At 34.2% G+C, this 144,179-nt stretch overlaps 3 protein-coding genes and 1 long non-coding RNA gene across 15 annotated transcripts in view; 3 read left to right on the top strand and 1 right to left on the bottom strand.

The window, feature by feature from the left end:
• The window catches only part of LOC146729613 (uncharacterized), a 651-nt gene extending 459 nt beyond the window's left edge, over nucleotides 1-192 (top strand). The window contains exon 2 of the long non-coding RNA XR_014928097.1: nucleotides 13-192. This is a non-coding gene — a long non-coding RNA (uncharacterized LOC146729613). The remainder of the gene's footprint in view (nucleotides 1-12) is intronic.
• A 12,710-nt stretch (nucleotides 193-12,902) lies between these two features.
• On the top strand, nucleotides 12,903-89,907 carry LOC100376277 (bromodomain adjacent to zinc finger domain protein 2B-like). 10 transcript variants are annotated; one of them, XM_085495131.1, is made up of 35 exons: nucleotides 12,903-13,005; nucleotides 39,461-39,537; nucleotides 56,768-56,980; nucleotides 60,473-60,637; nucleotides 61,350-61,630; nucleotides 63,294-63,650; nucleotides 63,974-64,138; nucleotides 65,061-65,366; nucleotides 65,690-65,876; nucleotides 66,310-66,513; nucleotides 67,190-67,494; nucleotides 67,817-67,994; nucleotides 68,681-68,773; nucleotides 71,497-71,624; nucleotides 72,614-72,679; nucleotides 73,802-73,846; nucleotides 74,470-74,502; nucleotides 76,052-76,117; nucleotides 76,336-76,476; nucleotides 76,756-76,867; nucleotides 77,061-77,206; nucleotides 77,728-77,835; nucleotides 78,197-78,381; nucleotides 79,094-79,385; nucleotides 80,038-81,121; nucleotides 81,730-81,888; nucleotides 82,374-82,579; nucleotides 83,760-83,920; nucleotides 84,432-84,497; nucleotides 85,297-85,432; nucleotides 86,170-86,316; nucleotides 86,434-86,543; nucleotides 86,795-87,022; nucleotides 87,499-87,642; nucleotides 88,515-89,907. In XM_085495131.1, exons 2-35 carry the CDS (start codon nucleotides 39,462-39,464, stop codon nucleotides 88,672-88,674), a joined length of 6,453 nt encoding a protein of 2,150 aa, XP_085351257.1. In that variant the 5' UTR covers nucleotides 12,903-13,005; nucleotide 39,461; the 3' UTR covers nucleotides 88,675-89,907. The 10 variants fall into 10 exon arrangements, with proteins under 10 accessions (XP_085351257.1, XP_085351256.1, XP_085351262.1 ...); XM_085495130.1 differs by having other exon boundaries at nucleotides 74,470-74,501; nucleotides 76,042-76,117; XM_085495136.1 differs by having other exon boundaries at nucleotides 63,974-64,069; nucleotides 74,470-74,501; nucleotides 76,042-76,117.
• Nucleotides 89,908-95,419: 5,512 nt separating this feature from the next.
• Nucleotides 95,420-114,152, bottom strand: LOC102801249 (acyl-CoA-binding domain-containing protein 5-like). Of its 3 annotated transcripts, none has more exons than XM_006819610.3 (12): nucleotides 114,069-114,152; nucleotides 111,689-111,809; nucleotides 111,076-111,148; nucleotides 106,063-106,101; nucleotides 105,722-105,760; nucleotides 104,499-104,546; nucleotides 102,619-102,877; nucleotides 101,308-101,613; nucleotides 100,090-100,250; nucleotides 99,267-99,534; nucleotides 98,804-99,012; nucleotides 95,420-98,187 (listed from the first exon to the last, which is right to left on the bottom strand). In XM_006819610.3, the coding sequence occupies exons 1-12, from the start codon at nucleotides 114,136-114,138 to the stop codon at nucleotides 97,999-98,001; spliced, it is 1,782 nt and encodes a 593-aa protein (XP_006819673.1). In that variant the 5' UTR covers nucleotides 114,139-114,152; the 3' UTR covers nucleotides 95,420-97,998. The 3 variants fall into 3 exon arrangements, with proteins under 3 accessions (XP_006819673.1, XP_085351604.1, XP_085351605.1); XM_085495478.1 differs by having other exon boundaries at nucleotides 99,267-99,452; nucleotides 100,086-100,250; XM_085495479.1 differs by lacking the exons at nucleotides 104,499-104,546; nucleotides 105,722-105,760; nucleotides 106,063-106,101.
• Nucleotides 114,153-124,830: 10,678 nt separating this feature from the next.
• LOC144356711 (atrial natriuretic peptide receptor 3-like) lies at nucleotides 124,831-125,535 on the top strand. Its single transcript, XM_078011384.1, has one exon. The coding sequence runs from the start codon at nucleotides 124,831-124,833 to the stop codon at nucleotides 125,533-125,535; it is 705 nt and encodes a 234-aa protein (XP_077867510.1).
• Nucleotides 125,536-144,179: the final 18,644 nt, after the last annotated feature.

Raw genomic sequence — 144,179 nt, forward strand, 5'->3', positions numbered from 1 at the left:
TCTAACTTACAGGTCGATTATGTCGTGCCAAAGTGGATATATGTTACTATGAATATCACAGCAGTGACTGTGTGTAGTATTTATTACAATAAATAGTGTACGAGTTGAGATTTTGGCGGATAAAAGTAAAAAACAGGAACTGGGGAAAGGGACGCGCTACTAATCTTGAATAATTAACTGCTGTCAATCAAAGTCACGTTATGTTGGACTGCTGAAACAGGATGTGTCATAGGCTACGTAAGTGATTAACAACACTCATTAGCATAGTCACACCTCCAATTTACACTTGCCCGGGGCAAGTGAATTGGGCCTTTAAGAGGGTTGTGTTTGTTTGTCAATGAACTGTCATATACCATAGAATTTTCTTTGTGATTGAGTTGACAAGCCACAAGTAATGAACCATTAGAAACTCTGGGCAGGGATGGCAGATAATTTTGCAATAGGGAAATTCACAAAAAGAAATATATAGATTTATATATCTCTGCTCTGCCACCATTGGGCTAGTGAATCTGAAGTCAACAAAGTTACTACCATAGTTTATATTAGGGATTATGAAAAATAGTAATTATTTAAAAAAAAACAAATATGGAATTTAAATAATCCAGAGTGGCATTATGATATATTTCCTATGCACACTATCCATTAATATGTTTTATATACTTGTTCAATTCCAGCATCACGAAGAAGTGCAATTTTTTTATAAGAATCTTTGAAAGAAGCTACATATACTAATAGAAAATATATACATTTTTTGTTAATTGATAGGCATGTGCAGTGATTGATGGTGGCATATTGACAGCGCCCTGGTGCAGTGGACTGTGAGTGAAATTTAAATATCCCTGTAAGTTTAGAAAATGGCTGACACAGATGAACCTTTACTCCAGTGTAAGGGCTGTAGCAAAACCTTTAATAAAAAGAGTCATTTGAAAAGCCATATGAGGATTCACGTTGAGAGACCTTACAAGTGCGTACTATGCGAGTGTAGTTTCAGACAGAAGACGAGTTTGGAGTCGCACTTCAGGGCACATACAGGTGAGAAACCATACCCATGTCAGTTCTGCGGTAAGCGGTTTGCACAGAAGGGTTACTTGATTCGCCACCTTCGATTACACACAGTTGAACGACCTAGTAAACAGATGACAAGTACTGGAGTTCGACTGTACAGTTGTGAGCATTGCGGTCAGGATTTTACATTAAAGCGAAACCTGGAACGTCATGTGCGAAAACATACGGCAGGTGAAAAAAAAATGCACATATGTCCATACTGTGGTGAGGAGTTTACGCGTAGATTTCACTTGGTGTACCATACGACTGTTCAGCCATTTTGTACAGAAAGGCCATCCAATGATGAGGCAGATACTAGTAAGAGCCAGTCGAAAACTGACAAAGAAGCTCAAAAGGTGACAAACAATTGCAATGACAAAGAGCAAAGAAAGTCTATTTGCGTGGATGACAGTGTTGATAAAAAATAACAATTGAGAACACCGATACAAATGAGGTGACAAGATTCAATTGCTACATGTATCTTTCAGATTTATTCAAATGTATGTTAATATAGCTAATACATTTCCAAGTTCATACTGTAGTAGAATTGAAATATACAGCATTTGTATAAACAACATTCGTCAAGCTTCTAAATCTCATTTACAGTTGAAATTTATATGATACACGAATCCAACCTACTTATGTTAAGAGACCACTCCACTTGACTATCACTGGCGCAAATCCAAAAACTCATTATCACTTACTTAATTGAGATCCTTTTAAAGAGAGTTTCAAAGAATAGCTCCCCAAATCAATCATGTTCAGGTGAGTGAGTAGCCTCCTGGCCATGATCAATACATTAGGCCCGACGTATATATTGAAAATCTCTTTGCTAGTTATATTAGCTTTTTGGCATAGAGTAAGATTTACAATGTTGCAACAGAATGCACTGTTGTTGCATAGTTCATATACTATTAGTAGTATGTTTATAATCATTGCTCTCATTGTAATAAGTTTTGTAAACATTGTAACAGAATTCAAGATTTGGTGTCGCTGAAATAGACAACACTGATAGGTACTCTTCATGCACTGCAAGTTCACTTGCCGTCTCAATGTTTGTAGCCTTGTAATCTGATTCGTTCCACCGGAAAGACCACTTCTCCATTGTGATACTGATTGGCAGATATCATGCTGCTCATCTGAATATGCTAATTTTTCAAACAATAATTGACAGTTACATGTATAAGTTTTCCCCATGCACTATAAAAGTTACTTATTGTAGTGACGAAAATCCAAACACTTCATCCTTCCCAATGTTGCAAATAAATTTAAAATGATAAAGTATGAACAAACATTTTCAGATTATTGAAGTTGAACAAGTTTGACTACCAGACTATAAATCTGCAACTCCACATAAAAATTGTAAAGATGTTTTTTAAGTCCTATTTACTGAGATTTTTTGCAGTAGGTATAAGCATGTATTTTTGCAATTTTTAAAAAGCTGATATTTGCTATGCTGTCATCAGGCCATGCGCCGCATCAAGATTTGCTGAATATTAATTTATCCTTTTTACCTTGCCCATACCATCAAAGATGGAAGGGAAAGGTATATTAAGGGAAAAATTTTGTCAGGCGTTGTCGTTGTTGTTGTTGTCGTCGTCGTTAATAATTGTTATTGTGTGCATAATAACTTTACTAATTCTATTCCAAACTTTATCAAACTTGGTCACCTTTTTCGTCAGTATAAATTCTTCCCTGAGTTCGAACAACAGATGGCCTGTATGAAAATATCATGCAAAAATTGAGAAAATCTGATAAAATATTTTGACTGTTTCTACTTGACTGATCACTGGTGATACACATCAAAGGTTACTGATCTCAGTGGAAATATGCATTGTTGTATGTGTTCAATGAAGCAAATGATTTATCTTGTAATAATATCCCTGGCAATATTTTTGTAAGATATTTACATCTTTTAAGGACATTCTGTAGACTGATTCCCCACTGTTGGTTCAACCCCAAAACTTGTTTGTATTCAAAATTAATTATGACAATGCATATTTATATTGAATCAAACTATGATAAAGGGAATTATATTATATAACAAAGGGCAAGGTCACCAGAGTTCAACTATGTTTTGATGTTGTTTTCATGGGATTCAATTATTGTGGCTGTGGATTTAGACTGACTCATCATAGGAGAAAATCCATCCACATAAAAAATCTTCTTCCTTATGTCTATTCAATTTGAAGTCTATTCAATTGATATCCAATCACATACTTTATTCATTAAACATGTCATGGATAAACCTATCTTTGTAATGAACTACAACATGGGATACCATCTCACAACAATTGTAAGAATGATGTACTGTATTTTCTCTAGTGTGTGCTCTTACTTTTACGATACAAATCCACAGTCAAAATAAGTCATATTTTAATAGTTTGGCATACAGTAAATGCAATTTTTGGTTTATGTGCGCTTTTCTCAAAGATGCACTTTTAAAAGTATATTTACTTTTTGAGAAAACATTTTTCTTTTAAAACTTCATGCATATAACCTAGTTTATATTGCTTACAAATATATCATTCGAATTGAGAGTTGTTTTACATTACTTTTATTTTGTCAAAAAGTCTTTGGGATTTGTCTGCCTGTGTGTATGTATGCATGTTTGCCTGTCCCACCACAGACCTGATTACTAGTACTTTGGATTGAAATTTGTTACATACTAACTACCTAATTTGCATAATAATGTGCAAATTCATTTCTAGCTTTTCTCAACACACACTCATCAGATGTCAATAAAACTTGCCACATACATGTTTAGTTTATGGTTGACTTTTGTGCATACTAATTACCAAATTAGCTGCATGCAATCAGTGCTGTGACAAAGGCTTTGCACAAGCGATGACTGACTTAATGATCATGTATAATCATATGACCTAATTAATATGCATAACTATAATATCTACTGGTAAAATATGGGCATTCAGCCAGTGCTTTTATGAAAGCATGAGAGATTTGGCTAACATATCATATGACCATATTTGGTCATGGGTTCCAATGTTATTCCATTGACCAATAGAAACCACTTGCTTCAATAGTAATTATGAAAAAATTGTTTGTTGTGTTGACAGTAAACCATGTGCAAATAGAAATATATTCAGAATAATTGTAAATTACATTAAATTTGAAGCATGATATTTAAGAACTTTGCATGCACCCTTTCCATTTTTTGCAATAAGGTACTTTTAAGATAGAGACCACACCTGTGAACAGTACTCCAAATTACTGTGGACCAACAAAATGTATAAGCACTTTAAAACGTTGACGTTATCAACGTGCCTGCCCAAGATCTTGAAAGCTTTAGCAACAAAAAATTAAGATAATGTAACTGCTAGGTGTTTGATGACATTCACACGATTAATCGTGTCATACTAATGCACAACGAGTTTCTTTTGATTAGAGAATGTTATGACATTAAGATGGAGTTTGAGTTTCCAATCTTGACACTAGAGGGCGCCATGAGTTAGGTCCACATGGACTAAAGTAATTACAGTATAAACATTGACGCATGAAACCATGTGAGTCAACAGCATAAAAAGATATATTTGATGTTAAAATTCAATCTGACGTATCGTTTATATAAATGACAAATAAAATAGGACCTAATAATGATCCTTGAAGAACACCAGAGGTAACAGCTCTTCAAGACGACTGATGAGCCAATGACCACTCTTTGTAATCTGTTAGATACGTAGCAGCGATATCATGATACAGCAATTTGTGAATTAGAAGAGTGTGGCTGACAAAATAGACCATTTTCCGTTCACTGCGAGAATCACGCGTTATGCGTGAAATCGAACGTAAAAACAGGACAAACAAAGGTCATAGCGTCGTAGTCGCGTCAAACATCGCGTGGGATTCGACAAACGCGAAAGTATTTCGGGGACATTTCCATGCTTAATAATGTGCTGTCCACATTTGATGATAGGCAATTTCGATTAAGTAAGGGTATTCGGAAGCAATATTCCTCTGTCGAAGATCGGCCGGTCAATGTAAGCTGCGAAATAAAGAAATTCTAGTTCAAAATCAAATCGTTCGATTTTTGCGGCAGACGTTCGACGCGCGTCTTTCATGCATCTCGCGAGATCTCGCAATTGTACGGAAAATCACCTATTTGTAATGTAGTCAACGCAGTTGACAAGATGATGTGCAATACATTTGTCTGGTATATACTAATACATGTATATAATGGGAAGTGAACCTTGAACTTTTTTGTTTATTATTTGCTGACGATATTGCGTTTTTTTGGGAACACTGTCATTGGCCTACAAAGATTAATTCGTAAGCTTGGGGGGTATTGTGATAATGGGAAAATGACAGTGAACTTGGATAAAACAAAAGTAATAGTTTTAAAAGCAGGGGTCACCTAGCCAAATCTGAAAAGTGGTATTTTATAAAACAGACAGCTTGGGTGGTTTCACATTACAAACATATCGGAGTTTATGTTGGTTACAGTGGACATCTGCAACGAAGTTGTCACCAATCTGATGGGCTACCCGCATGTACGTATGACATGGCAATTGCATTCAATTGTGTATGTCAGTACGTGTTAACTTTCCCATCCAATATTACTTTAATCTCTACATTCCAACACCTATATGTAATTTTCGAATGTATTGCTTTCGCCTGGACCATTTTCACACTTTCATGCGCGCCATGTCCAATGTCATCATGACTGTCTAGCACTCCTTATTTGATAGGTTATTTTAAGTTCTGACCAACCATGTTGACTTATGCCAGGTGTCGTAGTGACGTCACGATATCACGTGGTTTCACTTATAAATAGAGGGAGGAGCATGATGAGGAGGGAACTGGGGTTCCACGGGCTGTGTGTCTCTAGGCGTGGCTGCAAAGCCAACGCCTGGGAACCAAGTTCTTATCACTACAAGTATTATCATTATCCGATGTCTCTACATTCAAGCAACAGACACCAACGTAAATGCTACAACATGTTATATAACATAGACAAATCAGGGGTGAAATCTACCTGGGTGGCAGACATAGGGAACTAATGTTTTGAGTAAATTAGAACATGTTTGGTATTCGCAGAATGTGTGGAATATTCAGGAATTTGTATGCGTATGTTCATGTCGTTTTAAGAATTACCTCATCTTGAGTGGCTTACTGATATTTGTTCCTTAGACAAACTGGTTACATATCGGGAATTTAAGCTTACATTGCAACCGAAAAAATACTTAAAATCTGTTAAAATTGATTCCCATAGAGTAGCTCTTGTACGGTTTCGATTTTCTTCTCACTGCCTTCGCATTGAAAGAGATCATGGTGTAATTGAGAGAGACGAACGTATTTGCCTTCTTTTGTGACATAGATGAAATTGAAAATGAGTTTCACTTCCTTCTTGTTTGCCCATATTACCATGAAATGTGAACCTCATACTTATCCAATACATTTTATAATACCCTGTCTTTTGACAAATTTATAGATCTTGTTACTTCTCAAAATTCTGACATTTTACAGCCACTGGCTGCATACATCTTTTTTGCATTGAAACTCAGGAACGAGATATGTGATTTTATTTAAATATTCTTCTTGTACATGTAAATACTTTTATGGGCCGATAGCCTTCAATTTGTAAATAAAGACCATATATATATATATATATATATATATATATATATATATATATATATAATAGTTTATTACGCAACTGTAATCTGCTGTTGATACAGCAAGGTAAAAACAGTGTAAAAGAAAATATAAGTAATGCAACTAAAATAACTACAAATTTAAAAGGCCTAATAACTAAAAAAAATGGTAAGCAATAAAAATACAGTAAATAAATCAAAGTAAATTAAAGTAAAGGTTTTCCCTACCCAGGGGTTTACACAGGCGGTGCTTTGTATCTCAGACTAGTAATACAATATAGTAATTGTATTACTAGTCTGAGTTTGTATGTAGTATTTTTTTTAGATATAGTGAAAGAGCAATGTTATTTTTCATAATTTTTAAGAACATTACGTCTTTGTTCTTTTCACTGGAGGTTTAGTGGTATATTCAGATGAACTATACTAGAAGGTTGTGTAATTATATTGATTGGTATACTGTCATACTCTTATGCACAATCCTTCTATTGGGTATCACCGTATGCCGTGTTCTGGTTTACATTATAGTATAAGAAGAGATCAGAAGATGTGATTTTGTTTGAAACAATCAACTAAAATCCATCATGACAATTTCATCTTTAGCATTTGCTGAAATTAACTCCTTTTTCTCACACGTCAAAAACTACACACATACACGTATATGTATTGCAGTACATGGACGGCGAGGGCGCTTTAATAATATTTATTTAGCCTTTGGTTTAAACCAAAACACGCATATCAACAGAAACAACATAAAAGCATTCATGCATATAATAAAGTGAGAGTAACATATCATATACTAAGAATATCTTGAATAACCTAAATAGCATTTTTTTTAAATATGACTTCCTTGATTTCATTAGTATCTTATTCATAATAAATGATTTAACATTTCAAAAAATACAGAAACACAAAGTTTAGAAAACGAAAAGCAATCTATGGCGTGCTGCTCGCACCATCATGACCATTTTTCAATGAGGTGCGCCCTCTGGCGACGACATACTGTGACGTCAAAATAACAAGGATGGGTGTTAACAACGTCGTACAAATAAACAGCTATGAACTTGTTCACAATAGATACTTGATCAAAACAAATGTTGGTTCACGTATCATGCGTTGTAAGTTGACAAAAGCAAACTGTTTGCTATGAATACATTTCTCTATTTCAATCAACAAGTTACACTCGTCAACGGCACTATGTCCACACGCAACATTGCATTGCACGACACACAAATCAATATTTGTTGCCATCAAAAGTTGTTCCAAGGCCGTAGAAACCGTACCGGCCACTTCTGCAGGCCCCCCTTTGGCCCACGTCATCACACGCCTCGATGGATGGCCGGACCAACTAATTTTTGTTTCCTACGGCCTTGTGATCCACGTATTGTATCTTGCATTGCCTTCACACGAAGACGCGAATGAGATTATTGGTTATTATGAGATCACACTATCTCCAACCGGTTTAAAATTAGAAACGTCCATTTGCCTATTATTTGTGTTGCTACATGTAACCTTCCATGATGTAACCATGGAGGTAGTGACGCTGCAGGTCGGCGTTCTTACAACACGTTTGTGCTGGGACAGCGCTTCCGGTGACGACACAACGCCGCGCCATGGAGGTATACAATGCATGGTTTGTTTAACGTTAAATGGCGGTGGTCGTCGCGCCGCGTTCTGTTCGATATGGGAAACATAGCGATGTACACAACGCGTGTTTGTTTACATGAAATTCGACGTGGCGACCACCGTTTTTCAAGTAAATGTACTTTTCTTTCGTGTCTTGATAGTGTTCATTGAGTTATGTACAAACATGCATAGTGCCATGGTAACAGTGAACTTCATGACGCTGTGGGTTACAGTGACGTATTTTTAGAAAATTAGACAAATATTATTCACAAAATGTTATGTTTAAACAGTTCCATAGAACAAAGTGATAAATCATCGTTTTATATACCCAGATTATAGATGTAATTCACAATATAATAAAAATACCCCACCAGTCACGATATTATTTTTACAACCTGTGTCACCAACTAATTTGAGATAAGGCATAATATTTATACCATGGCAAAAGCGTTCCAATACAGACAAAATGGCCGCTATTCAGTCAAGTATAACTTTTATTTTCCAGACAAATCGGCTGGTTACACAAACTACTAGTATTTTATCATGAATGAATAAATTATATTTGTTTTCTCTAGTGTACGTAATACTATGTTTCTACATATAGCAACTCACACTCTGTCTCTTATCAAGCTATATGGAGGTTTGTGAGTACTCGGGCTCGGGCACCTATTTAGATAGTCCTTGCTTCACACTGTCGGGGCAAACTGAAATAGAAATTACAGGCACATTTTACGAATATATAAACATAAAACACGAGATTTGACCTAGCAACTAGACAACTAGACATATTAATGTATGTTGTTGTTTGTTTTTTTTTTGTTTTTTTTACAAACGCTCTACATATGCCCAAATAACAAAAACGTCACCATAATAATACAAATCATTTATTAATTAATAACTCAAATTTTACAATTGGCCCTCGAAATCACATATTAATACTGTACACGTTACATAACATGGAATTCACTACGCATCTAAAGACCATGAAAAATATCATACACACATATTAAAAAAAATTCAAACAATTCTTTAACATATCTTGATTTAAAATTTGACTATTTAACACTTTCTCCCAAATGATTCCAGATTTGGGCACCAGCAATTGTGTAACTGTTTTTATATATTTTTTGTGCTCTGGGTGCTAGCTTTAAAGCAGGGGAGTCGTCACCCGCGCATGCTACGTTTATAGATTATTATTCTATCAAAATATTTTGACAATTTGTGTTTCTTATTTATTTTTCTTGCATTTATTTTTAAGATTTTACCTTTATATTTTCATAACAAGCCAGTTTGTGTCAATAAATATTATTATGCAAATCAAATGAACCAACACGTTGAGCATTATTTAAGTTCGAAACTCTTTTACTAAGTGAATAATTTAAGCGAAGATAACGTATATTGTAAAAAAACATGCATATGCTACTTGGTAATTTTAAATCGTTTTTTTATTAATTTTCATTTATGAGGTAGAGATTCCACATTTTAACAGAACGTTACTTATGGGCCTACCATTTATATAAATTATGTATGGCTTGTCCGAGCATATTTCCATACTTTGAAAATATTATTTGATTGCTTCCGCATGTGACTTTGCCCCGAATTCCAAAGTTTGCAGCTCACCTATAAATTGCAAAGTGTGGGCAATTTACATTCTATAAAAAACAACAACAATCAATCTCAATATGAATCCAAGTGTGTGGTTTAAAATCTTCATATGAATACAAGGGTGTGGATTCCAATCTCAATATGAATCCAAGTGTGTGGTTTAAAATCTTCATATGAATACAAGGGTGTGGATTCCAATCTCAATATGAATCCAAGTGTGTGGTTTAAAATCTTCATATGAATACAAGGGTGTGGATTCCAATCTCAATATGAATCCAAGTGTGTGGTTTAAAATCTTCATATGAATACAAGGGTGTGGATTCCAATCTCAATATGAATCCAAGTGTGTGGTTTAAAATCTTCATATGAATACAAGGGTGTGGATTCCAATCTCAATATGAATCCAAGTGTGTGATTTAAAATCTTCATATGAATAAAGGGTGTGGATTCCAATCTCAATATGAATCCAAGTGTGTGGTTTAAAATCTTCATATGAATACAAGGGTGTGGATTCCAATCTCAATATGAATCCTAGTGTGTAGTTTATATTCTCAATATGAATCCAAGTGTGTGGTTTAAAATTTCCATATAAATCCAAGTGTGTGGTTTATAGTCTCTGTATGAATACATGTGTGTGGTTTAAATCTCCATCCGAATATAAGTGCATTGTTTCCATTCCCCATGTGAATACAACTGTAGTTTACAATCACAACGTGAATACAGGTGTGTGGTTTACATTTACATGTGAAAGACATGTATGGCTTTCTCTAGATTGGCGAATAGCTTGTATAATAGGCCTGGGATAATAGGTTATACGATTTCAGCAGGGATATATTAGTACACTGAAGAAGTGTCAAATGATTGGTCGAAAACCATCGGAAGTACTGTTCTAAATTACTTTAATAAATTACACCCAACACTTTATTGGTGGTTACATATTAAATCATTGCAGAGTATATCAGATCACGAGACGCACTGGGCTTTATTGACTTTATTAACTCGGTGTTTACTCCGTCGTTGGTGCCAGTACTTGAAATATCTTTAGCGCCCTCCGCGGTCAGTAATTTGTATTCACAATTATTTTTGTACAGAATGGATATTTCATACACTCGACACAACAAGTGCATTCTCATATATATATATATATATATTAATGACAGTTGAATCCAACCAGCCAATCAATAAGCACAGTGGGCGTTGACGTCATTAGTATCAATAGTAATAATTGTAACACTAATAACAGTTCCAGTTTGAATTGTGAAATTTATAAATATTTATAAAGATGGAAGGAATGGGTTTGTCGCACCGAGAGTAATGTATGCTGAATTTAAATATCATTTCAGTGAAGAAAGTAAATAAACGGGAGAGTATTGCGTATTTCATTAACTTTTCCACTATAAATCACATGTACTCGGCTAAGCAATCAAAAAACGTGGATAATGTTAATTTATAACATAAAGTAATATTGGTGCCAATGTGTTATATTTAAAGATTATAACAAATCCCACACTATATAGTGGGCATATACTGAGTGTAATGTTATTATTAATAATGTTTCTATCCATCTACGTCATAATTCCTGATCTAAGTGTTCGTTATATGCCACACATACCTAAACTATCCGAGATTTCACCCAAAGAATTGGTTGTGAACTTGAAGTAACATCAAGTGCTGTGCGTACATATAGCTGAACCCTGACCCCTGACAGCGTACAAACTTTAGAAAGCACATACCCATGGCGCTACACTCGAGTCTCTACTCTCGCAACAAGCGAACAGACAGACAGACAAAAAACAAACAAATAAACAACAGATAGACGAGCAAAAAAACAACAAAATAAATAAACAAACAAATAAATAGCAGTAAATAAATAAATAAATAAATAAATAAATAAATAAATAAATAAATAAATAAATAAATAAATAAATAAATAAATAAATAAATAAATAAATAAATAAATAAATAAATAAATAAATAAATAAATAAATAAATAAATATTTGGGTTGGTGGCTATCATCAAATAAAAATATGAATCGATGCGAACGAGTATTGATTGTATTCATTTCTTCCAGTATATTCCGTTATAAGGCACATAAAACATGATTTTATTTTCGTCTTATTACCAACCTTATCTAAAAGTAAACAACAACAACTTGGTTGCCATGGATGTTTATATTAATAGCATATAGTTATCTCTGTCATTATATTTAAAAACAATATTCACATTTATTTAGCCCCACATCGGACGTGCAAACAGAAATCAGGGGTCCAATGTTGCTACCAACCCTCAATATGGCTGCCTATCCAACGCTAGGCAATAAATCATTTCTGGAGAGGCGCTGTGACGTTTCAAAGGGCATCATGTAAATTATTTTAATACATCTCTACCTACATGCATATTTTATATGCCTTTGACAATTCTGGATTATGTTGACCGTGCGCAACACGCGTATTTTTATGATTAAACGATAACATAACACAGAGGATATTTTGTACGTTTTACCTCTACATTTGGTCCTTCAAATCGTGGTTGTCCGAATTTATTTGTGACATAGTTGTATGAAATGCGGAAACGATTTACGCTTGTTTATGCGTAGAGGCGACTGTCATGTTTACCGTTTTCCGCGATGAAAAACTCGCTGAAATAGGGCCCTTGGCTTCGTTTATTCGATCGCGACCATGGCTTGGCCTTTTTGCTCAATGCAGTTTGTCACTCGCCAGGACGAAGAAAGGGCAGTGCATTGAATAGAAAATAAAAAAAAAAACACAAAAGACATTTAAAACACAAACCCAGGGCTGTAACACTGTGAACATGTCGACGTTTGCTTAACGACTGTTACTCGTGAATAAACTGCTTTAATTTGAATAAAATGCAGAATTGACCTTCCTATAACATATTGTCAGTGGCTCGAAAAGCCTCGGTGTCCTAAAAACGGAACCAAAAAACAGAAGTGTTATTTTTGAACCGTCAGTGGTCAGTTTATAAGTGACGATTTCTTTCACTGGCATTGTTTTATCAAACGCGTGACGTCACACACTGAAGGAACCACATGCGCTCAACCTTAAAACCTGTCTGAAAAACCTAATTCTCTCGGATTCCTTGGACTCCAGCTTTCTGCAGGTTTTTACTCTATTTTTCGTACTTTTCTGTGGTCTGAGTGAGGAATTGGGTAGCTGAGAGTGTCTGGAGCACGGTAAGTGTGCGTTTTGCGGTGTTGTGATCAGAAAATGTATGCCAATTTCGGTTCAAATATCGAGTTTTTTGTTGTGTGTGTCGAGTTACTTTGTTCGAAATGCCCCCAAATTGTCTTTATCGAAGCGGGCCGGGTTATGGCTCGTTTTAAAGCCCAGATATCGCAGTTTTTGACAGAGAATGGTACACTAGAGTATAACGAGTTATTGACGATGACTGTGGGCTTGATTTTGGGTTGTTTTGGTTCATTTTTGGCTCCTTTCCACCGCCAGCTCGCTCGCGTTGTGTGATGATTATTTGTGTTTTCATCTGCCAAATACTTGTAATATGTCGTCCCTATGCCCTGTCGCGCTAATCTCTCGCATTTTCCACACACTTTAACCGATTTCGCTGCCGATCGGATACTTGCTCGCTTTCGAAAACATTTATGCCTCGTATTTTGAAATATTTTCGGCAATTGTGTCCCAATTTTGCGTTTCTCGCCGGCGAAATTGGTTCGTTCCTACGATTCACGCATAAATTGTGCCTTAATTTATCCGGAGCCCTTTATATAAAAAACAAGAGCAAATATAATGGTGGACTTACAAGCCGTTTATTTTTCACTCTTTGCCCCATAGATCGTCTATGTTTACCCGAAAAAAAGCCAAATAGAGGAGGCTTAGGTCACCTGACACCTTCCTGCTCCAAAATGGCACTGTTTTGGTTCAGATTTTGTTCATAATTTGCGTTTCCCCGCCGCGACCTCTAAACGTTCCTGTTGAAAATCTCCGATTTCTTTTATTGAAAAACAACAACCATGAAAGCCATTATCCCCCGTATCTTCTACCAGTAACACGGCCATTTTCTCGCCATGAACGTGTTGTTCTTGTCTTGGTACTATTCCCCGAATCTCCCAAGAGCGCGAGCTGTCTAAACTGTCATTTTCCATTCATTCTAGTGCGTTTTTGGTCGAATTTTCACCGTGTTTTCCCCCATCTCGACGCGGTGTTTGTTGCTAATTTATTACCGCTCGCTTGTTAAAATATGAAAGGTCGTTTTAGTCGACTGTTGTGTGAATTAGAGGTCAGTTTCTCTTGCATTCTTTTTCGCTTACAACTCAATTTTATTTTCATTAAAGTTTTGTTAGCATCTTGCCTCACTTTCTTTCCAACTCCTCGTCGAGGACCCATATTTTGAGTAATATTTTATGATTATTCTTCTCTATTTTTCCACTTAGATTTAATTATTTTTCGTGTTTGTTATCTTGTTCAAAATACCCTCCATCTTGTTGATCGATTTCAGTGGTTTTCTGCAGATACTTCGAGTTTTTGTGACTTGAAACAGTGTCAAAATGAACTCAAAACTGGAAGACTGGTCGTAGGTACCAGTATGACCCCCTGAGTTTGTTGACAAGGGGCTAAAGCTTGTTTCATGAAACAAACTTGTCTTTTCTGCTGGTTCTTCCACAATTGTTATTTTTTATAATGAATTTTTAATTTCATATTTGTCTAATTGAAAAAAAAATTCCACTTAGAATAACTTTCTTATTAAAACAATTGCAAATAATAATGGTGCATGGAGGAAAAATTGTTGGTTACTTTCCTGTTTTTTTTTTTTCATTTCCTGAAAAATGCCTATTATTTAAAAAAATTTGTCTTCCTAATTTCCAAAAATTGTGTAACTTAAGTTTTCCAAGACGATTAAGAATTTTTTAAATTGTCATGTATATTGTTTTTAACTTGAAAGATGTAAAAGTAAATTTTTATAATTTATTTATATCCATTTATTTCTCCTGCTTCAATGAAACTGGTAAATACTGTTGTATTTTTTGTGTTTAATTTGAAAGACAATAACCTGTCAACTGGTAAATAGAATCTGTATAGCCAACAAAAGTAATTAAAATTAAATTTAACACCTCACCATTTTGTTGATCAATGCCAGTGAGCTTGTTGCAGCTGAATTTTTTGTTCTATTGCCTGCTGCACAAACATCTGCCCTGTCATACCTTTTTAAAATTTTATTTACATTCGTTTAATTTTTAACTTCAAATCACAATCACTTATGCAAACAAAAAAAATCTTTTAGGAAACTTTTGTTCTTAGTCTTAGACAAGCCTGCGCAGTTGACCTTTTTTATTTAAATTAAAGTAATTTTTTTTATTCAGGCTTTCAAAGTTGACCTCTCACAACGCTAGCATCAGATGGTAGTGTGTTTACAGCCCAGCCCGCCTTTCTTTTCATTCAGTCAATTGTACTTGTCCAGTTTTCTAAAATCTCTTGGTAATTGAATCCATTTTACTGACCGTTGGTGTTTTCAATCAGAACCATCTGGGCTTGTCTTTGTTTTCATTTAAACAAAATATAAGCAGTGTATAACTGCATGCAGTTCCGTATTCTTTACAATTTATTCCCCTCTCTGTACTGTCTTAAAAATCTTGATTTTTCAATCTTGACTGACAACTCCAAGATCTTTCTGTTTGTTAAGTCAGTAACAAATAGTTTGGACATTTTATCATAAAAAAATCTACCACTGTGCCATCTTACATGGAGTAAAAACCTTGGTACATGTACTTTTAAAACCAGGATGTCGAAACAACTCTGAATAATTCTTACTTGAGTGTCATAATGGCTTGTGATGTTCAGTCAGATCTGTACAAACGCAATTCAGAATGCAATGTTACCAAATCTGTCAAAAGTGCAAAGATTGGGGTGGGGGGAGGGCTGTCCAAGGGGATATACAATTCCTCCTCAATTGAGAGATGAGATCAATTTTATCCTACTAAGCAATTGTTTCGAAAAAAACAATGTGTGAAAATTTTAGGAGCATTATTTTAATACTGAAAATACATCCAGAAATTAAAATCCGAAAGTACATGTATGACATTTTAGAATCATGGTCCAGAAATTAAAATTACAGACACTTTGGAGTAAGACGAGCTGGTCTTTGAGATCCAAACAAGTACCTGTGCTTATTTGCAAGAATGTCGTGTAATTGATTGGCTGTTCTTCTAAACATTTTATCAGAAAGGGTCTTTTATTCAAACTGCTAAAAACGTTGGAGATTTGCAAGGAATGTTTGTCATCTTCAAAATTTGTTCACACAAAAAAAAAAGTTTAGATTTGGTGAGAAACACACAAGCTGGTCATTATTGTTGAAATCTACATCACAAATCATTTCAAGATGATAGAATAAAATGTTAATGATCAAATTAGATGTATATAGATTATCTGAAGTAACATACACCAAAGCTATAGTAAACCAATGTATTTTCATCATTTTATGGGTTTTGTAAAAAAAAAAAAAAAGTATCCGATGCTCTGAGTTGTATGACCCCAAAAAAATGTTCACTACTTGAGAATTTCGCGATTTTCACTGAGTGACTGGTGGAAGTTTTTCTCTAGTGAAGTTAAGTGATTTATTATATTTGATTGAAAGTACACGTGCTAGTACTACATGTATCATATTTGTTCCTTTAGTAGCGCTGGTTTACGTAGATCATGTAGATGTTTCTATAGTCAAAAATAAGGGATAATTTAATATTTGGTTTATCTGTTCTGTTGTGTGTGTCAAACAAAATATCCTATCTTATCTAATTTTTAGCATGTTGGGAGGGCAGCTTTTGGCCACGAACTATCACAGATGTACTATGGTTCAGTGACCTGTGGTCGACCACATTTTATCCTAATTTGAGCTACATGTAAGTTAATGGGTCCACCTGTGCTGACCTGGGTAAATGAATCCTGTTTTTTGATCATCTTGGGTTGACGATGGTCCAGTGTATACATGTACATGTATTGACTGTACTGCAGTTAAACCATGGTAATTGTTGAGATATTCAATAAATGGCAAAAAACTATTTTTATTTATATTTTATATATATGTCACCAGGTTGACCATGGTCCTAGTGAGTTATATGTATTTGCTCTATTAGAAGCACTCAAGCACTTCTTCAATTCATATATATGACCTTAATTTTGACCATAAAGATATACCTGTTATCATGCACTACTAATAGAGAAAATACAGTGCCATATTTGGGCTATTAAAATACATTTTCTATAGAGGTGTTGATAAACAAAAATATTGAATTTCCTTTATACTTTATCATTATATTATGACCTATTTTGATCATAGACACACCTACTTCCACTTACATAAGCACATATGCTGCTAACAGATCAAAAACGATAACCATATTGTATTTGTGAAAAATGTATTCGACACTCTATTGGTTCCAAGTTATCTAGTACATTTCCCTTGTCTCACTTTAATTTCTAATGTTCATGAATTTAACAGAATTTTGTAGCAGCAAAAGTTTCACTGTTGTCATAAAGACTTGTAGTCAAGCCCAAAGTATATTTTTTAATACATGCGCGTTAGGCTGGACAATGGTCAGCAGCCATGGTTGACTGTGGTCACCACTGTCAACCATTGACATTGTCTGTGGTATCTAATCTCTAACTGCTGAAGTCCATAGTAAGTTGTCTGTGAATGATACTTGAATTCTGTCTGCTTTTCTCAGGATTTTATTATCTGAAATATTACCATATTATAAGAAGCTGATCTACAATGCATATAAACAAAATATTACTCTATTACGATCACATGGAAAAATCTGTAAATTTGGTGTGTTCTGTATTAATAAAGTATGACAGAGGTGTATCTATTGTCAAACTAAGTCATATTTATCATCCAGTATGAATAAATAAATTAATTTGTATGTGTGCTTATAATAGTACAAATACAAACATGATTGCTGCGAGCCTCCTACATTCCATGTAGAGAACCAATTAAAATAGATTTTGTTGATGATGAAGTAGCGGAAAAAAATTGATTCTGCTGCCTGGAATAACATTGCCAGTTGTACTTTCCCATTGACCCTTATAGTAATGAACTCCTACTTGGATTTCTAGTAAGGAAGGTTAAGCCAGAGAGTTCATTTTTGCTATGTCATTTTAAGGATGTAGTATTGAACTTGAAAGATAACATCATTTTGTTTCAAAGATACATCAGAAGTTGAAATTAAAACGTTTCACTGTGAAATTCTGAACAGAAGTTAGGATAAAGTAACACTATCGTGGGACAAAAGTAGGTAACCCATTAGTTACGTGCCCTCCGGCGTAAACAAATAGATTTTAACATAGGCACATTGATTGGATTTTGCTACACTGAAAATTATTGGAGCAGTGCTGTTAAAAAAAAAAAAACTACTACAGTATATTGTGAATGAAATGTCATGTTAATACTGTTCGAGTTTATGTCTTGCTTGAATGAGTCGGACATTCTTGACAAGGAGAGCATGGTCTGTGGGGAAGTTGCTTCGATCTGGATGTAGGACTTTTGAATGATACACTGGATTGTTTTCTCTTCACTGGAATACATATTTCTGTAAGGCAGTTGACTGCGTTCATCATGTTTTGACATTTTTTGCTACTTAGTTCACAGATTACAGTATTTGTGGTAAAAATAGACTAGCAAAATTAGTAAAATCTGCATAAAAGAACAGATGGCATGGTTAATAATGAAATGTTGGTAGAAAAGAAAATGCTGTGCCTTGCATGCAAGAAAATTATTTATTCATCTGTCATTATTATTCTCGTTTTTTCACAGGGTTTTTAAAATAATAAATCAGGAGATGATCTTTGGGGGGAATTCATTACTAAAGGCACAATTGTTACTCTTCAGCTGTTCAACTTCCTTTCATTAATCTCTTTTCTCACAAGTTTGTCATCTCAAACATAATCTGTTGTTGCTGATAGAATTTATGTATATTTGTGTCATTTCCATACTTGATTTTCACCTGTTGTATCTGTGACATTTTAGTATTTTTTCCCCATGAGTTATAAAAACATACTGTTGTGTAAATCCAACAAAATCACTTATTTTCATCTGGGAAATGAAAATATACCGGGGTAAATATGTATGCCTATGTTATCAGAGTTGTAGTTTGCCCATGTGTCTAGGTAGATTGTTTTATTGAACTTGACAAACATTTACAGGTGGCATAGATAGCATAGATTATTTGTTGCCAAAGGATATTTGAAGATACAACTGTAGTTTGTTCAAGTTTTAATTTGGATAGGTTTTCAATGCTTATATATAAAGGCTAACAAACAAAATTTTCCATTATACCCCATCCCCCAAAATTGAGTGAATTAATATATTTCCTGATCAGTGTAACATTTTTAAAGAAGTAAATTTGCTGTATTTATTTGCAGTATTATGTTTAACAGTAGGAATTGAACAAAATTGAAAAAAAAAAATATTCCACAAATTATTAATAGTTTATATATTTTATCAGCTCGCTTTTGTCCTACCACTCATTTGTGTCAGTATTTCTGATTGGTCAGCCGCAACTAGCAAATCTACCAATCCCTGGTCTCTGACCTAGTACTATGACCTTTGAACCTTTCACTATTGCCCTGACAGCTGTAACTATTATAACTAGGTTACATTTGATCATTTACTTTTGCATAATTTAGTATTAATTTCTTGTCATGTGAATTTAACTAGGTTGGATAAGTGGTGAACAAAATTTGTCAGCATGGTTTAGCTCACTGAATCGGGTACTGAATCTTTGTCTTAAAAAGTGAAACGTTTTTTTTTTCTTGAAACAAATTATAGATTGACCTTTTAAATGAAGGTGGATATTTTCTCAGACACATGTATCTGGAATGTTTTGTTTGCACTTTATTAATATATAGCCATGGATGTATTTTCAAACACTGTTTTAAAGAGCTTACTTACTTTTAAAAAATGTGTAATAAACAACAGCTGACTCTTCCTCCCATCCCTATATATTTCAAGTCTGTTTCACAGGGAAATTATTCCTTGTATGGCATGTTTAGCAAAATGTTGGTCACTGTTTACTCCCCACACCCCCCATCAAATATAGCAATGATGTGATATCAAGAAAAATAATACTGTGTTCAGTTTTTCGTAATTTTAATACTCTTGTTGCTTGTCAACTTTCTCGCTCAATTGTAATGTGCTAGATCCACTAAAAATGTTTAATTTCTTTGATGTCCTTTTATAAAGTTATAAAAAGCTGTTGAAATAAACTATTATTAAACTGGCTTGGTTAATACATTTTAATTTTTGAAGTACTTATGTTTCTGTTCTTTTTAGTAGTGTGCGCACTATGTAAATGACAGAGGTGTGTTTATGTTCTGAATTAAACATATTTTGATGATCCAGTATGTGCCAGTTTATATTGGAGATGTGTACTTCTAATATGCAAATGCAATGAAAATATGCAAATATGCATCTGTACTCAAGTCATCATTACAAGGTACCCCGCATATGAACTTTCATTGGCAATCAGCGCACTACCTCAAATTTATAAACATGATAGTTAAAATAAGTTGCATAAATGTTGGAAATCGTTGGGAATATTCCATTCCCTGATATCAATTCCGACAGTCTTTACGCCAACGAACATTCAAATTGGTTTAAATAAACAATAATGTATACATCGCATGGAACACAAACACTGCGCCATGGCGACTGTGGTACATGTGTCTGCTTTAAAAATGTAAGCAGACTGTTTTGCAAACAGATTCCAGTTTCATTTCAGTCATAGTTTGTTGGTGCCACCCATGAATTCCAACTGTAGACATATTATCTTGAAAAGCTAGCATGTATGAATTAATAATGTAAATAAGACGAGCAGTGATGCACATATCTCTCGATAATTATTGACATCATTTTATACTTTGTCTGGCAATCACTTCTTTTTTTTCTTCGAAAATCCTGTGCTCATTACATTGCGTACATTTTTTGCAAACTGTACACTAGTATTGCTAATATCTTCCTATTTGTACAGCTGCATATTATTATACCCTCTCCATATGGTTGCCTTTATTTTCTCTGTGTACACAATAATCTGTGAAAATGGAAAGAACGTCATTAGGAATCACTTGAAGAGACTGTATGGCTGACTTGATCAAGGTGTAGGCTTCAGGGTCCCAAGAGCTATCGTGTATGACAATACACCTCTTTTTCATTCTCTCAGTTTGTTGTAGATATTATATATCCTACCTGTACTCTGTGGGGTTTAGGTGACTACAGTATGTATTGAATAGCGCAAATGGAAAATAGAGTTTTAACACGCTGTGTACTATATGTAGAGAATCCGGAGGGCACCCAATTTTGCCGAGGCCGAAACTGTTTTTGAGTACTCAATGTATGTTGAAATGTTCTAAGGTTGTAGGGCAATCCATTAGGAATTTAAATGCTTTGATGTACATCAACATTGGTGCGAGGAATCGAAAATCTGTATAAAGGTATCAAACCATTTCTGTAACAGTACGTGTTACCATAGCTTCACTGAAGTCTTGTTTACATGTATTCGATTTATGCGCATTGTTCTGCTACATGGTTGGATTTAATTTACGAACAATACCATTCTTTCGTATTCCAATACACCAGGTTTTAGGTGTTCTGGACATTCGTTTTATGTTGCAATGTGCGGGCTTTTGCTTTTGAAGTTACTCCACCATGTTTCGCAATGAGTTGATGATGAATTTCACGCCAGCGCCAGTCTAAAGTCACTATGTCATAAACATCTACACTTTGGTGAAAAAATTTAACTCTCCATACGTAACCTGTAGGAATATGCAAAAATGATCATATCATTAATAGTAAATACAGAGAAAAAGCACAACAAAAAATCATACAAAAAAACAAACAGGAAAAATATAATCGATAAATATATTTAGAAATTTTGCTAAAGAAGGATATTGATTCACAATACCGTATTTGCTCTATTGGTGGAACACTCACGTGACAGATGTTAGAGTCTGCAGTCAAAATAAGTTGTATTCCAATGATCAGCATAAAATTCATTTTTTGGCTTATGTTAACCTCTATCATTTTCAATAGAGCAAATACGGTATATTTAGATATTTTGTCCTTAACGAAAATCTTTAATTTAAAACCAATGTTAAGAAAAGCTATTAAAAATTAACTCATTTGAGGCCCCGCAAATATCACTTTGTACGTTATGGGCAACACACAGCACTACATGCGTGGTTTGTCAACGCGTTAAATAAACCCAGTGAATATTTGTCACCTATCTGTGTGGATATTCTTTTGAAATCCTTATTTTTTAATGATGTATTGCGAGATATCCACTACAGTAAAATGCTACACTGCATCCATTTGTGGCCTCACCGATATTAAAAAACTTGTATTCATAAAAAACAAATAAAAATCTCAATTATATTCAATTGTCATCATGCAGTACTAACCCAACTACTTCACCAATATGTGACGTTGTGACAGAGGGCCTTGTAGATAATGAGCAGAGATATTACCATGACAACAGCCAATAATTGATATAATTAAATTCTTTCATTGATAAGCAATTTTAATTTCAGTTCTACTGAGTGGGCCTGCAATTTTATTTTTTCAGGATTGGTTTATGTTGCATTTTTAAGATGAACATATCAAAGATGATGGATATTTATTTATGCTTACTGTCATAATATTATACTACTGATCATAACTGCTTAGCTAAAAAAAGATAATCTCTCATGTGTGCCCAAGTTGTCATGGCAATAATGATATTTTTTGATTTATTTTTGTAAAATTGAATCGCATGGGTAAACAATTCTTTATCATTAAATTTGAATCATGTTTTTTTTTAAACCCTTTTTTTAGTTTTCTCCACGTGTAGTAATTTAAAGTTTCATTATCTTGACTGAATTTGAAACTGCAATGTAGCCACGATTTAAGATGTATTTACATCTATTGTTATAAAAGATTTAGGACACTGTTTACAGTAATGAAATGGTAATTTTTTGCCATCTCTCTTCAGTTGTTGGCTTTGATATTGAAATTGGCAAGAATGGAAAGTCTTGCTACAGTATAGGGGATTTTATGCTTGCTGTGAGATCTCATGTAATGCGTGAAGGATGCGGAACAAGCATCTGTCGCAAAATTTGTTGATTTTTGAACTCAAATTTCATTTTTTATTTATCAATGTTGAAAGGCCAATCTTTGAGAGAGGGAGTATTGCGTTTAGATACTCTTACTTCATCAAAATTGACCATCATCAAATTTTTATAGCACATTGTTGTTTTGCTTTGTTTTTTTTATTTTAGATTTGTTTTAGTCTTGTAGTGATGTCTTTTGCTCTTTGGGACATTATCGTACCTTACTTTTGTTTGTGTACGTTCCAAATAAAACATTAGGTGTTGTTGAATCCGACGTGATGTTTTGACGTCACTGTGACACTATGACCTTTGTTTGTCCTGTTTTTACATTTGATTTCACGCATAACACAAGATCTTGTAGTGAACGGAAAATGGTCTATAACATAATTTATAATATAATACGCAGAAGATATAAATAAAACCAATGGGGCCACTTAAAGCCACTGTACTTTGAGTAAGTGTTTCACACACTCTATGGGGAGGCTTCAGAGCCACTGTACCCTGGGTAAGTGTCCCACAGACTAAATGGGGAGGCCTCAAACAATTGTACCCTGGGTAAGTGTCCCACAGACTCAATGGGGAGGCCTCAGACCCACTGTATCCTGAGTAAGTGTCCCACAGACTCAATGGGGAAGGCCTCAGACCCACTGTACCCTGAGGAGGTGTCCCCACAGACTCAATGGGGAAGGCCTCAAAGCTGTTGTACCCTGGGTAAGTGTCCCACAGACTCAATGGGGAAGGCCTCAAAGCCGTTGTACCCTGGGTAAGTGTCCCACAGACTCAATGGGGTGGCCTCAGAGCAATTGTACCTTAGGTTTAAGTGTCCCACAGATTCAATGGGGACGAACTCAAAGTCGTTGTACCCTGTGTAAGTGCCCCACAGATTCGTTGGGGGAGGCTCAAAGCCACTTGTCAAAATTTATTCACTTGCTGATGTGACTATGGGGCAACCTTGTTTATAGGTGTGCAGGTGATCTTGTTTGATTGGATAATGCAATAAATCCATAATAATGTTATTATGCTATGAAAATGGTCCCGGAATAGTCCCAAACCTATTCCAACAAATTCACTGTCAGTTTTGCTTTCACCATCACATGAAATTTGATCATAAAGAAATCGATGGGAATGAGACATGACACCTGCACCTGACACTAAAATATTTAAAACAAAAGAATTTGGCCTTTGGTGTCTTGGCAGGCAACAACTTCAAAGCCTGGTCGTCATTGTCAGCTGCTTCTATAGGGTCGGCTTAACCCTTAACCCTTAACCGTTAACCTTTAACCTTTGAATGTCGCAGTCACCTTTCACAAAATATAAGCCTTTGTAATTTTTACTGTATTGTTTCAAAAAAGGTTGATCCAACTTTTATGTTTATTTGGTTCAAAATGTACATAGAAATAATGGGAAAAATACACAAAAATGTACAAAATACCAGAAGTAAAACTATCACAAAACATGTATTGTCAAGAATTTGACGAATTTTGATCCAATGCGTTTCTAGGGTGACGACTGTACCATAAACATGATAATTCGATCGTCACATGGTAATTTGATGGCACTGGTGGAAATGAATTTTTTCCAACAGTCACTATGAGTCATTTCCTGAAATTATAGATCTGTGTTAACCGCTACAAAATATCAGGTTAAAATCAAGCAGTTTTCAATTCTTGCTGCATTTCGTGAAACTTATGACTGAGCGTCTCATTGCAGATTGGTCAAAATAGCAACGTATCAGTGTAATACACTGATTGCACATGAATGGCTTGAACATTGCTTGAAAACGTATTTCAACTTGAGCATTGCGTTGTTGGCATCATTGACTTTCACTGAAGCACAAACAGCTCATGAACTTATCGTTCACCGGACGTTAACCCTAGGAATTTTGTATATTTTTATCTAATTTCTTACTTAATTTTGGACCAAAATAACGTAACTTTATAATAGCTACAGGTCTCAATAACATTTTTTGGAAAAAATATGAAATTTTTTGAAGGCTGACTATATTCTACTGCACCCTATTATATATTCTATTACACACGACTGCCAAACCACAACGCGATGATAAATTTCTAGATATTGAGATGATGAATGTGATGAATGCTTCCAGTCTGCTTGCAGTTTTTTATTTGCTTAATATCCCTCCTAAAGTGTGACTCGTAAACCATTTTTTAAGCAGATTGATTTGCTAGTTTCTTAAAACAGCCAAGTACCGAATAAATTGAATTAATTTTCCATGAAAAACTATTTAGTTTTTATACAAGATTAAGCATAAAGTACATTTTGTTGATAGAAATTTAAATAACATTTTTATTTAATTATAAAATTTGTTAAATCATATCTCTTTTTTATAAAAATGATTAAAAGTGTTACACAAAATTTATTATATTTATTAATGTGCTACAATTACGTCTGAATAGAGAATGTCGGTATTTTGTCTGTGGTATGTATTGTACATGTTTTTCCAATTCAGTAAAAAAGATACTCAAATGTTTCAAAAGAGCTTTAACAATTGCTCTTTGGAAATGGTTTTCATGAAAAGATGTCACAGGCTGTAACAAAAGATCAACTCTGTCAGAATTCCAACGGAAACAATCTTCATATAATGCATTTAAAAAAAAAATTACGTTTGCAATAATTTAGTTCACTGGAAAAATGAACGATCAATACTTTTTTGCTTTATAACATTGTTTCCAATCATTCAGTCATTGTGTAAGTTTATGAAAAAAAATAAAGAGAAAACATGTCCAACGTAATTTTAATTTGGATAAATAACTCCTGTGAGTTTGTAGTCATGATACAAATGTACCCATAAAAAAAAAACTTGGCTGAAAATTAACTGAAATAAGACTGTTGATAGGAGAAATACTGTGAGTGAAAAAAAAATCTGGTACTGATGACTTAAACAGTTCTCACTCCAATATATTAAACAGTATTCCTTAAAATATAAAAGTGTAGTGTTGTTATCTGTTGTCTCAGTCTTGCTTGTAATCTACATCAGATGTCAGCACCCCGAATTGACAGTTTTTTACCCACTGCTGCCTCTTCCTTTCATTTGCGTTTTTTGATATTTTTGTCAGCGAGGTCAGTTTGAAAAAGACAGCATAATCAATCAAGTATTATGACCGTCATCTTTAATATAAAGTATTCTATTCACACTACTCTTGCATTTATTATTCATTTTGAAAATCAAGACAAAAAAAAAATAATTTGAAATTGAACTGTAGACTGGTTTGGTGTGTTGACTTAAATTCTGAGGTGAGTTCGTTTAACACGTTGTTTACATAGTACTTTGATTTAATTTATTTCATGTTATAGCCTCCCAATCAAAAAAATTGTATACAAAATTATTCCTGAATTGCAATTTCTATTATTTATGGAGAATTTAAAATATTAAGTTGACAAATATGTGTTATTGCTGCTGTTTGGATTAAATTCCACTTCTTGAACTGCAAAATGAATGTGTTTTAATTTCTGAAAATAGATCATGTTACAATTGAAAACAACACCGAGGTTGTCCTTCCTACTGAAAATCTATTTCAAGTATTATTAATGTACTTGTGACAATAAACTGTATGTCACTTTTTTTAACATCCTGATCATGAATGTATCAGCAGGGCTCTAATAATTGTTGATGACTGCACTACCTTAATAAGGTGGAATATATTTGGTCGGTACGTCTTCAATGTGCCAATGCTCTCCTTTTCACTCGTGTTTTCATTAAAAGAACTGTCAAGAGCGATAAGTCGATGACTAATGTTGATGCACTCGGTTGTATGTACTGAATTGCAGATGGCACAGTAAATAGAAAATTCTATTCACTTTCACAAGCGTATTAAGGCTCCCGGCCTCCAGGCAATTATCAACAGAACATGTAGTTGATATCTTGTCCTTATTTGGAATATCAATCGTAGCGTCTCAGCTGGCTGGCATGGGGTGGTGATGTTTTAAAAATCATAATTTTGTACAAGTAAACAAGCTAAGTAGTCTGGAATGGAAACAAACATTCCCATGTTTTTAAGGTAGGTGTCAGATTTCTGTGATGTCATTTCCTGTTTCACTAATTGCATTGTGGGCATTTTTTTTTCTTTTAAGTGGCAGAGCATAAGGTCAAGTACACAGAAAAGTTCAATCATGAAACAAATGGAAATTCAATTTTCAGGAAAATTGGACATTGAAAGTGAGGATATCCTGTTTTAGCTTTCATCTGCATTGAAAGCATAGTTGATTTTTTTTTTCGCTTAAAAAAATTTGATGCAACTCTGTTTACACACGTTTTACTTGTGTCTTGTCGCTTCTGTTCTGCTTTTCATTTTTATTTCTCTTCAATTTGCTTTTTACAGACATGTCTCTCTTCAATATGGAGACATAACCAATCTTTGTGGCGGCATAAATTTCCCTCGGGATGAATGTTCAGCCGCTGGCCTTCTTTCAATATATACACTTGCGCACTCTCAAAATGAAACAAGAACCCACTAATTTTTTGGTCAATAAATCTTCTTTTTCAGAGTAATATGTATTATCTGTATGACCACCAATTTATTATTCCATTTGTTTCATTACTCAAATCTCTATTTTCATTTTCACCTGAATTGGCAGGTCAGTATCATTACTACTAATAAAATATTGTTCTGTGTTCAGACAACTATGTTTTTCCAAAAAACGGGAAGTCACAGTGGCGTTTGCTAGGGTCCTTAAGACAGGGAGTCAAAGTGGCTTGCACTGGGTGTCACAGCGTTGATATTAAGTTGTTTTATATATATAGTATTTCAGCAGCACTAAGTCATGTAATATTACGATACTAAGTTGTTCTGTATATTTAGTATTTCAGCAGCACTAAGTTATGTAATATTACAATACTAAGTTGTTCAATACATGTATGTGTTGTTTTTCAGCAGCACTAAGTCATGTAATATTACGATACTAAGTTGTTCTGTATATTTAGTATTTCAGCAGCACTAAGTTGTGTAATATTACAATACTAAGTTGTTCTATATGTGTTGTTTTTCAGCAGCACTAAGTCATGTAATATTACGATACTAGGTTGTTCTATATGTGTAGTATTTCAGCAGCACTAAGTCATGTAATATTACGATACTAAGTTGTTCTATTTATTTAGTATTCCAGCAGCACTAAGTCACGTATTATTACAATGATACTATGTTGTCATATACATGTAGTATTTCACCGGCACTTTACATGTAGTTAATTGCTCTTATTTCAATACTATTTTGGCTGCAGGATAAAATACGATCTGTGTAAATTGCTTACTCAATTCCACTTTGAGCGGTTTTAAACCAAATCATCCATGCATCGCTGTCAACTCGTAATTTTTTTTTGCAATGGCTTCATTTCCCATATTCGTATTTACTGTAACCTTATCAGCAAGAACAGTTTCTGTTTCGATAATGTAACAAACAATATAATCACAAAATATTGATACCCTCTCAATACTTGCTTCTTTTATTTAATATTGATTAGTGCTGTTTATACACAAGATGTCTTATCCTATGATACATTTCCATCCATTAATTCTCTATAAATTTCATGCTGTAGCTCTATCTGATCTCACCAGGAGATGGAAACCCCCCCCCCCCAAAAAAAAAACAAAAACAAAAAACAGAACACACTATACCGTAAAATCTGTATTATGAATAATTGAAAACCAAAAATTCATCATTTCTCGTATGTGTAGAATTTAAAATTAAGACCATTTTAATAGTCTACGGTTTCTAATACATATTGTAGTTCTTTTTAAATATTTTGTCACCATACTGTATTTTTTCTCATGCAACAAATAAATTCCAAGTCACCTGTGCAACAAAATATTTCACATGAGAGTTTCTGGACTATCTCACTCGTTTACATGCACTGGTATATCTGCAAAATTGTACCTGAAAAATGTCTAAAAATAAGAGTTTGAATACTGCATTTGTATTTGTATATCATCCTACATAAGTCTGCAGTTCCAAGCATACACATATATGTGTATGCATCAACAAATAGAAAAAAAATGTATATGTACAAAAAAAAAAATTATGTTTGGTTTGATTGGCTAAAATTACAACACACTGAAATTCAACACATTTTTTAATTTCGATAATATGACAGTGACGTGTTAGAAGATTTAGAACTTCATATCTGTAGTAGAGTGTACAATTCTCTGCATTTTGTTGTTTATTATGCAAATTTTTCATTCCATGCCCAGATGGTACTTTTATAGTATTATGTTTGACAATTAATAAATGCATGCTGCGTTTTGGACAAGTATGAAATGAAAATTTGTCATTTAAGCCATCCATAATAGTTTCAATTAGATACAGCACCAGTTGTTACCAGTATGATCAATGGCCCCATTCAGATAACAAAAATTGAAAGATAAATGCTTGGTTAGATTTAGGGCATGTAGTTGTGTTTTATAACTTGTATTTGTTTAAAATGAGAGATTTAAATTTCTGACCTTATTTATGGATCATACTTTCACATCTCAACTGGAAATTAAAAAAACAAAAAAACATATTATTTTTTTTAGATCTACTGTATTTATTTAAGGATACCACTGGAATTTATTTGTTGTATATTGATCGAAAGTGGATGTTTTATACTTTTTAGAACACATGCATTTTTGTCGGATTATTCTTCAATTTCATATACTTGTTTCGATGATGATATTCTCATCTTTGAATAGTTTATTTCCATCTTTTTGCTAAACATGAAAATATGCAGATCATTTCTGGAGTTATTATAGTAACTCCATTATTGTTGTAACAGAAAGTGCCAGGATGTGTGACCTTAAAGGTCATGGAGAAGACATTTTGAATGGGTTGATATTTAGATGTGCAAAAATAACATATTAAACATTTTTTTTTTTTTTGAAATTTGTCTTAGTGTTGTAAATATGAACACGTACCACTCTGCAATGTTTAGATATTGCATTGTGGGAAGAGGTCAACTGAAAAGACATTTGTATCAAGCAAAAACAGAAAACCACAAACTTGTACTTCATCGACTGAAACGCATAATGTAGAATAGTATATACTTGTACTATAGTTATTATTTTGATTCTTGTCTTCTCATCATTTTTGCATTTTTTTCCAAGCAAATCAAGGTGTATTTGGTATTGTTGACTGCGTTAGTTCGAAAGTCATATGATCACACCAAATGGAGCATACGCACTGTATCTGAGATGGTGAAAATCAAACAGTACGTACTATAAGCTATTAAAGTAATGGAACAAGAGAAAGTTTTGTTCTTGTTATTTGAAGCGTTCTGCGAACACTGTAACCATGTAAGGCCTGTGAACAAATACTAAATTGTTCGCCTCATCTACTTGCTGTAGAGTTAAACTGATTTATAAACATGACAATTATTAATGATTGGTGGGAGGTTGAACTGTCTCAACTCCTCTGATAGCCCTGTGCCATATGAGTGCTGTAGTTTGACCTCCTTCCAATACGAGAAATCCAATCCTAGCAAGGCTATCAAAAGAATGTCTCCCATTTGCCAGTACACAGTGTTTCTTGTCAATGTAAAACTAATGAGCGCTCAGTATGAAGAAAATATTAGTTGACAAAATTTTCATCAGATTATGAGTAATAATGTAATTCTGATGATTCTAACTCTTGATAGATTATATTTTTTTTTTATTGCAATAAATATTGGGATGTCTAGGAAAACTTGCTTTTTTTTTTTGCACTCGGTTAGTTTTCCTAGGTCTGCTTCTCTTATTATTGATGTACAGCGCAACATAGATCAGCTGCCATTATGACTCATCCCTGTGATGGATCTTTACAAAGACACTCAAGTACCTCGTTTTAATTGTACTGAACAGCTTGTGATGTATACCCCGAATCCCTCGTGATCAGCACTTTGCTCTCACTTCCTGCTGAAAACTCTCTCTCTGGCAACTGATTATAATATATGTTGGTGCCTATATGGTTCAAGACGGCTAACTCTTGACCATGTATCTTCAGTCTGTCTTTGATATATGACTGCAAAGCCTGCCAAAAAATAAACGAGAATTTCAGTAGATGTGAATTGAGTTGTTAAACCGGCTGAAGAATACAACTATGGATAGATCTTCAAATAAAGAGAGTTGTAAGTTTCTTGGAGTCGCTTCCCTCTGTCTGCTTTCAATCCACACTCCCCTGTGGTCGGTAATAAGACTGAAGCATTATTTGTATGACTGGCATTTTAACAATTTCTTGACAGTGTGATATTCCTAGTAGCTGTTAAACCTCTTTCTGCACATACATGTCTATAGGATTGAATATATTTGTTTACGTTTCTTACAATTGCTAGTAGCTATTCTCAGAAATTATTTATCACGTCATGAAGTCCTAGAGCTTGTTAATCAGACCCGGTTGAGCAGTAATTTTTCACCTTTCTGTCCTGGTTAGGTTAAATATATCCTCTTGGTGAAATCTCGGAATGGCATTTTTGTTCATTATAGCAGCTTGTGTAATGTTAGCAGACTTGTAAATGTCAGAGATACGAATCATGTTAGAAAATCGCATGTATATACATGTAGGCACACAAGCAAAGCAGTAATTTGCGCTGTTTTCTGCAACTATTAAAAGAACACATAAAACAAAAATTGGATTTATTGAATGCTGGATCATTAAAATATTATCTAATTTGAGCATACACACCTTTGTCATTTATGTATTAAAGTGCCTGCAACACTAATAGGGCTAATATGGTCATTGTACACCAGATCATTTTAATTTGACGTATTTTGACATAGCCGGAACTGTTATTTATATTAGTACATGTGCTACAAATAAAGCAAAATAAAGTATATTTTACAAATCCATTCTAGAGCAATTTGGTAAATGCTTAGACTGAATGAAAAAACATCTATGATTCTGATACCACTACCCTGCCTAAAATTGTTTGTCTACCTTAAACTTTTTTAGGCCAAACTTAAGCAAAAATTCATGTATAATTTCAAAGAGATTTGAATAAAATTGATCAGTATAAAAACTTGTGCTAAATTGAGAAGCTACAGAAAATACTGGTAGGAGAGAAAAAAAAATTATCTAAATTCAAACTACCCAACCTGTTTTTATTGGAACCACGCAATTTTTTTTTTGTACAAATAACCAGAAAACTATTAATATAATTTGTTTCCAACCATAGAAAAAAAATTCAACCAAAACGCAGTCAGAGATTACAAACTAATATATAATTTAAGTCATTTCATAATCATGTTGTCAATCGGGGCTGAATTTATTTTCTGCAGCAGCAATCAGAAGTAGCATTAATACTGGAAACCCATTGTAATGATCAAATCGTACCTGTGGAACAGCTATTAACATTTGATTTGCAATCTGTGACAGCATTTTACTTATCTTTCCTAAATTACTTGCATGTTGTAATTACTAATGTTGTTTATATCATCTTATGACGATGGGTAACAAGTGTGGATGAGATTTGTGTCTGTGTGTGTGTGTGTGTGAAACGGAGGGTTCTTAATGATTGAAATTGATAGATTAGTGCTTAGAAGACTTGCCAGTGAAATGATTACCTTTTGCGATAGAGAAAATATTTTTACTGAAGCTATTTATTATTAATTTGATTGGAAATTTCAGTTACTTGGATGCAACTTAATAAAATAAACACTACTGGAGACACTTTAGTGGATTGATTGAGATAGCTACTGCGTTATTAAACTTTTATGGTTTTTTAAAATATGTGACTTTTGACACCCCCCTCCCCTCAAGAATGAGTTGTACTGTATTTATGATTTCCACCAAGGTCGGTTATTTATTTCCTCTTGCACAGTGATTTACATTTGAGGGTTGTCTCTGATTTGCTAATTTTGTTATAGTTTCTGTGATTTTAAATTGTTGTAAATATTTTTTGTTTTTTTCACCACTTCTTCAAAACTGTTAGATTGTTTTGATATTAATCGTGCAGATAGATACTATGAATCCCAATAATTATTCACCTGGTTTTTAATCTTGCTATTTTCGCTGATGATTGAAACTAAATTAAATTATATTCATGTGAACTTTAATCCGTTTATTGAAAACCCAGTTATTGAACTTTCAAAATTGTGAATTTAAATTGTGAAGTGCTTTCATAGTACGTATGTGCCAAACTTGTTCATTTTCATTTGTGATTTCCTATTTGTTTGCGACTTCTTTTACTTCATCTTTGTTTTTCTCTTCAAAACATGATAAATATGTTATTGGAAGTGGCTTCACTTAATGTGGACCAACACTGAATAATCTGAATTATTAAATTATATTCATGAAAGTTATTTTTGTTGGTTACATAGTTTAGTAAAATAACGTTTAGTAAATGTACACAGAAAGCTTTTATAAACTGTGTGTCATTAAAGAGAATTTGTCAGTTTGAGACAAAAATATAGTGAACCAAGTACAGTGTTTTTAAATTTATATTTGTTATTTTGTATTAATCCTTTGATTGCCATAATTTCAGCAGTTTTTAACATTTTGCCTATTTTTGATAATTTTGAAACAAATGAACAGGACTAATTTCCTACTGGCCACAATTCTTAATCATAATTTTGGAAAAAAATGTCAAAAAAATGTTACTGGTTTTAATTTGTGATTGGGACAAAAGCTGGTACCCAAAGAGTTAAAGGATTCATAGTAGCGTGAAAATGGCTGATTGATAGCAAACATTAGATTATAGAGCTAGGACATAAATATAAGTATACTTCAATGAAAATAGTAAAACATGTAAACAAAAAGAAAAGGCAAAATGGATTGCATAATTAAAGCAGAATATCTGTTTTTAGAGCACGTACATGTTTAATATTTCTACTCTCAAGGCTGGTTATCATCTCTGCTTGTATGGTCTCTATTTATATTAAATGCATTATATATTTTTAATGACAGAAAACTGTTTTCACTTTTTTGATTGCAAAAAAGGTGATCCAATTTACATGTGACATTTTGAGTGCCAATATTTTTATGTATTTTTCTCAAATTTCTGTGTTTACCGGTAAATGAATATAATTTTTTCAGTGCCTTAATTGAGGTATGCAAAACTGTACTGATTTTTTTTTATGGAAGATGACGAAAAAGGGTTCAAAAGGCTGAAGAATTTTTTTTTTGCCAGTACAGAATGTGCTTTATCTCATGCTATCATGTATATGTATACATGAAATTAACCCACCCACCCCCAGTTATCAAATGATTTGGTCCTGAAAAAGAAAATAATCTGAAAGCTAAAAGTCAGTTACACCTGGTGAAGTTCTAATTATCAGTGATGACTGTTCTTTCCTAGGTTTGTTGTCATGGTAACATTACTCTTTCCTCCTTACTGTTACCATGACGTTTGCATCAGTTTTCAAGAATCATTACTACTATGTGTGCTCCTTTATTGTTGTATCCAATATTCTGCAGGTTGTTTTTCCCAGTCAAATTGACATTATGACATCAACGTTAGCGTTGTTATTGGATTGGCTTCTCTCTTTTAAAGTTTTGTTTGCATTTTGCCATGATTTAGACATGATTGACTTGTTGGTGTTGTCTGTTGCTGTGTTCAACATGAACCTAGTCACTTTCCCCCTCTGCCAATCAATGGTTTCTTTCATTGCTGAGAGATTTACCGTCAGAAACTCAGGCTTTCTCAGGTATTCTGCATAGAATATTTGGAAAACAAATATGTATTTATTTTAAAAAAAAACTAACACACACACACTTGAAGGAAAACTAGAAAATTGGTTTACAGCAACGTCAGGAAAGGAAAATAATGCACAGTTTTTCCACCATTCTCCTTGCCTACCGTGGTTGTATTGATCAAGCCCTCAAGTGTATGGATACAATGTATTTGCTCTATTGAAAGTGCATGAGCACGTAATAACAACAAATTGCGTTTGTTGTTAAATATATTGATCATAAACATTTATTTGTTATTTACATAATTGTAAGTGCATGCACTTTATATGTAAATAACAAATGAATGCCCCATCCCCACCACTCTTCTGAAACTTCATCTAAATAACTGAATTGAACTGAAAAAACAAAAACCGTTTGCATATACAGGTTATTAGGGTTTGTAATTGGGTGTAATGGGGTCAAGATGCGCATGTACTCTTATACTATTGATGGTATAGAAGTAGAGATCTCCTACACTGACTACTACAATTCACATGTAAAATAAATAACTTTTTTTCCAGTTCAATTCAGTTATTTAGATGAAGTTTCAGAAGAGTGGTGGGGATGGGGCATGAGTCATGGTTTAATCAGTTCAATACTTTTATATAAATTTAACACACTCAGTGTTTTTTGCTTATGAATTGATCACATTTTTGTCTCTATCACCGCAGAGACACCATGTCTGACCCAATTGATCTTCCATCTGTGATTTCTACTACATTGCCTTGTCAGCTGTGTGATATTCAGTGTTTCACTGTCTCCATAAATTATAACATTATCCTTTCCTGATCATAAGGACCAGTACACTGTACTAGTCCACAAGTTCACTGAGCTGCTAATCACTTTGATCATAACATTATTTATATATTTTTGTTTGTATAAAAATGTTTCTTTATATCACAACACATTGTTTTCTCTAAAAAAAATTGTTGATATTTTACATATTTATATTGTACATGTATAACAAAAATATACTTAAATCAATAAAAAGCTGCATGTAAGCATGCCTGGGTCACTGTAAAATCTGTATTAGAAGCTGTGGCTTAAAATAGTACATAATAACAGAGGATGTGGCTTCTATTAGAGCAACCACACATATGAGAAATGGTGAATTTTTGGTCTTATGGTAATTAGTGTTTTGTGACTATTATGTGAATTTTGAATCCTGGGTATTTGTCTTCAATATTAAATTTTCATTTTCCGTACATCCAAGCTGACGATCACTTGTTCTTCCTGTTTGATTGTTTGTTCTAATTTTATTTTTCCTCACTTTTTGACAACTGTTGTGGTGTTGTGATGGGCGAGTTGTTAACACATATACATACATACCATCAAATGTCGCATGGTAATTCAAATACTGTGGAATACTTTATTTTCGCTGGAATTAATTTTCGCTGAAAAGGCTTTTTGGGCGTTTTGCTTGGAATTTATTTTCACTGATTTTTCATGAGTTTAATGTGAAATATAGGAAAAAAAGTATATTCGCTGGATTTTATTTTCACGGAATCATCCCTTCAGCGAAATAAGCGAAAATAAATTCCAAGCGAAAATAAAGTATTCTACAGTAGACCGAACGGTGTTGTCTCAGCATATGTTCAGTTTATTTTACCGTATGATAATATTTGGTTGAAACGCAAATTTTGTTTGTGTATTTGTATGTTCAGCTGATGTTACTTGATGGAAAGAAAATTAAGCTGCTTATGTACATGTACATGTATATTAAAAAATATAGAAAAATGTTCTATTAGACTAAATTAACCACATCATAAAAAAAAATTAGATTATCTTCTTTTTGTGAGAAAAAAGCATTCGATGAACTATTAAAACACTTGTGTCGGTTAGTGTTGCTCATTTTAAATGTCAAATGAAAACTTCCATGTAACAAGTGTTACAGATTGTACACAGCCCAAATTGTGCATCCCCGATCAGCATAGAGAGAATCTCTTTTTTTAGAAATGCTCCAGTTTATGAGAAAGATTAGTCAAATCCTTCGTGCTCATGGCTATGCATATGGAAATGTAATCAGTGACTTTTTTTTTTATTTCTGCAAAGTAGAGTAATAATTTAATCATTTTCAAACCTTGAATGAAAACCTGCATATATAATTTTATCCAGAATAGAGAATACAATTTTTCTGCTAAATTTTGTTATATCGGGGTATAACTGTAAATCGTAAAATTTTGGCAGTTTTGATGATTTAATGGCATTCTTGAGGGCAAAAAAATTTCCTGAATTTTGAGATTTAACACTGACTGTTTACGATCCTAGTGTAGCATTTTCAGTACCCTCTGTAGTAGATAATCTGCATGACTTCTAACATGTCATGTTACTTACTGTGAGTAACAGCAGTAATCTGTAATATTACACCCCAAGTTTTACTATGTTTAAGTATTTTTTCAATATTCATTGTCAAATTGTTCACAATTTCTGAGGAAATAATTGAAAAATGTTCATTGTTATGTGCTTTGTATCTCCAAGAAAGTACCAGGATGTGTGACCTTTTATAGAGCCTTCGTTTCCATTTCGATTTGCCCTTTTAATTTATGGGGTTATCGTAATCTTGATATCAACTGAACCATACAACTACACATTAATTTCCCCAAAATAGTCACATGACAAGTTCTGTTTTTGTTTCATTAGAAGCACAACTTTTATAAAGGTGCACATTACAACAACAAAATAATCTTAATTTCCACAAAATTAATTAAGATCTGTTCAGATGTTGTAAAATCTTAACTCCGCATGCTGACACCTTTTTTTTCTCGATTCATTTCGGACATTCTGAAGAGGTTTTAACAGATGTTGTGTGCTCTAATTATTTTCTCCAAAATGCCAAACGCTGTACTATTAATTGCGTCGTTGTGCCACATTGTGTTCGATGTAGGTCCCAGTAACATATACCACAATAATACAATGTGTTGCTATAGGCAGCTGAAAAAAAAAGTTGAAAATTGTGGTGAACCGCCCTTCACATTCCATATAAGTGCTGAAATAAATTTGATATTTTTTCCTTTTTCTAATGTCGCACTACGAAATGTAATTTATGATGCCTGGTTATTTTCTGTCACTTTAATTTATTTTTCACAAATCACCAAGGAGACTATCATATTTCTTTTAAGCCTCAAGCTGGTAATCAGTTTTCCCCCGCAAAGAATCATTAATTTTTTTTTCAAATTGTAGATTTCAAATTATGTATGTTTTGTTAGTGGATGATAATTTTTTAATAGTTAAAATTATTTGATATTTTTTTTTATTTGTCGAATAAACATTTATTTTGAAAAATATTTTTTCAGTTGACTGCATCATTAATTTTTTCCCTTTTGATGAAAAGATTTATTCTGAAAAACATTTTTTCAGGTAAAAGGGGGTTTTGTCTGAACACTGAATCAGAAAGTTAATAACAGTAAGAACTCTCATTTTGTTCTTTGCATCATGTCTTAAAAATTGATGCAAATGTTTTTTTCAATTTCCGCTGATCCCTCCCGCACTATCTTTGCAAATACAGGTCATCATGAATTCCTGCAGGTGTAATTCCTTTCCATCAAGTGCCAAAAATTGACAGTTATTCTGCAAATAATTGCACAGATATACAATATGTAATCAACAAGGAATAACCTACATGGCTCTCTCTACAGCTGTGATCACTTGGATCTATTCTAGTATTGGTTTCTTTACCTCGTACTTTGATGGATGGCTTAATTCTACACTTCGTTTGTCATTTTTTGAAATGGATATTTTTCTCGGAAATCGTCTTAAAACAAATTTTTGTCTTCGTCTTTACATCTACATAGTACATGATTTCAAGATCATTTAAGTGTTTGAATTCATTATACATGGTTGTTTTAACACATCGTATGTTGATAATCGTCTCGGATAGTAGCAGATTGTCGATATCTATCGTATAAAAAATCTCCAGCAGACGGTGTGTGAAAAAATCTCTGTGTCATTTATGTAATAACTTTCATCGTAATTTCAGATTATTTCCAACATGTTTGCTAACCCCAACAGTGACGGGAGATTGGAATGGGGCAGTGGTGAATGGGTCTGGGGAGTGCGAGATGTATATGTTGACAGCCTCTAATTATTAAGATACTGATGAGAGCAGTCAGGATCACCACTTTCCTTTCTTGTGTGTGTTTAATCATTGATTACAGGTACCATGTATACAGGTTAAACCTTCCATCACCTCCCTTGGTTTCAGAGAATTGGTCTATTCGTGTTGTGGAAAACATATAGGGCTATTCCATTTTAGTGTGGATTGTATGTGGTGGGGGTGTGATGGGTGGTAGTTAAGAGTATACAATGTGCATGTACATATGTAGAATCGTGACGTTCGATGGTTTATGACTGTGTACTAGTTCTGTGTTTCTGGTAACATCTTTTATTCTGATGAATATGTATGAATATTCCAGTCAGTGTCAATAATCCAAGTCATTCATAAAATGGAAATTCTGTTTTCCTGAGTTCCATGGATTTACTTCATCTTTTCAAGAACTGCCTATGAATCAACTGTCATGTTTGAATACAGGTATTTTTTGTGTGTGTTTGCGAAAATGACATACAAGGCATGTTTGGGCAAATGTCTGTATGTGTGGTTTAGTATGGATTGAATATACCATTTTATGTATGTGTGCAGATTTGCCTCGCAATTTTTCAGGAGTAGATAAGAACTACCATCAGCTGTTTCCGACTCCACCAAAATATATTCATGGAATTTCTTTGTATGTTAGTATATTGAGATCAATCATGCGCACTGATTTATGATTTCATTGTAGCTGTAGTATTGTCATGTTTCCCAATGTAATGCTTAATATTTCTTTCATACTTTTACAGGATGGATCCGGGAGAGAGTCCATCACAGAAAAGTCCAGGGTCACGTGGATTTTTTGACCCTGCACACTTACTTGGAGGTGAGTGCTTATTAAATGATATGTTACCCCCTTTCCTTTACACTCTGTTGATCCCATTGACCTACCATGTCACACTTAGTGTTCTCAGCGGACACAAGACCTCATGCTTTAAATTTTAATCCCAGGTTGTTGTTTTTTTAACTCCTGGGATGTTTTGTCTCAAAAAATATAAGAAATAAACAGGTAAAGTGACAATTTATGTAGAATGAAATTTCAAAAAATCAAGCATGTTTGCATATTAAACATTTTAGTTGTTTTACAACAGACAGTTCATGAAACTGCTTTGAAGACTCCATCACCCCTATGAGGAGAATAAAATATGTCATGTCTCTGCACTCAAGCACCCTCTTCAATATCCCCCTCTCGTTTTAGGCTGCTTACCATGGTTGCAGCCTGCTGTGTCACTCTCTCTGATATAGTCCAATGACCCCTGAGGGTCACTAAACCTGGCACTTTCTGGGAATATTGAATTTGTACATGTGTACTGTAGTGGTCATAATTTCCCATATTGCACCTTACTTTCGACACGTTTTTGAAAGTCAATGAAAATTGCTCAAATGTTTCTTGAAAAAAATAATTGAAAACTTCTCAGTTACCCGGTAAGTGTATTATTTCACATGTCCTGTAAATCATTTAATTTTTACTGCTAGGAATTTTTTCACTATTTGAAAATCTTGCGGCATTCATGAAAACAAAATTTTGCCAAAGTCATTACCATTCCTGTGTGGCTTGACCCAAGCAAATACTAATGTACTACAAAATTTTGTGATTTTCAAAATTCACAAAAATGCTTTTCTTGTGAAATTTACATATTAACTCGGTCATTTTAAAAAATATTATAATATCCCACTATTATTAGAAATATTTTCACAAAACAGGGGATACCAATATACCATAACAACTTATATTTCCGCTATTATTAGCACATGCATTTACGTAAATATAGGTGTGTCTACAGTCAAAATAGGTGAGATATAATAATAAATTTAATAATCCAACAAACAAACAATAAAAGCAATTTCTGGTTTATGTACAAATATGTTAAAGCAAATGTACACAGGAAATGATGCTTAGATGTTGATATTGGGAGGTTCATTTGAAGTGGAACAGTGATATTGGTGATATTGGTTTAGGGGAGTTGGAAGGGAGGGGGAGAGGGAGAGGGGAGGGGACAGGCCCCTTCATCTAGCAATAGAGAAAATTGTCATGTATCGGGAAGTCACTGTATGAGGGGTATGTTAACAAATACAAGACATTATACAAAAAAAAAAAACAGTATAGCCATACCATTATTTTTGTATCTGTGTGTTCTATTTCTGGTGACTGTATTTCTTAGTTTATATATATTCACCTGTATTTGATTTTCGCTAGATTTTAAACTGCATCCTTGTTTTCAGCTTTATTAGCACATATGTCTATTCCATTGGCCCTAACCCTAGCTACCATGCTACTCAGAAAACACAGGGAAGCTGTGCCTTCATAGTGTGATAGACAGAAACACTGATAATGTGCAAAATAATTGTCAATATTGACAGAGAACAAATAAGTTTATATTGCTGGATAGCATCTGAACTTTTGGAAGTTCAGCTCAGGTCATGTTTGATTCATTAATCATTTGTACAATCTGTCATATTAACGCACAGCCGCAATCGAATTGTCCATCAAATGTAACATTATATATGTTTGTTGTGCTGGCTACCAGTCGCCATCTTGTCCTGATATGACCAGGAGGGTTGTAAAATTTTTTTTCATAATTCTTGAGACGGGGGTGAAAAAAAACATTTAAACACTTTTAAATTATTTACTGGGTTTTATTTTCATTGACAACAGAGTCGGGTTAAATTCAGGTGAATATCTACAAAAAAACTGGTTGTTCAACTACCAAATCCGACGCAATCAATAAATCCAAAATACATAATTAGCATAATTAATTAATTTATTTAATTAAAGTCCAGTGATGATGATTTTACAGTATCAGTAGAAATTGTGTTAATGAAAAACGACATTTCTGTTGCTTCTAAAAAAAGTATTTTTGTAGTACCGGTAATACATGTGTCATCATCGGGGGAAGTAACTGCACAAAAAATGAAATAATATTGAACATTTTTGCCACCAGTTCCCTCTTTTCATCACAAATTCACAAAATAGTCCTGTTTATAAATTATAGGTTACCCGGTACTTTCTTTCAGAAGATTTGGACAAAATAAGTAAATTTTTTGGAGTAAAACTGAAAATTGTCTCAAATTTTGGCTGTTGGCTCCAAAATTAGGTTTCAATTCCAAAAATATTGAAGAATATAAGAAAAAAAATGCAGCAAAATTTGGGCAAGAAAGACTGGTGGCGAAAAGGTTAACATTTTATATAATAGAGTTAAATGCCAGTTTCAACAAATCTGACTAAAATGCCTGAATATACAGCTAAAATGTCAATATTCTCATTACCAGTCTTTCTTCATTAGTCACTCTTGATGTTTATTATTGGCAAGGAGGCTGCTACTGCTGACTCAACCACTCAAAAATTTAATGATCTTCTCGCAAACAATTCAGCTAACTTTAGAAAAAATGATTTTGTCATGGTCAAAATAAGTGAAAAATGTACACAAAACTTGATGTAAACAAACTCCCCCACAAAACCCTGCGTGAGATCTATGCATTTAACTATAATAAAATGCACAGATCTCATTGGATGCATCTGTGAAACATGTACCCAATCAGAATTTGTGAATTACCAACAGACACGATGTCCTTTTTTTTTTGTGTATACGCAACTTACGAGCAAGGGTAGGACAAAAATATGAAAGGTCAAAAGAACAACGTACAGACAACATCTTCAGTTACCAGTTTGAAAATATGAACTGAAAAGGCAATGGTATGTGTGTTTTGCTGAGTAAATATGACCTCGACAGTTTTTCATTCCCTGAAATACCCCCAAAATATTTCACTGTATAGGCAAAGATAATTTGCATTTTTTTGCATAAATTGCAAGTTTTTCTTGCTTAAGCAGAATAGTGTGCAAATTACTAGACATATGAATTGAAAGATGATGGCACTTTTATTTGTGGTTTTTTTTTTCATGCTTCATTTTGGAAACACGGACAAGCGTTGTACTGAACCTTTCAGTTTTATGACCTCAAGTGCAGGTGGACAAACTATCAACACGTTAACACTATCAATTCGGAAATCAGAAATTGCTATAGCTTATGGCAATTAATATAAAGCAAAATGGTGGGATGACGACCTGCACTTAAATACAACACACTATGTATAGAATCTGCTAATTTTAAGGTGTAGTTGTGAGCCAATAAACTGTATATATGAACCATGGCTGGCTAGTAGAATGGTGGTCAAATTGCTTGATCAAAATAAAAAAAATATTGCTTTAAGCAGAAATTATTTAGTCAAATAAAATGGTATATTCACTTCACTGAATCTCTCGGGTCAATTATGCGAACAGATAACCTTAGGATTACAGAAAATATGAAAATAATCTAACACAGCAGAAATAATATTTTCTTACCTTGGTCACACTAATAATTTTTTGACCCAGCTAAGTGTAGTGAATAGGATATGAAACCTGATCTGTGCTGACTATATTGTTGTTATGCTATCATTTTTTCCCGCCAAAATTTTTGATGCAGCATTTTAGTGCAGTTTCCTCTAATTTCTTGGTTAATTGAACATAATTTCTTATTGGCTACCAAATTTGGTCAAAATTATAGAAAAATATTAAATATATTCGGGTTTACTTTTTGAAATGTGATGAAAGTTGACCTAGGTGTTCAGAGGTTTTTATTACATGCCTTTATTTCGACGCAAATTCGATACATGGTTTTAGAACAGTATCTTCCTTGGAATTTTTCGGTCCAGTGAAGCATGTATTGACCATTGCCACTTAAACGGGCTGTTGCTAGGCAGAGCTGCTTGTTCAACAGTTCAGCTGGTTATGAAAATATTACAGCCCGGTATGGGCAGTGTGCCCTCTCACGCTTAAATCTTGGTCTGAATGAAATGTATATTGTAATTGTTCTATTAGAAACACGTAAAGCAAAAATTGCTACACGTAAAACAAATACGGTATACTTCATGAATGGTCTAGTTTTCAAAATACAAAAAATGTACGACATTTCATGCATGTAGCTCATCAATTTATGTTTAATTGTCACTAATTTTCATTAAAAAAAAGGTAATTATGATTATTAATTAGAACATTATTGTGCTCACACAATTATTGATGACATCTTGAATTGTGTACAAGTTTTACCGTGATCCCTCAGTTAGTTGGACCCTTGATCTCTCTGTTAGTTGAACCCCTCCCACTGTTAGTTGGACCCCTCCCTCTGTTAGTTGGACCCCTCCCTCTGTTAGTTGGACCCCTCCCTCTGTTAGTTGGACCCCTCCCTCTGTTAGTTGGACCCCTCCCTCTGTTAGTTGGACCTTTCCCTCTGTTAGCTAGACCCCTCCCTCTCTATTAGTTGGAATACAGTACTTAATTTCTGTTTTGATCATAATTTTGAATTATTCTCAACCCACCTGCCAGGAAATTGTCTCATTCCGATGATTTCAATCCAACTTGATGTTTCTTCATATTGATAAAAAAAAGAAAGATTTGAACTATTCAATGCTTTCTTATTTTTTCCACTTTAAAATTACGTTACCTCTGACCATCTATGTATCAATAACATGTCATATTATTAGTTTAGAAGGCACACTGTCAGGAGGGATCTGTTCTGCTAGCACAAGGGTGAAAATGTCTGTAATCAGGCTGTGATATTTCTATTCGATTTCTCTTTCTTCTGATGTTCATGACATTAGCTCCTCAATGCAATCACATCAGTTAAAATCCAGCCAAACACCTTACAGTACTGCACATAGCAACAGTCTGTTCAAGTTACAATTTGATATTGGCTCTATTTTCTGTGAGTAGTGTATGCTTTTACCTATGTACCGGTACTTGTAAATGATCAAATTGTCAATATTTTAAATGCTCCAGCATATTGTAAAATGCAATTTTTTGTTTATGTACACTTCCAATATAGCAAATACACTAATCACACATCTCTTCTTGTCCGTATTCTGAAATGATAAACATATATAATAATGTTAATAAATAAAAAGTGCTTGGAAATAAATTAAACTGTTTAAGGTATTTAATGAACAAGCTTGCTCGATGCAGGTAGTTGTTGCTGGTTGTCAGTTTTCTGTAGGAGGGTGATTTATTGGAAATTTTCTTTGAAAAGGTTGGATCTGGTAGTCTAGGTGCCTTAGGGAGGGGGCTACTCAGTGTCAAGTGAGCATGTACAGGGAATTTTCAAGGCTGACAGTCATGCAATTTTGCTGTTAGTGTTTTTTTATAGAAACGATAACTTATTTTGTGCAGTCTGCATAAAATTCACTCACTACATTATCAGTGTATTTCAAATCGTGGATGAGAGCTGCACCAATGATACCTGATGTTTTCGCAGTTTTCATCCTAATAAGTATCTAAATGTGTATAGATTGGTTTCATTACTCATCCTATTCTGTTTGGTGTGATCTTTTTTTCCCCCCAGCCTTCTAGCATTCTCACTCTGATGAAACAAATTGTTTCGTCCTATTAATAACAGATTCTTAACATACATGTTAGCTGTGGAGAGTACAGTATGTATGTAGTTTTGCTAAATTGCAATCGCATTATTGTTGGCTAATAACGGGATTTAATTTCAAATGGTGAGCTATAATAAAGTGTAACTTTTATATTGAGCCAAGTGATTCACCACACAGTCATTTCCCTTTGCTTTTAAAAAAAGAAAATTACTGCAATCATTCCACCCTGAGGGGTAATAATGGAGTAATCAATATTTGTGATCATAATATGCATTCATTGTGTCGTGATAGAACAGCATATTGATGGCAAAGACGTCCTTTGGAGTTGGCCCGGCCGCATTTTCTCAGGAGTTCATGGTCCAATGTTTTCTAAATATGGTACATAGTTGATGCATGAGGGTATTTATGCTCAAAATGGCCAACTGGCAGCCATATTGCAGCCCAAAATGTCTTAAAATCTATATTTTGTGTGTGGAGCATTACCTCTGATATGCTGATCGATTCTGTTCAGACTATTGGCAACACCTGTTAGTTCAAGGCACATCCATATTTTGCAGGATTTGTAATTTATTAACTTTGTGTGTCAAAAACAATGTTTTTGGTTTTTATTGCTGATACCTTGAGAATTGAATAACTAAGAGATTTTCAAACTTGGTACAGAGGCAATGTATTGTTTCGCAATGATTTTTGCCATGATCCTATTTAAGATAGTTGACTGGTAAGCCATTTTGTTTGATGAAAAGTGCTGCTCAACTTGTAGAATAATACTGTATTTAATCTATTAGTAGTACTTCCTGTTATGTAAATACCAAGTATGTCCATGATAAAAAAATAAGTTGTATTTTAATGATCTAAACCGTACAAATGTTGGTTTACATGCTCTTTCTAATTAAGCAAATTTGGCAACATATTTCTAAAATGTGCAATCATATACAGTATATTATTTATGTAAATCTTTCAAAATGTTTTTTCACCCCTGCCCTCTTGTACCACTTTAGTTTCGTTGACCCTTCCATACATGTATCCTTCATGTCAACATAGCTTGAGGGAGAATCTCTGTACAAACAAGGTATCCCCCATCTCTCATAATATTATATCAAAATTGGCAATCAGTGAAATTAGGGAACAGTCTGGTGTTACAGCTGCTTAAATTTATTAAATCTAAATTATCAGACTTTAATAACTGATGTAAGCATATTAGTGTTTGGCGACACTTTGCTTAATATATGGCAATGATATCAGATATACTACATTGGTATGGATTGCCGCTATCTAATTTCGATGCTGTTAAATATTGAACAGTACTCTGGTGTATTCGATGTTAATTATTTTCTTTGATTTCTGATGCGTAGAGAAAATAATGCATTTTCGAGATTTTATCCTCGCTCAGTTATTCTCCAATATTAAAAAAAGAATCCAAAGTATCTGAAAGCGTACTTTTCTTTCTCTGTCTATCGGTTCTTTTACACGGTTCACACAACCAGATTAAGACCAACTCTGGCTGTGAACAACCAAATCTGGTTTGTTATAAGATTTTCCAACAATTGGACGTGTCTATTATCATCTGATTAATCTTGCAATGTCATCATAAAAGGCTGTACAAACTGAACTGATCTGTCTCATCAGAATGTTTTCGTCAGATATGTGATAATATGCATCTTAGAAGCTTAATCTGACTATGCGAACCGTCTTTAAATCCTTAAATTGATAGTGAAAATTTGACGATCTAAGTATCTCATGTCAAGTGTGAGATTTACTCATGATTTTTCAGATCAAAATGAATTTTTTTTATTATTTTCTTCCTTCATAAAAATATTGTTGTATATAATTTTGTTTTCAATTTGAGGGGTGTTAGAGATTATGGATATATTTCCCTCAAAATAAGAATGACAGAGACAGATACAAATGCCATACTGATATTATATTACTTGTGGAGACTGGGATTTTATCTATGGGTGTTTTATGACATTTTTTTTGCAATATTTCTTGAGATGACCTTTCTGATATCTTTCCCGCATCTCACTATTTTCGAAAGTGGCCTCTTTTTCTTTTTGTATCAATAATTTTCCAATTATCTCTGTGCTTATTCTGATAGCTTGACCTTTTTATGTCGCAGCTAAAAGCATATTTTGAATGATTTAGAGCACCTTAGAGAGCAGACATTTTAAAAATGAAAGCATAATGGCGTTTGAAATTGAGTTTTTTTTTTTGGTTTTTGTTCAGTGTATAATCTCTTATACTGTAAGTCTTAATATTGAGAAAATGATTGGGAAAAAATTATAATGTTGGTTTTTCTGGCAATTATGCTTTCTCCTGCTAATGACAGTTGCATGGCAATGAACTATGGATTGTATTCACTGTGTTTCAAAGGAAAGCTGATTAAAATTAGTATGAATTCATATTCACAAGTGGCGGTATCATCTCAGAATTCCTGTGAATTTAATAAAAACAAAATATTGCTGTTAAAAATTTTTGAAATAACATTCAAATTAGTGTGAAAATAAAAGTATTGTGGCAAGTTGTATCATCAGTTTCATTTCCAATCAGCCGATTTTCTCTATTAGCGCTTTTGATCATGTAAATTAAACGCAAATGTTTCTATGACCAATATAAGTTATATTTTATGAATTCAGTCTACAACAAATGTAATTGTTTGTTCATATGTGCTTCTCATGAAGATGGGCTTCTAATAGGGATTTAAAATTATTTATGCTGTGTAATGCTTTTGGTTTACATTAACATTTTTAGTTTACGAATACATTCCAAAAACGTGCGACCACGTGAGTAGATAATTATATAGAAGCTTGATCAATCAACGGTGTTTTATAAAAAAAAATTTTCTATTTTTATACTGATATGTATGTAAATTAAAATGTGTTATCATTTATTAAAATTTAATATTCGGTACCATATGACTGTCAAGTAAACTGATGCCAGGTCAGGGAATGATCTGATGCCCGACATCTACAGTACCAATATGCATAAATAAGTTATGCATTAAAAACGCTATGTTTATTTTTATCTTGAACATTAAACACATTGCTGTTCTACCTAATGGTAACCTTTGACCTATACCCTGTTAAGATGAACTCTGTTTGATAGCTGCATTATAAATTGTTTGGTTGTACACGTAAGAGGGTTTGGGGAGTATGGAGGGAGGGTATGATTCTGCCACCCTCCCTCCCCAGTATTTGATCATTAAAAGTACTGGACACGTCTGGTGGAATTTACATAATATTATTCTGCATCTGGATGTTGAATGCAGGTGTGGATTTCTAAGCCCTTTATTGCTGGTACATGTGTGCCTGCTAGTCACAGTTGTTGATTTTTAGGGCACCTACTTTATTCTGTACATATATATAACAGTGCATGGCTAATAATAAAACACTTAGTAATTAGCTCGTTGCTTCAATACATGTACAGCTCGGTGCAGCTTGTCCATAATCCAACTCTGTGCTGTTTTGTTAACGAATTATTCAGACGTCATTTATCTAACTAATCTAGAAACTCAACCTTACTGTAAACTATTTTTGTTGTTGCTATCAATTTTCGTGAGGACATAATTTTATGGCTTTGGTGAGGAGGAAATTTTGTGATAGTGTCACGGTCTTAAAGATCCCAAAGAAATGTTTCTTTGACTTGCTCTTACGATAATAAAGTAGTTTATAATAACAGAAAGCTTTCATATCTATAGTGAATAGGATGTAATAATTAACAAATGTGAGAAATATTTAAGAACCCATTTTGTTTTCTGGATTAAATATGAAACAACAGACCTTTCCTTGTGAGCACACGATTTTGCCCAGGAACGCTAACACATGCAAAATGACATCTAATAACTCACCTCAGTGCTTTTCGAAGTTTTTAGTTTTAGATTTTCATTTTCAATGGAAAACAAGACAAATTTTAAGTACACACAACTTGGACATCACTTCCTGATCACAGCGCCTACATACCTGAGGCATAAAGCGCCCTCAATAGTCCAAGTATAACAATTGTTTATTTTTCTGTCAGTGGTTGCCATTGGTTCACTTGCCATGTACCATGCTATGCACATGTGATCATGATCATTTATTAAAAAGCAAACCAGAGTAAAAATTTAAATTTAACAGTTAAGTATCAGCTGAACAGTGTTTCCAGTAAAGAGAATTTGACACTAAGCAACTTTGCTATTTTCTCTAGGAAGGATTTTATTGATTTTGTGAATGTTAATAATCCCTGTTACAGCTTGACATCATACAAATGATATCATCTAATGTCAGTGCTCTACTGAAAGGCATCAACTAAATAAAATACAGGGAATCATTGCTTTGTGATGTAAACACAAGTATAAGCATGCTTAATTCTTTAATACGTATTGCTGGGAGTGGGGTTGTTGTCCTGTCCTACTGAAATATATAGATGTAAATAAACAAAAGTAGATAAATGTTGTAACCAATATTTGAGGTGAAAAAGTCTGTTTTAAATGCTTTTAATAAATTTGCTGGTATCTGAGGCTACGTTTTGATGGTTGTCAGTTATGGCAGATGGCAACATTTTAAAATATTAATCATGGTCCTTGCAGGCATGTACGTTTCAGTTCTCATTGCAAATGCATTATATTAATATTAAAATTAATTGTATTCTTGTGTGTTTTAAATGTAGCTAGAATTTGATTTGATTTTAATAGGAATATATATTATCTCTGTAATTAACTGTGTTTTGTTTTGTGGCCATTATATTTCCCTTCAAAAATTCGTTAGCATTATTTTGCATACATGTACATCATTGTTTGTGTTTATTTTATTATCAAAATGTTTATTTCGTTTTAAACATTCAGTATATCAACCTTGTTTATTTCAATGAATCGATAGTAGGGGTCATAATCAGAATCCATTCATTATTTATGAAATTTGATGGATGTATCAATATTTTCAGTTTATTGTGGATATAAAATCTGAATTATTAATAACCGGTAAATGTGTTTCTGCCAGCAAATACTAGAATATAGCTATAAGCTTTTTTTATTTTTAAAAATTTATCTTTTTTTCCAGATAAAAGGCAAAATGACCTTTCTTTGACCTCAAGTTTTGATGTCACTATCTGACTCGCGTTTTAATCACTGCTTGAATCTAAACTGCGCTATTACTGTCAAAATATGCGAATAATTAATTTTATGAAAAGATTTTTTTGTTTTTGTCCTTTGTATGTGATTTGATTTTTGTTAACAAACCCCTCTCTGTTGTTAAAAAAAAAGAAGCAATTGTGCTTATTAGTTGTTAACCGAGAAGCATTTGTTTGGAAATGAAGGACAGTTTGCTTAATTAGTTCTGAGGATGACAAGAGCTGCAGCCGAGCAGTTTAACGAAAATGAAGCCAGTGAAGAGATGACCACTCATTTTTTTTTTTTATTACCTGTTTATGTTAAACAGTTAAATACAATTGATCACAGATTTCACCAAACCTGTTACATAAAACACAATTGATAGTATCAAATTAAAAAGTAACAATTCCCATCAATGGAGAATAATTTATATTTATTTGGAAATATATTATTATATTTTCCCCGAAAGAATAAAATCTAGCGAAAGCACTTTTCTTGGATGAAATGTAATTTATGATGTATCAGTGAAAACAAATTATGCATGTCAAATCTAAATGTGGACTCTTAGCTGAAATAAAGTACCGAAGATAATCCCCATAGTATATGGAAGTGGTTAATAAGATGAGAAGTTTCTATGGAATTCAAAACCCCATTATTTGGGGGAAGTACCTGTGTGCATATGTATGTGATAACAGATTGTGGCAATTTAAATTTGAAAATATATGATTGATTACAAATTGTGCCAATTTAGACTGAAATTGCAAAACCAAATCTTTGCTGAGAAACAGTTTTTAATTTAGCTCAGTTTAATCAATTTTTCATCTCCTAGTATTTGTGTATCGAGAGTCATTACAAAAGTATCTAAAAAAAACAAAGTGTTGGTAAGTAATATTTGACTGAATTATAATCATCTGTTTCCACTTCTGATCTATCAATCCATAGACATAATAGCAAAATCAAGTGAAAAACAACAGAATAAATTGCACATTTACGTAGCAATAGAATAGTACATGTATGTAATTATGTTTATACTCTCTGAATTTAGCGTTTACTATTTGCATAAATTTGAATAATTATGTTTAAGGTGTAGTTTAGTTACAAGTGCAATTCAAAGTGTACTAATAGCATCTGGATAAACTGTTGGGTCCAATTTTTACAGCGAACTCGCAATGGTATCGTACTTTCCCCCTAAATTACTTTGTTATCTGATCTTAGTTCCGTTCATTGCAATGAAATCAACAACCATTAATGCACTCTCATGCACGGAAGAGTCCTGCTGATTGGTCAAATTATATATTCCATGGTGCTCTGCTGCCGAAGTAATTGAGCATAAACAGCAATTTAAGTTTGCTAGCTTTTCTAGTTATTGACTTGATCTGATTTAGGGAGTTGGTTTATGACAATGTTTGAACGATCCATGTTTGAAGAGCGGTGGCTATTGTGTCGCTTTTGATATGGGTACCTTGGGATATATACAAATGTAAAATATAGTGTTTGTTTACACAAAATTTGAGCACACACTGTGTGATGCCCAATCCCCTAAGGTGATTTTTTGGCACTTTTTATAGTAATTTAGATAGAAATAATGCATATAATTTCATTGGTTTGAACTCATTTGCAGTGAAAGAGACTTTTTTTTTATTATTTTGAAGTCTCTAATACTGATTATCCTACCCTGGGGCCAGCATGGATCCGCAAATCAGATTGATCAGCAGGTTCATCCAATCATAAACGGTCGCCATGAGGTGTACATGACTTCCTGTTTTCCTACAAGGATTTTGCAGCTGTCATTACAATGTGGCAATTCCCATGTTGTGTGGAGAATTTATCTGGAGTAAGAAATTTGCCAATATCAATATCCGCATCCATTTGTTTTCACACTGATATTTTTATTAGATTGGAAAACAACTTAAATATATATATGTTTTGAACTATATGTTTACTGCTGGACATTCATTTAAATTTGATAAAGATTTTTATCACCGCCCACGAGACTTAAAACTACTTTCCGTCTCCTCAGGCAGAATACATACAACAGTAATGATCTAGTACATCAACTAAGATGCTTTTACTGTATGGAGTGTGTATTCTTGCCCAAGTGGCCTTGACTCGCGTTTTTTCTTCTTCTTTGACTTTGTCGTGTATTCCCAAATCGCCCATGGTTACCAGGTAATCCGTAGAGTGCTATATTGATTTGCTACAACGGGATGTAAACTATGACGACTTTGCTTTGATAGCTTCATATTTAGCATTGATTGTATGTGTGCTACTTGATAGTTCAGTAATAGCTATACACTTGAAATTAGTCCAAATTTGTAATATTCACAAACAAAAGGCAGAAAGCATTTTTTTTTTACACATATATGTTGCTAGTTATAATATTGACAATATTTTGTGTCAAGAGTATGCAGATCTTTTTTTATTCATTGTCAATTTGTGTTATAAGAAAAAGTCAAATAACATAATAATATGCGTAATAATGGCAATTTATATAGACCACAATGGAAACACATTTCCCTTTTTAAATGTAATTTTTGTAATACTTTTAGACATAAACAAGTACATTGTAAGTCACTATATATCTTTTTTCACACTGTGTCATCGACCAACATTTTGAGATATTTAGATGTATTTCTTGCTATGGGAAACATAAAATAAAATAAAACTTGACTCTATCATTAGTTGTGCCATATAATTTTACAATTACTGTATTTGTTTAAAAATTAAAATATTAATATGAAAAGTCTTTATAATTACAGGTTTTGTGTTTTCAAAATTCCACATTCAAAAAGTTGACATATATTTGGCTTTTTAGCTCCGCTGTCGACTTTGTCCGTGTCAGTGTTTTACTTTTTTGACTTCTTCCTGAAAACTACAAGCCTGAATGCTTTGATACTTGGTGTATATGTACCTTGGGTAGACCTCTCTCAGATTTGTTAATTTCATGATCATATCTTCAATTCTCTAATTTTGGTGAATATATTTGTCATTTGTGGTAAAAAGTGATATTTTCGACTTCTTGTTAAAAACCGCAAGTCCAATTGCTTTGATATTATTACATATATAGGTACTACATGTGGACCTCTCTCAGATTTGTTCATTTTGTAATGATATCTTTAATTCTCTAATTTTGCTGAATATTTTTGTCATTTTTGGTAAAAAGTGATATTTCAACTTCTTGTTAAAAACCGCAAGTCCAATTGCTTTGATATTATTACATATATAGGTACTACATGTGGACCTCTCTCAGATTTGTTCATTTTGTAATGATATCTTTAATTCTCTAATTTTGGTGAATATTTTCGTCATTTTTGGTAAAAAGTGATATTTTCTTCTTGTTAAAAACGACAATCATTTATGGTGAAAAATGATATTTTTGAATTCTTGTTGAAAACAGCAAGTCCCATTGCATTGATACTATGCATATTGTTCATTTTCTAATGATATCTTCTGTTCTTTAATTGAAATGTGCATTGCTAACAGCGGAGCTATCTCAGCCGAGAGACTGCTTGTAATATGAACATCACTGTTCATGGTTGAATGTTTCACAAATATTCTAATAAATTACCTCTGTGACTGATAGCAAATCTTATCATTACTGTTGGACTATCAACAGTGGCTCAAACTCTCACGGGAGACAAACACAGATTTCAATTTAGTTTACACTACTAATTGCAAAAAAATTATAATACTGTGACAAATTAAGTGCTGAGTAACCTTGGTGATATAGGACATAACAAAAGGATATCTAATACCTTCTAAGGCTCCCCTCCCTTGCATCTCCCCCAATTGTTGCTATTGACAGCATAATTGTTGAGTCCGCGATCAGGTGTGTCTTGTACTTATAGAGGGAGCCTCTAAGGCTGTATACTAAATCATCTAATTAATTGCTTAAATTCAAGTAACCTCAGTATACTAAAAATTAACAATTTACAATCTTTTTCTTAATTTATAACCATGTTTTATTATTGAGGCATGCTTCAAAGGTACTGCTTCACTAGTGTTAGATTTGTGTAATTACTGTAAAATGCTTTAATAGCCAGAATTAATTTTAGTTGAAAAGACATTTTGACTGTATGTAGGAATTTCCTTTTCACTAATTTTTGATGAGTTGAATGTAAAACATGGGAAAAAAATGTTTTTTTCACTAGATTTTATATCCACTTATTCATCCCTTCAGCGAAAATAGCAAAAATAGAGAACTTTACAGTATTTCATTTTGTGTACCCGAATTTGTCCACAACTTGGTTTGGTGAACAATGAAGGAGAAGATGATATCAGTTAGTTGTACTGTAAATGCATTAATTATTCCCTGGGTTTTAATTTCGCTATTTTCACTGATGTAAAATCCTCTAAATTAATCTATGTAAACATGTAAAATAACAATAAAACTTGTTTCCTTGAAAAATTCATGAAATTAAAAAACAGTGAATATGCACAAAACATCAAAATAGTAAAATTAAATGTCAGTGAAAATAAATGGTTTTACAAGTATCGTATGTAGTTGAGCATTCAGAAAAAAAAGTTGCAAATTTCCATTGAAAACTTGCTTCCAAATATTCTCTTTTTTCACACATCAGTGTGTCCATAGAAGTAATGTGGCCGTAAAACGAATCATCGATCATTGGATACAACGACCAATTATAATGCGCGACACAAGATTAAATTCACAGCCCTGTAGAGCTGTTCAACCAAGTATGTGATCATGTGTGTGGTTACTAGACTGTATTGCATCAATACAAACTACTTTTCGCTTTTCACTTCAAGTTGTCACAAATCAGGTTTAAATTTGTGAAGGTTTTGTCTTGAAAAGTTTTAGTTTTGATGCTGTATTGCAAACCTGTTCCTGTATACATTATTTGTTTTGTCTTTGCCAAAAAACTGGATACACATGCACATACAATTATTATCAAATTAAAGAAACTGATTTAATATATTTATAAATTGAACAAAGAAGCTATAAAACCATAAAATCTGTGCATCTGATGTAGTCACCTCTATCTATTGATGAGTTTTATGAAATTGAGAGAACTAGAAAAGAATGCTTTTTATTCAGGGCTTTGTTAGGTGAAGGAGATTTGCTTTGAATCTGCAGTCGAGTCTGAATATCTGAATTATGATTAGAAATCCCCTGTGATGACTGGATTTGACACTTCATGCCGGATGTAAATATTTAATACTGAATTATGAAGGTAGAGGCAGAAGAGGGAAATTATTTTCATCTCACAGCTTTACTTGAATTTTCTCTTTATTTAATTATTTGTGATTTTAAAATAAAACAGTGGATGATTTGGCTTATTTCTATGTGAACAAATAATAGTTATCACAAGTACATAGTATGTGATTATAAATCTGTCGCATTGTTAACTTTTTTCTTGCTACAAAAATGTTTTCCAGAGCTTTCGCTGCGATCACAAAATCTGATGAAAATTTGTCAATATATAGGCTAGCCCATATGTGTATTTTCTCTCTGAAAAAAAGTGCTACTTGCAAGCACGTGTTATGAATGAGCAGTATTGCATGATACATTTACAAAGCAGTACACACAAGAATTATGCCCAAATAGACAGTCTTGGTGATTCAAGTGCTTACTGAACATCAGCAATGTGCTTTTTCAAAATGTCTTAATTTTGTTCAACCATTTCAGACAAAGGGCCTAAGTGTTTTCTGCCGAATTTACTGTTTTCAGCCCAAATCATGGCAAATAATTAGAAATGTCCCATGACACTAGTTGCCAGTTCGTTGGACAAAATTTTCAAAGCTGATTTTAAGACAACTGAATCCCTGCAATCTTGTAAATAAAGCCTGCTATCTGAGTAATGTACAGTGGGCCTGCGGCGCTCAAATTGATAACAAAAAAACAAAAAACACTGGCTAGTAATTACTCTGATCTACTGACGTCAAGCTAAATATTGTGGGATTATGTATAAATAAATAATAATATTATTATTATACATCTGTCACCCTATTTCCATGATTTAGCGGTGCATGCTGTAATTTTGCATACAGTATACATGTCCCACTTTATTCATACAAATTCTAAATAAATACATGCATGTAGTCACACAGTGTACTTCATTGAAAGCCCTCATTTTATGGTTAATGACTTGACCATTATCATTTCAAAATAAACAGTACAGTAGACTACAGTTGGGATTGACATTGAGTTAATATATAGTGACGTAAACAAATACACCATCCTAGATGGCCCCATTAGATATGGGAATCTTGCAAATACACTATCCTAGGTGGCCCCATTAGATCAGGCATCTTGCAAATACACTATCCTAGGTAGCCCCATTAGATCAGGCATCTTGAAAATACAGTATCTTAGGTAGCCCCATAAAATACAGGCATCTAGCAAATATACTATCCTAGGTGGCCCCATTAGATACAAGCATCTTGCAAACACACTATCTTACGTGGCCCATTAGATGCAGGCATCTTGCAAATACGCTCTTTTAAAGAGCCTCATCCTACTTTCAGATGTCAGATTTCAATGACAAATAAGTCTCTAACCTAAATTATTTAATTTCTTTCCTACTATATATATTGTATCTTTCAGGCCATTCAATGTTTCCTGGACGGCCACCAACATCACGTGACCAACCACCGTACATAACCCATATGCCGAGTGCGTTCAGTATGTTCAACCAGCCGTTATATCCACCCAGAAGTCCCCACAGTGATTTTGGTGGTTTAGGTTCCCTAAGGGAAGGGTTGACAAGCCCACTGGGTTCACCAAATGCCCTCACTCATGGCCCACTAAGCCCAACAGGTAAGTGCACCATGTTCAGGACCAGGTCTAGCACATTATATTCTTGCGCATAGCCCACTTAGCCCAACAGGTAGGTACACTGGGTTTAGGACCATGTCTAGTACCATCTGCCTTCGTACATAATCTCTTAAGTCCAACAGTTAAGTACACCAGCGTTTAGAACCACGTCTAATAATTTGTTTCACCCTAAGGCAAAGCCCACCATGTAAGTACATGATTAGACTTGCGTCTAGTTGCCGAGAACCATCCTGCCACATTATGGCCACTAGAGGGCAGTGCAAAAAACAATGTATGGCAGTTTGCTGTTTTTTGATGTGCATTGTTAACTAGTTACCACTTGTAACTTACTTTTTACACTGTAGTCAACAAAGCCATGTACGTGATAAACTATTTATAAATTTAAATATTTATCGACTCAAATGGCAGTGACATGTATTAGTACGCGCAAACACTTTGCAGAGTGAAGGCAGTGCTAAGCCAATGCAGCTATTTCTTTTAAGTTTGAATGAAAATGATTTCAAACGAAAACATTTTGGTTTATGAATATTTGTAAATATAATTAGGGATTTGTTGACAACAGTGTATACAATAAAAGTATATGAAGTAACTGACTTGTGCTCAGAAAGTTTGAGTTATCATTCTGTAATAGAAAGTTTTGTTCCAGCCCGCTCTTAAATATTATTCTCTTTGTGTGATGTTGACAAAATAATGCTTCAGTTGTACTGTTGTTTATATAAAGTTACAAATACTATTATTAGTAGTAGAATTAGTTTATTTATGTGTTAAATAATGGTATCCGTATCGTTGAATTGGAGTGTGAGTTACATTAAATGAAGGCAATGAAGACAATTTAGGGGAAGACAATTGTATAGTAGTTAAGTTATTGTTTATTAAGTGTTTATGTTGCTGATGGTTATTGCCTGTTTAGGTGTTATTTTTACTTTATTTGGTTTTGTGTCTTAGTTCCCTCCCTCTCTTTTCCCTCTGCTCTTCTCATGTCACAACCTGTGCATATCATCTAACGCTTTAACCCGTTGAATAGTCAACTTCCGCCACCAACGAAAATAAACTGGTATCATTTTCCTTTTAATTTTTCAATTTTTTGTTCATCAAAACCTTTCGCCAGTGGCAAATTATGTCATTTTGTTCAAAATGATAAAACTATGGAAAACTAAGTACATAAAAATGGCATAATTCTTGAAATTTCTTACATGTGTATCAATATAAAAGACATTTAGAAAAAATCTTCATTTGCCTGTTTTTTGCGTATTTGATTTAGACTGTTTTTACTGTACATAGTTGTATGTGTGTGATATCATCCCAATGGTGGGCGTTCCATGATGTTATTAACAATTTTCGCTGCATGTTCTAATAATCCGAAAACTCAATTTGGGATTTAAAAAAAAAAAATCCTTAATATTTTCATCTCATTATTTGGCTCAAATCATTTTGTAATTATATTGAATTTAAGATCTGCGACAGACTTTGCCACACATTTTTCAGGAAAGTCATAATGCAGTCTGTATAAGTGCATCCTTTCTGCCTGGGCTGCTATGCACAGCTGTTCCATCCTCACTCAACTCCACTCTACCCTCTTTCCCCATTTTCTCATCATGGTTCATTGAATGTACTAACATCATTTTAACCCTTTCAACTCTAAATATATTCTTAGTCAAAATTTGTTGACAAACAATTTAAAAAAAATATAACGTGCTTATTTTGATTTTATATTTACTGATTTTGTTTGTAAAGGACAATTTTTACATATTGTTGAAGCTAGAAATGGGAAATGTATGTAAATTGCTGAACAGTGACCCCACATTGAAGGCGTTGGAGGTACTGGATCCTTCCCATTCAAGTTGCAAGTGATCTACTTTTGATCTGGTAAAAATATTGATAGACCTTAGATGCATATAATCTCTGAGATCTCACAAAAGATTCATGCGACTTGTTTTTCACCCTGCAAATTGTGTTTCACTCGCTCTCGTCCTCATGTTTCCTGTTTAAAATACTATGGTTATGTAGGTCCTAGCAACTGTGGATGTGATGACGAGGGAGAGTGGAACGCTATTTGAGGAGCATAAACAAGACTCGTGGCTCACGCTCGCACCAAGATCTCTGCGTCTATTTTCATCTCAGATCCATATTACATGGTTCTATGAAATCATGAAAACGATCAATTGATGATGAAATTGATTACAATTCAACAAAGTGATGATCATCAACTGTTATTTGTATATTCTTTCCCTCTGATACACACTTTGAAATAAATCAATTTTACATGCGCAACAAATTTGTCAACATGTTTTGCCGAATATTATGAGTTTGAGAAGCGGTTAAGCCTAGATTTTTATACGGATGTATGATAGGGTTGTTCTGTTTTTTAATTCTTTCAGCTGGTCTGCATTGGCCACTCACAGCCAGTGTACAATTATGTAACTTGGCAACTTTAGGTGATTATCATAATATCTTATAATATTTCATCTATGATTCATTCACTTGCCAGTCTATTTAATCATCTTCACTTTTTTTTCACCTAATATTTACTGTCTTTGCTAACTTTGTCTCTTTCTATAACTTTGTCGTGGATTTAAAAAAAAAATTTTGATGGTTTTATCATGTGACTTATTTTCCATGAAGGCACGTTCGTGTCTGGTGTGATTTTCGAGGAAAGTTCGCTGTACTGTACATCAAACAATCGTGTGTCTGTGAACTTCCTCACTCTCTTCAACTACGAGTCTTTGTTTATCTTGTAATTAAACATTTTTAATATATGCATGCTGTTTACTTCAGGGCATTCATTGGCTTTCACTGCTAGTTTATAGTATTGTTGTTGTTGTTGTTGTTGTTGTTGTATGTGAGTAAATTTGCATGTTTTATACAGTACCATCGGCACCTGTATTTCTAGTTATGCCAAAACTTCAGATTTGCTTCTCTAGGAAATTGTGTATAATGAAGTTTGTAAAAATGTGAGTGTGTGAAAAGGGTGGAGTTGATTGTGATGTTTTATTTGATGCATGTAGCGAGTGTGTTATGAATAAATACTGCCCTCTTTAGTTTCAAACTGCACAGCTGAATAAAGTGGATACTAGAGGGCAGTATTCAGCCATGGTGCCAGTGCCTCTAACTTGTTAGGAAGTTATAGTTTTCAGCCTCAAGGTAGTATAGTGATATTTGATAGCAAGAAGACAGATCAGTAGTTGTTTTCTTAGTTTTATAGCTTAGTTTACTGATATTAACACCAAATGTAGGAATCAAAGTGAACTAACACAGATAGAATCTATTCAATGCGTTTTCTACATACTAGCAATAGGTAGTTGAAATTTCCTGTAGCCACTTGAGCATCCAGTCCCTCTGGAGCCACGCCCCCTTCTCCTGCTATTATCTTAGCGTATGGTGATAGAATTGAACATCATCACATTTCCTGGTGAACGATTTGGATGCAAGTCTATTCAGATTGAATCTAATATACTCGTCCGTTTTTGGTTGAAGGTGGTGCGGCCTGGTGGCGCCACGCCCGTAGTATGGCTGGTTTGTCTGAGTACTATAGCGGAACTCTGGGCCTTACAGCGCCAACATTTGGCAGCGGTGGAAGGGAAAGAGAAGCCAGCCCACCTGGGTTTGATTCACTTTATAGGCAGTCGCAAGCTCAAAAAAGTAAGTAAGGTGTTTCAGAGGGATATCTTAACCTAAGATTGATAGACTACATGACAGGTGTACTTGATTACTAACTTGGGGGTTACTTAGCTTTTACTTGTGTGGCCTGTGAATGTGATGTTTTAGTCTGTACATATCTTTGTTGGTCTTTGTTGTAGTTGTACCTCTGTTGTGCTGGCTGCTCTTCAACTCATCAGTAATAGTGGTTTTCATTTGATCCATTGCTTCATCTTATGAGCCATTCTTTAAAAAAAAAAACTGTAAGCTTGTAAAAACAAGTAAATGTCCCCTTCCAAGTAACTGTAATGATAGACATTTCGACAGTAGCATGATTACTAGGTCAGTATTTTTAGAAAAAAGGTCTGATCTATTAGTAGTGAATGTGTTTATGTAAATTACAGAGGTAAAGTAATATAAAAATAAGCAATATTTAATGAATTAGCATAGAATAAATAGATTTTGTGATTTATATGTGGGTCTATTCGAAATGCACTTCTTAATAAAGCAAATACGGTATTGTAAATAACACCCAAAGAAAATTGCACACTTGCTTGTTTGTTTACTCCAGTGATGGATAAACACTGATATAACCTACCATACATGTATGCATGCATGAATGAAAATAAGAGACTAATTTCATGGAGATAACTTTTTCTGATTAAATGTTCAATATAATTTAAAAATTTTGGTGAATTTGATTTGATTTCTGTAGGTTTAAATGGTGCATTTTGTGGTCCGTTATTTCCACCTGCATCATCTGTGTTATCACTAAGTTCACCTACAAAAAGCTCATCCCCGGCAACCTCCACCACCACTTCATTGGCTATGACGAGTACAGTAGTCAGTACCAGCAGTAGTAGCAGCAGCAGCAGTAGTAGTAAGCATAAAGGCCAGAGGGGAAGACCCAAAGGAAACTCGTACAAAAACTCTTCAAACACTTTACGTATTCCCGGCAGTACAAGCTCTGTTTCTGATAAGTCCAAGGATTCAAAGGTAATGTATTGAATATGCTTCTCTTGTTTTTTATCACTGTCTGGGCTTGTACACTTTTTTGATTGCTGATGGTAAGCGGATTGATCATGAGAAACTTGCATAGGGAGAAAATAACACAAGAACAAAATTGACACACATTTAAAAGAGGAAGGCAACAGAAAATTAACATTAACCTGAAAAAAAATATCTTACCTTTCAACTAAGTGAAAGGAAAACAATAGACCTTAGAAAACAGTTTTTCTTTTGTTTTGTAATTTGGACAGTTTTTCTGCCGTCTCGTCTCTCACAATTTCTAATGGTCAACTGCTAAATTTATATCCGAGATTGATTTGCTTTATAATCCATTGCCGGATGAAAGCATCTGCAGATCCCAAAAATGAATGGAAAATTGAAAAAAAATATATCTTCAGCATCAGATGTGTTAATGTCTGAACACTGATCTACTGAAGTAGTCTGTTGCCTGAAAGCCTTTTAAATTTTGAGGAAGTCGAGTAAAAAAAAAAAAAAAAACTCTGAATCTTGTAGAATGATATTATTTCATCATATCAGTGAAAAATCTACGTAAAATATGCTGGTAAAACATAATTCATCAATAAAGATATTTATTTTCACAAATCCTTTATTAGCTCCGCTGTCGACTTTGTCGAGCGGAGCTTATCATATGAGTGATTGTCCGTCGTCCGTGTCAATGTTTTACTTTTTCGACTTCTTCTTGAAAACTACAAGCCTGAATGCTTTGATACTTGGTGTATATGTACCTTGGGTAGACCTCTCTTAGGTTTGTTCATTTCATGTTGATATCTTCAATTCTCTAATTTTGGTGAATATTTTTGTCATTTTTGGTAAAAAGTGATATTTTCGACTTCTTGTTAAAAACCGCAAGTGCAATTGCTTTGATATTACATATATAGGTACTACATGTGGACCTCTCTCAGATTTGTTCATTTTGTAATGATATCTTTAATTCTCTAATTTTGCTGAATATTTTTGTCATTTTTGGTAAAAAGTGATATTTTCGACTTCTTGTTAAAAACCGCAAGTGCAATTGCTTTGATATTACATATATAGGTACTACATGTGGACCTCTCTCAGATTTGTTCATTTTGTAATGATATCTTTAATTCTCTAATTTTGGTGAATATTTTTGTCATTTTTGGTAAAAAGTGATATTTTCGACTTCTTGCTAAAAACCGCAAGTCCAATTGCTTTGATACTACATATATAGGTACTACATGTGGACCTCTCTCAGATTTGTTTATTTCGTGATGATATCTTCAATTCTCTAATTTTGGTGAATATTTTTGTAATTTTTGGTAAAAAGTGATATTTTCGACTTCTTGTTAAAAACCAAAAGATCAATTACTTTGATATTACATATATAGATACTACATGTAGACCTTTCTCAGATTTGTTCATTTTGTGATGATATCTTCAGTTCTCTAATTTTGGTGAATATTTTTGTAATTTTTCGTAAAAAGTGATATTTTCGACTTCTTGTTAAAAACTGTAAGTCCGATTGCTTTGATACTATTCATATTGTTCATTTTCTAATGATGTCTTCAGTTCTTTAATTGAAATGTGCATTGCTAACAGCGGAGCTATCTCAGCCGATAGGCTGATTGTTCTGACTTGTGTGCAATTTTCTTTTCCACCCCCCCCCCAGATATCCCAACCTACATTGTCTATTCCGCAGCCATCAACCCCAGTATTTGCACACTCATCTGTGATAACCAAAGCATCATCAACAACAACAACATTGCTATCATCGGCCGCAAGTTCAACTGGTGTGACTACAGCAGTATCACCGTCAACGAAAACTGACTCCAATAAAAAGAAGAACGGCAAAGAGACGAGTAGCAGCGATAGTAGTAGCAGCAGTAGTGATGACTCTAGTGATGACTTGGGTAGTAGCAGTGATAGTTCCAGCAGTAATTCTGATATTAGCAGCGGTAGTGACAACTCAGATGGTGGCAATAGCGAGTCGGACAGTGATGACAAAGAAATGGAAGACATTCTTCAGGTAAGATAGTTTGCTGTACATTTCCTCAAGTAAATGGCTAAGCACGTATTCAAGTTCATGGTCTACTTTGAATTCTGCTCCATGATTGGTTAACTCGGCGTTCCTAAGGTCTAATTTAGAATATTTTGGTATGCCTGTGTACCATTTCAGGTATCTGTGAAAGACAACAACGGAAAATGTTTATTTGCTGAGACAAACAGGCTCACGAGAAAACAATTATAATATTTAACCCTTTTTTTATGTCATAAACTTGCTCTCGGTAAAGGGCTTGATACTTGCCTGTTACTTTTAATTAATTAGCAACTATGTGTTCTTGTTTTCAGACCAAGAAGGAACTAGAAGAGAAACAGAAGCAGTTACTGAAACAGGAGCAACAACTGAAGAAGCAGCAACAGGACTCGCTGGAGCGCAGACTTAAGGTTGGGAAACACGGCAGGGGTAAAGCCGAACAGACCAACAAAATAAACAAACCAAGCAGTAAACTGAAGGTGACTTATCGTAGCATGACAGATTAGTGCTTGCTGCTGGATACCCTTTGTATGACTCCCTCATTGCTGCTTGCTATGTTGTCACACTGCATGCATGGCCTTGCTAGGACTTGTTTCATACATGTAGGACTACTGTTAAACCATAAATTTTCCTTGTAAATGTCATATGAAACTTTATAAAATTGTCAATGCTATTGAAGATCGTATTCTGAGGTTAAAGGTCATGCATGTTAGACTGGTCTGTTCAGCTTTTTCTGTCTTAACGCATTTTAATGTGTAATGTTGCTGCCCAGTTTACAAGTTTTTTTTTCTTTGTTTCTTGGCCTAATACCCTACTGCATCTAACCTGTTAGTGGATTTAAAGGCTAAACTGAGTCGTTCTAGTCAATTATTTTTATTTTTATTTTTCATTATTATCACAATTGTGGGACAAAATTCATTGTCACATATATTTAATTTGGGGCAATGTATTGGCCTGGAAGCAGATGGAAAACTATTTAACCAGAACTTGAGTGGAGCTGTTTACAACAGCATGACTTTAAAGGAATTGTGCTGCATTGTTTGGGTGCCTCATAAACGCTACCCTAGCGGAGGTTGAGTGGCTTATCAGAAAAGAAAAAAAGCAAATGTACCACTAGACATGAAGTTACCATGTAACATGCTTTATTTAAAGTCCATTTCAGAGTGGTGAAAAATACAGGCCTTTAAACCGGGGGTTGAGTAACTGCTCAGAAAAGATAAAAGCAAATGTTAAAATATGAAATTACCATTTGACATGTGCTTTGTTTTAAAGTCCATTTCAGTGTATCGGTAGTCAAAAGTAACTATGTTACTCTGAGTGTGCACTCAGTGATCAGGTACATTACTGCTACATCCTTTAATAATCTGTTGAATACTTTACTTTATTTCCACTATGAATTAGGATCAACAAGACGTAAAAGATCAACGAGACCAAGAACAGAGATTAAAACAGGAACAACTCAAAATGCAACTGGAACAACATATCAAGCAACAGCAACACCAGCTGAAACTGCAGAAGAAAGCTCAGGCAGAGAGAGAGAAGGCGTTTGCAGCCAAAGCACAGGCTGTTGCTGCGGCTTCACAGCATGGTCTTAGTAGCATCAACACAGGAGCACTAACTCAGGTTACAAACAGTGCTTCAGGAACTCAACGATCTAATCCCACTTCAGTGATAACGCCAACTAAAACCCACAAGAGTAAATCACAGGTACATTAACACAGAAACACATTTTTGTTGCACTGCTCGTTAAACTGACTTCACTTTTATGTTGTTCAATAGTACTAACACTATTAGAAGATCATGTTACTGAAAATCAAACTGACATAACCAGAGAATCTTGTTCAGCATTTGAAATGGATCAAATGCGAATAGTGGACATTTTTCTTTCAGCTGATTCTGTTTAATAATTTTTTGTGGCTTTTCAGGGATTTGTTATTATTGAAAACATTGTTATAAGATCATTGTATGTACATTGTATTGACACTATTGAAAAAGCGTTTCACTTTATATTGTCACAATATTTTTTTTAGGTGGCTCAAGATGGGACTGAATCAGGTGTGTCATCTCCTGCCTCCAAAAGCAGTACGTCCAGTACTCCTATTGTTGCGAGATTTCGAGGCGTTGATTACAAGGATCTTAGCACTAAGAATAGCACAAAAGATGATTTGTCAGATAGTGACAGTATCAGCTCGGGGGACAGCGACGATAGCCAATCAGGTATGCACATACAGAATTTACATACACTTAATACTTAATGAATCATATAAAAAATAATTGACACATAATTTAGTCTAAATGATAATTGTTTTCCATTATATATCAATGAGATGCTATCTCCCATAATGCATTGCATATATGTGCAGTAACATGCTCTGTAGTGCAAAATTTGAATTCGGCGCAGACTTTTTTAAAAGGTAGAAGTCCTATGGCTATAGACCATATAAGCTATATTTGTCTTGCTTTGTTTTTGTTTCAAGGGGGCTCAATCATGAGTGACAGCTGTGTTGAACTTTTAAAGATGATGTAATGTTGTGCTCTTTTTGAATGTCAAATCAGTGATATTTCTAGCCAAATCAACTGTGCAAGTGCTTGCAACATGGACATCCATGCAATCATCGTCTGTCTGTCTGTCTGTCCGTCTGTTTTTCAGTGTCAAGTGACTCCGATTCTGATGATGGCAGTTTATCTAGTGATGAGAGTTGTGACGATGAGCACACAGACACTGATCCTGATTTGAAACTGACAGACACCAGTATGAACAACACACCAGTTAAAACATCAACCCCAATTGACCAAGGAAAAGGACGCAAAAGGAGTTCTACAGGAGCAACAGCACCCGGCTCAGTTAACAGTTGTAAGTTGTCTTAAAAATTCTATTCCACATTTACCGTAAACTGCTTTAATTTTACAAGAGACAAATCTCCCATGATTCAGTGAGAATCGTGAAGTTTTGTAGCAGGGAAAATTTGTCTGAGATCTGAGCCAAATAGAGTCTATGACTTTGCAAAATTTAGTCTGCATAAATGCGTTCAGAAAGTAAACAATTCCTAGCATTGAAAATTAGGTGGTTTACAGTTTTCACATTGTAAAACGAGCTGGATACTGTTTGATTGTTTGGTAGGTACTCTGTTCGTCCCTCCTGTCCATGAATGCATGTTGGCCCCACACAATAGCCCCACACTGTCGCCTGGCACAAAAATATTTAAAAAAAAAAAAAAAAAAAAAAAAAAAAAAAAAAATAATTAATGCAATAATTGTAAATAATTTTAAGAAGTCAATTGTTTCAATAATAGGGGTTACATTACTAAAATAGTGTATAACTAGACTCTTAATTGGTTAAAATATATTGTTTTAATTCTGTTATGAATTTATGTTTACAATTTTTTATTGTTTTGATATTATTTGGTAATGAATTCTAATGATTTCTGTCATCTAATATTGTTTCCTGGTTATTATTTAAAATCATTTGTTCTTGATCTTATCTTGATTTAAACTATTTTTTCATGTGTGCGTTTTTTTCTAATCATCAGCGCTGACAGCAGGAAATACATCTAGTCGCACTAAGCGTCGTAGAATGGAAGATGAAGATGAAGCTCGGGCACCATTGGAAAATGGTTGGAGACGAGAAACTACTATTCGTCAGCTTGGCCCTGGAGACAGATTACGTGGGGAGGTGGTCTATTATGCACCCTGTGGAAAAAAGGTGAAAACATATCCGGAAGTTATCCGGTACCTGGAGAAGCACCGTATCACTGCGATCTCCCGCGATAACTTCAGTTTCAGTGTGAAAATTAAAATTGGAGATTTTTTGAATCCTAAGCCGGATGGTAACAACGTAAGTAATTTCTTTCAAATTCAAGGTCAAATTCACCTTTACAAGATCAAAGTTTAATCATCTTTAATAATATATATTAGTACTGGGGGTAATTTATGTATTCCTGAAGCCAAATTACACCAGAGTAATTCAATTTTTTTAATAATTCAATCAGTACCACATGTTTAGCTACCAAATAATGCCATTGGACTACCAGCTTTTAAAACTAGTAGCCCAGTAGACTTCCACAAAATTTTGTTAATTTCGAGCCATGCAACGATATACAATAATAGGCAGTGTATTACCCTCCCTCCCTCAATCAAATTGTGATTCAATTGCTTAGGGTATAACATATGAGAAGATGACTGAGAGTCAAGTGAAAAGAGCTCTGGTACAAGACGACCCCAAGAAGCTGAGAGCTCTGGAAAGACAGTTTAAAAGAGAGGACAAGAGACGAGCTACCCAAGAGCTGGCAAGAAAAGCTGCTGAATCAAAGATGCAAAGAAAATTAGAACAACAAGGTAAACAGTGAGAAGGGTAACACCTGACCCCCTTCAACCAATCAGTAACATGGAATTAACCATGTGACTAAAGTCATGAATTATTCATGACTTGTATGCAAATCAGTCACTAATTTGAATACATTCTGTTAAGGATTTTCCCGCAAAGACAAGAATTGGATTTTATTATTTTTGTATTTCATATTTTTGAACAAGTTTGACACACTAGGCACTTGAATCTGTCGGGCATTTGTGAAATTATATTTTTAACAATTCTGTTCTGGCTAGTGCATGTTGGGTTGACTCGGAAACAACCATATTGAAAGCAGGGGTGTGTTTATTCCAAATTGTAAAAAACAAAACAGATTTTTGTGTGTGTCAAAAGTGTCAAACCAGTTTATGTATTATTTGCTTTGCTGCTCACCACCGATCATTCCTGTATGCTTTTTTAGTTTTAGTGATTTGTGTACTTTTATTGATAGTAAAATCTCATGGATTAATTCTAAATACACTCACCCAGAAAGTTGAATGCAGATTGCATGAAGGGAAAGAGGGTCCCTTTTTTGAGTAGCTATTCACTTTACTTTGGCTGGTCAGGGATAGATTACAATTTTTTGGTGAATTAGGAAAGGAAAGTTTTGACAGATGACACATTGTCACTGCTTAACACAGTCTGCAGTAACTGTTTGCAAAAAACTATCTCGCAGAAATGACCAAAAGAGCTTTAGAAACCAAGCGGAGACGCAAGCTGGACAGTCTACGTAATATCCAGGAGGCTAAGGAAGCGAGGAGGAATCGAGGTAAATAAACTAAGCCAGCAAAATCCAAACTAACATCTCGGGTTCTCATCGTTTGTAATAACATTAGGTCTCATCCTCCATGTGTGTTTTCTCCTATCCTCTCTTTATTTTTATTCCCTTTAACCTCGCTAGCTTTTAATCAATTGTCACTAGTTGTATTAAGTTAATTAATATGTTATGGGTTAAGGAGAGTCTCACCTAGCAACAGTATGATGTTGTCATTGTTTTAAGGTGAACTAAAGTGGGTGTGGTATGAGTGTTCCAGTGCAGGTTGTCTTTTCATTCACCACTATATACTTGATACAGACTTGTCATCGGTTCAAGACTGGACTGTACCATTGATATTATAGGAGTGTATGAAGAGTAATCTGCTCTAGAACAGTCAGGAAAACATGCACTTTGTGAATTCTATACCACTGTAATTTTATTTTTACTATTACATAACTTAATCGACTAATTCATTTGAACTTCCCAAAGTTAGGCTGTACTTCTGGGGTTCCACAATTTTTGTTGACCACTCTGGTACTAAGAATTATTCTGAATTCGATTTTTTGAGGTTGAAAAAAAGATTTTCAAAAAGTACCAAGATTTCTTAAAAAACAACAATATTCGTAATTGTAATTTATTGTGGACAGGCTAGTTACTTTGCAAACAAGGCTTGTGTCCGGGAAAGGATCCTTTAAGTTCATCACTGAAACTAACTCTTCCAGCATCAGCACCTGGTGTGATCACCCAACGATTCCCCCATCAATACACCTTATTTGCTCTGTTAGTGGGAGGGGGAGGGTAGAATTTATTGAAAAAAATAAGTAACTTGGTAAGTTCAAACCAGTAAGTTTAAGTTATGTATGAAAATATTAATAGCTTATGTAATTATGGAGTTCACTTGAAAAAAAAGTAGAACTAGAGTTTAGTTATCAACAGTTTAATAACCAAAGTTCTTCAAACTGCTTTAACTGTATTAATATGACAAAAGACATTATACTTGTGGACTAGAGTATCAATTAAAGTATCATGTCTTTCATAATGTTAATACAGTACATAAGTATGAATCACTTTCGTTTTCTAATTTTCAGTTTTCCACACATGGAAAATTATTGTCTTTGTCTACTGAAAGCCTGACTATTCCTTCCACCGTATTGACAGCGTCACTGTTGCTAGGTCTCTTTGCACTGTAGTATAATGGGTAATGAATATTCATGACTTTAGAGTGGCACTGATTGGATAGTATTGTCACATGACACTGTTGAAAAATTTCTGTAAAATTGCATTTCTGTTTCTTCTTCATCTTCACCATACTTGTCTGTATATTTCTTCCAAAATGTGTAGCTCATTGTCTGCCAACACTTTCCCAACCTCATTATGTCAGCCGTGGGAAGTTCAGGCCTCCATTTTTCAGTCAATGATGGACTCTGCTAACTAGTGAAAAAATACAAAAATTTGAAAAGCATTTAATATTTTTCTGAGCAAAAGTTTCCATCAAATAAATGTTGATGATACCATGGTACTCTACCTTGTTGCCATGGAAACAGTAACTATGCGATATCTTCATAGCATTATCCTTACTTTGGTGGTTAGAGGGAGCAGTGGATGATATCAGGGGAGATAGTGGAGCTACATTTGATGAATGAAAACAATTGTGTGTTGTTGCTCTCTCCCTCGCAGCTCAACAAGATCCCAGTGGGTATTTGTGTCCAAGGTCTGTTGAGATTCATAATTCAAAACCAGAGTGTGTAACTCAATGTTTAGTCATTATTCAGAAGTAATTAAAAAACAGGGACTTTATAATTTCACTTTCATGCATCTGTGCATGTCTGCGTCGACACCTCTGTTTCAGACAAGTCTGGGCCATGTTCATTCAAACTTCACACACACATCATATCATACATATGCACATGAATTTGTTGCATAATCCAATTCAAGATGGCTGAATGCGGTCATTTTAGTGCTAAAAATTCATCGCAATCGAGCATTCTTTCTATTTGTGAACTTAATCTGTCATGCATGCATAAAATTCCATTCAAACTTTTTGGTATGTCCATTGAGCATAATGGGGTCCTTAAGCATATCATTGTTTTTCCGGATCAGATTGAAAAATGGCTGACTAGTGGCCATTTTATTGTAACAAATGCTGCTCCAGGGTCTTATCTCTGACATGCTTTGATCACATTCAAACTTAACACATACATCACACATCACAGATTTACAAAATAAATAAAGCTTTGTTGGTTGGAAGTAGAACTTTTTTGTGTCAAGCTACTGTGTTCATCATTGGCAGATTCAGCATTTTTCTCTAAAACTACAGCTCAGACTTATTCTTCTCTGGCCACCCAATCTGTGTACTCCAAGTCAACCATTAAAGCCTAATATAAACCATGTCAACACAGTATGAAAGGAAGCCATACTGTACAAAAAGTACAAGGAAACCACAATTTATTTTTGTTTGTGGTGTCCATGGTTTGTAACCATCTGTGATCGATCTCTAACTTTCCTCGTTTACTCACCATCACCTGTTTGGAAAGAAATATGCAGACGTTTTATGGTCTATAAGATCACAGCAAGCGCTGATGCATAAGACTTGTCTTTGTAATGAAAGTGATTGATACAGGACATACATGTGTACTGATACTGTACATTTTAGTGTGTTTCAGTATAAAACCCCTGACCAATCAACAACTTGTGTATTGCTTTATGCTTACTTGTGAGCTACTCTTTTATTTTAGCACTTCTGGCAGCGGAAGAGAGGAGACGACAAAAGGACCACCTGAAATTCTTAAAGCATCAAGAAAAACTGCAAAGGTTGGAGCAGATGAGATTGGAGAAGGAAATGAGAGCTCAGCAGATTTTAGAAGTGAGTCCTTTATCAGCAATCTTAATAGTCTGTCTTTGTCCGTCTGTCAGTCCAACATTTGTTCGCTCGCTTGCCTATTTCCATATTTACAGCTGACTCCATTCATTTTTAGCATGTGCCTAGTATCTTATGCGAGACATATGCACATGCAGTGGTTCAGCTATTGTTTTTTTAAATATAGTATTGTGGATATTTGTTCATGACGATTTGATTTGTTTGCATTTTGGCCGTACTACTATATCTCAGTGACTTGTGTATTGTTTACATTCATATTTGGCTCATACATCATACATTCTGGAAAGTTCAGTTTGTTTCATAATCATAATCATAAATGAATACATGTTAATGTCAATTCATCTTGTAATTTGGTAATCTTGCTTTTTGGCCAAATAACTAAATGTACATGTATATCTCTGAGGCATCATAATATATGTCTATATCAGTTTGTAGGAATATTCTCCAAAGGTTGTATTAAATGTACATAGTCAAGAAAATCAAAATCAAAATGTTAAAACCGTGAAAATTACTAGCAGTGAAAACTAAATGATTTTACAGTAATCTCTCCAGGTAACCTCAATGCGTACTAGAGATTCTTGGGTGTGTTTTTAGGATAAAAAGTGTTTGCGTAAATGCGAGTGTCGGGGCAGTTGTGCGTGTGTAAATGGCGTCTCCATTTTAGGTATTCTTATGGTCATACTGCTTACAAGAGCATTTTTAATTCTGACGTAATGATTCAGTGGTGCTTTCACATAATGTCTCGAGACGGTAATTAATTAATGATGGTAATCAATTTTGAAACAATGTGATATTAATTATGCCACGTCTTTGAAGTGATGGAGTTTTAAAACTCTTTTTAAAACACTTTGAAATGGTGAGGTTTTGAAACAATTATGACGTGATGACTGATGGGTTATGTGATACAAGCAAAACTATTTATGCGAAAGCACCACTGTTTGTAAAAAAAAAAAATCCTAATTTTGCTTGTACAGCAACGTAGGAAAAAGAAAGAGGCCCAGGCTCTTAAAAAGTCTACAGAATTAGAAGAACGTATGAAGGTTAGTCAGTAAGAATACTAAAGTATAAGTTATAAGCAAGATATTGCACAGTGTGTAATCAATGTCTTGGCACAACAAGTGTTCTTAAACAAAACAATGGCAACATTTTGAGAAATTTCTTTGACACTTGGTAGATAGAAAAAGAGTAGGTATTATTGAAACACTCTCCAAACATAAATCAACACTTCTGTGGTGTCCCAACAGAATTGTTGCTGTACTTGTTGTGTCAACAGTTTCATAAAATGGTTGTTAAAAATGTCACACAGAGGTAATTCTTTGCTTTCTTCTTTCTTTCTGTAAGTCCATAATGTTGTTAAAATTCATATATAAAAGACACTGAGGGGTGAAAATCATTCGCTTTTGTGTTATGTTTATAGTGCGTGTCCTAAGGCATTTTTCTTCTTAACTACTGAGGGAGCCCTGCATCCGCTTCTAGTGGAATAGAAGCCATCACTTACTCATCACCAATCTATCTACGTGTTGTATTTGGGTATTGAGATGTCTGGGCACAAGTCAAATGTGTATTACTTCACTGTACTTCACAATAATATGTTCATGCAGAAGAAAATTCATTAAACATACTATTGTTAATATCATACACTTTTTTTTATACCGTACTTGTTTCAAGTTTCGCCGTATTATACATGTGACAACTTTGACATACTCACTGACAGTATTGCACCTGTTGAGTTTACTGTATACTGTACCTGTTGAAATTGACAGTGCAGCGCAAATGTTGAACTCAACAGTACATTACAAGAGTTGAGGTACTGAACACATCAAGTTTGACAGTACCATACAGAGCAAGTTTGTAAATGTTGCATAATTTGAATTTCACGCACAGGTTGAGTTTCACAGCACTGCACATGCTGAGTTTGGCAGCTTACCACACACGTTGAGTAGCATTCTCCTACCAACTACATAACATACAAAGATTTGAGTTCAATCAGCATCTCAACACACATATACAGCCTCTCTCATTCTAATATAGTAAACTCTCATCTTTCTTTCTAATTACCGGTACTTGTAAAGGTTTATGTATGTCTTTACTACTAACACAAGGAAACCTTATCGCCAAAAACTTGTAGTATTCATCTTCTTTCTTTATCTCTTACGTTATAGGAGAGAGAAATTAGAAGGCAACAAGCTGTGCTCATGAAAAATCAGGTGAAGTAAAATTTCACAGCTAAATTTATTAAAAGCACTCATATTGGCACTTTACGCGGGTCTTTTCTCTCAACCCCGTATTGACTATTATTTTGTAAGTGAAATATGATTTGGGTTTAGAGCTGTCAATATAAAACTAACTTTATCTGTATTTCTTGCTTGGCATCTCGTGAAAAATCATTGGTAATATTCTTTCTAAGGGTCATTTCATCTCGTGAATATTCCTGTTTTGATTATCATTGTAATGAACATATGAATATGCATGAGGTATGTGTTTTTACATTCCATCTCATGAATATTCATGTAGGGTGATGTTGGTGTAATGATTACATTGTATCATGCATGGTCATTTGCAATGTAATACATTGTTGCATTTCATCTTTTGAATATTCATGAATATCAGTGAAACATCTCATCAATATTCATCATTTGCTGTGTTCTTCATATCATTTCACTTTATGGAAAAACTGGAATCAATCATGTTAATTTTCTATTCATTGCTTTCTTACAAATAATTTGTCTGTCATTCTTTTTCTATCTTCTTTTGTTTGTTTTTATATGCAACTAATTGGGGTCTGCACTTCTGGCCTTTCATATCTGTCCTCTGACCTTTGACCTATTAGGAGAGGGAAAGGCGTAAACATTTGTTAGTTATGGTAAGAGAATTTCCGACATAAAAATTGTGTGTAGCTTTACCTACTTACTTAGTGGAATGTATTTTATCAAGGCATGGCTTTTAAACAACCCTATCCTGTTTTCTCTACCTAACACAATATTAGCATATATACCACTAAAATTCTATATAACCTTACTGTACAACCTTATTGTACAATATCGCTATATACATGTATAACCTGACAACATGGTTGCTATTTCTACCTGTGTACACCTGTGTTCTGTCACTCTATACATGTGAACTATGACAAATATAAAACTGTAAAACATTATCACTATATACACCTGTACAATATAAATTATCTATATACACTTATACAGTATACTGTATACACCTATACAATATACTATATACACTTTTACATTATAATGTATACACTTGTACAGTGTGATATACACCTGTAAAATATACTATATACACCCCTGATTACAATTAAAACATCAGTTATTTATGCTGTACATATTTTGTCAGTTTCATAAAAAAAAAATAGTTACTGTATTTGCACACAAACCAAAAGTTGTATTATAATGTCTACTGAATCATTATAAAATGGAACAAATATAGAATGTGTTAGTGTTTTAACAGTCAGACTCCTCCATTCTTGTCTAATGTTGTGTTATCCATCTCTTTCCCCGAGCATGCTGTTTGATTTATTCATTTATCCGTTTTAACGTGAATAATAAATTCATGTGCAACTGAAAACATTGTCAATATGCTTTGTGTAAGACTTCTTCTATGTCTACAACTCACAAGTAAAGCCAGGAGACTTATCTTCTACAATGACAGACTAGTATAGTGTGAAGAAATGTGAAAAGTATCATGTGAAAGGCACTGTATTGTCATAATGTGCATTAAATTAGGATGTAAATGTAGTAAGCTATTTTTGAAGGGCTGATGTTCATTACGTTTAAGCTTAGAAAACACTGCAAAAACTTGTTTGTTTTTTTTAATTGTAAATTTGTCAAATTCATCCAACTTGAGATTCATAAAGGAAATAACCAGTTTGGATATGCCAAAGTTTTTTATTCCGACAATACTGTAAAATACTTTATCTTAGCTGAAAAAGACTGAAAAGGCTTTTTTTGGCGTTTTGTGTGAAAATTATTTTCACTGATTTTGATGAGTTAAATGAAAGATATAAGGAAAATGTTATATTCGCTGGGTTTTATTTTTACTGAGTCATCTCCTCAGTGAAAATAAAGTATTTTACAGTATTTAGTTACAGAGAATATCTTTAGAAAATTTCAGGAAATTCCTGTTCCAAAAGTGTGTAAGCTGCACTTGTACTTGTATATGTTGCGTTGGATTGTACTTGTAATGACTGAGGCATTAGATTGAACCTCAATATATGTACAACACTTGTACAATGTAACATTATAAATTCAAACCAGAGATGCATATGACAATACTGTTCCTTTCAAAGTTGTTTAGTTAGCCTGATTATGGCATAATTTTCAGTAAATATGTGCGTCTAGCATTGATTTGGTTTTGACCTCTGGTTTTATTTGTTTGTACTTTCGATGGAGCAGGAACGTGAACGGAGAAAGCAGCATATGATGCTAGTAAGAGCATTAGAAGCGAGAAAGAAGGCAGAGGTATGTATTTAAAAGTGATCCATGTACAAACCCCTGTCACCATAGAATGCTCATTGAATGATACTTCTGTTTTTATCATACTGTCAATTTTTGCTACTTTATATAAAATTGGTCTGTACCATTAAGACCTGTCCAGTTTATGTCAGTCTGTCAGAAAAAAAAATCAAAGTTGTGAATGTAAATGTACTAAATAGGTTTTAATCGTATGTTGTAATTAGGAAAAAGAACGCCTGAAACAGGAGAAGAAAGCGGAGAAAAAAATGACCCGAGAAAGAAAGATGGAGCAGAAGAGGTTTGAATTACAGATGGCTAAGGAACTAAAGAAACCAGTTGAAGACTTACAACTCAGGGACTTAAAGGTAAAAAAACTAAACGAGGCATTAGTACCATTATAAAAATTGAAAATTGATCTATTGAAGACAGAAAACAGTTGCAATGATATAGATTTATTGCTAATGTTATAAATGTGAGAAAAGCTGCAAGTCAACCACTGTTGTCTGTACAACTTGGACAATGTTTAATCTGTTTTTGATAAAATCTCTGTCAAAGGGATAGGGAGTGTAAGTGTCAGCAACCTTGTGTTACCCTCAAACTTTTGAATGTGAAATTACCGAGTATTGTTTTGTTTTTATCACCAGACACTGCCAGATATACCCCGTTTAAATGGAGTAAAACTACCCAGTAATGCATTTGCAGACTGTCTTATGGTATTAGAATTTCTACATAACTTTGGTGAATCATTAGGCCTAGGTGAGTGTACAATTTGCACTGTTCAGTTCTCTGTAGACACTCCTACTCAACTTTAGACTTAGATCATTAGACTTTTGTCAGTTCACATCTCTACATAACTTGAGTTGGCATTTATGATAATTAGACCTTGGCGCTTTGACATTCAGTGTTAAATCAGATCACATGTTTGCAATTTTATTTTTCTTCCAAACAGATTTAGAAGATGATGTACCTACATTAGAAACTTTACAGGATGGTCTTTTAAATGATGAAGAATCGTATAGTGAGGTTGTTACCTTGACGATACAGTTGCTAAACTCAGCTCTTCAGGATCCTGGCTTACCAACTAATAATGGAAAGGTGAGGGATTAATTGCCTGCCGCCCCTCTTTATATATGGAATGTTCTTATCCAGTGTTGTGTTAACAAGTAGAGGGTTATTCCATTTTCTTTTAATGGGGAGAAATATGTCAGATCAGTTAAAGGCCAGGGTTTCTTTCTGGTTGATATGAATTCTTGGCATATGCAATGTTCAGACTGCATATGTGCATTAACAGATTATGCTGGTAATATCACTACAACAAACTATTTTGATAAAAGTGGAGGGTCCACCCATGCTTTTTACAGTACAGTGTTTAAAACAATTTATGTGCGTTCTGCACAAGCTGTGGTGATTACCACAGTACACCACCTGTTTGATTTCCTGCTCTCTCCTAATATTGAAAGGTCGAAAAATTAAAAACACTAAATATTCTTGTTACGTTTTTTTTTAGTAGAAAACTAATCGATAGAGGAAATCAAAAACTTGAATTTGTTTTCATAGAAACTGACTTTTATTTTGACTGTATCTAATGATGTTTTTTTTGTGTGTGTCTATCACAGGGCAAGACATGTCTTGATCAATCCATTACAGACGTGGACATAGATGAAAATAATTTATCAGAAGTACTTAGGTTGTACATTAAACATTCCAGTGGAACTGACCATGAGGTAAAAAAATGTCATTATTGTTGCAATCATCTAAATTTATTAAAAATTCCTTGTATCTATTACTGGCAGATTAGCTAGACCATTTGCAGCTAATTATTAATGTACATCTTCTATCACTATTATTGTGAATGCCTGTTTTCTTAAGCGGCGTATATGACTGGTGTAAAATGACTGCGCGACGACTGTAGCACTTTAAGTGACTCTCCTTTCGTATTTTGATGGACACTATTATGTAGATTTCATTCAAACTCTGTAGTTTCACAAGGCCATCAACGATCGAAAACAAATGACAAACAATTCTATAGATGTGGAGAGATTGTATCAATTAAAGTTAATGTATCTGTATTTGTATATTTACTAGCTATCTAGCGCCCTCTATGAGGTGCCTTTCAAAGCATTATCTGCAACACTGAAAGCGCAGTGTTTAGGATATCTTGTGAATGACTTAGTGTGTAGTCAAAACATAGTGGAAGACATCGACAAGAATATAGAGCACATGTCAAGTCTGAGACGTGATAAATGGATTATTGAAGGAAAACTTAGAAAGTAAGTCTGTGTTTCTTGGTATTAATTTTTTTATATATTAGTTTTTGGATTTTTGTTAAAGCTGTTCTTTTTATTTTTTTTTTAAGTTTTAAATTGCATTCCCACTTTGTATTATATGCAGATAAAACCTCTCACTGGTTATTGTGGTCGCTGTGACTCTTAATAAAATTTGTTGGTATGTTAACAAATCCTGAAATATTAGACCACTGAAGCTAGCCCAGCCAACACTGAAGGTTGAAGTGTTTATTCACCAAATTAAACGTTCGATCTGTTGTTGTAAAGACTTGAGGTCACTTTATTTTATTTTATTTTTAAATACTTATAAATACAATTTCAGGATTCCTTTGTATGCGATTTCTTATGAACTGTAAAAAAAATGAAAACACATGTGAAAATTGTTGAATAGAACATTTAACCTTTTCATCGTCAGACTTTCTCACCCAAATTTTTCTGCACTTTTTTTCTGTATTCTTCAATATTTCTGGGTGTGAACCCTAATTTTAGAGACATAATTTGCCTTGATTTTTGTTTGATTATTCAAACTATTTGGCTAATTTTGTCCCAATTTTCTGAAGGAAAGTGCAGACTGTAAACAGGACTATTTTGTTAATTTGTGATGAAAAGAGGGAACTGGTGGTGAAAAGGTTATAGTTTTTGGTTGATGTACTCAGGATATATTAATTGTACGCTAATAATTTTCTTCTTCTTCAAGAATGAGAACTTTGCAGGCGAAAAAATTCAACCGTCCAATGCCTGTGAAAGCTAACAACCTAGATGACTCCACCAGTCTCTTGGACACCACCTTGGAGACTATGGACGGAGACAATAGCAACCTGTCAGGAATTGGTAAGAAAAGAAAACGCGAAGACGAGGATGAGGATGAAGAGGATGATGATGATAGTGATGGAACAGAGGAGACTGGTGCTGATGGAGAGGACGTTGAAGATGAAACAGAACCAACTAATGCGGATGAGATGGATAAGAAGATTGACAAACTCACCAAGGTAATAATGATTGTATCTACCACTAGAGGGCCTGCCATAGAGGGCGTTGTACTGATATAATCAATAAATCATTTTGGCCGAGCAGTTATCTATAATCCAATGAAAAACAAATGTTTATAACAGCTAGTATTGAAAGGAATTGAGCTGCATTATTGTGATTTCTAATAAACTGGTGTATATATGTATCATCTTTGCTCTAGTAGTAGCACACACACTTTCATAGATTGCATTTTTCCCATTTCTAGCCTGGATCTCAGTCATACATGGACAACTGTTGTTACATATATTGAACATATTGGGACATTGATGCATGTCATTTTGTTTTTCCGATCGAATTTGAAATTTCCAACAGTCATTTTGTTGTTATAAATGTGTTCTGGAGCTGTATTGATGACTTGCTGTGATAATTCATGGTTCAACTTCATATATTTCTAAAATTTGATAAATCACAGGGACTATGTAATTACTTGTTGAAATTTAGTCAGTAGCATGGCATGGTTTCATACATTTATTTCACATGTTACATACAGTAAATAACAAAAAAAGATCTGTATGTGATACACACACTAATGTTAACCATACAGGAAATATGAGTCTCATGTCATCACTATATGTTTTACATAACTGACATCCCTTATGTTTATTTTTGTAGCAACAATGCCAGTTTCGAAACAAACTGTTTGAAGCATCTCATGCGCTACGTGCTATGTCCTTTGGACAGGATCGATTTCGCCGTAGATTCTGGGTTCTTCCCCATGCAGGTGGTATTTATGTGGAAGGGATGGCCAGTGCAGAATTACCGGATGACATGAAACATGAACTTGAACATCAGGAAAAACTTGATAAAAAGGAAGAGATTAAGAGTCAGATAGAACCTTGTCGAGAAACTGCGCTGGATCTGTCGATGCCAACAGCCAGCAGCACACCAGGAGCAACCCCAAAAATTAAAATAGAACCGGAACCGGAACAAAACTTGTTTCTCCAAAAACCAGAAAACTTCTCCAGATTAAGTGAACTACTTCAAGTTGCGAAACAAGAGCCAGAATCGGATTGCAATGCATTAGCACCATCTGAGGCAGTCAGTGATGCTGCTGCCACGGTTACATCACACTGTCCTACACAAACTCAGGCTGGTTTGAATACGTTCAGGTTGAACAGTGGACTTCCTCCGGTCACCCAAGCTGAATCCAATGCAGGTTTTGTGAAACTTGATAACTACGTACATCAGAAAAATGATAGCCATTTTGCTATGGCTGCTTCTTCTTTCTCCTCAGGGCAAATATCAGCTGAGCAGCTGCTGAAAGGACTCGCAGATCAACCTAATGGAACTAAACCATGGTTTAGTATCCTGCCGCAAATGCCTTGCAATGAGACACCAAGGACTCACAGCTCACCGAACAAAGCTATGCAAGATAGTTCTGTCCCTGCATTTGGAGTGAGTGCATTCCATATCCCCAGTGGCACATTCTCGACCATTCCCATTCCAGGACTGAAAACATCGTCTGCGTCACCCAGTTTAGCATTCCCTGGATTAGCTCACGGATTTATTCCAGTTTCTGCCATGTCAGCATTTGGATTTCCTAGTTCGTTGATTTCCTCCGCTACGAGTTCTCCACAGAGCCTGTGTGAGGCTAGTAAAGAATTTATGAGTGCACAGGCTCAAAATGAGGCCATGGCGAACATGAAAGCCTTGCTTGGTGAGAGAGAAAACAAAGTGGCTGCTCCGATACCAGAAGGTAGATTTTAATAAAAGATTTTAATGTCTATTTCTCTGTTAACATTGATCAGCAATAAATCACTTCCAAATAATTGTGTTTATATGTAGGAGATAAAGTGTGAGGCACTGCTGATATTGTATCGTATCATGACAATGATGTTGTCAATACCATTGTTTAATTGAACATCTCTGTGCGAGTTCTATTATCACACAGTGAGGGGCAGTGCAAAATCTGAAATTTATAAGTGAATGATTCATAGTGGAGTCACAGCATATATATACGAGGCAGAATTTGATTGGGTAAAAAAATTATGTTGACAAACAAGCTGCTCTCTTATTGGTCTGTCTATTAGGTGTTAGGTTTGGGTAGCCAATCATGTACAATCTTTTATATTGTGTATTTATTTCCAGGATAATGAATGTTGTTTGCATGAATGTATGTCAAGAAACTTGGTTGAATTCCTTTTGTGCTTTTGTATTTTGTCTCTGTTATTTTTCTGCTATGTTGTTACGTTATGTCGTGACTGGCAAGATTAGATTTACTCACACCTCGCATGCTGAATCCATGCGCAACTCAAAGTTTCAAGGCTTCTATAGTTTATCTATGTTATTATTTTCTTCCGGTAGATATGAAATTTGGTTGGTGGCACATAGTGGAGCCGGAAACCATTAAAAACATTACAAGATGTCTGCATCCAAGAGGTATCAGGGAGCGAATACTGCAGAAGAATTTACTGAAGTACGCTGACTTTGCGTCCTCTGCTTGTACTGCGAAAGGTAGTGAATGTAAGTAGAGAAAATACTGGCGATTTATTCATGACATTCTGTTTAATCAGAGAACGATATTTGCATTTGACCTTGTGACCTGTTTTAATTACAATACACCTTTTCTATATGTTGCGCCCTCTAGCAATAAAATGTTTTTGTGATGTAAACAGGACACAAACAAGCTTGATCTTATTTCAATTTGTGTGTTACCGGGTAGTCCTGTGCCTAATTGAAATACAAAATTCATTATGATCACCGTCTTCTAAACATGGTTGTCGCGTCTATGTTATTTTGTTTTAATTCACTGACATACTACAATATTTGTTTGACGATATCTACAATGCTATACTTACTGTAAGAGCTCCAATATAAGGATATTTTTTAAAAAAGAATTGGTCATATATGTCCATACAAGTCTGTTACAGAATTTTTAGTTTTATAATTCAAAAGATTAGTGAAACATACATGTATCTCACAGTTCAGATTTCTCTCCCATCTGATAGATTTCCAGCTTGATGATGAAGATGATGATGACGACGATGAGTCGGACAATGATGAGGATGAGGAATCTAAGAATACTAAACATGACCCTTTAATGCCAGACACCAAGGACTGGTCTTGTGAAGTAGCATTTGAAGTGACTAAGAGTGCATTAGAAGATGTGGAAGCATTAGAAGATAAGGTGTTCAGTTCCAGTATGCAAATCAAGGTAAAGGAGGACCTCTAGCAGGGTTAAGCAGTCGAGAAAATTCATCACTATCTAATAGGGCTAGCCAACCTGGAAAAATGCTATCCCAACTAAAATCTTACTGGTGCTGCTACTTATTCCAAGAGTAGTCTCTTTTTACCATCACTTTGAATTGAATATAGAAAACATTTACCTACCTGTTCTCAAACAGTAAGTCATGAATGGAGATAATGGGACAGGTATATGTACCCTGCACAGAGATGTGTGCCTGCACTCCTGTGATAGTTGTAACTGACAAAAACGTTAGTGTACAACTAACAACTTTATTACTCAATCAAACCAAATCATTTTCTTGATTTGTATGCAAGTTCACATAACCGCAATTTGTGAGTGTTTCTCTGCCACAGTATTTCTTGCAAAATTTTTGGTATGGTCGGCAAAGATACTGTATAATTTGATGCTATCCAACTTAAAATTGGTACATCCTTTCACTTTACATGCCTGCGTCATACTTTCGGCACACATTGCAGAACATTTTCCTTTTACCTTTCATAATAAAAAAATTACAATCAAGGGTACTTGTCCTTCCATTCATTAAAACAATGAGAAAAAAACACTAGTCCTTTGGACTTCCACCCACACATTTATGCTGGTCCTGAATGAAATTTACTAGACTCAGGATAGGAGAACCAGGTGAGTGTCGAACCCTGCCTTTAGGTTATTATTGGGTCTGATGCGTTGATTCTCAACTGCTCACAAGTGTAATTATGTGTAACAATTTGCTCATTGCAGCCCATACTGTGGATAACCAGCTGATCACTTTCTGATGACTTTTTAGCCCGAATAAACATATGCTGGTTCCTGTGCTGCAGTTGGAAATGTACGCATCAGTCTTTTGTTTATAAGTTTTGGCAAAATTTCGAAAGAAAGATTCTCACTGAAAATAAAAAAATATAAAAGCACAAATTGCCTTGCAATTTTAAAATAAACATAAAATGTTTTTTGAAAACAAATAACCATAACATTTTAAATTCATTCTGGGTTAGTTTGTTGTAAAGAAATCTGCTTGCCATGGCAATCAAAATAGTAGCAACAGAGCTACAGCCATGTCTGGAGTCATCATCACTATCACACTGAATATATTTAGTGATTGTGTGTTCACTGATTATTGAATACATTTTTTCTGTTCATATTTGACCAGAATTGGAAACCACGAGTAAAGGCCTCATCGGATGATACCCTGGAAAGTCTTGAATCAGCCCAGAAAAGTGGTGTTGATGTTCTGGAGATAACTAAAGATAGATTACTTACATTGGAGAAATCAGTGGAACGTAGATATCTAAAAGCTCCTCTTAGTAAAAGGTTGGTTTCCTCTGCTACCCCAGTGGTCTGACATGATTATGTGTAAACATACTTGGCTTCATTGAGTTCTACTATAAACAATTCACTATGAAAAAACAATTGTTTTATCATGAGTTTCATGCAGTGTCTACAGCGAGTGTAAAAAAAATCAAAATGTGAACTGCACAATTACTGTGTTATTTTAACATATTTAGTGCATCATGTGAAAACTGCAAATTTTGGTATGAATGGAATTTTTAACCATTATCTAGTCAAGTCAATGTAAAAGTATGGTGGGCTAGCGGGATGAAGGTTAAGTCACAGTGACGTTCTCACAACTTCACCCCCACCCAGCCAATAATGCCAAATATCATCTGATAGTGGTATAAAATGATTTACAGAATTTTGCCAGGCAAACTAGCCTTTGTATATTACATATGTATACTTGAGATTGGATTTTAAAGTGAGTGAAATGGCTAGATACAAAGTATTTCAGTTCATCACAGTACATCCCATGTTATTTATATTACAGTACCGTGCAGATTAATATTGACAAGATGGGGGTAGGAGCAGCGGACGATGATTCCAGACCATCAAGGTAAGAATAACTCCACCCTTGCCCTGCACAGCCATGCAAATGGTTTGTAAATACTGCTTCTTCTTTTGAATTCTCTGAATTAAAACAATTATGAGTTTTCTGTTGTGGACTGAGCCACTTGCATTTTACACAACTGCATGAGACTGTATAAGACTGTCTTTAATAGAAGTACATCAAACCAAAATAGTTGTTTATGTGATTACAAAAATGACATTTGTGAGTCTCTGATCAAAAGTTATATTTAATGATCTAGCTTACAATAAATCCATTTTTTGGGTTATGTATACTTCTATTAGCAATGCCTTTTTTTAATAAAGCAAATACGGTATTGGTATGTTCGTTGAAATTTAACTAATTTTTTTTGTAGACACACCTCATTTACATAATAAGCAAATAGGCTTATTAATAAAGGAAATAACATAGATGGATTGCCGTGTCCTCAATCCCAACAATTACTGTAAAAACACTAAAATGCTTTGATTTCGTGAGTCAGGAAATCTGCAAATTGTTTTTTTCACATCGACCTTCATGAAATTTTACAGTAGCTCACAGAGAGAAGCTACCGGATTATGATTACATTTCAGTGATGTAATAAATATTTTTAACATGAGAGTAACAGCCAACTAACTTATTATACATGTATCATGTGACATTTATTCAACCAATGATAGGCCAGTCTTTCAGGCTGTTATTTTTACCTAGCTACACCCACTGGGTACTGGTGCTTTTCATCAATAATTGAACAATGCTGCTGCTTCTTTTTCTATGCAATATTTTTTAACTGTTAACATTATTGCAGCCCAACTGAAGATGTTACCAAAGGTCTGGCAAACTGGAGAGGAGCTGTGAAAGTGGCCACCAATTCTGCGCAGCTTAGAATGTGCTTAGATCTCTTAGAACGTTCAATAGCATGGGAAAAGTCCATCATGAAAGTGGTAAGTGGTGAAACAATTGTCTATCTGACACTCAATAGTAGTTAAAATCATCATGTACTTTCTGCATCTTACCAATTAGGGCTTTATTTGTGTTTATTTTAATTGTAGAAAGGTGAATATCTCTGTAACATTCAAATCTGCTGAAATTAAATCTAATGAAAATGTTTCTGCTATATCACATTATATATCATAAACTGCTTTAATTGGTTGATTAGTTAGTGAAAATCATGAATTTTGGAGCAGTGTAAATTTCACTTTAGTTCCATGACTTGGAGTGTCAGTGTCATTCGAACAATTTTGACTTTGTGAATGCCATAGAATCATCATGTCTTTATAAATCCTTAGCAAAAAAAAATGTAATGGTTCTTTCAAAGTGATACTGGTCGGTGACATTTTGTGTTATAATAAACAAACATTTCACTTTTTCTACACGTTGTACATGTCACATGGGACCCACATGCAAGACTATGTAATGGCTTGGATGTTTTAAAAGTCAGTGAAATTCAGGAAGTTCTTTAACAGTCAACTATTCACTGAGCCTAAAGACAAGAAGTCGCAATGACTTTTGCAAAATGTTTTTTCCCTCTCAAATTCTTTTAATAACAATTGAATAATTGATAGAATATTGCTGTAGTACTACAGTGCTATGCTGACATTTACGGTAGAATACCAACAACTTATTAGAGCATTTTTAATGTTAAGTAAGATATTCTCAATATTTTAATTTTTCATTTCAGTATTGTCAATTTTGTCTGAAAGGAGACAATGAAGAGTTATTATTACTATGTGATGGCTGTGATAAAGGTTTTCATACTTACTGCTTTAAACCTAAAATGAATAGTATACCAGAAGGTGACTGGTACTGCTATGAATGTATATACAAGGTAAGCATACTGCCCTCTAGAGTTCAAACAGCAATTTGTATTCTACCTTCCTTTTTTTTTTAACTCTAACATTTATGAAGATATCCAAATGAAATGCAATTTTTGATTCTGTTTCAGGCTACTGGTGAATATATCTGTGTGTTATGTCGACATAAAGGCAGACTAGTGAAATGTGAAAACTGCCCAAGAGCATATCATCCTGATTGTATTGACCCACCGCTTTTAAAGTTAGTATAATTTTTCACTTCAAGCAATGAGCCAGTGTATGTGTGTTTTTAGCAAATGAGAAATGAGAACCTTTGAGTTCGTTCATTCAAAATTATTAAATAGTGGCTTCAAATCTTTGTCACAGCGACTTTTATAAACTTTAGAGTAGCTCAAGGAATTACTTTGAAAAATTGTGATTACATTTCACTTGATGTGTGGATGGAGTTTGGCCTCAAGTTGTGTTCACTATCCAATCGTCCTCACTTTGCAGGATGCCCAGGGGAAGGTGGTTCTGCCAGGCATGTCAAAAACAGAAGAATAAAACATCCAGGGGTAAAGGAAAGAAACAGAAGGTGAAGGAGAAGGAGGTGAAACCAGTGTCGCCCCCTCCCACTTCAGATAGCAGTAACTCTGATAGCAGATCTCAAGATTGGTCCGACAAGTTTAAGGAAGACAAAGTGAACAGAAAGCAATCATCTAAAGACATGGCTCCATGCAGGTAAGGTCAAAGGTCAAATATTTAATGTGAATGCATTAATTGAAGTAGTAATAATTTAAATATCAGCAGTTAGTGACAATTATATTACAGAATATTTCTATTGTATCAACCCCACCAGAAGGGGTATACATAACCATAGCAGCAACTACATCTCATACTTATCACCAAGTCTGCAGAATTGCATATTATTTAAATGACTCAATATTAACTAATAACGGATTGAATAAAGAAATTGTACTTGTCAAGAAAAATGAAGTTTGTGATTATATTCCTGTGTGACATATTGCGAGCCTGAACTTGAAAGCCTCTTAAACATGGATACACTTGTACAGCAAAACAAAGTGCCACAATGAACCATTATTTGTAGCAACTACATATAAATTTAACGTCAAACTAATCATAATTCTACTGCCAGACCGATTGTATTTTTATCGCCATACCAACTTTTGTCATATAACTGTTTCTTGTTATTACAGAACGATTTTGACAGAGATGGAGAAACATGATGATGGTTGGCCTTTCTTGATGCCTGTTGATACCAAGCAATTTTCCACTTACAAAAAAGTTATAAAACACCCAATGGACTTCCACACCATGAAGTGTAAACTGAGGGATGGACAGTAAGTAAAACCAATATTAATAAAATATTACTGCAGATGATTTGTGAACTATTGCTACTATGGGAGTCTTGTGAAGTGTCTACAAACCAATGTGATCCCATTTTGCCTGTTTGCATACTTTTGCTGTATTCTCATGATAACCTCATTATACATATTTGCCGATTGTAGTCTTAATTTAGTAAGCAAATAACAGACTGAAATGTGTAATTGCATTTTATGTTTGTGCCACCAAGTGTTCAACATTTAGCCTTTTCACCACCAATTCCCTCTTTTTATCACAAATTCACTAAGTAGTCCAGTTTAATCTGCACTTTCCTGCACAAAAATAACCAAATTTTTTGAGAAAAAAATGGAAAATTTACTAAAATTTTGTTTGTTTGACTCCATAATCGGGGTTCATTCCCAGAAATAGTGAAGCATAGGAGAAAAAAAAGTGGAGAAAAATTTGGGCGAGAAAGTCTGGTTGCTAATTTCACTTTAAACAAGGAAAAGTGTGCAAACATATGGTAGTGTGATGCTGACCTGTCATAATGTGATGCAGACATGTCATATTGTGATGTCGACATGAGAAAAGTACAAATACCTTACTGATTAATGCAAATAGAACTTTTTACAGAAGTTGAGAATGCTAAATTCAATTTGATAATAATTTAGTACTTTAAAATTTATTTTAGAAGCCACATCCCTAATAAAAGTCGCACGCATTTTTTTTTGAACAATTGAGCACCAAAAATTCAACATTTCCATATGTATAGATGTTCTAATACAAGCCGCATTCCCTCTGTGGCATTGTACCATTTTAATAGAAGCTTTAAGCTATACAATTTATAAAAACTGGCAACTGATTGTTTGTTTTCTATTTTCATTTTCAGGTATCGCTGCCGAGATGACTTTGAGGCCGATGCACATTTAGTTTTTCACAACTGTGAAGTGTTCAACGAAGATGATTCTGACGTTGGTAGAGCTGGACATTCTATGCAGCGCTTCTTTAGGAAACGCTGGGTCGAACTTAATACTGAGGACCAATCATAGCGTTCACAGATTGCAGAACTAGTTAGCAATTTGGCTGTGTGGCACTAGTGCAATGAACCTCATTTGCATACCAAAGTGTGCGGCTGCCAAAAAAGTAATATGTGTAGATGTCGATGGTACTGCCGTTAATAGTAAATGTATAGTAGCGATTGTTGTCTACTATTTCCTGTTTAAATTAATTAATGTTAATAAGTCAATTTTATTGTCATTATTTGCTACACCCATTTAAGGTGACTGTTTCTGTAGTGTAAAAAATAAAGCAATAGACTGTACATATTTTACCATTTTTTGTGGTGAAAATTAGACTTAAAAATGATGAAAACACAGGGACCATTTTGTAGAGATGGGTGGTGATATTTGGTGACGGGTTGGTGTTTTTCCTCGCTTGGGGTATCCTTTTGCTTGTTTTCTGTTATTTATGGTTACTTCCGAGTATACAGTAGTTCACGACTGAATGCGATTGAATACAATGATGATTCGGCTTACAACAGAAAGATTTCAACGTGGTGACTTGTGATCGTATGTTTGAATTCTCTTTAAGTATTACAGAGAACTATTAGTTAACGTGGTGGCTTAGCCCAACTAATGCTTTACATTTCACATCCATAGCAACCAGTATATGTAATATTGTGTATGGTTAGATATCCTTTTGTAATTACAACCTCAATTTATTTATAAATCAAGTGGTCTTTTTTCGAAGTTTAAAAAAAAAAGAAGTCAACTCCCAAAATAGGGGAAAGATGTGCCTTTTTCTTGTAAAGTCAGTTCTTTACTCATTCAACTTTCCTGTGTTGTTTATATCTTCTGTCAAACTGTATTCAATTTTTGTCTGAAATACTATTTCCTATTTTTTGATGTTGTTGAGAATGCCATTTTTTTATTTTGCATTTTCTGCCAGGGTTGCTTGGGCTATGCTGATTGACAGATATAAATGGCATCAGTCTGTGTTGGATTATAGCTGTCGTGGTTATTTTTAGCTCATCCTTTCTCCCTTAGGATGAAACCTACATACTGAACTGATTTTGTGTGCAATTGTTTTTTTTTAGTTTAATGATTCATATTTTTTTGTTTGCAATTTTTAACCCCAGTTTGTACATGTTGACTTAAGAATTTTTGCTCATATTTTAGTATTTGATGTCTCTATCTTGTAACTGCCAATTATTTGCATTTCAGGGTTCTGGCATTGCCAGTCTTTTTTTCTCCAGTATCATAAACTTTTTCATTGAAATAATATTTCTGCATTTTTTGTCCTTTATATTTCCAATCTAGCAAGTCTTACACAAGGTCATACAAGCACTAGCATTTAAAGCTTGTACGAAACCGTCAATAGTAACTACATTAAACCTCATTCGTTTTGCGAGAAGTTTTCACAAATTTCATTAAAAATTTGTAACTGAGTGAACATTTCAATGGAGTCATAAGGACGAGAAGTCACAGTGGCTTTTACAAAAAATGTGTTCCTGTAAACGCTGTAAATGATCAAACTGTAAAATTGGTAACAAAAATGTAACATTTGAAAGGCAGTTTTTTGGGAATCGTCATCTCAAGAACAGTATATATATATATATATATTTAAACACAATTAAATTCTGAACATACATCTTTTCAATATAAGTCACTTCACTTCATTGCATTGAAGGAAATTAAACAAGGTTGAACAGCAAGTCTACCTTTGTCAGTCCTTCAAGTAAGCACCTTGTAATTGTTTGCAAATTGTAGATCAAACACCATTTTGGCCAACATTAAAAAAGAAAAAAACATTTGGCGCACAATTATAGGCATTCAGTGGTTTTTTTATTATTTATTCTAACATCTCTCAAATTAGTAATTTATCTTAATTTTATTCTGGTCAGAATGTTTTCCCTGGAGACAGCAAATTAAACTTAATGTAATTGTTCTTGAAGCATTCCATTTCTTTGAATCAGCCACAAATTTTGATCAGAACAAAATTATTTATCCAAAAAATTTTTCATTTAAATTCTGAAGTGTTATTTTAAATAGCAGACTTTGAAATAATACAATTCTAGTACACAATATGTGTGTATGAGTGTTTAATGTCGAAGAAGTTCACCCAAATACTGGTGAAAGTTTTTACCCATTCAATTATTCAAATACTGGTGAAAGTCTGTACCCATTCAATTATTCAAATACTGGTGAAAGTCTACGCCATTCAATTATTCAAATACTGGTGAAAGTCTGTACCCATTCAATTATTCAAATACTGGTGAAGGTCTGTACATATTCAATTATTCGAATACTGGTGAAAGTCTGTACCCATTCAATTGTTCAAATACTGGTGAAAGTCTGTGCCCATTCAATTATTCAAATACTGGTGAAAGTCTACGCCATTCAATTATTCAAATACTGGTGAAAGTCTGTACCCATTCAATTATTCAAATACTGGTGAAAGTCTACACCCATTCAATTATTCAAATACTGGTGAAAGTCTGTACCCATTCAATTATTCAAATACTGGTGAAAGTCTGCGCTATTCAATTATTCAAATACTGGTGAAAGTCTGTACCCATTCAATTATTCAAATACTGGTGAAATTCTACGCCATTCAATTATTCAAATACTGGTGAAAGTCTGCACCCATTCAATTATTCAAATACTGGTGAAAATCTGTATGCATTCAATTATTCAAATACTGGTGAAAATCTGTATGCATTCAATTATTCAAATACTGGTGAAAGTCTGTACACATTCAATTATTCAAATGCTGGTGAAAGTCTACGCCATTCAATTATTCAAATACTGGTGAAAGTCTGCACCCATTCAATTATTCAAACACTGGTGAAAATCTGTACGCATTTAATTATTCAATTACTGGTGGAAGTCTGTGCCCATACAATTATTCAAATACTGGTGAAAGTCTGTATCCAGTCAGTTATTCAAATACTGGTGAAAGTCTGTACACATTCATTTATTCAAATACTTGTGAAAGTCTACGCCATTCAATTATTCAAATACTGGTGAAAGTCTGCACCCATTCAATTATTCAAACACTGGTGAAAATCTGTACGCATTTAATTATTCAATTACTGGTGGAAGTCTGTGCCCATACAATTATTCAAATACTGGTGAAAGTCTGTATCCAGTCAGTTATTCAAATATTGGTGAAAGTGTGTACCCATTCAATTATTCAAATACTGGTGAAAGTCTGTACACATTAAATACTGGTGAAAGTCTGTACCCATTCAATTATTCAAATACTGGTGAAAGTCTGCGCCATTCGATTATTCAAATACTGGTGATAGACTGTGCCCATTCAATTATTCAAATACTGGTGAAAGTCTGTACACATTCAATTATTCAAATACTGGTGAAAGTCTGCGCCATTCGATTATTCAAATACTGGTGATAGACTGTGCCCATTCAATTATTCAAATACTGGTGAAAGTCTGTACCCATTCAATTATTCAAACACTGGTGAAAATCTGTACGCATTTAATTATTCAAATACTGGTGAAAGTCTGCACCCATTCAATTATTCAAATACTGGTGAAAGTCTGCACCCATACAATTATTCAAATACTGGTGAAAGTCTGTATCCAGTCAGTTATTCAAATATTGGTGAAAGTGTGTACCCATTCAATTATTCAAATACTGGTGATAGTCTGTATCAATTCAATTATTAAAATACTGGTGAAAGTCTGTACCCATTCAATTATTCAAATACATGTACTAGTGAAAGTCTGTGCCCATTCAATTATTCAAATACTGGTGAAAGTCTGTATCCAGTCAGTTATTCAAATATTGGTGAAAGTGTGTACACATTCAAATAATGGTGAAAGTCTGTACACATTCAATTATTCAAATACTGGTGAAAGTCAGGTCTATAAACATTCATTCATTCAAATTGTCGTGGAAGTCAGGTCCATAACCATTCATTCAATCAAATACTCGAGGAAGTCAGGTCTATAAACATTCATTCATTCATTCAAATACTAGTAAAATTCAGATCTATAACCATTCATTCAAACACTGGTGAAATCAGTTCTATAACCATTCATTCATTCAAATACTTGTGGAAGTCAGGTCTATGACCATTCATTCAAATACTGGTGAAAGTCTGCACCCATTCAATTATTCAAACACTGGTGAAAATCTGTACGCATTTAATTATTCAAATACTGGTGGAAGTCTGTGCCCATACAATTATTCAAATACTGGTGAAAGTCTGTATCCAGTCAGTTATTCAAATATTGGTGAAAGTGTGTACCCATTCAATTATTCAAATACTGGTGAAAGTCTGTACACATTAAATACTGGTGAAAGTCTGTACCCATTCAATTATTCAAATACTGGTGAAAGTCTGCGCCATTCGATTATTCAAATACTGGTGATAGACTGTGCCCATTCAATTATTCAAATACTGGTGAAAGTCTGTACACATTCAATTATTCAAATACTGGTGAAAGTCTGCGCCATTCGATTATTCAAATACTGGTGATAGACTGTGCCCATTCAATTATTCAAATACTGGTGAAAGTCTGTACCCATTCAATTATTCAAACACTGGTGAAAATCTGTACGCATTTAATTATTCAAATACTGGTGAAAGTCTGCACCCATTCAATTATTCAAATACTGGTGAAAGTCTGCACCCATACAATTATTCAAATACTGGTGAAAGTCTGTATCCAGTCAGTTATTCAAATATTGGTGAAAGTGTGTACCCATTCAATTATTCAAATACTGGTGATAGTCTGTATCAATTCAATTATTAAAATACTGGTGAAAGTCTGTACCCATTCAATTATTCAAATACATGTACTAGTGAAAGTCTGTGCCCATTCAATTATTCAAATACTGGTGAAAGTCTGTATCCAGTCAGTTATTCAAATATTGGTGAAAGTGTGTACACATTCAAATAATGGTGAAAGTCTGTACACATTCAATTATTCAAATACTGGTGAAAGTCAGGTCTATAAACATTCATTCATTCAAATTGTCGTGGAAGTCAGGTCCATAACCATTCATTCAATCAAATACTCGAGGAAGTCAGGTCTATAAACATTCATTCATTCATTCAAATACTAGTAAAATTCAGATCTATAACCATTCATTCAAACACTGGTGAAATCAGTTCTATAACCATTCATTCATTCAAATACTGGTGAAAGTCAGGTCTGTAACCATCCAATCATTAAAATACTTGTGGAAGTCAAGTCTGTAACCATTAATTCATTCAAATACTTGTGGAAGTCAGGTCTATGACCATTCATTCAAATACTGGTGATTACCAGATCTATAACAAAATCTAAGATATATTGAATTCCAATATCAAATCAATTATGCAAAATGCAGGCTCGTTCAAAAGATAAATTGTCAATTTCATTCCAGAAATGAGGGTGCAATACATTTGTCTCAAATATCTTTGAAGATTAATTTTCAAATTACATGGCTGTTAAAACTACGGTAGTACCTTCCAACCCAGCTTTATTTCAAATGGAATACATTGAAAATATATTAGGTTTGTCTTGGCCAGTTTTCACAAGGAAAAATTAGTTCTACATTCATCCTACAGTTTTAAACGCGAAAACACAAGTTGATAAAACCAGAAAAGTTGAATAAACAAGTATTTTATGAATGGAAGATGTATTGATGGTAAACCAATTAACTCTCTATGGTGTCTTAGGAAACTTGCAAATTATCACTTGCATATGCATTTGGGATTTATGCAAATGTGAGTTTGACCTGCATGAAAAAAATAAATAGAAGTACTCCGGCAACCTATTTTCAACTACTCACCAAAAATCAAATATTTTCAACCTTCTACATAACTTTTTTTTTTACTTTTTCAGCTTACTTTTGCAACTTTGCCAGAGAGTTTTCGACTTTCCACACAACTTTCTTCTGAATTGCCTACTTGTAAAACTGCAATCTTTTTTTTAGACTTTCCACATGTTTTTGACTTCGCAGCTGATGTTTGCTCCTTTGCAACGTATTATTTGACTTTCCATCCAACATTTTCGACTTTCCAGCTAACTTCTGTCATCTATTTTTTTTCGACTTTTTATTCTGCCAAATTTTACCTAATTCAGACATAATCAACTTTCCTTGTTTTCACTGTTCTTCTAACTTTTGCAAGTGCACTATGAATTTTGCAACTTTTCAAAAAACTTCTCGACTTTGATGCAGATTTTCAATGTAATGCTTGACTTCCCACCCACCATTTTTGACTTTCCAGCTAACTTCTATCATTTCAAAATCTACTATTGACTTTCAATCTGATTACAACTTTGCAAATTATTTTACAAAGATCCCCACAGCTTTTTTCGAGTATTGTTCGACTTTCTGCACAACCTTTTTTCAAATTCCCAACAAACTTATGACTCAACAGTCCATGATGTGTTATAAATTTGTCCTATTATCAACAATCTTTTTTCATTAAAAATAATGTAATTACAGTAAAAACATAGAGTGAATTTATTAACTATAATATAGGTTAATTATTCGTGCCTTGCTTGTCTTCATTTTATAAGAATATTAAATAAGTACTAATTCAATCATTTCCTTATTATTTTTATGCAAATGTGAATGCCAGTTTGAGTAGCATGAGAACAATACACTGAAGTCCTCTGCAATCTATTTTCCGACTTTTCATCCGCTGTGATGTGCATGTTTAACTAATGTGCATAACCAGAACATGCTTATTTTCTTTGGGCATCTAATCCCATAGACTGCCTTCCCTTTACTGATTCACACACAAGTCAAAAAACTAGAAAGTGGCAACGGGTTCATGAAAAATGTGTTTACTAATTTCTTGTTACATGATTTTTACAAATATTTACATAAAATTCACTTTAAAAAAAATACATATCACACTATAGAGGGCGCTGCTTCATTAGGAAATTCAATCACTATAAAAACTTGTGTTTTTTAATAATGCATAATTTACAGAGCCTGTGAGCAAAATAACGAAGATGGGATTGAGATAATAAGAATCGTCGACATAGAATGAAATTCTGATCAGGTCAAAGTTCAAAAACGGTGACACTATTATCAGAGTGTTATTAAAAACACTAATATCAAACAAAAGGTTTGATCCAGCATTATTGATATGTGTGATTGTGTATCACATGTGACCTTGAATTAAAACCAAAAAAAACTACATGTCAGTACCGGTATATCTCTGTATAACACGACCACATTCCAAAGCGCTGATGTATTTTTCAAATTCAGGAAAACTTAGACAGTCAATTTTTGAGTCCATACCCCACAGGAGAATTATAAATTTCCCAAAAAGAATATACCTACATACCAAGTCTTGAAGGATTTCTTATTTAGATTTGGATTTCATATCTAGAAGCTAATCAACATAAAAGTCACCTCGCAACCTGTAGGGATCATAACCATATATCGTTTTGTATTATTGCACACTGAACTTTATTGGGTTCAAAACCATAAATATGTTGAGTATTTCATTTCACAACTTTGCATGCAATGTACATGCATATGAATTTGATGGTATTAAATTATTTGAATGTTTTTAATTTGGTGATGTTTGCTTATGTGCAAAAAAAACAAACAGTCTACATATGTACAATGGTGTGTGTTTTTTTAAGTTGTCCATTGATTAAATGCAAAATATATTTTGGTTTTGACAAATTTGCGCAGAATGGATCAATTGATTGCATTTGTCAAAAATGTTTTTCACCAACAGTACTATGAAGAGACTCACAGAGTGACAGAAACTGTGGAAACATTCAGAAATGTTTTGGGTAACTAAACCTCTCCCTGTATTAAATTGTAGACGTATGTGCAACATTCTCATTGTGTGTTGATCATGCACATACTCAGTTATGCAGCACATCACATTTGTTGATATTATTTAAAAACAGTCATCTAAAGATAACACTATCTTCACAGTTTAGGCACTAGGGCCACTAAAAACATTGATTAAAAAAAAATGTTAATTTTGCTGTATGCCAGATATTTTACCCATGTTGCCATAGTAATACAAACAAATTTAGTGCTTAGATGAATCGCTGACTCAACAGTTGTTTGAATTTACGATTGAGCGGCGGAGATGCATGATTTTATAAGAATGATGTAATTTGGTTTTCAAAATGAGCAGGTCAACCACATGATGCACAATTCAGAACTCAAATACACTATGAAACTCTATCTACAGATATGAAACATACATCACATGTCTGGTTTCAAGCAACCTGTCGTTATAAATGCATTTGCATCACACATATACCACATTAGGGTTGCATATTATCAAAATGGGGTGTTGTAAACATCGTTTTCCCAATGCACATTGATAGCATTTGGATCACATATTTATTGCATTAAAATTTGTGTGTCGCACACTCGAACAAAACAGTGATGCTCGATCTTGAGTTAGTCTAGGAAAACACAAAAAACCCCAGCTGACTCCTAAATGTATGAGCGCCCATGCCTGCGAGTTACTTTCTTTAAAGACATTTTTCAATAAAAAAAATATTAGCATGGCTAATTGAATCTATTCGATTCTCAGGGTGCTACAGTAAAATGCCTGATGGTAATGTGTGCTCTAAGCATGTTAAGAGCGGGCAATACTAATATGTTAAATGGGCATGTGCAAATGCGATAAATGCGTGAATGTGCGTGACAGGTCAAGTTCAAGCAATACTGCATAGTTCACAGTACCACTGAACTACTAAGAACACCTAGATTAGCAGCTGATCCCAAACATTATATACTTTGTACTACAGAGTTTAATCTGTATCTTTCTACAATGAGTATGCCATATACAAGACAACAATAAATTGATGCATAGCATCATGCAGTATTTCAAGGTTTCATTGAGGCAGTCATATTATTGAGGATATCACATCACAGACGATGAATAAGTTGACCTTGAACGTGACATTTGTGGCTGTAGTACTGACCAGTGCTGTTGTATATACCGGTAATCGTCAGGAATTATCTGTAAGTTTAATCCTAATCAGTACGGGGAAGTACTGAGTTTTTGGTATTCACTCGATCATGGTGTCACATGTTTTGTGCTCAGTTGGTCAGTTGTTCAATATCAATAAGTGTTCATCATGAATTGCTAGATCTTCGTTAGAAGTTTATTATCGCACGTCAGATGATCACTATCGCATGTAAGATAATCATCATTCCATGTCAGACGTCATGTTAAGTGTTCATTATCACATCAGTTGTTTATTATCGCATGTGACATTTTCATTATCCCGACATGTCAGATGTTCATCAACATGTCAAGTGTTCATTATCCCGTTAACTGTTCACTATCACATGTCGAAAGCTGACCGCACCTGTTTCAAAAATCCATGCAAAAAATTTCCAGAGAAAGCCCATCAACTAGAGCCGACGACCTTGCCGCCTCCGTGCTAAATACTTAATGACCCAGTTGCAAATAAAGGGCCATACAATAATGAAAAATACAGTTTTTCCTGACATGCCACTCAACGGCCACCATGACGACGGTGTCTGCTCCTGAGAAGTGGGATAACGTGCTCCTGCCCACATTCCCCCTTGCTGAGTCTCAGTCTGTAACAGAACGCGCATAAAACACATGTCAATAAAAAACACAGGTGAAAGAAATGATTATACATCTAATGATTATACATCTGGCAGAGGAACAATAAATAGAACAGGTTAGGAGGTGTTAGAAATGTCCCACGTGTGTCATATCTATTTTAAAGGAGCACTTCCAGTTAAGCCTAATCTCACAACAAATTTACTTTCTGGATTAAAATTACAATGGATAACAAAAGATAGATTAACTTTGTAAACAACATAAACAATAGTGTCCCATGATTCTTTAGTGCAATCCATGGGATTGAGTGGTTCCCCATTAAGTTCTATCACTTTCTTACCACTTACATCGGATGCAACAGCAACGTAGTGTTTGACACAAGGATCTAGTCACTGAATGCGAACGGCCCCACGCACATATACGAATCTCGTAAAAATGTGTTTTTTTTTTACAACTTTGGTATCTTTACTCTCAAAATGGATACTGTTTAATACGTGCAAAAACAAGTAATACAAAATCACTGCACAGTCACTTGAATGTCTTCACATAATATATTTGGTAACCATACACAGTATCTGAACTATTCAATAATGATTTGTTTTCGCTTATGAAAGATTCTTACTGTACCTGTTGTCTGAGTGATAAAGTTTCTAAAGTATTTAATCTAATTAAGACACTGTTCATGTCTTGTTGTAATCTTTCTAAGGCCACAGCTATTTGTTCATTAACGTCACCCTTCGGAGGTGAGTTCTGTCTGTTTCCACGCCCACCACTGCCTCCGGTTGCTCCTGTACCTCTGGATGGTTTCCCCGACAACGGTGTTCTGTGAGGAGACCCTAAAAAGCAAAATTTTGAATTATTGGCATTGTCTTCCAACCACACATTTCAATACAATTCGAAAGTTTTTCTTGGCAACAAGATGGATTGGATGTGAATGAACTGAAAGTATTGATTTTGTACATAGCATACAAACAAAGATTTGACATCAAAACATCAATTAGATTGTTCCAATAAGAGTTTTTTCACATTTGTTTACTGAGCACTTGGCAAATATTCTAGAGCAGAAATTATTTTAAACATAGCTGATTACCTCTGTGTCCGCCTCTCATCCCTCCCTGACTTTCTCTACTATGTGATTCATTGTTACCATGACTACCACCTCTCTCATCACCGCCACCGCCTCCCCCTCCTCCATGTCTAACCACAGAGTCTCTACCATCCATGATGTGAGAAATCTCCGGCTTTCTAAACCTGACAGACGGCTTGTCATAGACTTCTGCCTGTACGGTAAAACTAGATTTATTTGGTGTTGAAGTAACCACATCGTGCATGTCTGGAGACGGTATAAGTTTAGGTATCTGCAATGTGACAAAGCATAGCAACACATACACGTACATGAGAGAAGGAATATATGAAAGCTGGCAGTGAAGAAGAAGAAGCAAGCTTTACTGAACATTACTTCCTATATTATAGGCACACGTGAACAGCTGTGTTTCCAGTTATTTTTGTTGCTTAGTTACCATGAATGTGAAAACATTGATACACTTCAGTCACCAAGAGTAAGCAGTTTTAGGCAGATACCAACTTCAGTTTTGTGATTAATTGTTACCATTAAAATTTTACTAAATGAAAACGAAATTCTACATTTATACACTCAATAAGACAGAACAAAATATAATACGTTGGCATTTATACATGTCAGAAATCTCTGGGAGGGGGAGGGGCAACATACAAGGGGAACAAACATGTATTCAAAATGTAAAATGACGATTGACTGGTTATAAAATAAACCCCCTACATTTTTTCGTCACATGCGAGTAGCAACTTGAGAAACTCATGAATTAAGCAATGGGTTTTGTAGAAATGACAGAAAGATGTGGTTTTGACAATTTAACTGCAATTATATGACTTGCCTCCTCATCTTCGATGTATTGTTTCTCCACTGAATCACAGAATATCTCATCGCCACTGTCTGTATCACTTGTGAGTGCATGCGGGAACGTGGGTTCGGCTACAGTCAGTTTTGGTGACGAACCCCCATTCATGTATTCACCATTTACACGGACAAAACCATCTGAGAATAATAATAACATATTTAATTTGATTTCATGAGTTTGAATAATGCAACTACAACAATTTCACATAAGTGTAAAAGTTGGTCCACATACATGTATGCCCACATTGACTTGCGCATTGTTACTTTTCTCTTACAATTCACCATATATGAGGTTGGCAAAAAATGAACAAATGACCTTTTACTCGAGACAGCTCTGCACTCATATATATTGATTTACAAGACTCAGAATTAATAACGCTACCAAGCATTATCGGCATTATCTGACTGATAGTTTTTAAAAATTATTTGTTGAAAATGGTGATAATTTATGATATTGGCACGAAATGACAAAATTGGAGGGGGTCACCCAAGGCAACTACACACCAAATACAAAAGCAATTTGAAGAGTAGTTTTCAAGAAGAAATGTCATTCATGAAAAGTTGATACATGATCAGTTACACAATAAAGCTGTCAATGGACAGCAGATAAAAATCTTATATCACATCCCTTGACACTTGGCATGTGGAATTACCAATATGGGATTAAATTGTTCTTTAATTCTGTATACACAGATTTTGTAAAATATTTTCCTGTTTGATAACATCAGTAGAATGGCAGCAGCTCACAGAATACTACCCAATAGTTCCGTAAGATGCGAGCCAGACTTAGATAGTGAGCAGACACCATTGGCAGGCAGCACTATTGTTATGGCAACATTAACGGGAGTATAACTCCCAAAAAATTGAATATCGTATCACTTGAAATTCCGCCAATGATGTACAAATTTATTAAGATTAATATTATTAGGAATACAGGCCCACTTTAGAACGTACAGTCATTTTGTTGTTAATAGATGTCTCGCTCAAGAAAGACATGTATTTTCCATCAGCGATACAGGATATGTTTAGTGATGCGGAATAATACACCAATTAATTAAAGCTGTTGTGCATCTAATACAATTTAAATCTACAACTTGTGGGCAAGATGCAATCATTCACCTGTACAAACTAAAATACATATGAGGAAGGGATAAACATCAACATTTCCCTTGAATGAAAAATACAATGTATTTACCTTCGTCACTCTCAGAGTCTTTTTTCTCTTTTTTAACTGACACAGCTGATTTATCTATGGGTTTGACCTCCATCACGTATGCTTTGTTGTCAACAATATGTAAATCTTCATTTAACGCAACCTCTTCACCACCATTCTCATCAATTCCACTATTCCCCCCATCTCTCCCATCATCTCTCCCATCATTCATAGAATCTTCTTTCATCTCGCCATTTTCTAACTCTTCTTCTTCAGATCTTACCTCCTCTTCATCTTCTTCTTCCACGTCATCATCTTCGTCTTCTTCCTCCTCAGTTAGCGATTCTTCTATGATAGAAAAAATATAAAATTACCATATTTGCTCCATTAGAAAGGTAACTCAAAAAGAAGCAAATATTATCATCAAAGTTTCAGGATTTTACTGGAAAATTGTATGTTTTTTTTTAAAAGAAGCATTTAGCTAGACCTATTAGGTCAAAGACCAGAGTTTTCAGGTCACATGTGCATGGTCGATGTACTTTCACATTGAGAACTTATAAAATAAAACTTGCATTTCATAGGAAATCATAATGAATTGAGTTATTATAATCATGACTATAGTAATAATCAACATTATTCACTTGTGATTAGATTACACTACTGTGATTATTTTCTCCTAAAGCAATGGGTTTTGTTTTTATTTGAAACTTGTTATATACTTGTCATTACCAATGAAATTAAAACCAATCAATATTACATTAAAATCACCAAGTATTATTTTATTATCACGTTGAAATACCAACATCTTGCTGATATTGGACTGTAAACTTTTCAACTGTATATGATGCCTATTTCAAAATCAAATTCAAGTATTTGCTAAATAGACTTCCATATGATAGTCTTGAATATGTAAAATACACACTGAAACAAGTCCCATAAAATCATTGATGAAATTTGTGGTCACTGCTATTTTGAAATAGAACACTACAAACTAACATTTGGGTGATACAGTGAATTTCATTAATGCATGAATGTTTTTATATAAAATATTTACAACTGTTTTAAAAACTTCAAATGATGATTTGCAAACAATTTGACCAATCAACAACGTGTTGCAGTGAATTGACCAATGGGTAATGGATGATTTCTACAGCCACCAAAAGTAATTTTTTGGATTTGAATGAAGCGTGAGGATCCCCCTCAAAGATAAATGTTTTATAAATATTTTTAAAATTTCTAAAAAAAAAAATATTCATGCCTTTATGAAATTCACTGTATAGATTTATTTTCAGAATCTTTTTATGTAGGTTAATAACTAGTAACACTGAGAAAATAATAAAAAAATTGACATACCCTCCGTCCCTTCAAGGTCAAACTTGTGAGTTCCATTTTCTTGACCGGTCGTTTCCAGCATTGACAGGGATACATCAAATGGATGCGTCTCATTTTCTGAACTTTCGCTGTTTCCTATCGTCGCATTGCCGTTAGGAAGTAATGGCTTTTCATTTGCATTCAATTCCATTGGGCCATTGTCTGTAATGGCCTCAAAAAAGGGTCCCAGGTTTTTCACGAATAAGGCGACTTCCGGCGTGTGTGGCATAGCCTCAACAATCTGTCAAAAATAAAAATAAGACAAATAACTAACGATGTCAGAGACATGACTTTAATTCATTCCTATAAAGTAATAAACCATGATATGTGATGTAAATTACCGTTCTCAAAGTTTAGCATATCACTTATACACACACACAAAAAACATGGTATACAGCTAACATGTAAACATAGTACATGTACAGTGAACATACATGTAGATGGTATTATAATATTACAGTAGAATGAAACATATAATGGTTTATATAGGTAATTTTTCTACCTAAATTAATTATAAATTTGAAAAGTAGATACGAAGCTTGTGCAGTGATACAATAGATTGATGTGTAAGTATTTCGTAGAATGGAGGGTGGTACATGTACCAACCTAGCAAAAAAATGATTTTTTTTTGATAAACTTGGATCCAAAATCTGTTTTCTCAGTAACTGATAGTTTTCAAAAAGTAGTAGTTAATAATAAAAAATGACTAAAATATGTCTTGAAATAAAAAAAAAAAAAATTAAATTCATGTTTCTTTTTTACAAAATGCATTAGATACTCGAGTTTTAATTGCTTGTAAATGATTTATGAATACGATGTACAAATTATTTTATGGGTCTGGATCAAACATTCAAAAAAATTGCCTTTTGTGGCAATGAAAGCTGAAAATAATGAAGATTAATGCTTAATTAGAGGCAGATTTATGAATGAAGCAAATCTAAGAAACATTACAATGAATCCATGGTAAAGTGTCGTCAATGTTACAATCAATCGCTAACAATGACAAATTGGTGTGATATAAGTGTATTGCGCTACCTAATCCTTCTTCCAAATTACGTGTAGAAGAAAGAAAAGTATGATGTAATGACTGTTAACAGTTTTAAAAATGACTGAAAGATAAGCAAAAAAACTTTCACCATTGTGTTGACTTCAATACATGAAACAGTCACAAGTATGTTCATATACACATGAAATGAATCTGCTTGATAAACAATTGATGCATTCGAGTCGGGGTTTCAATGTCTTTCCATCACACTCCCATCAACACACTTGCATCAACTGTTTTAAACACCCCTTGTTTTTTGGGAGGATGTAAATGTGAGTTGGGTAGCGCAAACAGGATAGTTGGGCGACCCAAATGCCAAAGTTGATGTGATAAATACACAAATGGTAATTCAATACTATTTCAGGAAAAAGATTGTCATTCCAGCATTTGTGGTCTTGAAATAGTCTATATATAAAGTTTAAATGAACCTAGTGCAGTCAGACATGTTCATGAAACAGTTGGCAACACATTAAAATAGAAGATTATTTTTTGAACAATATAACAACAAGGTGGCCACTATGGTAACAAGATTCCTACTATGGCAAAAAGTTGGCCTCTACGGCAACTAGTTGGCAAATTAGCTTGGATTAGGAAGTAAAATAATTTTTTTTTCATTTTTAGACAAATTTAAAAAAAATATGGTAAAATAATTTGTAAGACTTCTATCTGCTTTGCATACAAATCACAATGTACATTAAAAACAATTGCCGCAGTTGTGTCTCCATGTTCTTCCTTGGGCAGATATAATACATGTAACACTGTTTTGTTTATGAAGAACCCACAGAATTGCATACAGCTGGACACTATCCAGAATTACCTCTTTGATTTTTTCTGGCCGTGGATCAGACTGATAAACATGCATCATCTGTAAGGCAAAATAAAACGTTTTGATGTGTAGTACACAAGAGATATGTATTTAATACAGTGTATTACCTCTTTACTCATGCGTCTAATTACAGAGGAATATTAGCAAGGAATTTATTAAAATTATCAATATTATAAGAACCTCAACAAACTATGCTCTTAAAAATACTTTTATTGGACTCAGTTTTAGGGTTTCCCTTTGCAAAATGTATATATGTAGGTTAGACTTAATTTTGATGGATATTTATTGGAGACTGAGTTTCAGTGAATTCAATGACAATTTAATAGGCAGTCAAAGTTCATTGCGCCAATGGGCAGTGATTTGATGGCCCTAACTTGGTATTCATTGTATTATGAGGGTTGTCATATTGCATTGCATTTGATGACAGTTAATGGGTGACAATATCGTAAAAACTCAATTATTTGGCAGTAAAATAATTAATAGTTCAATTAATAGCATATAAATGGAATATTTTTTTGTGCATACATGTAAATTAATGATATATGTCAACTCAATAAATTGAGACTTTCATTTTTTTTATAAAAAAGAAAACGAAACATTTGCTATGATTTGATCATCAGCAAAAATTAGTTGAGTGAGAAGTTCACATACACGACACAGCAATTTAGGGTGAAGCTTTGCTAGTGAAACAATATGCAAATCTGCCAAAAAATCACAATACAACATCCAATTTACAACAAAGACGAGAAGTAGCATTGCTTTCCAAAAAATTACCAGAGGTATTACAAAGTTAAATTTATTAATTAATATCCAATGATTGATATGTTAGGATCTATGGATTGTCTTAAAATGTTATTTGGCTAGCCCTATGTATGAAATTCTGTTTATTGATATATTGTATGCCCTGAGTAAAAGAATGAAGTTCACATTTTGATGAATGTTTTATTGATACCCAGCAATACCAGGGAAGTATTTACGGTGTGACGATGGAGAACATAATAAACATGTTTTGCAACTAGCTTTAATTTTTTTCTTAATATTCTTATTATGATTGATTTCAGGTTGCAAAATAAAAAAAGAAAATTATAAACTTTTTTTGTTAACATGAATCAGCTTTTGAAAATGAAAGGGGTGCACAAATTAATTGAGTTTTTATGGTAATTAGGTGTCCATAAAACATTTCCTTATTTCCCATATAAAAATAACATTTTTACCTCCATCATTTTTCCAGATTCTGGAAATTTTTCTAACATCTGGAATAAAAAATAATAATTTTAATAATTGCTTTATTTTCAAGATGTTTTTTTTTTGGTGAAATGGAGATGTAAAAGACTAATGAACACAAATTACATAATAACAGGTTTTTTCTTTGTCAATACAGGTACTTCCTACTGCTAACTTTATTAACCAATTTCTATATGTATTCTATGGATTACTTCATTTAAATTTTTTAACCCATATCACCATGAATAATTCAAAATTTGACAATGGAAAATAGAACATAATCTGAAAATGTCAGTTACTATGGCGATGGTAATCCCCGTCTCTAAATTACCTTGTTTATTTTGTCAGGATCATTGTACTTTTTCAAAGTCTGTAAAATGAAAGACATTGATTTAATTTTATGGTAAAACAAGTCATTGTGTGGCTTAAAAAATTATTTCATCAAAGTATGTAATTTTTCCCGCCAATATAACTATACTGTGTCCACAGCGAAAAATAAAAATAAAATAATATTTAATTGTAACTATATAAAATCACATAAACTATATTAATCTCAGGGTATCTGATAGAATATACTCTATTTGCTTCTTCAACTTTTTCACCATCAGTTATTTCTTTTCATCACAAATTCACCATCTAGTCCTGTTTACAGCCTAGCCTGTACTTTTCTTCAGAAGATTGGGACAAAAATAGCCAACTTATTTCGAGTAAAAACTAAAAATTTACTAAAATTTTGTCTGTTAGCTGCAAAATTAGGGTTCATTTCCAGAAATATTGAAGAATATAGGAAACAAGCCATGCATGGCACAGTCCCTGTTAGTTATCAAATTTAAGATATATAGTTTTGTTTATAGTAATATAGCTGGAATATAACCATGTCAGGTATATGATTTTTTTTAACATTAAAATGATTGACATTTGTATTTGATCATCAAACAAGTACCATTTTGAGAGATATTGCTCTGGAACAGCATTCAAAATCAGCCATTTTGAATACATGTATACATATATATATATATATATATATATATATAACATGATATATAACGAATATATAAAATTTGAATATAATCAGTCAAAGCATTTAAGAGATATGGCTCTCGAAGCCCAATCATTAAAACAAAATGGCCTATTTTGAATCCAATCTGAAAAATAAAATGATGTGCATCAGGAACCTGTAATCTCTAATGTATGTTATACGTTTGAACAAAATCCATCCATAAATGCAAGAAATGCTTGATATTTGAGAATTTTTTTAGCACAAAAATAGCCACCATTTGGCCACTTTGAAAAGGATCGTCAAACCAATATATTCGTATATCTATGACATGATGTATAATGAATATTAAAAATTTGAACATAATCAGTCAAAACAAGTCAGACATATGGGTCTGGAAACCCATTCATTAAAACAAAATGGCCGCCAGACAGCCATTTTGAATCTGATCTAACAAATAAAATGATGTGCATCAGGAACCCGTAATGTCTAATGTATGTACCAAGTTTGAACGAAATCCATCCATAAATGCCAGAAATGCTTGATATTTGATGATTTTTTAGCACAAAAATGACCACCATTCGGACATTTTGAATAGGATCGTCAAACCAATATATCTGTCTATCTATGACATGATGTATAATGAATATTCAAAATTTGAACATAATCGGTCAAAACAAGTCAGAAATGTGGCTCTAGATGCCCATTCATAAAAACAAAATGGCCGCCAGACAGCCATTTTGAATCTGATCTGGAAAATAAATGATGTGCATCAGAAACCTGTAATGTCTAATATATGTACCAAGTTTGAACGAGATCCATCCATAAATGCCAGAAATGCTTGATATTTGATGATTTTTTAGCACAAAAATGGCCACCATTCGGCCATTTTGAACAGGATCGTCAAATCAATACATCTGTCTATCTATGACATGATGTATAATGATATTTAAAATTTGAACATAATCAGTGGAAGCAAGTCGGAGATATGGCTCTAGAAGCCCATTCATTAAAACAAAATGGCCGCCAGACAGCCATTTTGAATCTGATCTAACAAATAAAATGATGTGCATCAGGAACCCGTAATGTCTAATGTATGTACCAAGTTTGAACGAAATCTGTCCATAAATGCCAGAAATGCTTGATATTTGATGATTTTTTAGCACAAAAATGACCACCATTCGAACATTTTGAATAGGATCGTCAAACCAATATATCTGTCTATCTATGACATGATGTATAATGAATATTCAAAATTTGAACATAATCGATCAAAACAAGTCAGAGATATGGCTCTAGAAGCCCATTCATTAAAACAAAATGACCGACAGTCGGCCATTTTGAATCTAATCTGAAAAACAAAATTATTTGCATCAAGGTCCCATAATGTCTAATGTGTACACCAAGTTTGAACAAAATCCATCTGTAAACAGCCGAGAAATGCTTGATTTTTATGATTTTTTAGCACAAAAATGGCCGCCATTCGGCCATCTTGAATCAGATTGTAAAGCAAAATGATGTGCATCAAGGTCCTATAATGTCTAACGTATATACCAATTTTGAACAAAATCCATCTGTAAACAGCCGAAAAATGCTTGATTTTGATGATTTTTAGCACAAAAATGGCCGCCATTCGGCCATCTTGTATCAGATCGTGAAACAAATTGACGTGCCTATGTATAATATCATGTATGATGTATGTGTGAAGTTTGATTGTGATTGGTCCAGGCATTTCTAAGAAACAGGTCCGGACGCACGCAAAGACGCACGCACGCACGAACACACAAAAACATAAGTCAAAACATAAGTCCCCGCTTTCGGACTGCGTCCGAACGGGGACTAAAAAGTGCAGAAAAATTTGGGGGAGAAAGTTTGGTGATGAAAATGGTAAAGGCAATGTTCAGCACTATAATACTATGAACAAACAAACAAACCATTCACTCCTGAACCTTCAAACAGTGCGCACCCCCCTCCCTCCCATGCTCATCAACTGACTTTCCACCAAAAAACACAAAATTGTATACATTCGTACATGTACAAGCAAGGTGATATGTTCATGGATACGAAGTAGGTGAAAATATCACATAAAACAGCAAGTTACTTCAAAAAAAGGAGCAAAATCAACTGTCAACTAAAATCAGCCAAAATATTATTTTGCGATATGGACATAGCATAGTAATTAAGTACATTAGACCCTCGGGTATCTTGGGTTTAAATGAGATGCAGGAGAAAAATAATATATTTTTAAGAATCTAACAAATAACACCATTGATTACAGACTGCATATCCCGCTCGAGAAAGCTGTCAAAACGTCAGAACTAAAAAGTCAATAAAAGCGTTTATAGCGTATATACAATGTTTACCCATGAAACTTTGTTGTACCAAAATATTGGCAGCAAAAAATTGTTCAAAAAGTTGTCAAATACCCTCACAATTTGAAGTTGAAACATCAACATAACAATTTGCAATTCTCTATAAATTTTTCCAAACACTGATTTTTGATTAATTTAGAAACAAACATTTGCTAATAAAGAAAGGCAGATATATATTATAATTATGAAATATATAGTCAGATATAGAATCACTCCATGCTATCTCGTTTATGGTAATATAAATTTTGTGAACAAAGAACAACATTCAGTCAGTATTTGAATAGTTCTACTTGGTCATTTTGTTTATGACAGTGAAGCTAAAAAATAAGAAAAAATGCTCTGATGCAAAAAAACAAGAGAATAGACAATATATAAACATAAAGAAATAATTAATACAATTTTGACAGCAATTTCCTGACATATTTACAAGAAAAAACATTTTGAACTATGAATGTATTTTGACCAATTCTCAATTCAAAATGGCCAACAGAGTATGGCTTAATGTCATGAGGAATAACAAAGTCATTGCTACCATGGCAACACATTCAGGTCCCTTATCATCTTTTTTATTTTATTTCATGGAATCTTTCGCTACGTAAAACATTGTACAACTTTTCACTAGTTCGTCCTCTACAAGAGAAAAGTAAATCCCGTGTATGTGATTGTATACCATTACATTTTGTAAACATGAAAATAAAAGTGACAAGTTTTCATATCAAGAACAACATTTTAGAGCAACAAACGTTTAAAATGTCAAAAAATAATGATAGTTGAGTCATGTAGGCAGCATTACAACAAAAATTATATTAAATATATTTTCAACATTCTTAAATATAAAATACTTTCTCTTTTTAATGATATCCCAACCAGAAACATTCAATTTGGAGGTGTTACACAAAACATCTCTTGTTGACGTCGTTTTTCCCCTTTACATTTGGGTTACCCATAGAGGCTTTCAGCGGGTGATGTTATAAAGAGCCACAGCAGTCAAGCAGAACACGTTGAAATTTCATGTGAACAGATGAACTTTGAACTTTATTTATATGTCACATGTGACCTACATCATGCACGATGTGCTGCAATGACTGAAACATTGTACTATTACACAACCTTCACTATCAGTTAAATTGCTATTGATAAATCATATTATTATACATATGTCACAAAATAATTTTGCTGGGTATTTTCATCCTACCATATTAGGAAATGCGAATTCCAAATATGGAATGATTACGCATGTAAGTATCCTCTAATAATAAAAGCAAACCTGGCTGCCACCAGGGTTTGACCGGACTCCACACAAAGAAGTTTGGTGATTCTGTTCTAAACTTTTTGTAATTCGGCATTCCCATGATGTATCATTGGAAGGAAAAGATGTATAATAATAAGGTTATAATGAGGTTACTGAAAAGTATGCACTCAGACAGTACACCGTCTCATCGACCACCGTTGCGCGTCAGTCAATACTGCCGCTGTACTGTCTTCAAGCATACTTTTCAGTAACCTCATTATAACTTCATATTATGGACAATCATATACATGATGTACAAACAATATTAGGGTATTTTACAATCAAATTCGTTCCCATTTGACAAGAAATTCTTTTCTGAATAATAATGTTTGTACCCATCATCATATTTTAACCACTTAAATTGCAGCGCAAATTTTTTCACATTTTGTAAAATATTCACTAAATTTTATCACTATTTTGTATCATACAGACAGTTTCAAATATTGCTTTGTTTTTGATCGAACGGTTTGTCAGTTTTATCAACATTTCATGTGGAGAGAAGCAGAATATACAAAATAATTTTGAAGATGGCGCCAAAAAAAGGCACCCAAAGGATTGAAAGAGAAGCAAATTTGCCTCAAACATAATCATGTCCATTCATCAGCAACATTCTTTGTCTGTTATGAATAGAATACAAATTTCTTGTATTTTAAAAGACACTATAGAAAGTAATACTAAAATTACCTTTTTTAGCTCATTTACATAGCAGGACATTGCCTCTTGTTTTGACATATCTCCCAGGTTGGACCAAGCATCCCTGTGAACAAGCAAAATACATGTAGATATGAATTGGAGTTTTTATATTGTTCACACTATAAAAGCGGGAGGGTCGTCACCTGCACACGCATGGGAATTGAATCCCAAGCGACGATAACAACACGCAAAGACTCATGGGTAGACGCTTGTTGGTAAACATTGACACACTATGGATATCTGACGCATGCGCACCTCGCTTTAAGGCCAAACACAATATTTCTAATCAATTTTTCTAAGTCGATGCGATGCGTACAGACAGTTTTTATTTTGAAAGGGTCATCAAATTTAGGATTGAACAAAAAAATTTCCTTTCATTTTTTTTAAAATTTTGACAAAAAAAAAGGCTGCCCACATTTTGTAACTGTTGTGAGCAATGACTAAAAACATGATGATTATATTTCATTTTTAGCTTAATCTGATTTTAATCCAGCAAGTAAATTTGCTGAGTAACACATTACAGTAACGACAACCAAACAAATAGTATTGTTTTGATTGGCAAGACTATTCTATGTCAATATTATGGCTGATAAATTGTACTTACCACTTCTGTCGTCCTATAATATCCCAGAATGCTGGTTTAGGCTTTGTACACTGCCCTTCTGTGGCTTGTTTGTAAAGACCATAGAACTTCTTCATCATCTCGTACGACGGCTGGAACGGCCCTGTCAGAAGCATTTTACGACGAGCTAGAATCAGTATCCAGTTTATACACACACGCACCAAGACAAGGGCAAGGATAAGCCAAAGCCAGAAGCGGAATGAAAAATGAGAACAGAAAAAAGGAAGGTGCAGGAGGCTTTAACATGCAGAAATTAAAACAGAAAAGAAACACAGGAAGAATCAACAAAGATTAAGTGATTTCACCACCAGTTCCCTCTTACCATCACAAAATAGTCTGCACTTTCCTTCAGAAGATTGGGAAAAAAATAACCAAATTTTTTGAGTAAAAACTGAAAATTGACTCAAATTTTGTCTGTTGGCTTCAAAATTAGAGTTCATTTCCAGAAATATTGAAGAATATAAAAAAAAAGCGCAGAAAAATTTGGGCGGGAAAATCTTACGGTGAAAAGGTTAAGTAATTTCACACATTGCTGGTGTTTTTTCCATACTCGGACACCAACAGTAACAATATTCACAGGGTAGGCATTTCACTATTGTTTGAAGCATAAATGTTAGCGCAATTTGTTGAGTTTGTAATTTCCTGTTTTATTACAACAACAATATGTGATATTCTTATTCACTGTGAGATACTTGCGTAATACATGAAAGTCGCATGATGAATTTTAAACCTGAATTCCTTTTTTTTTTATAGTATAATGTCAAAATACCGATCTTTCAGAGATGAATATGACTTTGAGATATCCTTACTTCATCAAAATTGACCACCATCAAACGTGTATAGCACATTATTGGGAATTCCCCAAAAACATGTTTGTTTTGGCGTAACTATTATGCTATGACCTTCGTTTTATTGTTCAATTTCACACATAACGTTGAATCTTACAGTGAACAAAAACTGGTTTATTAGAGTAGTTTAAGCAGGGACGTTTTTTAAACAAGGGAACAGGGGTGCAGCGCCCTCATGCCATGGTCATGCGCCACCTTACCCTTGGGAGCAGATGCACTTGGACAACCATAAAATTCTGATTGACCAGGGATCACATGTGGCCACAGTCTTCAACTGTGACCTGTCTGATAATAATTTTGGCCCAAGGAAGCCATAGAATGCTCCATTTTAACTTAGAATTTTCAAAAACTCCACACCCTGGTAGGGAGAACCCTATTCCCCCCCACTTGGTGGCTCCGCTGAATTGCAGTTTTTTTCTAGAAAAACCCCTGGTTCAAGGCACAATTTTTCATACTTTTTGGTTTTAATTTAGAGCAAATAATAAGCAATAACATTAAAACCCAGAGAATATTTAATATTTTAAAGCATGTTGACAGCTTGTACACTTATGCTGAGAACAAAAAGATAAACAAGCATTTTGTGCGACAAACATAAGAATGACTATTAGAAAATTACGAGGAACTTGCATATGCATTTCTCAAAATCAGTAAATCTCAAATCAAGAGTACGCAAATGATGTCAGACTGCACAGAAACTTAGAAGCTGCAGGCAACCTTCTTTTTTAGTTTCTGTTTTTTGATGACTACTAAAAATGGAAACGTCTTATTTCATGATTTTTCAGTTGTGCATTATGATTTTTTATCTAGCTGACTGGATGTTATTTATTTCATAACCACTTGAAGTGTGAGAAAAAAAAAAATTGGTTCTGTGATACGATCAATCTGAAGCTGGCCATTGCTTTTTTAATTGTGCGACTGTTGTACTCACTTCATGATGAATGGAGTAAAAATAGATTTGATACTTAGTACCTGCTTCATTCGGATGGCGCACATGTCATAGATGTCACAGTGATCACATATGCCTAACCGAGGCAGTTTTAAAATAACATTAATTACAGAGATCATCGGAATAATAAATGCAACAAGGCTGGGGTCAACATGGGGATAGTTTGAAGTCCATCACCGTGACTTGTCAGGTTTGGTGATTTTTGTTTTTGCGTCAGTGTCCTGTTTTTGTGTTTACAACGTGAGTGTAGAAACTAAACACGAATAGAACAAAATGAAGTAGAGGTACGTTGTCTGATCATATGTAGACGACAGCCAATACGCCTGGACAGTAAAACTGATATCACATGTGCAATCATACAGTTTGTTGACATCGTAGTTTGGACTTTGCAACGAAATGAACGGCGACTGTGTAATCTCAACAACACAGCACAATAACACAACGACATGGTTCAATGAGGTATCTTGTTTTCTTCCGTGACACTAGTTTTTTTTTTGAGAATCAATCGTTGCTGTTTGATAAAGCATTAATTAAAGAAATCTACTAGGCATTTCATTCGTCAACTCACCATTTTTCGGTAGGCTCTTGATCACGCTCACCGCTGCGTGAAACTGCGACTCGTAGTTTACCGTCGCCATTTTGCAAGTTGACCTTTATTTCCCATCATGCTCAGCAGTTGACCTTCATACTAAGAGTTCGTTTCAATGGACGACAAAAGATGTATGTAATAAAAAAAAATGATAAATGAATACATGAAAATGGAATAAGAAAAAAACACAAATACACGCCGAACAGTGCACCGGAATCAATGATATCAGTCATTTCTTCCAGTTTTCAATGATAGGATTGACTGATTCAACTGCTTTATAGTGAATTTCTAGTAGTTAGATTTACTATGCTGTTATAAATAAAATAACATTTACCAAGTAAGTTTTTATATTAGATAGCAAACCATTTGTCTACGCATCGTATGATGGTCCAAAGCTCGGGCATCTGATGTGTGGCCTTAAGGTTGGCATGTCCACCCAGCGTCAGGGAGAGTGTGGATTCTTCGACTTTCGTGCTCGGATGCACACTCAGAAGTTGAAAAAACAAATACTAGTAGTACACCGCCCACTTGTCAGCCTTGCTGCATTCAATGTGGAAAAGTTGGCGTCCAGTCGGAGAGAACTAAAACTTACCCTCATCCCGTATCTGCAATTGTTTTTTTTTTTTTTTTTTTTGCCTGTTGATCCGCGTAATAAAAATTAGTTTTGACAGAGCTGTTTTTAAATAGCTACTACAGTTAGGAAACTGTAGCGATTTATCGTCAATTTCGTACATCCTGTACAAATATTTGACGATACTCTGTGCATTTTCTTTGAGATTCATAACATACATTATTGTTCTCTTGTATGTCATTTCGCTGGAGTCGTCACTTCGTTTCATATATTCGTATGAAGGGTTCTTCTGAATAACGATCGACCAATAAGAACAATTTATTTTCAGTCCATGGGAGCTATATAATGCCAGCTGGGGATTCGAGGCTCCCCTTTTCACTTAAGCTGTCATTATGTAAGTTAGTTCAGCGTTAAACCATACCATGTTTTTGCATCCGATTTGTCTCACGGTTATATTCTGTCATCGCGGCACTCCTGAGCGAGCGTTCTCTAGTATAGCCACATATTTTGGAACTAAGGTGGCGTCACCGTGACGACATTTTGCATAACCCTCTGAAGCACCATTTCCTGCATTTTGAGGGCAAAATTTTGCTGACACAAAGGGCTTGATTTTTGGAGGGGCGACGCCCTCCCTCTGCCCCCCGTGCCACCGTCACTGAACTATTTTGGCGACAAAACTAGCAGTATAGCTTGTGCGGTTGCTGTACGCTTAGGTAATTACTGGGCGCATGCGTCCTAGCGGCTTCGGAAGGGAGATTGCTATGTTTGCTTTGTTTTCAACTAAAACACCTTTACTTATATAATTGATTATCTCAAAGTTATGTAAACATGCTCTTTGTTACTTGTTTTCGTGGTAATTTAGTTACTACAGCCATGGAGGTAAATTCTTATTACCTCCATGCTACAACAGAATTCTTATTACCTCCATGCTATTGAATTGACGGGACTGAAACATGTACATAAACAAATATTTATAAATCTGAATATTTATTCAAACCCGCGGGAATAAACCCCTCACTAAATACGCGGGTTATGCTCTCCACTGTCAGCACGAATATATGTTTTGTTTTTTCTTCATTGTCCCTTGTGGTTTTTCTGAAGTCGAAACACATTTTTATAGCCTGTACATTACACAATAATACTAGTAGAAACGAGTAGTGTAAAGGTCAATTAATCTATTAAAACACAAAACAACGCATTAGTAAATGAAGGAGTACTGAAACATAGGAAAATAGAAAACCACCTCCCTCATAAACTCTATTTATGCATTTAAATTTTATATTTCGTTGTATTTTATTCATTTGTAGTGTTCTTTGTACATGTAGCGCATTGCACTCTAATCAATATCCTAAAATTCAGTATTACGTGTTTGAGTCGTGGTGCATCTCGTTTACCACGCCCTCTAGCGGCAGGTGCTATGATTATTCTATGATTTTTTTTCTATTTCGTCGACAACTTGTCTGTCAATTGTCGCGAATAACACCTGTTCATAGTTGAACATCAGAAATTCTAGGCAGAGAAAATGAACTAATTTGTATTCAGTGTTCCCGTCCAGTTACATTGAAATAAATGGTTTATTTAACACATTGAAGTATCTGCGAACTGCCAGTGACTGCCAGTGCTTAAGTGCAAAGACCGTGTAAAGGTAGGAAATATTAAAATAAAAATTAGAATAAGAAGGCCAAAGAGTGTTTATTGTCGCTGATACTAACAGTGACTGACAAGAGTTTATTCACAGTTAACTTTTTTTTTTTTCACATCTACCCACGAATCTGACTAAGTTTTCAAGGGAATATTGACCAATGCTAAAGTAATCAATACAATTCGGCATACAATCAGTATTAAATTGTAAATTGCAGTTTAAGTCGAATACCGCGCCCTCTTGCTGTCGACAATGCGTCAGATAATAATTGATTACCGATATGTAATCGTGAGAAGGGAAATGATTTTTCTTGGGAAATGATTTTTTGTTGTTGAGAATATTCAATTCACATATGTTTGATGACAATTTATACCCTCTTTGATGAGATAAGATGTCGAAAAACCGGTTAAAATAGAGTATGTATCTATGTCGGATTTCAATCGTATTAAAGAAAAACATTACGTGTCTTGCGATAATGTAGATAAGGTTGTTTAGTGTATTGTCACTATGGAAATGAAAGCGGAGAGTCGTTTCATGAACTATAATTATTTTAGCAAGAAAAAAAGGGCAAAACCTTACATCGTTCTTGTTCGAAGGTAAATATTAAAGGGCGGTGGTCGTCGCGCATTGCGGGTTGAGTGTAAACAAACAAACAATGTAATGTACACTCGTCGTATACGTCGCTCTGGCATCTCAGTATGGGACTAGCCGACGCATGCGGGCGTCCTAGGTCGCGTTTGTTTTGTGCAATCATTATCCCCGGGGGCGGAGCTACGTCACAAGACGTTCCACGTTGCTACGACGCGCACCACTGTACATGCATTTCCCTGGGCTCTGTGCGCGCTGCTGAGGGACGCGGGACGCCGAGCGAAAAGCTGGTGAAAATTAGAGAAAACAACACAAACTCAACTTTGAAGTAATCCTGAACAACCAAATTTATACATGTTACACACGTAGGGCAAATCTTGTTACACTGTTCAGGGGAGTCTCAACAATCATCCCAAAGTACCGTTTTCTGCGAGTTTTGGGCCTTTGTTTTCACCGCGAGGGTTGCCAGGCGGTGAAAATGCCCGGATGTCCGCCCCGAGGATTGCGATTAATCAATTACGACCGTGATTGCGTGTTTGATTACGCTTATTCCCGATCGTGACGGATAATCATAATACTAGTAATCACCTTCTGGACCATGATTGCTGCGATTAAAGATAATGGCAGCCTGATGCTAGGCGATGCTCGGGCAACAGAAGGACTGCATATTGCAAAAGTCCTTGGCAAGTTTGCAATTTTAACCAAGCGGCATGCAAACATATATTTCTGATATATTGTTTGTCGCTCATATTTCTTTTTGTAATTTTGTAAAATTGAACCGGTTTCTTTCTCGACTCCTTCATCCGATTTATAAATGGCGTCCCACAATGCAATACTTCTAATCTTGAAAGATGAAATACTTCACATCTTAACTCGAATTTAACAATTCATAAATCTTTGGGATGAATCAACATTCAGAATCCAATTTATACGTGTTTTAAGAATAACGAATTCAATATTGACTGTGCAGGGTAGTGTCACATGACAAGTTAATACGTAATGTGGTGATCACATCGGTGACATCGGTTGTGGAATGATGATCGTATTTCTTGATTGGGAATATAATAAACGTAATTGTGTGTACCAGTAATCAGGCGACGTAACCTTCGTTTAGGGTCGATCGGGACATTCACAGAGTTGAGCATCGGCATTCGTCGATAAATCTGGTGAATTTGAAAAAAATGAATTTCGCTGGTCCCCGGCGTCCCTGTTTCACGCGAAGGACGCCGGGAACCAGCGAAAGAATGAATTAGACAAAACATAACATTGATTACGCAGTGAATTTGTTGATTTTAGTTTTATCATCCATTAATCATTTCTCAAGTCAAAAATACCTCGTGACCTTTCTTTTAAGTCTTGCCCTCAAGCGACCAGAGAAGTTGGTGACGCACACGGGTGACAGAATGGTCATTCTCGGCGGCGATATTGTTTAATCTGTAGATAAGTTTTCGAGAGATTTTGTACATTTTATTGAGCAAGCCGACTGCACAACACAGTCATTCATTTAAACGTCGGATTTGAACAATATTGCTTACACTCCTACGTTATGTTGACGTCAGACAAGCGCCCTCTAGCGAAGAATAACCTCTGTGACGAAAATAGAAATCCGTACACGATGTCATCATTGATTTGATTTGTAGTCGTTCGTTATTGACAAATGTCATTGAAATATTGCTATATTCACACGACGATTGACTACACAACTAAACCGAGTAGTCGTTATGAACTACTCTACATACACCTATCCAATTCATTTTTACGTCACGTGAACATATCGTCACTAGAGGGCGCGGTAGGAGAATAAGTGCTATCTTTACCCCAAATAATTAATCAAGTATTATTATTTTAATATATATATTATTTTACATCGCAAACTAAACCATGCCCAAAACAGAGCTAGAGTTGCTCGCGGTGAAACAACCGCATTGAAGACGATGCAACTTCAACTAGCCATTTCTTACCTTGAAATAAAAAAAATAAAAATTCGAAGAGCATCGGGGAAAATATTAATAATCATCCTTATCAATCGCTTGCTTTATTTTATTCGAATCCATGAAATTCACGATTTTTTTTTACATTTGTTGGCAACTTCCGCGCTAAAAAATATTGAAAATGTGGGTGTGGTTATTTTGCAAAGTCCTGTTGATAATACGGACAAATATGGTTCTGTGACCCAGTTCGTGCTCCGCTCAGGTTACTCTCAGCCAGTCAATGATGTTGTAACAAAGCATATTTGACGCTAATTGAAGGGTCGTCGTACAATCCAATCACCGGCGTCGATTCACATAGTTTTTTGTGCTGTGACAGGCTTCAAAATTATTCGCTGAAAACATATATTTTGACAAACTGATGGAATTTGACCTTAGTTCAAAAAGAAAATACTAGGCTAAGATACATTAGAGCTCACGCGAATCAGTTTTCTCTGCAAGTTGTGAAATAAAGTAAACCAGAGTAGCGACGATGATTTTCAGCCCTGAAGGACTTCCGTGTGAATCCTGAGTTTTGAATTGTTCATCGACTGGCCACCAAATAGTTATGGCTATAACTAAATTTGACACGTTTTTCTTTTAAGCCCAATAAATTATTCATACATGTCAAGCTCTGTTCGATTTTTTCAGGACATGTGGAAGTTTTTAGTCGAAAATATTTTTTGTGGGAACACTTTTGCGGTACGTATACGGTATAGACCGAGCTCATTCAATGATCGTGACTTAATTTTAAAAATTGAATGTCAAATTTTACCAGACGTGGACCGATGTGGATTCGATATCGTTATTTTTGGAATTAATCACTAACATTTCCTCGTTTCTCTGCTCTGTCAAAAGGAGTTACCTAGGCTTTTTTCACGTAACTGTCTCATTAAAATAAAAAATAAATAAATATTACATCTAGAACAAGCACCCAAAACACGTAACAAGAGGTCCCAGTTCAGTTGCTTTCACGATACAAGTGTAATACAACTGTCGTTCAGAATGTAATAATAGTTAATACTAGTTGTATGTTCACACTTTACTATCAAAACCACCACTTCGACCACCCATGTGTCAGTTTTCAGTGTTTGGGCGAGCGGTCAATGTTTTCAATGAGCGAGCGAGCGAAAAAAAAAAAAACGCGATTAAAATGCGGTCGGTTTCCGGTCGGACAAGACCGCGTGGTCGGAAATTAAGCGATAAGCGGTCGATGTAAAAGCGGAAGGTTGGGCGAAATGAGTACTGTATGACCATGTTTTAGTCTCCGACGAAGTCTCGACTGACAACAATGCTGACAATGGACGTTAATTAAAACACGCATTGTTTGCAACTGGAAGCTTACCACCCGTTATATCAGAATCGTCAACAACAGAGTATACAGATAAGATGTTATCATTTAATTCCTTCCAAAGATAAACACTATGCAAATATTCACCAAACGGCAGTTGTAGTCTTTTCTGCTAGTGTTTTAAAACACTAATTTGAGCAACGTTATTTCGCAATTTCGATCTTTTGTAAACCTGGGGTGATGTATCAAGGTCTAAAGTAACCGTTTTATCAATTTTTGAAAAATCAAGAAAAAAGTGAAAATTTCCCTTCTCGCTACCTTAATAAATGTATTTACGCTACGTAACTTATTTATAGACAGGTGCATTCTGGGGGGAATATACTTGTCACAAAACAAAAAGTTGTATCTATTTGTGTTTGTAACAAAGCAAGAGGTAAAACTCGTCTTCCACGGTAGTATGACAATAGTTACAACAACGTGCAGCTGTGGATGAGTAATGTCTCAAACCGGTCTCTACGTGTAACGTTTGTGCCGAGATCCAAAAATCTATTAAAAGCACTTCGATAATAGATTTATCCGACAAACCCTATACCCTCATGATTGTCCAGCAATGTATGCAGTGAATAAAGGAGCGTAATAGCGTTCTGATCGGCATCTCCGTACTTTGTGAAAGATCTCAGTAATCTGATTAGTGCATCTCCGTACTTTGTGAATCAGGCATCCCAGTAATCTGATTGGTGAATCACCTTACTTTGTGAAAGATCCCAGTAATTTGATAGGCAATGTTTGACATCATGGCTGACAAAATTCGCCAACATCACAGTAAGTTTCATTCATTCATGCCTGGTCACAGTAGCTATTTCTGATATATGCGAAAGGATTATCACGGGTAATTTCTTTTCTCTCTGGGTTCTCCACACTTGTCAGGGGGGAATCTCGTCTCTATATCTCGTCCCCTTGAGGTGCGGGATCGGGGAAGTCACTTAAGCTTTACAGTCAAATAAGACACACACAACGAAATACGTTTCAACTCTCGTCTTAGTCGGTCATTCGAGCACTCTATAAGACACGGCGCCCTGGGGAAAAAATCCCCAAGACTATCGCAAGGCTGACCCAAGACTCTCTTAGACTGCGTCAACACTCGCCCCAAGGCTCTCCAGGACTGCACTGCGTCTCTCGTGGAGTACTTGCCAAGACCAACTAAAACTACTTTATTCATTTTCAAAACTCTAACCAATTACAAAACAGTAAAAAGACTCTAGGGCGTAACTTTCAATCATAAAGCCAATCACACTAAGTACTGAATACGTCATATCTTTTGATTAATCGTTCACTACATTAATAACTACGGATACCAACTGTCAGAAAGAGTAGTCAGAATAGCGACGGTTATCTCGTAATTAGTTCCAAATCACTGAGCCAAGTTCCGTCCAAAACTTCAAATAGGCCTAAACGATGACAGACATAACACAGCAATTTGCTAATAATCAGCTAATTAAGTCGATTAACAGATACGCGAAAACTAATTCATGACAGGATTACAGATTCAATTTAACCTAGAACTACTAGTAACCACGTTACCAGTACTTTCTAGGAACCGTAAATATATCGAAGGATCTAAACATATTACTTAATCGCAAGAGGTAAAACTCGTGACAATATTTGCTCATCGGAGCTAATACACATGCGTATGAGACAGGACGAAGTCACAATTTTACCGGCAGTAGTCGTCGCGCCACGCATGCGCAAGATATATGGGTCTCATATAAACAAAGATGGCGACTTTGACTGTAGCGCAGATCAGCGAGCACAAACTGAGATGTTTCCAGACTATGATTTGATATTTTTCTAGGTAATTGGAAGATAACTAAGAAGTCACCAGCGGTAATTAGTGCAAGTCACGCCCAGGTCAAACCTCATACTTGTGATTTCCATTATAAGAGCGCACTGGATTGTGGGAAAATCAATGATTATCAACAAAAATGTCGCACAAGCGCGGCGCGACGACTACCGCGATTAAATTTTGCGTTTAAAAATCATGAAATGCACATTGAGATAAACAGGACAATTAAAAAAATGATCACAGTAAACCATTCGCATATATGCAAGCCGTTCATATTTCAAAGTTTTCACGGAGAAAGAAGAATGTGCTTTGAAAAAAACAAAACATATGCAAAGTAGTCTAAAAATCGGCCATTTTGGAATATTTTCCATAGGGTTTCATGTAAACACATTATTCTATAGAGAATTTATATTAAATTTCAAAATTCTTCATTTTTTCGCGACAGCCGTATTTAGCTTAAAATATTGCATATCATTTATTCATTCATTCATTCATTTTCTGCCACATGAACCATTTTTGGTTAATTTTCGAGGAAAATGGAGAAAAAGTTCGAGTACCATAATGTTTTATTTCAGAATTTTAATTTTAACTTAATGGATTTCGAAGATTTCTGAGTATGATTTGTTAATGGTATCGACCTACCTTAAATGCACGTTTCGGAATTAGATGCGAGGAATATTTTCATTTGAGGAAAACTAGTTCTTAATATCACGAAATGCTCTATACACACAAACAATCGCTTCAACAATGTGTTTGTTTATAGCAGCATTAAACCCACGAGAAATCGCTCTACGGTACCACGTGATAATTGACATCTCCTCCGTCAGTAAACAATGCGATCCATGACGCAAATGACCTGAAGTGCACCATTCTGTTGCATAAACGTGCCTTAATCACACGATTTACAGAACGTTTTCTTTTTTCGCCGGCAAGTCACCGAGTAACGCGAGCGTTCGAACGTCCTTCACACAGAAATGGAACATAGTAACGGGGGCAGAATAACCTCTATATTAATTTGATAGTCTGGTTATACACAGGTCGATGTATGTATTAAAAATTATAGATTTCATAAAGTTACAAGTTGCTAATGGATAAGATAAATCTAAGTACAAGGAATCTGTGATAAAGATCGCCGACGAGACTCGAGTTAAATACACAAGGGTTACATGTCAGTAGAAGGGAGTGGTAAATATATATACGGTACAGTATATTTTTTTTAGTAATAGCTCATTAGCATTGTAAAGTCCTCCGTTATTTTAATTCTAGAAACTGTCACCATACTTTAAAATGTCTTCATTACAACCGATTTAAAATCAACCAAAACTTTTAGTAAACAAAGATAGATGCGCTTTTTTTTCAATTGTGATATGGAAAATAATAAAACATAAAAATGAATGAATGAATAAATGATTGATTGATTGAATGAATGAGTAGAAATAATAAAACATAAATTAGAATGAATAAATGAATGAATTAATGAATGAATGAATGAATGAATAGAAATCGGATACACTTACATTTCTCCATGGTTGCAGCCAAAACAGTAAAAAATCTAAACAAATCTTCAAAATAATCTTCCCAGTGAAATGAATGGAAAGACCAACAATATAATCATACAATTTTTAAAAAAACAACTAACGCGTTGCTTGAAAACAAGAGAGGTTTGAAGTAGATGTTGGCGTGGGCTGTACGGAGAAGGTTATGACCCCCACGCAAACGTTACGTTTATTGGCTCACATGGTATGGATTATGTAATAAAACAATCGTGACAAGTGATATGTGCTTGCTATTGATACATTTATTTTTATATTACACGCGTACATAATATTATTTTATATGATATTAATTGTCAACAATTGTCTTCTATCAACGTATCAATATCACTACTCTACGGAGGTGTAAGGTAACGACCTTCAACCAGGACAGACAGATAATACTGGGACATATAAGTGAACCGCATGATAAAACCAACGGCGTACTCCATGACAACCTGAATAAAATCCGATGTAAGTATAGGAACAATTTTTTAAAAATGTTTTAATTTTTATATATTTTTATATATTTGAAATAAGATCAAATAAAACAAAAATAAACATATCTATAAATCAACAAAAAATAACAATTCAAATAATTGAAGCTTATGCCTACATCGGATTTTAATCAGATTGACTCCTTGTGTGCAGCGTGTTCAGCATATCCCATTACAAAATTACCCTTGGCAAGACGATGTGGTGAATGAGTAGACTAATCACTAGGGACATAGCATATATCTAGCATAACATCCACCGAGACAGACAAAACACAGATGTGATGAGCACGTTTTAATCGATTTTAGACTGAAACCCATCAAATTGTAAGAGTTTACATATAATCGAGTTATATATTGGAGCTGATACATGATACGTGCTTGCAAAGTGACTGTTTATATCCGACGTTGGTGCGCATTATAATAAACCAGAATAACTATTACACCTGAGTTAGTCTGGGTATTAACGGATAGTAACAGCGCCCTCTGTTTAGTAGTACTGGCTGCACAATCTGTGGATATTCATTGGCATTGCGTCGCGTTTTCTGTTCTGTAAGTTGCTATAAAGACGACGGTCACGCGACGTCTATGTAGAGAGACTGCACCTCGTGAGTAATCCACTGACATATCACGATCGGGACGCGAGCACTTACTTGTATAACGAGATTGTTTGGACACGGAACTCGAATAACCCCCGCCTGGGTTGAATTGTATTCTGCTATTCTCTGTACAAATCTCTGTATACATAATAGTTTGGGATTGCATACTGTTTGATAATATAATACTGCGTTTTTTCTTTACTTGTTTTGAAAAATGACGCGGGGAAATTCACTGTTTTTCTGGTTGTCCATGTCACTGTTTTCTCATGGTGTCTGCGAACAAGATACAATCAACGTTGTCGTCATCGTGCCAGGAACGCTCGAGGACAACCCGTATCCGATTAACTTGGACATGACGATGCCCGGGATCGATATTGCAGTCCAGAGCGAGCGTGTACGTCAATATTTACCCAACCATGAGCTGGTGGTCAATTACACCGACTCTGAATGTTCGCTGACCATCGGTCCCGTTCGTGCCATGGAGTTCGTTATGCGGCAATCCGTCCACGTGTTCTTAGGACCGGTATGCGACTACGCCGCTGCACCCGTTGCAAGGTACACCAGATATTGGGATATCCCGATGTTGTCAGCTGGTACAATGTCCGATCATTTCGGTAGAAAAGATGAATTCTTTCTCGTTCGAATGATGAGTTCGTATTCCCATATGAAAACAACCATGGCCGATATTTTAGAATATTACCACTTCAAACACGTTGCCATGCTAACAGATGACGAACCGATGGATCAAAACCGTAGAATCTGCGCACTGGAAATTAACGCAATTTGGTCGGAACTCTATGATGTACGTGGCTACCCGGAACCATACTATCAAGATTTTGACCAATACAGTTTTGAAAAAGAAAACTACAGCTCGATGTTATTAGATGCAAGCAAACACGCCAGGGGTGAGTACAAATAACAGGATATCTTTCCTTGAAATATGTTTTAATATTTGCGTCTCGTTGTATTCAATATTTACAAAAAGATTTCCCCCATGTGAGGTTTCCATCGTAATAGCTTACTCTACATGCAGTATAATGACCCACTGCGTAAGAACGCCGGATAATGTCCTGACGAAATGGACCAGCCGGTGCGTCAGTGGCGATACGGGCATAATGTAATATAATTGCAAGGATTTATGGCCTAATTCCACACAAATTAGGTACAAAATCGGATTGTTGCAAGATCTGATTCAGGTGAAAATGCCACTCAAGAAAACAAAAATGACGAGAAAGGCATATTGCATTGAAGGCTTCTGTATGTCGAACAGGTTGGATGCAAACAACAGTAGGTTTGTGGGATACGAAAGTCGCACATCATGTCACACCTTAGCGAATGCTAAATTTAAAGGGGAATTTACTTGACTAGAGCATCACCGAGACTTCCTGGATTGATATTTATCGGAAGTCTTCGATCAATGAACTAATTATTCATGGAACATTGGTTCGAATAATGGGATAGTTGTAACATTGTTAATGCTAGACTGATTTGTTACACAAAGTTCCGACTGATCCCAGTATATCATACAATCTTAATGCAATCTTTAAAACTCATTTAAAAAGTAAGCGATGCCCCCTATGTTATAGTCACTGCTAATGACTTGACCATTATCTGTTATCGATGTTAAATGCGACACGTCGTTTAATCAGTAATTGATACGTTTCATTGCCGCTATAAATTATGACATCGTAAAAGCAGAACCACACGACTTTGCCCGACAAGATCGTAATGTGAACGACGTCTGCTAGGTTATTTCTAAATTAACTACACAGTGCCTTGTATCACCGCACCTTAATATACCTCTGACGTCACACCAACCACGTACGGTAATTGTTATACACATGTATATGCATTCTATTCACAGTGTTTCTTTAACTTCAGATATATAATCACTTTCGAAAACCCACAGTTGTGATAAGCCTACCTCAAATCCAACGCTTTTTTCGATTTTTATTGAGTCTTACTACTGTTTCCAATGATTTTTTTGTTTAATTCTTTAATATCGTGTGTGAGCCTTGGACAAAGGGAGGATCCTTCACGGCGTGTTGTTCCTTTTGTCAAGTTGTAATCACATATTGGTTATGTACATACTGCAACACGTCAATAATGATAATATGTAGATTATGGATTAAGGATTAATCGGAATTATCTCACCTACCAAGACAAGAATGAATGACACGAGATAGCGCTCTCTCGCTCGCTACACTGTCGTCACGTATACTTTGCGAAAGCCCCGTGACAATCTCACGTTTCCATGGATTGACAGCTCTTTCAGCGGGAAAACGTTTGAAGATCGCCGCGAAACATTTAATTGAAATAGTAGCGTCGTCTTTTTAGACATGTGCGCAATAACTGATCGATCGAAAAATCATAATTGGTTAACTGAATCGAAACGAAGAAGAACATTATTGTTGTTACAAAGTTAAGATGAAATTCGACAAAAAAATAATATTTAGTAGCACACAAATGAATAATGCATAATTTATATGAGTTTGCGAGACAATCGTCTGAACAGCAGCTAACTTATACATGTTGAATGTCTGACACAATTAAGAAATACACCTGTCGTAATATCTATTCAACTTAGCTGAACACAATTCTTATGTTTGCCATAGTAATTATGACCCCACGTATAATGAGAAGTGTATTCTCGGAGCGGATATCCGGGCATTTTCACCGCTTAGCAACCATCACGCACGGCGGAAAAAAAAGGCCGAAAACACTCAGAAATCTGTTGTTGAGACTATCCTAAACGGAGTAACAAAATTACCCCTACATGCATGTACAACATATATAAATTTGGTTGCCCGGGATTACTTCAAAGTTTATGTTTTGTGTTTTCTATCAGCGGTTCTTCGATCGGCGTTCCACGGCAGCTCGCACGGAGCTAATAGAAATACATGGCACAGTGGTGCCCGCCTTAGCAACATAGAACGTTCCGCTCCCGAGAATAGTCTGTTGAAACCGATAACAAGAACGCACGCGGCAGCTTTTGTATAAGTATTACTCATTACGCATTCGACAATTGACATTTGACTTGAAGCTTTCAAGTTCACCTTGAACTCGCTGGCTCAGTGAGCGCACATCTTATGGATATAACAGAAGTGTAATTGTTTTGTTTTCTTGTTATATTTTTGTTTATGTTCCAACGTTTTAGTGACATTTTATATAAAATAATTATTGTTGATATGGACTATATTAAAGTGGCGGATTCGTCATCTGCGCCTGAGACAAAATGCCATAGCGTGTCGTTGTTTACAAACAAGCGTCCACCCATGAGCTTTTGCGTAACTTGTTTAGTGAAACATGCACCATAGTGTTAAACCGAGCTGTGGGTACACATAGAAGTACTCTATTGATGCATGCTAATTAAGTTGGAACTTAGATACCAGATTTTCATAGTTACAAACTCTGATATTTAGAATAACATGCGCTGTGATATGAACTACATAAGATATCCAAATTTGTAATTGCTTTCATCGAACTGGTAAAAAGAGCTAGTTAAATTGAGGCATCATTGTCTTTATTTTACGAACAATCGACAGTATTATTTGTTGTTCCAGTTTTGTACTGAAATCACAATTAATCAATAGTTTTGCCAATTATGTATCGTATAATAATAATAATAATAATAATAATAATAATAATAATAATAATAATAATAATAATAATAATAATAATAATAATAATAACTTTATTGCCTACGTGTAAAAAGATTTATATAGGATAAGTACAGCAAAAAAAGTTTTAAAATAATAACAAGATATATGTAAATGTTCATAACTAATATTTAAATGTTAAATAAATCTTTATGTTGTGTAAATATAATTGGCAAGTTCTTTAATTATGCTAGGATCTTTGCTTGAGAGTATATATGTGAATTGTATATTTTTATTTTTGGTTAAAAGCGGTATCAAAATTTGTTGGATGAAGTTTTTCCTGTGTATGTTATATTTTGGGCAGTTCAATAAAAAATGTTCTCGCAGAGCGATCCAGACGTGTAAAGTTAACACATATTTCCTCTAAATCACCTCCTTTATAGCATTTTAATTTCAAACGCCTGACTTGTGTTCAACAAAAGACGACGCCAGTCGCGGCACATCACAGAATTCCGAAGATAATTCATGTATTATTGTATCTATTTAGTCGCCGCAATATAATCAATAATGCAACTGCAATGTTAATTGAATAAGGTGACATGGCGTAAACAGCAATACTTACTGTTGATACCCTTAAAACAATCTAAACAAACAAATCGACAAACCGATCTTTACTCGATAAAACAGGTTTAATAAACCATAATGCAAAGAAGATGAATACTTACATAATTGCGATAAAGAGAATGGTAACGTCTATGCGAGCCTTATGAAGCATGCGTAAGTATGTGGAAATAGGAATTTGATGTGAGAACAACATAACGATGTATGATGTGATACCGACAGAAACATACTAGTATGTAAAACCGACAATATAGATGTGTCTTACTTGGTATTTGATTAAAAGACATATGCATGCCAACCAAGATGCAAAAAAAGGCGATATGGGGAAAACACGTTATCCCTTGCAGCTGTATTATGCACCAACCGCCAGATAATACATTTCTCCATAACAATAAGCAAAAATAATGGCAACTTCATTTTTTAAAGTGTTTGAAGCGTACTTCCAAAAATAATGTCGTTAATTGCCTTGATGCGTAATTACGGCAAGCAGTACGACACTTGTGCGTCGTTCGAAGTAGGTCGGAATAACATACCATATTACATATTACGTTGTCGATAGAACCACGATATATCTACACAACACTGTGAAGTACCGACATATACGTGATCCAACTTTCTACAGACGATACTTAATACCTATTTCTAACTATTTATAGCATTATCCAACTTGAGGCAGCTTATGGTGTGCACATTTTACCATTAAGAACTGATTACAATTTAGAATAAAGCATCTCGACTAACGATGATCTCAGATGGTTTCAAAGTTTTGAATATATTGCAGATTAGCAACTTGAACAACTTGAATATCAATCAGAATGATATATGACCGATGGCACAAGTGGAGCTGGATGTGGTCATTTATTCTGACACACTTGACTTCACTTCGTGCTTGAATACATTCTAGTTTATGGTTCGTAACTAATCTAATCTTAATGATAATTTGTTGAGAATCGAATTTAGATGTGTCCCGGAGAACGTGATTTAACGTATTATACGTAATTAAAAAGGTATTCGTTAAATTGTTCGGCAGTATGTCATTGGTGGAATTGTTTTGCTAGTCAGTTGCTAATCACTAGGGTGCGATATGTTGTATTTCAAATATGTCAATTTCATGTATTTGTTATTTCTCATTGGACACCAATCAACTTAGTGTCTATAAAAAGAAAATTTAGTACAGGTGTCTTTGAAAACAGAATCTGTTCCAAATATCAATGAATCAGCTAAAAATAAAAAAAAACAGTATAGAGACATACTGTTATATTCGTTCATGAATTCAGCGTTAAATTACATTATTTGATAAATTCACAGAACGTGGAACTCATAAATAATTCTCTTTAATACAATATAGAATTATAATACCCACATGCATATTTAACACATATTTTTGCCGAGACTATATATCTTTGAGGAAATTGATTATATATTTCAATCATTGAATGAAACTAGTTTAAAAGCACATTTCCTTTTCAAGAAGTGTACTGTACTGTATTGCAGTATTCTTTACATTTATAACCCGCATTCACAATGTGATCAATTTTGTCTGGATTTTTAATAGACCATTCAAATAACTTTTGTTTGCTTCATGTATAAGCATGCATATTTATATTCTATGTTGAAATGTTGCTTGAATGCGTGAATATTGTGTAGTATAGCCACTTTAATGTTTTAGATAATTGAGACATTAACTAACAACTCCACAGACAATTATAGTCAAATATGATTTAAAATTGAGCGAGGAGGCGAGGAGAGCGTTCACTTAGTGAGAGGCCAATACAATTACAAGCATAAACTCAGAATTACTGCACGAGTCACGAGTGTCACGAGTTTTCGATGATTGATTTATACGAATCGAGGTACATGCTGTTCAATAATAAGCATTGCTAACATTGCATCACAGGTGGCTTGCGTTATATCATCCTGAATTTACAACATTTCGCTACATCGGAATTGTTAAGACGTAGCTCAGAGAATTGTGTCATGAAGATCTTCTAGCGAATTCAACTCTAAAACAATTTAATTTCAATTCTTGAATCTACACGTGCATCGTATACCAACCTGCTAAAACGTGATGTGAAAATAGGGATGCGGGGAACACAAATGTGTGATTATGTATATATCTATTAGTAATATTTCACATACGTGGTGTATCTATTTCAAACTTTATAACGAAAAAAATCTCCAGTCCTTTAGAAATACCATTTATTATTTAGGAATGATGGCTTGAATTCTACACATATACGATTACTGATCATGGTCATACTATGTATTGCATTATGTATGTTAGTCATTCATCTGTTGTACGATTTATCTTGTATTGATTGTAAGAATTTATGGGAATTATTAGATTCGGTTTTACTTACTTCTACTTTTACGTGATGTCGTGATTGTCAGATTGAAATGTTAATCACGTACATGTGAGGGTATTGAATTGCCAACGAGAACGTGTATCATTGAGTTCATTTCCTTGTTATGTGAGCAGTATACTGTAATACTGCCGTATAACGTCTCTAATTACTACCATCTCAGCACACAGATTGTTGCTGTTGAATACGTTATACTTGAGATTGGGTTGCGCCCCTGAAATACAGTCGAAATCAATCGCTGATATTATTCCAATAACGCTATCTTATTTCACATATCATGGATTCTTTTTTGGAATGTTCGATATTTCCATAATATGTGTCGTAAGTACAAATAATCCGAATTTTCGCTGCCCAACAATTTTAACATTTGACACCATTGATTAACAATCTTTAAAGATATACAGAGTTTTTTTCAAGAATTATATTAAATACGATTTTTCTGATAATTCCGGTAGTAGACATACATTACTATTCCCCAAGAACTAGAAACCACTACCACCATTTAGTTAATCTGATACTATAGGATAAGCAATGCTAACAAACACAGCCTAAACAATTGAAACATTTTCAAATTTTAAATACAAACTCGATTGAATGGGTAATATGAAAATCGGTACTTAAAAATAAAACAGGTTTGAAAAACGTCTGTTCATTTGATTTGAACAGATTGTTCGAATTGGAATGTTGCCTAGTTGAGGAAATGCCATCTATTACAGTTAGAAATCTGATTTTCTATTAATGCCTTTATAACAAGATTGTTCCAATATTATAATATCGGACAGATCAGACTTAATGAACTATGTAATCTGTAAACGATGTTGGATATCAATGCACCAATTACACGGTCTGCACCAATTTATTATTTTATAAGAATAACCTTTGGTAATATTAAATAACTTAAATATATGTATTATGTCATCAAAACGTGGGTAACTGGCAATTATAGACATCGTTATATGCCTTTCTGTGAACTCCCAAGACTCGCTTAGAAAATGTAATAGGATTCTTTCAGAGGTAATAATTTAAGTTAATAGGTAAACTAATACATGTGACTTGATTATAAAACCACCGACAACACACAAATAGGCACGTAAAACTGTCCTGGCCAATAATAATAATCCTTGCCTTGTTATTTAAGTCAGCGTGCTTGTGTTACTCAACATGTATCAATGTCAACGCATATCTGTCGTAAGTTTTGTAACATAATTTGCATAGCGGAACAGTATTTACACACCCTGTAGTAGAGGTCATTTCATTACACTTCACGCATTACTCCAAACTGGGATGTCAAACCCGGATGTCAGCTTTGTCCACATGACCCTGTTTTACGCCACGGCGCATACTCAGATCGTTACAATTGTGTCTCACACAAGCCGATAGCCCAGATTATTGGTAACATTGATTTGGTAAAAAAAGTAGTGCTGTCATTGATATTTTGAACTAGGAAATACATAACAATAGACAATGAAATTTACGTATTTGAGCATTGATAAACTAAAACATTCCGAGGTCTTGTCATATTAATATTCCATAATTTCCGTCACGTACAACGACATGTGCGTTGAATATGCTACTAGTATTTCAGCAAATTGTTGGCATCACAGGAATTAAAGCAGATTAACTAGTTCACCAATAATGTTAGTTGCCAAGTCTTTGATTCACCGGCAGTTTGAAAAATTATTCCCGCTTGACAAACAAATCGTCGGAAAATGATGACTTCAGGTCAAAAAGATTATAACCTTGTGTGAATAAGTATGAATACCCACTCATTCGAAATGTAATCTTTGACCTTGAACAACCGAAACTAGTTTTCCATGTCTCGAAACAATAATGCAATAAGGACAGTGCACTGTAAAACAAATTGTATGACAAGAATTGCAAGAACTTTTTTAATGCAATATAACTACTGTAAAATGACTAATTTTCACTGGGTTTAAATTTCACAGATTTAACATTTCAGGCATAGTCAGTGGGTTTTAAATTCACGGTTTTACCATTTAGATAATGTGTTCTATGCCAAATTTTACATATTCCCTGGGTTTTAATTTAGCGCATTTTCCAGTCAGCGAAATAAGCGAAATTAAAACCCAGTGAATAATTAACCCTTTTACAGTATATCCAAAAAAGTTTTGCTTAAATATTACAAATATGATAGCTGCACATACAAGTTAGCATAACATCATTACTTAAGTTGTGTGTATATATATATATAAATACACAACAAACTCCAGAAGCAGTGTGATATTATATGTATGTATGTATTTGATTGACGGCTATATTAATTGTTACTCCTTTTTGACAGTTATCAATTTTTTCTGGTTTTCTTTTAACATAATTCAGCCACATTATTAAAAAAATAACTGAACACGGCTTATAATCTGTGTATGATGTTGGATTACACCAATGTTCACAAGTGAAACTTGTACAATGTAAAAGTTCCCAACCATTTCATATCTAACAGAATAACTGTTGATGATATTTAATAACATTAGCATATGTATTACGCCACCCGTACGTTGATATGGGTCAATTAAATCCGTCACTTGATACTGTAAACCCTCGAGTCTCGCTTAAATATGTAATTTGATTTTTTTTCTCTGAATAAGTTAAGCTGTAATCCCCAAAAATGATTTCATTATAAAATCACCACGGGCACCATAAAGTAATCTGGCTTGACCAAATAAGGTATATTAATTATTTATGACATTGTTTGATATACTATTTCGTAGCATATTGTGCAGTTTAAATAATGTATTTCCCGCGTTGTCGTATAATGTTCATGATGCCATGTTAAATTTCTCGTTTGTATAAAAATATACACAAAGAAAATCTAATGAGCCAGCATGTCTAATTGAATGTAACTAATCTGAATATAGAATACAAATATAATTGTATGTAAATCAGACAAAAATTTAATATATTTTAACTTCTCAGACTTATCATTCGTAAATGTGTAAATAGACACGAGCGTAAGTTACGTTACATTATTTTTTTACACTGCGATTAGTCTCGTATGATGTAACAGTACGAGTTATGTATGTAAGTATAGTGTACTATATATAATTTCAAGAATGTATATAACTTGATCCATCGGCATACCGAGTTAAATGCTTAATCATAATTTAATAAAACAAATGACAATGTAGGTAAACATTTTCAAATCAGTTATTTTTTAAAATATATATATATATTTTGTGTACATTATACATTATTTTATCGAAATTAGTTATCAGTTTTCTTCATAGAGCGTGATGCTACAAATCAACATGAAAAACGGTTGCGATGTTTTTGAGAATATCGTATTTTTATCGATTCGGTTTCATGTGAAAAGTTTCATCAGTGATTACCAACTTGTTTTTATTTTATGTAGATTCACTGCCACTAATCATGTCTCATATATGTATTTTTTTCAAAGCATATCAATGCGGAGCAACAGGTGGGCGGGTACATTTAGGCTCTGTCACACGCGTTTATGCGAACGTAACATCTCGGAATTTTTCAATAATTCTGGCAGTAGGCATTATAACTCAGAATCTCAATTTCGGTATGCACATTTGTGTTATTGTGACCAAATCTTTTATAATGTTAGGTCTCATTAAGCGCACATGTTAGTTTTTCGTGATATTATATTTTATATATTCTATTGTGCTCAATAACCTGCCTTCATATCTATTTAATGTTGCAAGAATACTTAATAGCCAAACCTGAACGGTTACCAATACAATCCAACAAATATTCATGCTACAAACACCCTTCGGATACATCAATTTATGCACGCATTCTTGCATTTGAATCTCGCAGGCATGTTTTATTGTAATCTATTATTTAAATCTACGACGCATCGTATAGTTTGAGAGAATATGTTCCTGAGTAGGATGTCAGAAAGAACGTTTAATTTTCGCGTATCATTATAAAACAATATTTTCTCAACTACGTGCATACTATGCATGCACTCATATTATACGAAGTAATAACACGGCTGTTGTTGTTGTTGTTTTTTCCCCCGAAAATCACAAAATAAATATTGACCAGACAATAAGCAAATCTGATAAAAGTTCACGCAAAGTACCCACATACAAAGTATCAAAGCAATTGAGATGGTAGTTTTCAAAAAGAAGTAAAAAATATAGGACACATGAGCTAAAATACAATTGTATACGTCATCTGGTAATCAAATCACATTCCCACAATTCGTCACAACTGGTGTCCGCACAGTCACTGTGTGTATCCTTCTACTTACATCCTTACAGTAAAACCATAAAGTGTTATATATGAGGCATTACAATCACATCCGACACATGCACGTGTAATAACATCATGTCTTAGATCAGCAAATATATGTCATCCGTGGCAGGTATATATTATGATGTATATATATATATATATTGCGTCATTTGTATTCATCATAATATAGGGATTATGTGATTTCAATTCTAAAACGACAATTTACTGGAATCATAGAATACTCTACACTGTATTACCAGCTGGTCAAGTGACTCTGTTCACATTTGTGTTTACATTATGAGGCTAATCACTGCAAACTGTCGTTAATTACTTCATAATAAGCTACAACTAATTTCAGCTGGTGCATGTAACTAAGGTAAGTTGATCCTGCACAATAAATCATATCGTTTTAAAGTATAATATTTAGTGTTTTGTTTATAAATGAGATAATTAGAATATTCAGCTGTTGACTTTACCGAGTCTAAGTATCTGTATCAATACATAGTCACAGACCGTACCTAATCCTAGTTTGTTTTTCATGTAGCTGCCATAGCTACAAGCATCAACTATCGAAATGTGCATAGTAGAAATTTCTGTGATCCGAAATGAACTAGTTGATTGAAATAGTGGAAGTAACGTTAAATATCACATCTCCATCTGTTTTTCGGCTAACTATATATTTGGCTGGTATGTATGCTATTTGTAATAAATATGCAATACACCCTAAATAATTAGACGACTTTCACTACTTCTATTTATTTAGTTTCATTCCGTATTCAAGATGGCGGCCACCATATAGTGATTATTGCACTTGGGCTGATTGTGGACATGCAGGACTTAAACTGATTAACTGGGGGAACACTGCCAGATGACTTACTGAATCTATATATATGATTGATTACATATCATTAACACACCATTTAAATTGGATCGTTGAAACGTTAATCACTCACAGACTTGACTGAATTTCATTAATTTCACATCATGGTTAAGTCCACTTGGAAATGATCTGGCTTACTGGCAAGATAAGAATGATTGCACACAATTGTGCCTTGTTAGGTACAGATTATTGTATATTGACAGATGTTCGTAGAATATATCATGGCTGTCTTATGGATATAACACAGTCAAGAGCCAGACACAAATAGTTGTCAACCAGAGACGAAACGAAGAAATACCTTCCTCGATTTCACATACACATTTATAGTATCCCAACAACCTTTTGCTGGTCCTTGTCAATCTGGTCAACAAATAATTAAATGCAAACTTATATGCATAAATTACAGCACTTGATAAGGATTAGTACTCTCAATCAAGGCTATCTATCCACTGACAACTGCAGGCGGGCGCGCTTCTCATCAGGAAACACTGGATCGTTTCAAGGTGATTTCGGTTACAGAAATAAACATACGACGGATAATTAAGTCACTAATAATTAATTCATCTTCAGTGTATGTTCTTGTATTTGTACGCATCATTTTTTTTATTCATATTGAATACAGCATAACTATTTTATTTATTTTTTTAAAAGTTAATTCAGACCAAAAAACAAATCTATGCCCTGACTGACACTGGTAGTAACATGTCCACAGCACATGTACGGCCATAATATATAAATAACATTCGATTTGATTGGGCCTAGATTCTTCTGCATTCATAGAAATCTTCGTCACTGCCATTGAAATACCTTATTTCACTTATGGGGGTGATGCTTCAAGGCATGCATATATTGTCATAAACTTAGTAATCATTTGACATTTGTCTGTTGTTTTGAAAGTTAATTGTTTGTATTTGTGGGTCATTTTAAATATGGATATGAATTGTAGCGTTTTTCTACTTTACGAGACGTCATGTTTGTCAGATTGAAATGACAATCACATACACGTGGATGTATTAAATTGCCATCGAAGAACGTGCATCACTGAAAACATTTCCTGGTTTTGACGCAGTTTACTGTGATAATACGTATCGTGTTGTAATACTTCAGTTTGGGTTTTTATCTCTGAATAATGATAGTATCAATATGAACAGAATTGTCATTAGTATGAGACCCATACTGACACAATCCTACATATCACGTTACTTCCTAGTAAAAACGAAAATCTTCTTTTAAAACTAACCATTGTTAATGATTCTCTGATTTCTTGCAAAAGTGCTGAGTAAATCTACAAAACTAAATTTGGGAACAATTTTGAATGTACTCATAACCTGAATCTTCATCTTATATGAATCTTCAAAAATGAAATCTATAAGAATGTTGCTGTGAAGTGTTCTTAAGCGAACAAGACGCCATCTTGCTGATTTTACTTTTAGCGTTGGTAAAATCACTTTCGTTGTGTACAAAAATCACAAGATATTTCACGGTTTTGATCGAATACCGCTTAATAGTGCCAGTAATCTGATTGGTCAATGGCTACAATTAAAAAAAAAATGAATGGAACAATAACTCGATTGATGTATTAACAATGTATCTTCTTAAAGAATAGTTTAAAATTCTGGTAAATGCGGTTATCTAATTTTTTTTCGTATAAATGACTCGATATTTTTCATTCTCGAAGTCTTAATTTGACAGCGACACGCTACTTCTACACAAAGACTTGAACAACTACTCATTGCTAGAATCACTACCATTTGGCAACATAAGAAATTAACATCACCTAGAAATGTATGCCGTTTTAATTAATTTGAGATGTATGACATCCTTCCTACCATTGAAAACAACCAATACTGTCTCTGTTATTTGCAATGGCGCCACTCTGACTCGTTGAAAGTAGAATAAAATCATTTGCATATAAATTGACTACTTATATTCAATCAACTTGATGACAAGATATATTATATAACAGGTCCCTAGCCGTACTGTGTCAAGAGGTTTGGAAAAACTAATGCAACAAGTAACAAAATAGTTTCCTGATCGTTTAAGATTATTTTAAACATAATTAGTTTTACTATATTTAATCGTAACTGATTTAGTATCAGTTTCTTGATTACTTGTCACTAGACATTTACTGTGCATACTATTTCAAATCATTGCGTAAAGCTTGACTCAAAAATATGGCTTATATGACGAAATTACCTGAATTCAGTATCAAATTGAATAACTTAGTAGTGTTACCGCCGGAGACGTCAAACGAACCTTTGAAAACAAAATTCGAGACGCCATGAGCTTTAATTTGAAGTGATTTAATTTCAGACACTGCGTTCAATGTATCAAAGAAATGTGTTCGAATTCAACATAAATAAGACCCACATTTTCTAAGTGAGGAAGTCATTGTATATACGAACAGATGAATTATATACTGTTGTATAGGGGCGCCTGTATTCATTGATCAGGGATTTCTTTAGTACAACTCTAAAACGTCGATTCACATATGACGTATGAGGTACTCTACACTGTATTACCAGCTGGTCAAGTGACTCTGTTCACATTTGTGTTTACATTATGAGGCTAATCACTGCAAACTGTCGTTAATTACATCATAATAAGCCATAACTAATTTCAGCTGGTGCATGTAACTAAGGTAAGCCAATCTTTCACAATAAATCATATCGCTTTAAAGTATTTAGTGTTTAATATTTAGTGTTTTGTTTATAAATGAGATAATTAGTATATTCAGCTGTTGACTTTACTGAGTCTAAGTATCTGTATCAATAAGTCGTAATTATTGACGTCACAGACTGAACCCGATCCCATCCTGATATGAAGCTGCCATAGCAACAAAAAACTAAAATCCTAATTAACCTATCAAATTTTCGTAGTTGTTACGAAATGCAACCCAACATGCATTTTCGCAATATACTTGACTGTGCCGCTAAAAAAGCAGCATTGCCGTAAACAAATTTTTAAATTTGAATTATCGTTAACCGAACACTGAAATAGATTACAATACTTCTGGTTGGGTCGCCTTTCCGTTCACAGTAAAACTGAACGTCATTGTAATATTGTTGGTGCATAACGGAGTCAATGTAATATGAAATGCATATAAACAAATTCATTCAATGCAACCATAGTATTGTTGATGCATAATGGGAGTCGTACACTTCATTTATTTATTATATAAGCATGCAAAATAAAATATTTCATTAGCAAAACCTTTTGAATTGCTGGTTCCATCTTTGGTCTTTTCATTGGCATATGCCATCTGCAATACTCGTGTCCAGTATCATACTTTGTTTGGCTATGACGAATCTTGTAGGTAATAAAAAAACAGTATTACACAATTGTTGACGGCGAGAAATAATTGCGAAGTAATTGTCAGTAGTATATTACACAAACTTGCAACTCAGAATATGATACAAATCAAAGATGAATGATAAGTAATTGCTTTTTTAACAATTATTTTAAACGGAAGAAAGGGTTACCCTGTCTGACGATGTACTGAACTTATGCTAATCACTAAACTAACTTCAATTCAATGAGTGATTTTAGGTTCCGAGTTGATGACACACCGTCGTATGATTTTACATTGATCCAATACCATTAGCGCGGCGCTATCTCGAACTTTTGAATCCAGCTTGTTGAAACGTTCAACACTCGTAGAAAACCCATATTAAGCTTGAGTGAATTTCATTAATTTCACATCATTGTGAATTCCACTTAAAATAGCGTAGGCTTATTGACTAGATAAGAATGATTGCACGATATTGTGCCTTGTTAGGCAACGATTATTGTGAAATGGGAAAGAGCTGTGAAACATATCACCACTAATGAAAACCCGTATCGTCTGAACATGCGGTGGTGACCATTTGCAAAATTAGCTATGGTCGATCGAAGTCATCTTAAAATGAGAGGCAAATAGAAATCCATGTTAATCATAGATTAAATAAAGAACCACGAGTACAATATTTATTTGGCTTTGAAAATACTGGGTTTTAACGTTTTCGTATCCTTTCAAACAATTGTGAATTCACCCTAGTAAATGTGGTTTGTTTTATTAGCCATCAAGTCATATATGGACAGAGAAATGTACATGAGAATCATTATCAAGTCACTAATTTTTAATTTAAAATAATACCAGATTTCAATTAGGCGTCGTTACATTGTTTTTTTATTCACACACTGAATATATATTAATAAATATACAATAATTAATTAATGTTGGCACCAAAGATAGAATATCTACCAAAAGGTAACAATATCACTGTGAATACATTAGTGACAACATCATCCACCAAACCAAATGTACCCTAATAGAAATATCATTTCAACATACTTTACATAATTACGTGTCTGAGTGTTGGTACAGTTAAAGCACAGCCTTCAAAAGTGTTTTTGACATTTTGGTAAATCGACGGAAATCATAATTTCCACGCTCTGATGGGCTACGTTGATAGTTCTGCATTTTATATATATCGATTGCATCATGTAGTAATGTCTAATTACAGTTCCCTGTACGTCGTTGAAAAAAAAAACACATCTAAGTTTTCGTAACAAATTCAATGTTAGTGTTACTTTGTTTTAAATTTTATGATAATGCAAATATAGCATAGTATTGGAAAATCATATATTGACATCGAAATACTGAGTTAATATATAACCTATATATTTATGTTTAAGCTAATATTTGGTATTGGTTGGTTATTCTCAAGTTTTGTAAATTATGTACATATAAAACTGTTATTTATTTTGCTTTGATTCTAGAAAATATGAGAAAATAGCCGCCGCGAATACTATTTGAATTTTATTGTGTAATTGGCAATCATAAAAAATAACTAATGTACAAAACATGATATAAAAGAAGAGCATTGCAATATATACTTAAGTTTAAGAATTCCTTTCCACGAACTATCAATAAAACTTTTACTTGTCTGAACATTTCAGTACGGCAACCGATGAGGGTCACGACTTCGTATTTTTATTGTTACCACTTTACCCGTGTTTTAATCGATTTCATAATTAAAACTCTACTTTCCTTTGAAACTAAATTGACAATTTTATTCCTATTATCTATTAAGATTTTAAATTCCACATTACATTTTAAAATGCGTATATAATTACATTCTTAAAACCCTTTTTTATTTGACATTCCAGTTTACAAATGCGTTTCCACTTTACTTGATTTTCAATTCTAGTTTGCTTTTGCATTTTCACTTTTTATGTTTGATGTAATTTTATCTCACTTAATTTTGCCATTCCATTTTCATTGGGTGTTCCCCTTCACCCATGACCTTCGACATACGACCTCATCCCATATCCGCCGAGCAATCTGGCAATAGCATTACGCAGACGTTGAAGACGGGAGGTTTGTCGTACCCGGACAACAAGCTGCCCGTACTAACAGAGTAACATTAGCACGTAGTGAATAAATAATATAAAGTATTAGTCGTTAAGTATCGCTTAGTTTGAGTTATATCAATTTACATATTAGATGACACATCCTAAGACTTGACTATTTTGCAATTATTTATTTAGGGCGTTCACATTTGGTTACTGCTTCTATGGTTCTCTTAATTGTGGATGCTTTTTTTCACGCCCTGAAGTCAAATTATATAATATAATCACGATTATACACTTCAATGACGACAAACAAACTTAGTTGAAGTACGGTTGGAAAATATATATGCCACTTTTTTCAATAACTGCCTGTCAATTCTCACAAAACCTTGGTTTATTTTTGTTGGTTTAAAATTGATTGCGGAAGTGCTATATGTACCACAGGAAAGACGCAATTTTGCTAATAGAAGAAAGATTAAAACAAGTTGACAGTGTCACAAGTTTGGGTGATTAATAGATTAATCCTGTTCTAAGTAATCTGTGCTCCCACGAGAACGCCCTATGACGAGTATGATTCGGTGTTCACGTGTCTCGGTTTTCGTTCTGCAATGAGTAGCTCGGCATTATTCTCTTCTGCTTATTTTTAAATAAATAAATAATTTTAAATAAATAAATAAATAAATAAATACATAAATACATAAATAAATAAATAAATAAATAAATAAATAAATAAATAAATAAATAAATAAATAAATAAATAAATAAATAAATAAATAAATAAATAAATAAATAAATAAATAAATAAATAAATAAATCCTGTGTTTTCGCTATTTATAAAAAAACCACCACCACCACCCGCACCCACCAGTCGTCTGATACTGTGTGTGCTTTTCAGCGAACAAGACATTTGTATTGAATTGAGTTTAAGACGACACGTAGCTTTGTGTAAAATATCTCCACGACAGACACGAGGGGCGTCCCTCCCGAAACCTGACGTGGTATTATCGTCTTATTTCAGATGCCTGAATATGTCATTGACACTTAGTTCATTAAACAATCAAACAATCGGATAGCTGATTTTATGAATGTAGAAATACTACATAGCACATTCACTAGGGATCTACTGTAGCAATATACGTTATACGACATTTAGAGCACAAATGCGTCTACTAACTGTTTACACATATCCAGCACTGTCTATGAATTGATGGCAGTTTATCATCGGAATCAACAAGCCGTCACCAAAAAGTAAAGTGGTTTGAGAGTTCCTTCCCTTCTGAAACTGCCATATATGCTGTTAGAAGTCTCCATAACCTGGCCGTTGATTAACTAAAAATACAAAGTTTGTGTAATAACCTGTATTCAATTAACAAATGTACATACCGCCAAGACAAAGTCTATATTCTATAAAATATATAATCAATTTAGTCAAGCACTTTACTAATGTCAACAGCACCTAGTAGAACCTCCCTTTTGATTTAGTAAGATAATTCTGTCTCCTAACAAGGAGCAAAAAATATCAATGGCACGGAAATGTAATCGGCATCTCCACACGTTTGTCTCATTATATATTCCAATTCTGCCTTACGTTTCCGATTAATGTACAGGTGCTTGTCACGAGACGACTTGATATATTGCAGCTGTAAAGGAATTTGAGTTGTTACGTAAGTGTCTATAACAAAAAGAAACACATATCTGATGTCCACTCAAAATTTTAGACTGTAGGATACTTGTTTATGTGAAAGCGCAGAATAATTTCACGAGAGCAATTTAACAGATCGACGGTTTGATAAATATCACACTCCAGTTGACACGTGTTTTGTACTTTTACTTCCGGAAGTTGTTATATATGTTATATATGCCGTACGATACATTTGGTTATTCAAATATTTATTAATTTTCAAAATGATCGTACTGCTGTTACCGCTACGAGTATGTAAATGTGTGTATAATATTACCTTAGGTGTATATGTGTGAGCTGGCTTTGACGAGTTTGATCATTGAAATAGACACAGTCCCTATCACTGATTTCGATTCTATTATGTTTACCTTGTCGATAAAAGAGTCCCCAAACTAAGGTGTTCATAATCTAGAAATCGAACTATTACTTTTATGATTTATCTGAAAGAAGATATGTTCATAACAAGCGCAGAGAAATCGTACTCGTTGGGAAACAAAAATTACGTAGACTTGGTCATTGTTTCCCATTGCAATTATATAACAGATGGTACATTGTAGAAGATTTACCGCCAGATAACCAAATTCCAATACAAAGTTACATTGTACTAGTACACAGCTCATGTTAGATATCAATGAACGTATATTTTATCTTCAGTCAGGCTTTTTGTGTCTCCGGAATAACATCGGAGATTTCGGGAGATCGCTATTATGTTCAGTTCCATTTATGACAAAATATAAATGAAGCTAAATATACTAAATCGTGTTGATAAAATATACTTCTATTTCCCGTGAAATAGCAAAGCATGCGTGGAAATGGACCACAGGCTAAAATTTGCAGATATTGAAGATTATTTCGGACCAA

This window comes from Saccoglossus kowalevskii, chromosome 21 (genome assembly GCF_978046115.1).
Source record: "Saccoglossus kowalevskii chromosome 21, keSacKowa6.1, whole genome shotgun sequence".
In the NCBI taxonomy this organism is placed as follows: Eukaryota; Metazoa; Hemichordata; class Enteropneusta; family Harrimaniidae; genus Saccoglossus; species Saccoglossus kowalevskii.

Bases quoted from the DNA above. Each gene is read 5' to 3' on its own strand.
- LOC100376277 (XM_085495130.1), top strand. From the start codon at position 39,462: ATGGATCCGGGAGAGAGTCCATCACAGAAAAGTCCAGGGTCACGTGGA. The intron at 63,651-63,973 runs GTAAGATAGTTT...TCTTGTTTTCAG, and splicing joins AAATGGAAGACATTCTTCAG to ACCAAGAAGGAACTAGAAGA. The intron at 79,386-80,037 runs GTAATAATGATT...TTATTTTTGTAG, and splicing joins AGATTGACAAACTCACCAAG to CAACAATGCCAGTTTCGAAA.
- LOC102801249 (XM_006819610.3), bottom strand. From the start codon at position 114,138: ATGGCGACGGTAAACTACGAGTCGCAGTTTCACGCAGCGGTGAGCGTG. The intron at 111,810-114,068 runs GTGAGTTGACGA...TGCTTCTGACAG, and splicing joins CAAGAGCCTACCGAAAAATG to GGCCGTTCCAGCCGTCGTAC. The intron at 100,251-101,307 runs GTAAATACATTG...TATTATTCTCAG, and splicing joins AGACTCTGAGAGTGACGAAG to ATGGTTTTGTCCGTGTAAAT.
- LOC144356711 (XM_078011384.1), top strand. From the start codon at position 124,831: ATGACGCGGGGAAATTCACTGTTTTTCTGGTTGTCCATGTCACTGTTT.